Source organism: Pelobates fuscus, chromosome 8, assembly GCF_036172605.1.
Source record: "Pelobates fuscus isolate aPelFus1 chromosome 8, aPelFus1.pri, whole genome shotgun sequence".
In the NCBI taxonomy this organism is placed as follows: domain Eukaryota; kingdom Metazoa; phylum Chordata; class Amphibia; order Anura; family Pelobatidae; genus Pelobates; species Pelobates fuscus.
In genome coordinates, this window is record NC_086324.1 from 125,295,115 (window position 1) to 125,439,293 (window position 144,179).

A 144,179-nucleotide genomic window follows, 5' to 3' on the forward strand; every position below is an offset into this window, starting at 1 on the left:
TCGTTGGTGCTCGAGAGGCTGGTGCTGTCTCTGCCTCTTGGCTGTGTGGCTCGGGTTCGGCCTCACTTTGGATTCCCTCCGATGATGTATGGGTTTGGCCGTTGGAGCATGGTCCTGATATCCCTGGTATCGGACCCCGCAGTCGGTTTCTGTGACCTTCGGCCCATAGCCGGCTCTTCCGTTTCTGGGTGACCTGCGTAGCTGCTCCTCAGGAGTGCCTCGAGGTCTGTGGTTGTCAGCGGGCGGTAGGCCTCAACTCGGCGGCGCCGCTTCTGCTGCTTTTGCGGCTGGAAAAAAGGCATCAGCCGGTTCAGCCCCGCTTGCTTGTTTGGGATCTTTGAGTTGCAGGGTCGGATCGGCAGTATTTTGGGCGATATCTGGCAGATTAAGGGTCACTCAGGGAGAGCTCTGGAATATGGCGTCTGTTCAGGTTTGAGTTTAAGCCTCCTATATACATTTTTAATGTTTTAAAATTGTGATTTTTTCTTTTTTACATTTTATCCAAAAATGTTATGTCATTTTAAATGCTTATCCAAAATAAATCGGGTCTACATTAAATGTATAAGTTATATATAATTTTTATTTCAATTTATTTTTTGTATTATTTTTTTAATTTAAGTTTTTTCTTTACTTCATATATTAGTCAGTTTATTGAAAAAGCCATTTTTTTGCGAAATGTAGTTTTTCTGAAAAAAAGTATTGGACCTGAATACCCTGCTGATCGATTCCTGACCTACATATATACCAACTGCGCCTTGGAGATATATACCAACTGCGCCTTCTGGATTGAGCAAACCGTTTTTTGCTCCTCCCCATGTTATTAGGTTTTTAATTCGTTTTTATACTCCTATTTTATGGTTTGGGTTTTATTACTCTTTTCTACATTTACGGAGAGGACCTACACTACCCATATATCCTAAAGTGATTCATACCACTTCACGTTATATTCCAGAAGCCAATATAAGAGGCTCCTTAATATGTGAGTCTACAATTGTATACCTACTTTTAGAATTTTAAGAGCGAAATACTACACTATATAATTTTACCTGTTCTACTTGTATATACCCATGAGAATATCCATCACTACAAGGACTTTCTGCTGTACCTGTGCTACACTATATCCCGAGGTGGGGATCATTTGACCCAGGCTCTAACTATGGAGCTGAATTGAAGCTTCATAAAAGTGTAAGTATACATCCTACTTACTTCATTCCTTACCAAAACATTTAGTTCCCGTATTTTTTTCCCTTCTTATTGTTGCATATATCTCCTAAGGACCACCCAGTTGCTACACCAACCTCTCTGTTATATTTGATTTTGACTTTACCGGACAAGAGAAACACCGGATTTGGTTGTTAGGGGCTGCCTTATTGAACTACATCAGTACCTACAAGCGCTGAACTTTCTCCCTTTTTACTAGTTTTAACATGGGGCTGATCAATGTAATGTTATGCTAATATTATTTTAAATCAAAAAGTGCCCGGTAGTGAAGGGCTTAAAGACATAATTTGTGTGGCAACGTATTCCCTTCATTGCGCATGCAAATGTAAATCTGTCACCAGATCTTAACCTAAAGATGAGACAGCAGGAGAAAATAAGCATTCCTAGACACTAACAGATCTAACAAAGGAAATGGAACTTCACTGAAATGCTGTCTCTGTCAAGTTTTTTCAACTTGATCATTTAGTACCTATTTTTTCTTTTGTATTATTTAAACAATTTTTCTTTTATTAGATTTTCAAGATTACGAGCAACTGAATGCACAATACTTTCCTTATGTATAACAAAAAAAAGAGAGGAAAAAAAGGGATTAAAAAGTGGACTTAAAGAAGCATACAGAGACATTAAAAAAAGTGACAGAGCCATAATGCCTTCACTACTGAGCTCTTTTTGCAGTGTGTCAAAAAGTATTTAAATTAATAAATATTAGCATCAAAACATTTATTTGAAGCAAGGGATGCATATAAACAGTGTCTGAAATGTTAGCATGAAAGGTAAAACGCAATTTTGTTTTGTTTGTCTCTTTTTATTGATTTTCAAGATAAGAATACAAGAAAAATAAATATATAAATAGGTTAAGTACACCATAACTCCAAAGTATCCTGGCTGCCAAGGAGACAGGCGGGTCTCTCATTAATTACATGTGTACAGGTCATGCAGGATCTAAATATAACATATATCATACAAAATTGCAAAGATTATTTACATATTTCAAAATAAACTCACCCTTCAGCGGAGCATACATATCTTCCACTCTTCCAGAATACAGGACCACTAAATATTGCCCTCCTTAACCTTCAATCTATCATCAAATTAGGTCATATATCCCCTTGGTTTGTAGATCATGAATTGTAGTTCCCAGCTCTACTCCTGCATATCAACTCTCATTTTCAACCACTCATTAGCCACGGGTCTCCATACATCATTATCTATTCTCTATTAATTTGGGGACTACTCTCTTTTCTTCTTTTTTTTTCTTTAAAAATATAGTACTTTTCGAGTAGGCTTTAAACATCTTGCATATAAGTAACAACTTGAAAAAGGTAATATGGTGTAATAAACATATAAGTGGTATACCCCCTTTTTTTTCTTTTTCTTTCTTTCTGTCCTTTTCTCTTATTTCTTTCTCTTATTTCTTTTCTTTTTACAAGTTAACATTTCTTTATAATTAACAAAGTACAAGCAAATAGATTTGTTTGAAAAAAAATTCTACATTAAAATTACATACATTCAGCATTCACCCAAAGTCCTTATAGAAGGGGAGGGTGGCTAGGAGATGACATAATTTTTCCGTCTAGAATAAACTCGCATTGTTCTCCTTGAATTGTTTCCAGGGAGCCCAAAGCTTCAGATATTTGATGTATTGAGATTGGTCTAAATAAAAAGAGGCCTCAATTCTATGGTGGTAATCTATTTATTGCAATATTTCTGTCCAACCTAAACCAACCTTAGATTTCCATTTTTGTGCAATACACATTTTAACTAACTGCTAATATTATGTGAACAATTAGACAGTTCTGGGTATGATTTCCAGGTAACAAAATATTAAAATGAAAAATCTAAGGAGTTAGAACAAACTAAATTCTCAGTATTGACTTAAGAAAATTCTGTAAGTTATAGTTTATTTTTTTAAATTCAGGGCATCCCCACCAGATATGTAAGAAGGAACACATGTTTGATTCGCATCTCCAACATATTTGTGAAATATTGGAGTAAAGTTTGTGGAGTCTAACTGGGACTAAGTACCAGCGTAAAGTTATTTTGTACTGAGTTTCTATTAGAGTCATGCTGTGAACATTCTTCCTAACAATCATCAAACCCTTCAACCATTCTTCATATTGCAGTTCAACATTCATCTCCTTTTCCAATTTAATCAATGGCGAAATTTTTCCTTGTGGTTGTAATAGGGTTAAAAAATTGGAAACCCTAGAGGTTATTACAGGGTCATCTGTTACAATGTTTTTTTTAAATTACATTTTTTCAATCTAAAATAACTGAAAACTTCTCTGGACGATAAATCAAAACTCGTCTAGAACAAATCAAAAAGTAACAATAACCCCTCTGGTGCTAGCTCTTTTAGAGTTTTGATGCTCTTTTCTCTCAAACTTAACAAACTAATGTCACCTATATCTAGTTCAATCCTTTCTAATGGCATATTATGCAAGAGGGAATTTCGTAAACCCAGCTCTGTAATCTTTATATTATAAAAGGTTGTGTAAATATCTCTAATTATCGGGTTATGAATAGAGAAAGTTCTACCTCCTTTCTCCTTAAGGTCTATATTGGACCAAAGTAGATAGAGAGGTTCTCGTTTTCCTAAATTTTGTTTTTCGATCTCAAGCCAAATGGGTCTGGAGGTTGATATATTGTCCCAGGCGATAGCATACGCAATCATATTGTTTTTATACAAGGAGAATATGTTCGGAAATTATAGCCCCCCCATTTTAACATCATTGTATACAATATCTGAGGAAATTCTAGATTTCTCGTCCTGCCAAATAAATTAATCATTAGTTGGATTTCCTTAAGTACTAAATTATTAATTCTGAGGTATATTTTTAAACAAATATAAAATTTTAGGGAGCAAATAGGATTTTACCACTTCCTCTCTTCCCATCCATGATAGTTCCATCCCTTTCCAATTTGCTAAAGTATTTTTAAGATCGCAAAGTTTAAGATTATAATTTTCTTTTCTGATATAGTCTAAATCCATATATAGTTTAATCCCCAAATAGTCTATATATTTGGAGAGCCAGTCAAATTTAAATCTTGATTTAATGTACTCAAGATCCGCAAAAGATAAATTATTCAATAGTATTTGAGTTTTATTAAAGTTTAGTTTAAAATTTGTAAAACGGCCATATTGTTCAATTAAACAGATGACTTTGGGGATACGTAATTTCGGATTGGCTAGCGTTAAAAGAACATCGTTCGCATACAAGGAAAGTTTACATTCCAATGTTCCAATACTAATACCCTTCATGTCATTATCTTGTCTAATCTGGTTAGCTAACGGTTTCATTGTCATGACATACAAGAGAGGAGCGAGAGGACAACCCTGCCTCGTTCCGTTTCTAATTTTGAACCACTCTGACAACAGCATATATCCCGCAATTTTAGCTGTGGGGCAAGTGTACAAAAGCATAACACTATTCCTAAATGCACCCTCAGTACTGAAAGCTCCCAAGACCTCATCTAAAAAGCACCAATTCCCCGGTCAAAATTTTTTTCCCCCTCTTGTTGGTTTATATGATATATAATATTTATCACAAAAAGGGGGGAGGGGGAATATATAAGTGGATTTCTCCTACTTGGGGGTTAACCCCTAGTGAAATAAATTCACCAAAAATACAAAATAATAGAAGGAACGTAGAGAGAAAGGACAGGAAAAATAGGTAGAAATAATCCTGATAGAGTGGGTTTCCCTCAATCTGGAGGGAAACTAAAGTGGGAAAAAGTAGGTAGTTAATTCCCAACAATAAAACTTAGCTTTTAATTGTAACTAAAAATAAAAGTAGCGGTTGGTATAGTGACCCACCAAAACACAAATATAAATATATATATAAAAAATGTGGCAACACCAGGAGACAGTGGAACAAAACAGTGAGCCACTGTGACTTACAAAGTCGAAGGGGTTATACTGTTAATGATACAAAGCCACCAAAGTGTATACAGCGGTGTAAGCTACTAACTAAATTCCTGCTACTGAGTATATATAGCAGAGCGTCTGTTCAAGCGGTATGATCATTAAATAGATGAGCTTGCCGTTTTCAAAACACTATTTAGAGACATTATAGCGGTAAAGTAGCTGTATGGGTATAATTGACAGTTTTACCAAAACACTTATGTCAGATATTTTGTAGAGCCTGGTGCAGGCGGTCTGTAATGAAATAAGCTTGCCATTTATAATGCACATATATACAGACGTTTAGGTAGTAAGTAGCTGAGTCGGTATATTGGCCAAATTGACCAAACAACTTTTGGCAGATTCTCAGACTGCTAAACCAAGGTTCTGAGAGAGACCGGTAAATTTGCAGTATTTAAATCGCTAATACTGGTAAAGCGTGAAAGGATGACTGAGCTCCTGAAAAGCTCAAATACAAAACTGATACTCAAAAGGGGAGGGGGAGAGAAAACTGCAGATAATATGGTGTATAGTAAAGGAGACTATCTGCCTGTCACTAGTGACCCTAGCAACTCGTGCCTTCGAGGGCACCCCTTAGCAAAAAGCCTGATTTCTCCTGATCGCTAGTGCAGTCAGGGCCGGTGCAAGGATTTTTGCCGCCCTAGGCAAAAACAATTTTGCCGCCCCCCCCCCCATATGTCCTGCCCACCATGTGACATCACAATGCCCCGCCCATATGCTCTGCCATATGGGCCAACGCCAGTCTTCACAAAGTGTCTTTTATCTGAAAAGACAGTGTGTTAACATTAAAAAGCCTACAGGCAGAGGCTATAGACACCAGAACCACTACATTATGCTGTAGTGCTTTTGGTGACTATAGTATCCATTTAATGTGCGGTAAATTAGAGATTAGTGCCACTAATAATATATTGGATTGCCTACTTACCACCAGATGAGGACAAGAGGCTGATGATGGGCTCAGTCTGGCTCCACAGGTCTGGTGTAGAAGAGGCTCTCTGGAGACTGTTTTTAACAGTGCTCACAACAATTAACGAACAGGAAGCAGCTCAATTTTTTAGGGCCCCTTACACAGCTCAAGGTCTGGGCCCCCAGGGGGCATACGCCTACAATGCCCACCCATAAATCCACCTACATGGCCCATCCATGAGTTGGGGATTTTTTATGTGTGCAATTTGTGTAAGGGATGTAGTGTGTTTATATGGGATGTAGTGTGTGTTTGCGTGTAAGGAATGCATTGTATGTTTCTGTGTGTGTGTGTGTGTGTGTGTAAGGGGTGCAAGGTTTGTTTCTGTGTATGTAATTGAATGCAGTGTGTGTCTGTAAGGGGTGCATTAATTATGTAAGAGAACGTAAGGGATGTATTGTGTGTGAGTAGGAATGCATTGTATGTTTCTGTGTGTGTGTGTGTGTCTCACTTAGTGCTCTCCCTTGGCCCCCTGTCCCTCTGCAGCCCCCCCTTGGTGGTCTTCTCACTCCCCTCTCCCCCCCTTAGTGGTCCTCCCTCTCTCAAACCCCTTAGTAGACCTTCCCCTACTCCCACCACCCCCTTAGTGGTAATCCCCCCCCCCCTTAGTGGTCCTTACCCTCCTTCCCTCTCCTTAGTAGTCCTCCCTCCTTACCCCTCTTTGGTGGTCCTTCCCCTCCTTAGTGGTCCTCCCTCTCCCAAACACCTAGTGGACCTCCCCTCCTCCTCCCTCAGTGGTCCTTACCTTCCCACCCCTGTTCCCCCTGTGTTCCTTCACCCCCCTCCCCCAGTGGTCCTGACTCACCCCTCCCCTAGTGGTCCTTACCCTCCCCTCCCCTCCCCTAGTGGTCCTTCCTCCCTCCTCCCCTCCCGTAGTAGTCCTTACCCTCCCTCCCCTCCCCTAGTGGTCCTTCCTCCCCCTCCTCTAGTGGTCCTTACTCTCCCCTCCCCTAGTGGTCCTTACCCCCCCCAGTGGTTCTTACCCCCCTGGTCCTTACCCACCCCCAGGGGTCCTTATCCACCCCCTCCCTCCCCTAGTGGTCCTTATCCCCCCTCTTCCTCCCTCCCCTAGTGGTCCTTATCCTCCCTCCCCTCCGCTAGTGGTCCTTACCCCCCCCCCCAGTGGTCCTTACCCACCCCAGTGGTCCTTATCCACCCCCTCCCTCCCCTAGTGGTCCTTATCCCCCCCTCTCCCTCCCTCCCCTAGTGGTCCTTATCCTCCCTCCCCTCCCCTAGTGGTCCTTACCCCCCCTCATGATCCTTACCCCCCTAGTGGTCCTTACCCCCCCTGGTCCTTACCCACCCCCAGTGGTCCTTATCCCCCCCTCTCCCTCCCTCCCCTAGTGGTCCTTATCCTCCCTCCCCTAGTGGTCCTTACCCCCCCTGGTCCTTACCCCCCCCAGTGGTCCTTAAAATCTTGGCAGGGATAGAATGTGACACTGATGATGCAGTGTGAGGGATAACGCCAGGTGAGAGCCCCCAAGCTTCCAAGACCTCATCTAAAAAGCACCAATTCCCCGGGCAAAAGTTTTTTCCCCCTCTTGTTGGTTTATATGATATATAATATTTATCACTTTTCTAGTGTTATCATTCATGCACCTGCCATTTAGAAACCCGCATTGGTCTAAATGAATCAAATCAGGAAGAACTTCTTTCAATCTTTCGGCCAAAATTTTAGAATAGATTTTAATATCAAGATTAATGAGAGATATTGGGCGATATCCTTAGGGATTGTAGTGATTGTTGCTTGTAACATTTCCGATGGAATGATATTACTCGACATAAGTTGATGATATGTTCTTAATAATAATGGTGAAAGTAAATTTAAAAATTTCTGAAAAAAACGGCGGAGTACCCGTCTAGCCCTGGTGATTTGTTAGTATTTATTTATAAAATATTTTACCAGGAAAGATACATTGAGATTTCTCTCGTTTTTAAGTATGTCCTGGGTCCACAAATCATTGCATTGTTACAGTTAGTGTACAATAAAATACAAAAACAATATTAATATACAATATATACAAAATTTAACATAGAACAGGTAGGAAATATATAATCAACCATGACAGGTGCATTCTGTTTTGAGGTATGTAGAGAGGGATCTTTTAAAGGACTTTAAGCTTAGGGAAGATTTTAATTTGTGCGGGAGGTCGTTCCACAAATGCGGTGCTCTGTAGGAGGAGGATCGGGCTGCTTTCTTTTTGTATTGAGGTAGACTAAGTAAAGTGTTGGTACTGGATCGGAGGTTATAGCAAGTGGGAACAGCCGGGAAAAGCATTGCATTCAGGTAGGGTGGGAGTTTCCCAGAAAAGCTCTTAAACACAAGGCTGGAAAGATGAAGGGTGCGTCTGGATTCCAGCGACAGCCAGTTTAGTTATTTTAGGATGTCACAATGGTGGGTCCTGTAATTACATTGTAGCACAAATTGGCAGAACGAGTTATACAATGTGTTGAGTTTATTAAGGGAAGTTTAGATACTTCAATCCATGATCTTCTAGATTACATAAAGATCTATAATAGTCCCCAAAGGCCTGACTAATCTGTTTGGGGTTTAGGAGTTGTTTTCGCGTAAAAAAATTTTTTTTTATTATATCAACTCTTATTTTTTTTACTTACTTGTTAACATTTTGATAGATCGGTTGGCAGCATGGTACCATTTTTGTTTTAAAATAAAAATGGCTTTATTGATTTTTAAAAGTGCCTGCTCTGCGATTTCCTTTCTCACGCTATTGATCTCTGACAAGGTGGAGGGATCCAAGGAGGCCTTATGGCGTCTTTCTAATTTTGCTGAATTTATTTATAAAAAATGCTCAGTGATTCTCCGTGTTTTTTTTTGTCTGAGTGCCTATTTTTATGAGTATACCTCTTACATAACATTTCAAAGTACACCAGTACATTTCAAAGGTCATATCAGAAACCTCGCCCCTGTCATTTTGATCTAAAAAAATCTTGAATGTGGGATGAAAGAGACAGAATGTTTTTGCTCTTACATAGCAGACTCTCATTAAGATGCCAGTTATTCCTGACCTTATATTCCGCATTATTCTTGAGAGAAACAAAAATAGGGGCGTGGTCAGACCACATTATTGAGCCTATTTTAGTATTTGTTACATAGTTCAATGAATTAGATCTTAACAAAAAGTAATCTATGTGAGAATATGTTTGGTGCATTTGAGAAAATAAGGTATAATCTCACCCCGTTGGATTATTCACTCTCCAGCTGTCATATAGTTGGTAACTATGTAAAAAGAAATTGCATTACTTTAGTTAACTTTAAGATCTGTGAGTCTCTCTTAATTTTAGGATTATTTCTATCATATTTATGGTCCATTATGCAGTTAAAATCACCACCTATTTTTAATCTGCCTGCCTTCAGTTCGCCTATTTGGTTCATAAATTTGTTTAAAAATCTCATAGGGAATTTATTTGGAGCGTACAAATTGACAATTGTATATAAGATGTCAATAATTTTTGCAAAAATTAGATAATGCCCATTCTCATCCCTTTCCAAAAAAATGTCCTCAATTTTTTTTTTTTTTTGAAAGGATAATGACCACCTTTCTCTTTTTTTTTCTTTTGGGTCTCCATATTTGCAGCAATATGCAATTTGCAGCAATATGCAATATTCCACAGCCCAGAAGCCTTCTCTTGCCAATGCGTTTCTTGAACCAGAGCTATATCCAGATTATTTTCTTGAAATAATTCACATAGATGACCACGTTTCTGAGGTGAATTCAGGCCTCTGACATTCAGGGAGACTAAATTAATAGACATAAAGTTTACTGACGTTTACACATTTAAGTACATCAAATCTATTCACCCCCACCCCAGGATCTTCTCCAAACATACCACAAACATACATTCAACTTGACCTTACACTGGCATATCTTCGAGCGATAGTCGATAAAGGTCTGTACCTCCCTACATATTGAGTCTGTGCTTAGAGCTGCAGCCACCACATGACGAAAAAAAGCTCAGCAAGAGGCGGAGGCCACACGATAATTCTCTCTATTAATATTTAGAGGCTAAAGAAGCTCAACATCTGCACAAAGCCATAAATTAACATCTCTTTGAAGGGAGAGGGGAGAAATAGGGAGGAACGACAAAAGCGTTTAGACCTCTTTCCCTTCTAACATGGAGTCGCTGTTACTCCCCCATCCCTCCAACACTTCAAAAAGTTCCAATCCGTGCCCTTCCCCTTGTAAATGTATACCATAATTAGAATGACTAAATATATCTACTTAAATTTTGCCTTCTCTGTGAGAACTGTGCTGTTATTCTTATAAATTGTTTGAACCCCTTATAAACGCCCAACCATTCCCTCCCATTTCTCACCCTATCATATTTGTGAGAATACCAAAAGTGTTTACCTCTTTCATATTTAGAATCATCATTATTGCTTCATACATCGAATTTCATAAATATGACTATCTTCATTATTTCCCGATATTATATTGGGTTTTGTGATCAATTATTATTTTGCTTTCTATGTGAAAAATGTGAAATGTTACTGTAACGAACGCTGGTATAGCAGATACCGTTCACCTATTTCCTCTTGAACTGCTAGAGCCAGAGTGATTATAGCTCACAGTTCGGGTGTTGGTTCGAACGATTCTCCATACGAATGACAGCCTCCCATGAATATTCTCCCAGTAAGTAATAATTTGAATGGTGTCACACTTGGCTTTTATGCATGTCCACATGCAAGGGGCACTGTCGCATGGACCTTGTGGGGAACTAAAACACAAAGTTACAAACCAATGACAGTAAGGTTACAAAGTGTGACACTCCCATAACAAACATACAATCCCTCCTCTCTGCCTGGGAGATAATTGAATCAGATACTGTAATAACTCAATCATCTCCAGGTAGAAAAAACACATTTTCCATAAAACTTTAAAAGAACCCCAAAACACATAAAATCCCCACAATTGTCACTGATAGCCCTGATCTGGGTGACCAACATATCCAAAAATCACCCAGATCAGTTCAGGGGTTTAGGAATTTCATGGCGGTCTTAGTTTGACCGACCACATACGAGGCTCCTGCCCAGAAACAGTTCCATGAGTTTAGGCTTCTTCAGGGGCATCCACTTCAAGAGCCAAGTGCCGACATGCAAACACAGAAAGAAGAGAATAAAAAAGGGCTACTGATTGTATCATCTGAGCGTTCTAACTCCGTCTCCGTCTCTTCAAATTGTTACCATAAGCATAAGCTTCTCACCGGAACTCACAATTAGTGTGTAGCACCCCCTTGCCTTACTGGGTTGCCATATCGAGCTTGCGAATGTGCGGGCGTGGGTGCACGCATCACGTCTCCGCGCCCACTGCCGACTACTCTTTTAACACATGTGCTTAGGCTGTTGTATTACCTTTCCCTTAAATAGGTAGTTATGGTATAGAAATAAGACAGAAGAGAAAAAGAGAGAGGAAAAAAAGCGCCTAAGTCTCCTCCTTGTTATCCTTTCAAGTAGTGACAAGTATTTCCCTAATAAGGGAAAAGTGCTAAATCCTATCCTATGCTAAATATGCAAACCAGGGTTCCCATATTTCATTATGCTTCTTCCTTCTTCCTAATAAATCTGCCTGGATGGCTTCTGTAGATTGGATTTCCCTCACTCTTGTTTGCCAACGTTCTATGGTCTTGAGAAAGTCTACCAGACGAAACGCATCGAGCGAAGGAAAGCCAAAGGCATCCCCACAAAGATTTCTGACTACACAGCCTATCCTTGCCGGAGTTATCTACTTCTTCACTATATTTGGGAGAGATCCACAAGTATTTTATCTTATTTTATTCACCACCTTTAAATATCATCTGAGAGCACTATCTGCTGTTTTTATCTCCTTCTTCTCCTGAGAGTTGGACGTACCCCTTGGAGGACAAGCACCAATATATCCCGTAAGCGGGGATTATACCGCTATATGCCTACAAACCCTGAGCTGGCTATAGCTCACCTAAATGTGAGTGTAACAAATATATTTTCAATACTGTCACATTAAGTGTATACACTCCGCACGATTAGTCCTTTCACCTTGTGTCTTCCATATCACGAGACGGTGGGAACTACTACAAAAAGAGAACCTGCGGAACAGCGGAATTAGTGACTATACCTATATTATCTCCAGACACTCATTGGAACTTACCTACTATTCTGTATTTTATATATTTTTATATTTTTAGGTTTTTATTGTTGTTCTAATTTTGATTTATTTATTGTAATTTATTTTTGGCGCAACCTTTCTCTCTCTTTACTCCCTCCAGACACTCTGTATTACTGCAGATACTCTCCCCAGACACTGACACAGAGCAGAATAGGGACTGTTTCCCCTACATAGGGTCACTTGGCAGATATGGATTGCCACCTATCCTAAGGATCCCTGATACACACTGACACAGAGCAGAATAGGGACTGTTCCCCCTACATAGGGTCACTTGGCAGATATGGATTGACCCCTGTCCTCAGAGACCCTGATACACACTGACACAGAGCAGAATAGGGACTGTTTCCCCTACATAGGGTCACTTGGCAGATATGGATTGACACCTATCCTAAGGATCCCTGATACACACTGACACAGAGCAGAATAGGGACTGTTCCCCCTACATAGGGTCACTTGGCAGATATGGATTGACCCCTGTCCTCAGAGACCCTGATACACACTGACACAGAGCAGAATAGGGACTGTTTCCCCTACATAGGGTCACTTGGCAGATATGGATTGACACCTATCCAAAGGATCCCTGATACACACTGACACAGAGCAGAATAGGGACTGTTCCCCCTACATAGGGTCACTTGGCAGATATGGATTGACACCTATCCTAAGGATCCCTGATACACACTGACACAGAGCAGAATAGGGACTGTTCCCCCTACATAGGTTCACTTGGCAGATATGGATTGCCACCTATCCTAAGGATCCCTGATACACACTGACACAGAGCAGAATAGGGACTGTTCCCCCTACATTGGGTCACTTGGCAGATATGGATTGACACCTGTCCACAGGGACCCTGATACACACCGGGGGGGACCTACTGTCCTCCCACTGCCCCCACCCCCACCCCCACCCCTGCGTGGTGGGTGGGGGCCATAAAAATAATGAGGGGAGGGACCTACTGTCCTCCCCTGGCCCCCACCCCTGCGCGGTGGGAGGGGGCCATAAATCACAATGGGGGAGGACCTACTGTTTTTTTTTTATTTTTTTATTTTTTTTAAATTGCGTCGGTTCTTATGGCTTTTTATTTGGCCTTTTTTGGGGCTGAAAAAATAAGATTTTAGAAAAAATAAGACGTCAAATGGTAAGTTGAATTTTTCTTTACAGGTTAGTTATTTTATTCCCCCCTCACTGTTTTTTAGGGTGGGGGGGTAGGTAGGGGGTAACTTATTTTGGGGTGGGGGGGTGGGTGACTAGGGGCTTGGGGACCCTTCGGGCTTGGGGTCACCTTTGATTGGGGGGGGATTTTTATTTAGGGCCCCCACCCACCACTCAGGGGTGGGGGCTGGGGGTGGACAGTAGGTCCCCCCTTATTGTTTGTTTTTTTAGGGCCCCCACCCACCGCTCAGGGTTGGGGGCCGGGGGGGAGGACAGTAGGTCCCCCCCTCATTATTTTTATGGCCCCCACGCACCGCGCAGGGGTGGGGGCCGGGGGGAGGACAGTAGGTCCCCCCCTCATTATTTTTATGGCCCCACCCACCACGCAGGTGACCCTATGTAGGGGGAACAGTCCCTATTCTGCTCTGTGTCAGTGTGTATCAGGGATCCTTAGGATAGGTGTCAATCCATATCTGCCAAGTGACCCTATGTAGGGGGAACAGTCCCTATTCTGCTCTGTGTCAGTGTGTATCAGGGATCCTTAGGATAGGTGTCAATCCATATCTGCCAAGTGACCCTATGTAGGGGGAACAGTCCCTATTCTGCTCTGTGTCAGTGTGTATCAGGGATCCTTAGGATAGGTGGCAATCCATATCTGCCAAGTGACCCTATGAAGGGGGAACAGTCCCTATTCTGCTCTGTGTCAGTGTGTTTTAGGGATCCTTAGGATAGGTGTCAATCCATATCTGCCAAGTGACCCTATGTAGGGGGAACAGTCCCTATTCTGCTCTGTGTCAGTGTGTATCAGGGATCCTTAGGATAGGTGTCAATCCATATCTGCCAAGTGACCCTATGTAGGGGGAACAGTCCCTATTCTGCTCTGTGTCAGTGTGCATCAGGGATCCTTAGGATATGTGTCAATCCATATCTGCCAAGTGACCATATGTAGGGGGAACAGTCTCTATTCTGCTCTGTGTCAGTGTGTATCAGGGATCATTAGGATAGGTGTCAATCCAAATCTGCCAAGTGACCCTATGTAGGGGGAACAGTCACTATTCTGCCCTGTGTCAGTGTGTATCAGGGTCTCTGAGGACAGGTGTCAATCCATATGTCAAGGTGTCAATATGTCATATGTCAGGTGTCAATCCATATCCATTGTGATTTAGGAATGTTAGGTGATTTATGCCCTTTATGGATTAAAACCAGACTCTGCATCAACTGTGTAATTTTCCATGGGAGTTTTTTTGTTGTTGTTGTTTTTATAGTTTGCCTAACTTCATTTTCCATAATAGGTTCGTCTAGTGAGCGCGCCGACTCCCTTGTTAATGTATTATGAATAATGCCTTGTAATCTTTCTAATTTGTTTGATGGTGAAAATAAAAATCTTGAGAGATCGATGCGATATTATAAAGATTGGCGTAAAATTTCCAAAATTCTAATGTGATTTCCTCTGGGCATTGTGTTAGTTTGCCCTTTGCTGTGCGTCGTCACTGCACCTGTGCTGGTGTTTGTTGGCCCCAGTAGTATGTGGGTCAGGTACTTGCCACCTTTATTGGCATGGAGATGTTAAAAAGCATTTTTATGTCGTTGAGAGTTAAGGTGCTGGAGGTTTAATATATTTGTCAGTTGTTTTTGTGCGTTAGAGAATACGTATAACAAATTAACTAACTGCGTCCTCTTATTGAGAGCTTCCAGATGATTAATATTATTTATTATTGTCATAATTTGTGCTTGAGATTCCTTTTTCTTACGAGTTGCAAGTTGTATGAGGTGTCCCCTAATTACTCCTTTGTGTGCTTCCCACATCGTCACCTCCGACATTCCATCAGTATCGGTAAAATACAATTCTAATTGTCAAGAGATTTGGTCTAGTATTGTGTGGTCAGTCAATTATGATTTATTGAATTTCCATGCAATTCTAGTGGGCCATAACAATGGTGATTCCTTCGACATAGAGACGGAGCTGTGATCTGTCCACGGGGAAAAGATGATGTTCACCTTCCGGAGGTGTGTGAATATGTAATCGATGCGTGAATACCTATGGTGCAGTGCAGAATAATATGTATAGTCACAGGTCTCTGGGTTAAGGACTCTCCAGCAATCAACTAAACTGAGTTCCATCAAGTATCTGCGGATATTTCTTTCATTATTTTTTGAGATATATATCAGATTGGTATGAAGTAAACTTGTATCAAGACTTACCTTTTTCATCATTTATTTCTCAGTTGCCTAATTCGTCATTACACATTTACTAAAAGTTTTAATTTCTATTCCTCGTTCTAATTATTATTATTTTTTTACCTTTAATTTATTCAAATATAGATTTATCTAATCTCTACTTACATTCAACTAAACATTCATACTAGGGATGTGCATGGGCAAACAATTTGGTTCAGTACGGAAATTCTGGTAAGTGAAAAAATGTGTCTGCTTCAGCAATTTGGACCAATGGCATTTGGTTTGGCACTTCCGAAATTCAGGACTTCGGCAATTCGACACTTTGGCAATTTGGAACTTTGGTAATTCGGACCCTACCCCTAACCCTACACCTACCCCAACACTAACCCCTAAACCTAACCCCTAACTCTAACCCCTAACCCTAAACAGTGAACCTAAACCCTAACCCTAAGCTCTAAGCCCTAACCCTCTTTGGAACTTCGGCAATTCGGTTCAGGTCGATTCGGCACTTCGGAAATTCAGCACTACGGCAATTCGGAAATTTGGCAATTCGTTAAATCGAACTTCGGACTTTGTAAGCATCTGATTGTCCTAATTGTCCACATGTCTAAATCATACACCATACTCATTTATTCTGATGCAGGGGGACGGTAGGGAAGTTTCCATTCTCTACCATTCTCTCTGGTATTCTTTAATAATTAAAGGGACACTATAGTCACCCAGACCACTTCGAATGAAATGGTCTGGGTGCCAGGTCCCTCAGGTTTTAACCCTTCAGATGCAAACATAGCAGTTTCAGAGAAAATGTTATGTTTACATTTGGGCTTAATCCAGCCTTTAGTGGCTGTCTTCCGGACAGCCACTAGAGGCGCATCTGCGCCGCTGGAGGCACATTTCGCCTCCATCGCGCAGAGCGTCCATAGGAAAGCATTGAGAAGTGATTTCCTATGGACACTTTGAATGCATGCGCGGCACTTGCCGCACATGCGCATTCGGCTCCGCTGACGTCGGACGGGGAGCTAACGTTGGCGGGGGAGGAGAGGTTACCAGCGCAGAGGGAGCCCGGCGCTGGATTGAGGTAAGCTGCTGAAGGGGCTTTAACCCCTTCAGCACCACGGGAGGGGGACCCTGAGGGTGGGGCACCCTCAGGGCACTATAGTGTCAGGAAAACCTCTTTGTTTTCCTGACACTATAGTGCTCCTTTAAACGTTCCTTAATGGTCAACAGTTATCCCAAGTTACTACCCAAGTTGTGTATCGTTATATGTTTCCCATTTGTCCCAGATTTTAGGGTATAGGTTCAACTTATTATTCTGATTATTCTTTAGGTAAAATCTATTTTTTATTTTCTTTTTCTTTGTCTAAATGTCGTTGTTGTCGTCGAGGCCAAGGGAGTCCCTCTACGATTCCCTTGGCTTCTTTGTGGCTGCGGTCTTTTCCCTTGTATTAAGGGTTCCAGCACCCAATCCGTTACAATGGTTGGGGGTAATCCCAAGCGTTGGAGAAACTGTGAAACCTCATCTGGCCATGTAATGGATATCCACTCATTCTGACACCTGGCCAGTAAACAAAAGGGAAAACCCCACTTGTACGGGATGCTCCTCTCCCTTAGTAGAGTGGTCACCGGCTGAAGGGCTTGTCTAGCTTCTAGTGTCAAAGGGGAGAGGTCCTGGAATAGGGTCACCTGTGAGCCACGGAATTGCCATATGGGATTAGTGCATGCTTTCTGCATATTATTCTCTTTAATCTTAAAGGAATGAAGGCAGCAGATAATATCTCCTGGGGAACCATTTGTGGATCGTGGACAGATTGCTCTATGTGCCCGATCAAAATCAAATTTTCTAGGTGCTTCATCGCCAAGGATCTCCATAAATAATGCTCTTGGAGAGTTTTCAATGTCTTCTGACCCTTGCCCTTCTTGGTCCCTTTTATCCAGATCCTCAGTTTGTCTCCTTAGTACCAAAAGCATGTTATCTTGCCTAGTGAGGGTTACATCCGTCGCTGTTGATTGGATCGTTAATGCAGGCAATGTATTTTCAAGCTTATGTATGCGGCCATCATGTGCCATCACCTCTTTATGTAAGGAAGTTATTTTGTATCTGATTGTGGCATGTAGATCATCAGATAGCGCTTGTAGGTCTGATTTGGTGACCATAGCTGCTGTCAGTTCCTGCACTGATATCGGAGAGGGTAAGTCTGCTGACATCCGATTCAGGTGTGAGAAGTCCTGACTCCTGCATCTTTGAATCTTGCACCTCTGTTTGAGGTCTAGTCGGCGTCTGCAGGTATTCGTCTAAAGGACCTGCTTGAAACACGCTCGAGCTACCAGTGTCACCTCTCAATGTCTGGTGATTATTGTCCCATCTGGTCCGACCCATTGGTCCCATGTAGTCCTATTTGCATATGGTCAGTGCACCTAAGATAGCTTTTAGAGCGGAGTAGTTATGTTAGGCAGCCATTAGAGTCGGAGACCGCGCCTCCGGAACTAAGCTCCACATACATTTAATGCAATTTTTATCACATACAGTAGATGCGACAAACAAAATAAATAAATATACCTTGCTTATAGATATTTTCAAGGACCCTAAAGGCATTACTAGCAGTACAGCTTACTGAAAAATTGCTATTCTTTCCCCCTCCCTGGCTATAGGAATTCCATCACCTATTGAAACTTCCTGTACTGTTTGAAAGTAGGGGGTGAGCTTACATTTTCAGCAAATTTACATCTATTATATCTGCAACTAGTGGTTTATGGCAGAGAAATGTGTTCCTCTCCTAGTTGAAAATCATAGCTAAAATATTATTGATGATGAGTGAGGCTTTATGTGCTGGATTTCATACTGCAAAATATGCTATAATAAAAAATTTTAAACTTAATTTTGATATTGAAGGGATTAGGCAGTACAATTTGGACATACACCATTGTTAAAAGTTAATTGGAAAAAAAAATTCAGCAGAACATAAAAAATGGAGCAAAGCAAAGTATAATCGTATGCACTTTTAAATTCAATTTTCCGGACACTGGAAGCTAAACAGCACTAATACTTAGACAGGATCTAATATAAACATTTTCCTGGAAACACCTCATGCTACAGGTTGAGTAAAACTTTTATGGTAAAATTAGTGGTACATCTGAAAAAAACTAAAGTTTCTGTTTTTAAAAAAGTTTTACAACAATATTGGTACATTTTGGGTATTACATAGCATTTGTAGGTAAACTGTTTTATAAAGTATAGTTTAATCAAAGGACTAATTTGACAGGCTAGGACTAAATAAATTGACATTGTTATTTACTGGATTAAAGTTGGGTCGAACTTCATTGGCTCATGCTTGTTTCATATCACTAAACCGTAATACTATATAGAGTACAGTAAACATCATTTGATGATTTATATAATTTCAGTTGTATTTGTTTATAAAAAAAAAAAAAAAAAAAAAACTGCTTCAATTGGACAAGCATTTTCTTTAAAAAAAATATACTACTGTCTCCTTTTAATGTTAACCTATTTTGCAAAATGTTTTTGGTCTTTCCCACATTATCTAACGGGTATGCTATTCCGTACCAGTTTTAACCAAATCCTTCTAGGAGGTCTTGCAGTTTATTGCCAGTAAATCAGTTTCAGATGTATCTGGGATAAAATGTGAAACCACACTGATCTCTTATATCCTTGTGGGGTTTTGGATGCAGCAAGATGTTCTAAGCTACTGTATACTTATTGAATTCACTGCTAAACAATCCACAATTCTCTTACTGTAGACTATCTAGCGGGCTTAGAATGAAAACTTCCAGCAGTCTATTTTGTGAAATGTATCTTTATCATTTAGTCAATTAAAGACTAATTGAGTGAGGTGTGAGCTCTTATCCAAAGTAGCTAAGAATTCTGGGGCTGTTTAGGTCTCCATGTGAAAAATCTCTGCAACTAACATGTGGGTAGTGAAAGGCATACCATTGTAGTGAATGTTGTCTCACTTTAACCCTTTAAGTCCGGAGGACGTACTATTACGCCACGCAGAAACCGGCTCTAAACGCCGGCGGGCGTAATAGTACGTCCTCGCTTTTATTGCCGCCCACGTGGCCGGCGGTATTCTCCCGCTGCAGATCGCGGTCGGGGGGGATGCCTGGCCCCCCCGGGCAACCCCCCCTGTGGCCGGTGACCGTGATCTGCAGTCTCTGATCGCAGTGACAGGCTGTCACTGCGACCAGTATTCAGCATGTGTCAGCCGATTTCAAATCAGCTGACACATGCGGCCGGCGGCTTTCCCGTTGTGCAGATCGCGGTCGGGGGACTTACTTGGCCCCCCAGGCAGTCCCCCTGGGGTCAGTGACCGCGATCTGCTAAGTCTGATCGCAGTGATAGGCTGTCACTGCGATCTCAAAGCACTCTGATCGCAGTGACAGCCTGTCACTGCGATCAGTGTTACATGTGTCAGCCTATTGGCTGACACATGTAACTGGCACAGTGATCCCCCTGCAGATTGAAAGGGGGGAGTGCTTGTACCACCCAGGCACTCCCCCCTGTGGTCAATTACCCAATCTGCAGGAGGTGATCACAGTGACAGGCAGTCACTGTGATCACTGATCCTGTGTGTCAGCCAGTGATGTGAAATCACTGGCTGACACTGTCTCTGCCCCCTGTCCTGTAAAAAAAATAAAATATTAGTTCAAAAAATAAATTAAACAAATTACAGTTACAAATAAAATATACTTAGATCATATGTATTATATATATATGATCTAAGTATATATATATACACATACACACACACACACACACATTTACACATACACGACGTGTATTTAAATATTAATAAATATATATATATATATATTAATATCAAATTACACGTAGACTGATACTGATTAAATATATATATAATTATTGTTATATATATATTTATATATAATATAAAAAAAATATATGTAAATACGTAAAAAAAAAAAAAAAAAAATATTTAAAAATAAATAATAAAAAAAAATATAGATGTGTGTTATTTCGTTCTAACTGTATTGTGATAATAATATATATATATTTATATCAAAATACACGTAGAACAAAATAATATATATCATAATATATATCTATATACATAAATATATACGTATATATACCTATATATAAATAAAAATATTTTTAAAAAATTCTATATATATATACGTATATATACACATATGTATATATATACATATATTAATTCTACACATATATTTATGTAATAATTTTACATAATTAGGTATCCTAATTAATTACAATTAGCGGGACCTGCCTGACAACCCATGCCGAAAGTATAGGGAATTTAATTTGCTAGCACTATATTTAACCCTATAACTTTCCAAGACACCATAAAACCTGTACATGGGGGGGTACTGTTTTACTCGGGAGACTTTGCTGAACACAAATATTAGTGTTTCAAAACAGTAAAATGTATTACAACGATGATATCGCCAGTAAAAGTGACGTTTTCTGCATTTTTCACGCACAAACAGCACTTACACGGACGATATTATTGCTGCAATACTTTTTACTGTTTTGAAATACAAATATTTGTGTTGAGCGAAGTCTCCCGAGTACAACAGTACCCCACATGTACAGGTTTTATGGTGTTTTCAAATGTTACAGCGTCAAATATAAGGCTTGTGTTTCATTTTTTTCACATTAAAATTCGCCAGATTGCTTACGTTGCCTTTGTGACCCTATGGTAGCCCAAGAATGAAAATTACCCCTATGATGGCATACCATTTGCAATAGTAGACAACCCAAGGTATTGCAAATGGGGTTTGTCCAGACTTTTTTAGTAGCCACTTAGTCACAAACACTGGCCAAAATTGGCGTTTTTTGCATTTTTCACACACAAACAAATACTAACGCTAACTTTGGCCAGTGTTTGTGACCAAATGGCTACTAAAAAAGACTGGACATACCCCATTTGCAATACCTTGGGTTGTCTACTATTGCAAATGGTATGCCATTATGGGTGTAAATTTAATTCCTGGGCTACTATACAGTCTCAAAGGCAACGTAACCAATCTGGCGAATTTCAATTTCAAATGTAACACGCTATATTTGACCCTGTAACTTCCCAAAACACCATAAAACCTGTACATAGGGAGTACTGTTTTACACGTGAGACATCGCTGAATACAAATATGTGTATTGTATTGCAGTAAAAGCAAACAGTATTTTGACATCCACAGTTAAAATGTCACATAGAACTAAAAAAAATTAAAAATATATTTTTTTCTCCCATTTTTTTTATATATTTTTTATATTAAATTATGCTTAATACCTAAATATTTGATGTTAAATGAACGCCCTGTTTCCCCTGAATAAAATGATATATAATAAGGGGGGATGCATTTCATATGAAAGAGGTGAATTACGGTTGGACAGACATATAGCGCAAATGCCAGGTTTTGTTTACGTTTTGTTCTGTTCACAACTTGTACATTTGGCTGCGGTGTTAAGGGGTTAAGTATAATTCCAGTGCTAAATTAAACAAGCTTTAAATAACTAAGCAAAATACAATGCCAATACAAACAACAGGATATGTAATTTCTGATTTATTAATTATTATTCCATTTAATGCAGACAGTATATAAAAAGGAAACTGTAAATGTTAGATCAGATATATAAAAGCTGTTAAAAATAATCTCCAAATACCCAGCTATTTTGGCTTCAAATTTGCTAATTATAATAATAATGAAAAAACAGGAAATGTGCATTCAGTGCTATGTTTAATTGTTAATAAGCTATGTTTAATTGTTAACAGAAACACTATTTCTAAGTAGGTTGTTAACAGTTAATCACAATTCGTGGCTTAGTAAATAGCTCTAATTGTCTACAGTCTTCAGCCAGCACTAGGCCAAAAGGTATGGCCCCCACTGCTTAATCTATTGCTAAATTTTGCATTAGAAATACCACATTAGAAACTCCTTAAGAATGCAGGCCAAACATAGACAATGTCACTGAACCACTTTATACGTTTCTTTACCAAAGTTGATAGAAAATCAAACTTATTTTCTAAATATTTGTATTAAGGTAAGTATTGCGCATCTAAAATTAAGATACCAGTAAGCACTGAAGGGTGTCGTATCAATATACTTAATAACAGGAAAACATGTGTGTATGTGTCTAGAATAGGGAAAAGGTAGCTTTTCCGATATTATCAAACTACAACTCCCATGATGCATTTTCAGCTTGTGACAAGGGATAGAAAAGTGGTTGCCCTCAAGCTGTAGCAGAGCTATTCGTTAAAGTAAGAATTGTTAGGAATCCAAAGCTGAAGTAGCCTAACTGGAAAGATTCTGCAAACCAGACTACTTTGGCCTTAAATTGGAGATTCACTTGAATTGCTTTACTTTACTTCAGTGAATAACCCTATGTGTATGTAGGCTAGCTAAGCATGATGGGATTTGTAACTTGAAAAGAGCCAGTGGGCTTCCCATTGGCTACCTTTTTCTATAGGTTCTATTTCTTGGAATACAATGTACTGTGAAAATTTGTTGCTACATGATTTATTAATTTGTAAATAATGAATGGTAGCTTTGTACATGGTGGAAAAAATGTTGTTCTTCTAAACCAGTTCAGCCATTTTATTTTCAGAATGGTAGAATTTAGTTTATCCTGCAGTTCGCCTCAGCAAATTTTTGGTACTGAAAAAATGTGGGGAACTAATTCAGGAAGCAAAAAAAAAAGCAAAGGCAAAATGCTGCCTGTGACTTTAACATGCAAAAACTGCTACACTATTGTCTGGCCTAAAGGCTATGCAAGATCAGGCATTTTTGCATATCCCATTTCTGAGGTGCCAAAATTAGATTATTATACATCTGGATTAATCTTTTGCTATCTTCTAGTAATGAAAATGGGGAGCAGGTTTCATTTTATGTAGAAAAAAGGAATTTTTTCAAAATTAACTAAAATAAAAATCAGTGGACAAATGACCACCCATTCACCCGTTCCACGATGACATGAACAAAGCTAACCCACACATCCAGTTTGTAGTGTCAGTGACCATCCTTCATTGTGGAAAAAACTGCTTATACCAACAGTCCTGTTTCTGCAGTCAAAGGCACCAAAGCATCAGTCAAGTAGGTTATGTTTTTATTACAATAAAATGTCTTTGAAAGTGGAGATGGTCCAGCAGCAGGAGAAATTTATTTTTTCTTTTGTTCACAGACAGAATTTTAGAATGCTTTCCAAATTTTTAAACAACTTTAAAAGGTAAGTGGCCAGTTTGATCTTAGCTAGCAGATGATAAAGCCTCAAGCATAACAGTGATAGTGGGGAGAGTTGGGGAGCTTTAACTTGAAGAAGGCTATTTGCTCCATAAGTTGTGGGAACATTTGCGAGTGTTGAGGATTTAGAATATTCTGTATTCAAACAATTCTTACTCACTTTGGAAAGTAGTCGGTAGACATGACGATAGCTACTGGGCAACTAGACACAGAGCAGGCCACACACTCTTTTTCTCATCCCAGTAGCTCAGAGGGTCCTCCTAGGAGGCAAAGTATGTTCATATAGATTTGCTCTGACCATTTCAGAGGCATTTATAGACTCCTTTTGGGTGCTTATTGACTCACTCTCTCCTCCCAAACTGCCAATAGTCTCAAACCCTGGCTACTACACTCTGCTGTCTTGGGGTTGTGATGTGGCTGCTAATGCTGGGAGTAGTAGACATGACAAATGGTAGGTTTAATGTGCATATCCTCCTCAACCAGTATTCCATCTCTTTTGTTGCAAATTGCAAAAACAACAGGCTGTTGTATTGAAGTGCAACTTTCCTCTGAATTCTAGTATCACACAGTGAAACTAGCATTAGCTAGAGAATATTTGAAATTTGTTCTCTCAGACGAGTATTGATTAGATCTTTATTAGCTTCACGAGCACTGTTGCTACATCAGCGAGGAGTGTATCACTAGGAACTAACAAGGAGATGACCTGTCACAAATTGGCATTATTGTGGATCATAGTTTCTCTCACATCGCTAAATGAAATTAGAACTGATGCTAGCTACCCTAGTATTGTCCAAACATCACACTCCAGTGGGAAGTCAATGCCAATAGAGTGGTGGGAAGATAGACCATGGATTGTCCTCTGATGTTTCAATTTTTTTCACTATGTTCAACCACATGCTGACGTCATGTCATAAACTGTCAGGGACCAGGAACCAGACAGAGACGGAACTAGATGCAAACACACCTTTATTGATAAATAACAAATATTTTGAGCGCACACAGGACAGGCAGCTACAAAAGCGGTGACATCCGAACGGAGACTAGGCCACCAAAATTGCCGGGAGACGGACCAGATTAACGTTTTTTTGCCTGGATGTCCAGCTGCTTTGGGGTCGTGGTATGTACTCAATAGTTTGGTACGGAGGTTAATAGGTACAAAACAACGGCCATTAGGTTTCTCTGGAGGAGCATTACTTTGTGCAGCCAGAATCTCCTCGCCTAGGGGTGAGGTGAGGTTAGTACGGATGGTTGCCAGTATATGGTCCGGAGGAATCACAGGAGTAGGGGTTATCTCCTCTCTAGATGGAGGGGAGAACTGTCAAGACAAGGCATCAGCCCGAATGTTTTTAGTACCGGGCAAGTAAGAAACCACATAATTGAATCTTGATAGGAAGAGAGCCCATCTAGCTTGCCGGGGGGACAGCCGCTTAGCTTCGGAAAGATATGTAAGATTTTTGTGGTCTGTGAGGATGAGGATTGGCACTGAAGTACCCTCAAGAAGGTGCCTCCATTCTTTGAGAGCCAAAATTATGGCTAGAAGTTCTCCATCACCAATCTGGTAATTGCATTCCGCCGGGTTCAATTTCCTCGAGAAATACCCGCACGGATGCCTGGAGCTCTCAGGGTTAGGACGTTGAGACAGGAGGGCGCCTACTGCTGTCTCAGACGCATCGACTTCAAGAATGAATGGTAGGGCAGGGTTAGGGTGTGCCAGTATAGGAGCAGCAGCAAAGGCGACTTTGAGAGACTCAAAGGCAGTAATGGCTTCTTGTGACCAATGCTGTGGATCAGCATCTCTCCTGGTCATGTCCGTGAGAGGTTTAACCAAGGAAGAAAAGTTGCGTATGAACTTCCGATAATAATTGTCGAAGCCCAGAAAACGTTGTATAGAGCGAAGACCCGTAGGTCGAGGCCATTTTAGTACAGCCGAAAGTTTCTCAGGATCCATAGAGAATTCAGCATCTGAGATAACATATCCCAAGAATGTGACCTGTTTGCAGTTAAATTCACAGTTCTCCAATTTGCAGATCAGATTATTTTCTCTAAGTCTCTGTAGAACACGAGAAACGTCTGCGTGATGGTTCTCGAGAGATGTGGAATGGATAAGAATATCATCAAGATAAACCACCACACATTGCTGCAGCATATCTCGCAGGACGTAATTTATAAATTCTTGGAAAACCGCCGGAGCGTTGCAAAGACCAAAGGGCATTACTAGGTATTCGTAATGGCCGCTCCTGGTGTTAAATGCGGTTTTCCATTCGTGGTCCTCTTTTATCCGGACGAGATTATATGCCCCTCTCAGATCAAGTTTGGTGAAGACCGCTGCTCCCTTGAGGCGGTCAAATAACTCCGTGATTAATGGAATGGGGTAGGCATTCTTAATAGTAATGCGATTGAGACCCCTACTATAGTCGATACAGGGTCTCAACTCGCCATCTTTTTTTTTTACAAAGAAAAAGCCGGCCCCGGCAGGAGAAGATGACTTCCAAATAAAACCCTTAGACAGTGCATCGGTAACATACTCCTCCATGGCTCGATTCTCTGCTACAAACAGTGGGTAAATCCGGCCACGGGGAGGATTGGCACCAGGTTGGAGTTCGATACCACAGTCATACGGACGGTGTGGTGGCAGAACGCTGGCTTGACCTTTGTCGAATACATCTTGGAATTCTTGGTACTCAGCGGGTAAGGAAGAGGCAGAACATGCGCCCAAAACTTTGACCGGTTTCTGGAGACAGGAAAATGTGCATTGCTGGGACCATGATAATATCTCAGCTTTGCGCCAGTCAATTGTGGGTTATGCTTCTGTATCCAAGGGAATCCCAAAACAACCTGGTAATATGGAGAGGAAATGACCTGGAATTGGATCGTCTCATGATGTAGAGCCCCTACAGCCAGAGATATGGGCACGGTTTCTTGGGTCACGTGGGTTGGCTGTATTGGTCTGCCATCGATGGCTTCGAAGGCTAGTGGAAAGTTGCGAGACTGTAAGGGTATAGAGTGCTTTGATGCAAATGCACAATCTATAAACAGGCCTGCGGCCCCAGAATCAAGAAATGCCCGGGTTTCAATGGATGAATCAGGCCAGGAGAGGATAATAGGCACCAAGGGTTTGCCCACACATATCTCTGGGTCTGCAGAAAGACCACCCAAGATCTGCCCCTGACAGTATCTTGGGTGCGGGCCCTTTGCCGGACGAATCGGGCAAAACTGTAACATGTGACCGTGGTGTCCGCAGTATAGGCACAGACCCTCCCTCCTCCTAAAGGCTCTCTCCTCGACCGAGAGGCGTGAGAAGCCTAACCGCCTTGGCTCCACACAGACAGAGGACTCAGGACCAGGAGGCATGGGAGGTGAGGGAGGTTTGGGTGGGCAAGAAAAGCTCATGCCAAATCTACAAGAGGCCTCCGCAGGCGCTCCCTGGATGAGGATCTCTCTCGGAGTCTGATGTCAATGAGGGTGACAAATGATATCAGTTCCTCGAGATCTTTAGGTAATTCTCTGGCTGCAATCTCATTTTTAAACACATCGGAGAGACCCTGTGCAAAGGCAGCCACGAGAGTCTCGTTGTTCCAGCCACCCTCTGCTGCCATGGTACGGAATTCACTGGCATACTCGACAATAGTTTTTGTGCCCTGAGCATTAGACATGAGTAGTTCGGCAGTAGGGGTGGAGCGAGCTGGAATATCAAAAACCCTTTTGAAGGACGCAACAAATTCAGGGTAATTGTAAATAATAGGCTTCTCTGCCTCCCAGAGAGGTTTTGCCCAAGCTAGGGCCTTTTCAGACAACAAAGAAATCATGAAGTGAACTTTGTCACTGTCTGTAGGAAATGCCTGGGGCAGGATTTCAAGGTATCCTTTAACCTGATTTATAAATTCTCTGCACTGAGCTGGGTTGCCCCCAAAATACTGAGGGAGCGGGACAGACCCAGTCATTCCTCTAGCCGCTACAGGTTTGAAGGCTACAACCGGTGCAAACAGGAAGTGAGGCAGAGGCGGCCGCAATCGCAGGCTGGCCGGGTACTGGATCCAGATGGGCATACTGGTCCAAATGGTGGTTCTGCTGGTCTCACCGGGTAAGTAGGTTAGGTATAGGTGTCTTGCCTGTACCATCTGTATTCATGGCCCTTGCGTAATGTCAGGGACCAGGAACCAGACAGAGACGGAACTAGATGCAAACACACCTTTATTGATAAATAACAAATAAATAACAAAAGCAAAGTCCAGGAATCAAGCAGGGGTCAGTCACCAGAGCGGGTAGTCAGACAAGCCAGGGATCAGGAGCACGGAGAGCAGCGGAGTCAGGAACAAGGCCGGAGTCAGGAACCAGGAACAAACAGGAAACACAGGAACAAGGAGACTTCTGGGAAACAGGAAACCACGCAAGGGCAAGGAGGTTCTGGGCTTAGCTGCTTAAATAGGCAGAACTGATTAGCAGCAGGGTTGATTACTACTCACAGGTGAGTAACCGTGGCAACAAGCAGAAGGAGCTCATAGTAATTGCAGCTGAAAACTCATTCACTGAAACAGAAAGGGTTGCTGTTTAAAACAGCAAAGAAACCCTGACATAAACGATGTGTGGGAAGCCCTCATTTCTCTTGCTTCTGCCGTAAGTGTTGGCTAGCTCTTACACTACAATGGAAAACCTTCTGTAATGCTAAGTATGGTTGCCAAATTTTGTGCAACAAAATGTTTGATGTGTGCAGAACAGCGCACACCTTCAAAAGAACCTGTCACAGAACTTTGACAATGCTAGCGGCTCCATCGGTGACCAGGAGCCCAACAGGGAGATTGGTGCTTACCTGATCTCCAAACCAGTAAGACACCATTCATCTGATTGCCTGCAATGTGTGCTTTTCATCTATCAATTCAGCATTTAGCACAAGTGATTGAGAATCCTGCTGCCCTACAAGTTGACCCCCAAACTGACATGCTACGAATATTGCATCTCCTCTACTATCACCACCTTGCCCATTAACCATGGGCTGCTACCAGTGTACTGTAAAGGAGAGAACAGCATGCAAAGACAGGAGCACTCCAATAATCTGTGGTCAAGTGCACTTACATACCTATAGTCTAAGCAAACTGCTCCTTCAATAGTAGCATGCAGGAAATGTTTCCATAGTCCCATTTATCAGCTGCTTTAATGGCTCCCATTCTGTAATAGAAAAGGAAGCTCCCCCTCAGCTGGGCAAACAGGCAAGTGATTTTGTTGGCCTGTTCTTTTGACATGCCTCAGGCATTGAATACAACAAAATGTGCAAGAGTGGGCTGATGTACACATCCCAGAGATGATGTGGACTGTGAGTCCATCTGTTCCTGTTATTTAGTGGCACTAGGCTCAACATCAAGGGTGATAGTTGAGGAATAACCGGTGTTGGCATATACCATATCAGTTGACATTCTGCCTGCCCTAATACTGTATTTTTCTTGTTTATCCCTCAGCAATACAGACTTACACTCTTGCATATGTTGTTTCATACCAACTGAGATGACCCGTTGAGGTGACATTTTACACTATGCAATTTGCCTTTCTGAGAGGTGTTGTATAATTCTTCTCTCACCACCAATACTTCCAATTGGTATCCTTTTGAGAGAAATCCACTCTGCGTTGAGTATTAATAGTGAATGTAATATCCCTGTATCACGTCTTCCAAGAACTAACATATATCTTTATCCCCTTGTCCAGATAAATATATATATATATATATATATATATACTAAGGTATTCTACCCAATATTAACTATATATTAAAACTATTATATGAGCGATCCAACTAAAATTCAACACCGTGCTCAATCTGCAATCCAGCGATAACTTAAAAACTATGTATCAAAAGTAAAAGGATACACAAAAGCAAAAGGGTTTCAAATAAAAACCACCAACTCAATAACCAATTGTTAATAAGTTAAATCAGACATTCCTAAAAATATGATTTACCATGTGTAAATAAAAATGATTATTTATTCAAAATATAAACAGCTATTAAAATCTAGTTATATGACATGTGCATATCAATATCGTATCACATCTGAGTGGAACCTCACTGTAACGGATCGCCTGGCACCCCGACTTGGTACCTCCGTTAATGGATGCTCCTAGTGCTTCCTGAGGACTCCAAGCACTCTAGCCGACACCACAATCACCGAATCCGAGAAACCTTTAAATTCTCCCAAGCATATGAATGCTGTAGACCATTGAATAGGAACCATATGAATAGGCTTGTACTCCTAGCAGTCAACTGGAACAGCAAGCAATAAATCCTTCCCCCCAATAATGAGACGACACATCACTTTGAGGGTAAAACAGGAACTCTGGACTGTCTCATCCAGCCTGGCTTTTATTACAATAATACACATACAGGCCACACCCAGGGGGAGGCATAAAATAACCAATCACATACATGGTTCAGCCCACACATCCCCTCCCCTCAGATAACATTAAACCCAATTATCCGGTACACTTTTCCAGCCAAGTTCTGGATGTACCCCAAAACCAGGGGGTACACCTTTAAATCCAGCATCGCTGGATAGCCCTTATTCAGGGGGACAACATATTCAAAATTCAAGTCATTCGGATGAACGGTTCGTGAGATATGGGGTTCCAAAGATTTGACCGACCGCATGGGTAAAGTATCCGAAAACAGTTCCATGCATTTTGGCCCTGCAGTCGGTCACAGAAAAGGGAATGAAACAGACGAATTGCCTGGGTTATAGAGACTAAGGGGAATTCGCATGAATCCCCTAGTTCGTGAGTTTCTTTCTACCGAACGGCGGGTCATTCGGTAGTTTCTATACGAATTTCTGGAAGTATGGAGGTCTCAGCAGGGTTTGCCTAGTCAAGTGTCCGATTTTAGTTCCAGACACTCGACGGCAAAACACCGCTGTTCGGTAGTTTAAGATGGCCGCCGCCACGTGTTTGTTTCCCGAATGGCGGCCACCCAGAGGACAAAGAATACATTACACTGATTGCCAATTACCCGTTTGCAACATTGTTGCAAACTGTAATTGGAGGCACACTTATTCCTGGGTGGTCTGGTTGTTCGGTAGTTTCACTCAATATAATGAATGGAGTGATTCTACCGAACAATCAGATGAATGCTGCATACATATCCCAGGTTAAACTCAACACATAAATACATATGTAATATTAAAGGCAGTATACTGGAATATGCTCCACAGTCTTAAAGGGACAGTAGTCCCAAAAGTCCCAATATGTCCATTGCTGATTTTAAAGGGCCAGTAGCAGCAATATAAAGTACAATATGCCCCAAATAACCCAGGGGCCATAGTCAGCAGGTAGGAGGCTAGCAAACAGGCTTCTCCAGGGCCCAGTGGCGAGGTTGGTTTCGCCACACTCACTATATGTAATATACGTGAGGAGTTTTTGCAAGAATTAATTATATATAACATGTGGATAAGAATGAAGTGCAACAAAGAATCGGATAAAAAGTCTATCAGCCAGTGTTGGGCCCCCTTTACACTGATAGTAATAGTCAGGTCCTACAATAAAAAACTAAAAAAAATCTGTGGTCTCTGGAAAAAGAATAAATAATAAATCCACCCAATAGTGAAAGGTATATGTGTTGCCCAGCTCTAAAACCCACCAAACGTCTAGGTATCAGCTAAGGGAACTATGCTGAAACTATCCCCAAGTCTGAAGAAACTCTGGGGGTAAGCCAGTGCAACTTACCCTGTCCGCTGAGCTAAGCGTGAGGCTGGGGTAGCACGCCGATCTACCTGCCAAGCAATCGCTGTGGGTGTTCCACTTCGGCAGTATCTGTTACCGGGAATCACTACCGGGTCATACGGTTCATGCTGGAACTGCAGTGAGAAAACAAGCAGTCTACCTGTTTCGTCTTATCATAAGACTTTATCAAGACTAATGTCCATTGACAGGCTACTGAGTATATATACCCACAACCAAAGTTAGCTTATAATGGTGTTGATCTCATAATTCAAGATGGGGCACTTTACTAAATAATGCTCCATCAGAAGATGAATAAAAAAAAAGAAAAAATTAAAAAAAATTTATAAAGACAAATCAGAAAATAAACATTATATATTAATACATATAATTGCCAATTCATTACCTTTTTTAAAAAGAAAATATATTGGTCTCCGTTGTAGGACTCATACACACTGCAGCAATCATTATAAATAGAGTTACATCTGTAAGTTGAAAGGACTCTTAAATCAATTCATATTTATACATTATAAGTGTTACTGCATATGTGGTTGGACATCCAAAGGTAACCCTCATCAAGATGTTTCTAAATATAAAATATTTGTCATATATATATATATACACACACTTTTACCTTATAACGTCTAAATTCAGCTGAGGAAAAGATTCTTAAAGAGGTATATACTAATATATTAAAGTATTGTATATTTTGTTGTTTTTTATATATTTTTTTCATTTTATTGTTTTTTATATATTAATTATTAGAGGTTCAACCACTGGCATCTCCTAAGTAGAGCTCAATCATACTCCTCCTATCAATCAAGGGGGATGAAGGGGATTGCTAATATGTCGAGTGTCTTAAACTGGATATCTTTCATAAGGCAAAATTAGACACAGACCAAACTAATCAAACCCAGAATTGATCCTAACATCTCTCATAGCTTAGATGATTTGTTCTAACTCCTCATTAAGCCCATGCGGATTCAGAGTATTATGTTTAAATATCCACTTAGTTTCAGCCATGGTTAGAGCTAGTTTTTTATTTATAATATTATCCTTATTGGAGATGAGCTCAATTCCATCACTGAAATATATGCATGATTGTTCCCATGTGTTGATTGAAAATGTCTGGCTACCGGAGATTTCTTATCTTTGTGAATTATTGCCCATCTATGTTCTCTAAATCTTGTTTTTAATGTTCTGGTGGTTTGACCTACATATAAGAGTTCGCATGTGCATGTAAGGAGGTATATCACAAAGGAGGAGTTGCATGTAATCCTAGAGTTTACTGTGTAGGTATGGTCATTGGAAGAGGAACTAAATTGGGACAACCCATGGCCCATGTACTGACAAGTTAGGCATCTTGTTGAGCCATATCTGAAGTTACCTGGTTTAAGGTGCATTGGTTGGTTCATTTATCCTGCAGGGGTTAATTTGGATGGTGCCAATACTTTTTTGAAATTCAGGTTTCTTTTAGATGTGACTCTCAGTGTTCCAGAGATACTGAACTTTAACCAAGGGTCCATTTGTAGAATCGACCAATGTTTTTGAAGAATCTGAATGATCTGATCATATGTATTGTTGAATACTGTGGTAAATACCGGGCCTTTATTGCTAGTGACATCCTTAGTACTGATGTTGAACTTGTTGAACTCCTTCTTTCTTATTCTTGGAGGCTGGTTTTCCAATAGGGACACAATAGCTCTATGTGACTCTTATGATTGTAGAGGTATAGATGAATTAGAGGAACCCTGTCCGTTGGTTGGTAATTTAAGGAGGGTGCTCCTATTTAGGTTCCTAGCTTTGTAGTAAGCCCAAAGGATTATATTTGGGTCATATTCTTTATCCAAAAAATGCTGACATAGATCCAAAGATTCTTCTTCAAAGTGTTCCAACAAGGAGCAATTGCGGCGTAGTCTAACAGATTGGCCAAACGGAATATTATTGTTCCAGGTTGGATGGTGACCACTAGTAGGGTGTAGAAAACCATTCCCACCAACCGTTTTTTTGACAGTTTTGGTCAATACGTGTCCAGCTTTTCCAAACAGGACCAAATCCAGGAATTTAATTTCTGTTTTATTGGTCTTACTTGTGAATGATAAACCCCATTCGTTATGGTTGAGGTCATTGACAAAGCTCTCAATCTCATTGATGTCCCCTTTCCATATAATAAGTATATCATTGATAAATGTCTATAAAACACTATATGATCCATCCATAACGGGTTATTTAAAATGTGGATAGATTAACAGAATAAATTATCGTATGATGGAGCAAAACTGGCCCCCTTTGCTGTACCTTTTATTTGTAGATAAAACTGATCATTAAAACTGAAATAATTGTGGGTTAAAATGAATAAAACACTCTCCAGAATAGCTTCCGCCTGACAATGAAGGAGAAGTGGATCTGCAAATAAAAAGTGCTTCAGTGCCTCTAAACCCAAATTATGATCAATGTTGGAATAAGGTGCCGCCACATCAATGGTTAGCCAACAAAAGTTTTCCTGCCATGTTATATCCTGCATCAGAGATAGCACATGCCCTCTGTCTTTAATATGGGAGGGTAGGGTAATAACAAATTTCTGGAGGTGAGTATCCAGCCACTTCGAGAGAGGAGCTGTAATGGAGTCAATCGACAAAATAATGGGTCTTCCAGTAGGATTAATGAGGGACTTATGAATCTTCGGGAGGAAGTAAAATATCTGTATAGTTCTTACCAGAGAGAAAACTTTACTTAGAATCTGCCCAGTTAAATATTACAAAAAAAGAATGTTACAGAGTTATAGTATTACAGAGTTACATTATTATTATTATTATTATTATTGCCATTTATATAGCACCAGCAGATTCCATAGCACTTTATAATATTATGAGAGGGGGGATGTAACTATAAATAGGACAATAACAAGAAAACTTACAGGAACAATAGGTTGAAGAGGACCCTGCTCAAACTAGCTTACAGTCTATTGGAGGTGGGGTATAAGACACGTTAGGATGGAAATATCAGTCAAATAGGGTGGGAGTGAAGCAGAGCTGGAAGAGAGAGTAAAGCACTGCCCTATAGGAGAGAGCAAGAGACAGGTATGTAAGGTAGAGGTTACTCTGGGAGGCCATAAGCTTTCCTGAAGAGATGGGTTTTAAGGCCCTTCTTAAATGATTGAAGACTAGGGGAGAGTCTGATGTTGGTAGGCAGGCTTTTCCATAGGAAAGGAGCCACCCATGAGAGGCCCTGCAAGCGCGAGTTGGCCGCACGGGTGCAAACAGCGGTCAGGAGGTGGTCACGGGCAGAGCGGAGGGAACAAGGAGGGGCATACCTATGGATCAGTGGAGAAATATAAGAGGGGCTAGAATTGTTCAGTCCTTTAAATGTATGGGTTAGCACTTTGAATTGACTCCTATAGGATACAGGGAGCCAATGTAAGGACTGGCAGAGGGGTGAGGTGTAAGAGGACCGACTAGAGAGGAAAATCAGTCTAGCTGCAGCATTCATTACAGACTGTAGCAGAGCAATACGGCTTTTGGGGAGACCAATCAGGAGAGGGTTACAGTAATCCATGTGGGAAATCACTAGAGCATGAACAAGCTCCTTGGTATCATCTTGTGTAAGAAAGGGGCGGATGCGGGCTATGTTTTTAAGTTGGAACCTGCAGGATTTGTCAACAAACTGGATGTGAGGCTCAAAGGTGAGGCCAGAGTCAAGTTTGATGCCAAGACAGCGTGCTTGCAAGGATGGACTTATGTGGATATCACTGACTTGAAGGGAGAGCGAGAGAGGAGGATCAATATTAGGAGGAGGAAAGACAAGGAGTTCCATTTTAGAGAGATTGAGTTTCAGAAAGCATGAGGACATCCAGTCAGAGATGGAAGAAAGGCAAACAGTGACACGTTGCAGGACGGCAGGGGAGAGGTCCGGGTAGGAGAGGTATATCTGAGTGTCATCAGCGTACAGGTGGTAGTGGAATCCAAAAGAGGCAATACGTTTTCCAAGAGAGCAAATACATTCATAACACTCATACATTATATCTAATAATATCTGCTACATTGTGTATGTACTGTGAGATGATGTGTGCAGCGTGTGTGTCTTACCAACCTAGTCTAATGTGATGTCAATATCTTCTATTTTTAAAGGAATTTGTTCCTATTTTGTAAATAGCCAAATCCTCAGCTTAAATTAGGTTATTCTACTGCAGATAGAAATGGACTTAGACAAAATGGTGAGCGCACAGTTGGTTCAGAAAATATTAGACTGCTGCCTCTCTCTGGACATTCATCTTGTAATTCCTCTGTATGAAAGTTGATTTCCTCCTGGTAGAGGCTAAAATAAATGTCTGGTGTGGTGTATATATCAAGTGCTATATCATTATCACCAGATTACTCACCACTGCCACCACTAACACAACCAAGACCAGGCATTGGGGATGCAATTTGGTAGTAAAGCACTGATCTCTGATGGCACAAATGAAGTCTCTGTTGAGCTCTCCCTTAGTTGCAACTTGGAAGGACTACAATAAATAGGGACTAACACAGGTAACAGGTTTACTCAATCCCTTTCTCTGAGCACAATAAAATTAAGTGTGACAGGAATTATTCTGGGCTAGAGACACAGGGTTCCAGATTTGCTGTTGGCGTGTGTGAGGGTCACGGTATCCCCCTGAGAGTGGGGTCATATGTGGGTAGGTTTTAGTTTGGGAGGGGGCCATGGGAGATTCACAGGGAACTCCCTTTCTTTGCTTCCACGTCCGCTCTCATGTCTAAGTCACCCTATGCTTATTAGGGTCACAGGGTGACCAGGAAGCCCAGTCTCAGACAGAGCTATTCAACCTGACAAATGGAGTTCCACTACACACAAACTGTAATGCTTGAACTAGCTGTGGTAAAAGCTGAAGTGCCAGTGGAAGCAGTAGCTAGAGCGTCCCTGGAACCTGTGCTAGAGCGTCCCTGGACCTGGAGCGTCCCTGGACGTCCTCACGCTGTGTGAGGACCTCCAGCGTCGCTCAATTCCTCATAGGAAAGCATTAAAAAGCATTTTCAATGCTTTCCTATGGGGAGCTGGTGGGCAGGATCAGTCTCACCGACTGGCCGACGCAATCATTGGGAGGAGCGGCGGCGGAGGAGGAAGAAGCAGCGACGTGGGACATCGTTGCTGCCTCTGGTAAGTCACTGAAGGGGTTTTCACCCCTTCAGCAACCGGGGATTGGGGGGTGGGAGGGAGAAGGGACCTGCAGTGCCAGGAAAACTGATTGTTTTCCTGGCACTGGAGTTTCCCTTTAAGTTGCTGTGGCTAGCAGGAGACTGCATCAACCATAACCACCAGCCTGACACTAGGATGACTGACACAAGGTATCTGCTACTCAAAGATTTTGTGATTGCCAATGAGGAATAGCTAGGAATACTAAAATTTTATTTCATACTTACAAGTAAATTTATTTTCCTGGCTGTTTATCATGGCAGTAGCACTTATGGGTAGCTCCACCCCAAGCCGGATCAGGACAGAAAACAATTAAACAATTAACTAGACTATAAACATAAGAGGTCCCTCCTCCTTCCATACCTCAATCCATTTGAAAAGCTCAGATAACACCCAGGGCGGAAACCTGATGCTGCCATGATAATTAGCATCATTACTTATGTGTAATACCCAAGCTAAAGAAATAAAACGGAAGGAACAAATAACAAGAACTCAAGAATATTGCAAACAAAACACAATATTTATTAGACTGAATTAACAGAGGCCAATACTCTTCTTCCAAATTTAGTGGAAGAGGAGGCCACAATATATTATTATATTGTTAAACACTGATACTAGCCATCCCCCACTACCAAATTATGATTAATAATATGAGTTTTTTTTTATAAAGTATCCCTCTTACAAGTGGCTGGTGTTGATAAAGTTGAGTTGTATTCAGGCGTGGAGCTGGAACGCAAAGAATAAGCAGAAATACAGAAGTATGCGATATGAAAGAGAGTGGTGGAACGCAACAAAAATGGCACCGGAACGCAAGACTGTGCTCCGGTACAGAACACTCAGAGATGATAGAAACCATCTGGGAATAGCCCTATGTAAAAGGGGGTTAGGTGGCTTAACACCTAAGGGTGTTTGTTTGTTTGCATTTTTGCCATTATTTATGTCCCTGAAGAAGTCCACACTAGTGGAAGAAATGCGTTGGACAGAGCCTTTTTGTATAAATTTTGTAACATTTGTTTTTAATACTATTTTGTATCAAATAATTCTAATTTACTGTGGACCAGATCTGCAGCAGGAGGAACTCAAAGAAGGTGATAGCCCCCCAGCCTTTAGCAGGGGAGGCAGCCCAAGGAGCAGTTTCTCATACACACTGTGAAGTACATTCCAAGGAAGCGCAGTTTTATTGTATCCAATTGTATTACACTATGTTTGGTTTATTTTCTTTTTTTTAGATGCTTAGCTGATTCCCAAATATCGTTTTATGTTGTACCACAAATAAATGTTGGAGAGCCTTTGGCCTAATAACGACTTTATCTTTTATTTTCTGTTCATGCCCTAGGATTGTCTAATATTGGCAAGATATCATTCCATTAATGAATAGTATTATCTCTGGTTTTATCTCCAAGTCTCTGTCTATTTAAAAAAACTCCCTGCTAATATACCGCATTTTAAACGAATTATGCTGGGTCATCTTCTGGTGTCAGCAGCATCAACGATTCCAAAGTATTGGGAATCTCCTGTTACACCATCGCTGAATTAAGTTTTCTTAGCGATTTTTGATAACAGACGTTATGAACTAGCGCTTCGCATTCCGTCTGAAAAAACACCTTTTCTAAAACAAGAATGGATAGCTTGGGAAGATAAAATTAGGCTTCAGTACAAACTTTGACAATGTTTCCCACCTGACAATTTTTTTTTTAATTATTTTCTTATAATAATAATCATGTATAATATAATTTAAAACCATAATTATGGAAAACGTATCTGACATACTTGTACTTTCCCTTTAAAAAAAAATAAAAATATATATATATATATATATATATATATATTAGTAACTGCATGGATGTAAACTAGTATTATACCACCATTTTTTTCATTTGTTAGTTTTTGTTTTTCATTTTTATTGTATTATTAATATTGTAATTGTTACATTCTACACTTATTGTACCACTTATTACTATCGATATGTACAATTATTTTAATGTGTAAAATTAAATAAAAACATTTGAAATGAGTATCTGCACAGCTTGAATACCCTGTTTTGCAGGTACTGGCAACAAATTGTGAAATTCCAGTCCACGCATGCACAGTAGCACGATCGGAACTTCAGTGGAACGCAAGGCCTCCTGGGCATGTGTTCCACTGCATGCACATGCGTAGAACTTATGCATTGGTTGGCCGCAGTTCAAACGCGCCATTTCCTCTGCCCTATAAACCTTCTCGGCATAAAAGGCTTAGCTTGTTAATTGTTACATAACTGAGCCTGCCACTCAGCTCTCCCCCTGGCATCAACCCATATCCCTCACCATAACTCATACCTTTCTCTTCAGGTATCTTCAGTGTATCCCTTAGCAACTTTATCAGCCTGTCAACAGGTATAAAATCCAATGATCTAGAATAGATGATCTTCTTCATCCTCTTCTTCAGACACAAGAAAACATCTGAATTTTTCCTCAAATTCAGAAGCCGGATATTCATGCCTGGACCACTTAGCTGAATTAAATTTTTCAGTTGTGGATTTAAACCAGTCCTCAATATCCTAGGTGATCCATTTTTTTTAAATCATCTTAAAGGAATCTCTTCTACTGCTTTCTCCAGCAGCATCCGCTAAACAGAGACTGCACAATATTTTCCCTTTCATAGCAGGGGCTGCAAAATAGTAAGGATATATATATATATATATATATATATATATATATATATATTGTAGCAGGCTGACCAGGTCTTGGGTCATAAACAACAAAAACAGTTCTTTCTGCCAATATAAGGAAAGTTGTATTTAGCAATCCGGCCCCAAATTTAACCACAGCAAAGCATTAAACCAAAATAAACTCCTACTCCACACTGACGACTAACTAACATAGAATACCCTTTCTATGCTACTGGGCAACTAAGCTGACCCCAGTAGTTTAACAAATAAAAATAAAGGCTTGCAAAATACCTTTACTTTCCACACAGTTTCAGCAGTCTATTTGACTCACAGTCTCTCTGTCTCAGCCCCAGCTCCTCAGAGGAGAGAATGATTTCCCTCTGCATAGGGTTTATGTAGCTCCCAAACTGATGTACTAGAGCAGGAGTAGGCAACCTATGGCACGTGTGCCATGCACAGCACTTGAGGTGTCTTTGCACGGCACTCAAGGCTGCTAGAGCAAAACAGGCTCTGGCCTATCAAGACTCCCAGTGATATCTGCTAAGACGAAAAGGTGGTGAAGGACAATACTCAATTTATGTATTGCAGTACATAGAGGAAGTGATCTCAGATCACTTCCTCCCAGCACTTGTTAATGGGAATCCACACTGTAGTAGAGCAGCCCGCAGCTGCTGTTGCAGCTCCTGTCCTTGACCTGTTCCTGGCCATCCTGGTCCACACTGCAGTCCAGGGAAGCCACCCACACCCACAAATAAAGGAACAGCCCACACACAAACATACACATAATCCCCACAAACTCAACACCACTAACAATCCATATACATGCACACAACCCCACATGCAGCCTCTCATAAGCAATACCCCAAACAGTCGCACACATACACACACTACCAAACACACAATGTGACAGATCCATCCACACACAATTCCACAAGCAGCCCCCATACACAGCCCACATTCATAGGTATCATACACGATACCACCAACTACTCATGAACATATACAATATCATAGTTCATATACGCTGAAATACAATGATACAAGACAACTGCAGTATAAATAACACAAGCAGAATACGACAATATACAGACCTCAATTAAAAAGCACAGTGCTGCTGAAAGGTTGACTACCCCTGTACTCGAGCAACCTGATTTTTAACTCCCTCTAGTCAGGGAACACTGAAAGTGCCATTCTGGGGCTAATATAGCAGTGTTCCCTCAAAATGCCACTATATATATATATATATATATATATATATATATATATATATATATATATATATATATATATATATATATATATATATATATATATATATATATATATATATATATATATATACATATATATATTACTGTCCCAAATTACATTCTTTTTAATTCAGCCAATAATACAAATTTACATAGGCTCACCTACAGTCAGGTCCATAAATATTGGGACATCAACACAATTCTAATCTTTTTGACTCTATACACCAACACAATAGTTTGAAATGAAACAAACAAGATGTGCTTTAACTGCAGACTTTCAGCTTTAATTTGAGGGTATTTACATCCAAATCAGGTGAATGGTGTAGGAATTACAACAGTTTGTATATGTGCCTCCCACTCTTTAAGGGACCAAAAGTGGGACAGATTAACGGTCATAAATCAAACTTTCACTTTTTAATACTTGGTTGCAAATCCTTTGCAATCAATTACAGCCTGAAGTCTGGAACACATAGACATCACCAGATGCTGGGTTTCATCCCTGGTGATGCTCTGTCAGGCCTCTACAGCAACTGTCTTCAGTTCCTGCTTGTTCTTGGGACATTTTCCCTTCAGTTTTGTCTTCATCAAGTGAAATGCATGCTCAATCGGATTCAGGTCAGGTGATTGACTTGGCCATTGCATAACATTCCACTTGTTTCCCTTAAAAAACTCTTTGGCTGCTTTTGCAGTATGCTTCGGGTCATTGTCCATCTGCACTGTGAAGCACCGTCCAATGAGTTATGAAGCATTTGGCTGAATATGAGCAGATAATATTGCCCGAAACACTTCAGAATTCATCCTGCTGCTTTTGTCAGCAGTCACATCATCAATAAATCCAAGAGAACCAGTTCCATTGGCAGCTATACATGCCCACGCCATGACACTACCACCACCATGCTTCACTGATGAGGCGGTATGCTTTGGATCATGAGCAGTTCCTTTCCTTCTTCATACTCTTCTCTCCCCATCACTCTGGTACAAGTTGATCTTGGTCTCATCTGTCCATAGGATGTTGTTCCAGAACTGTGAAGGCTTTTTTAGATGTTGTTTGGCAAACTCTAATCTGGCCTTCCTGTTTTTGAGGCTCACCGATGGTTTACATCTTGTGGTGAACCCTCTGTATTCACTCTGGTGAATTCTTCTCTTGATTGTTGACTTTGACACACATACACCTACCTCCTGGAGAGTGTTCTTGATCTGGCCAACTGTTGTGAATGGTGTTTTCTTCACGAGGGAAATAATTATTCGGTCATCCACCACAATTGTTTTCCGTGGTCTTCCGGGTCTTTTGGTGTTGCTGAGCTCACCGGTGCGTTCTTTCTTTTTAAGGATGTTCCAAACAGTTGATTTGGCCACACCTAATGTGTTTGCTATCTCTCTGATGGGTTTGTTTTGTTTTTTCAGCCTAATGATGGCTTGCTTCACTGATAGTGACAGCACTTTGGATCTCATATTGAGAGTTGACAGCAACAGATTCCAAATGCAAATAGCACACTAGAAATGAACTCTGGGCCTTTTATCTGCTCCTTGTAAATGGGATAATGAGGGAATAACACACACCTGGCCATGGAACAGCTGAGCAGCAAATTGCCCCATTACTTTTGGTCCCTTGAAAAGTGGGAGGCACATATACAAACTGTTGTAATTCCTACACCGTTCACCTTATTTGGATGTCTGCTGAAAGTCTGCAGTTCAAGCACATCTTGTTCATTTCATTTCAAATCCATTGTGGTGGTGTATAGAGCCAAAAAGATTAGAATTGTGTTGATGTCCCAATATTTATGGACCTGACTGTATATCTTCTATTTTCAGAATGTCTGGAGGCAGAGAAAGAAGCCATACTAATAATAAATAAAGTCAGAAAAATACCAGATTCTAGAAACAGAAAATGAAAGCAATTATTCCTTAGAAATCCAGACAGGAATATTTATTCTTACCTTATAACAGAAAACACAGTCTTGGACAGCATACACCAACCATAGGAGAATACAAGCATTCAGCAGCACAGGAACGCAATTTAATAGGTTTTTTTTAAATTCCCGAGCCCCCTTAAAAACTGTAACTCACTAGTTAAACGAGGTTATGCATGCACAGAAACATTTTAAGTGAATAAGATGGCGCAAGTTCACTTTAAAAAGTGCAATAACTATTTAAATATTAAAGTGTCACTAATCTCTGCATGCAGCAACCACACAAAACCCTGGTAAAACGGTTAGTAAGAACAAAATATAGATAATTGGGTCATGCAAATCAATATTCCAAAGTGCACAAGTGACAACAATATTCTAAATATTAACTAGGTAACAATCATTGATTAATTAGTTAAAACATCAATTTATACTAAAATCACCAAAAAGGTGTAAAAGTGATTTTCATAAAAGCACAAAGAGATGATATATGATATATACTTGCCTACTAGCCTACATCTATCATAATTTTCCGGCCATATTCCTGTTCCCTGTATGCACACACATGAAACTACCTAGTTGTACACTAACGTGTCATAACGGATGTGTCTGCATTGAAGTCATCGCGCACCTTGGCGGTTTGAAACAAAATTGTGGGAGGTATCTAAGAGCTCCAGCAGCCCAGGATTCACCAAATTATATAGAAGGGAGACCTAGAAAAATATACAAAACAGTATACACCAAAGAGCTTAACCAAGGCAGAATCTCCAGTCATACTTTGAGCAGCAGAGGACTCTCAAGCAGAAATCCAAACAAGGTAAAACCCAAAACACCCTAATAAGGTAAGAAGGGAATCTCAAACAGCAAAGCATTGATCTTAGACCATTAACAAAAGAAATGTTTTTCTTAAAATACCAGTCTTCTCTGGAAGGAATCCATATTGGGGAATCTTACATAAGGTGGATTTTTTTAAAGGATCACTATAGGGTCAGTAACACAAACATGTATTCCTGACCCTATAGTGTTAAAACCACCATCTAGCCCCCTGGGCCCCTCATGCCTCCATAAATATAGCAACATCTTACTGTATTCAAGCCTGAAGCTGTAGATATGCATGCTGTTTGCCTCAAAAAACAAAACAAGCACTCTGCTGACATCATCAGAAGTGGTAGCCTGATCCAATCACAGTGCTTCCCCATAGGATTGGATGAGACTGACAAAGAGGCAGATCAGGGGCAGAGCCAGCATGATTCAAACACAGCCCTGGCCAATCAGCATCTCCTCATAGAGATGGATTAAATCAATTAATCTCTATGAGTACAGTTCAGTGTCTGCATGCAGAGGGAGGAGACACTGAATGTTTGGATGAATTTTAGGCAGCCACGACCCTGAAAGGATCTCTAGCAGCTATCTGAGGAGTGGCCAGTGAAGTTATTACTAGGCTGTAATGTAAACACTGCATTTTCTCTGAAAAGACAGTGTTTACAGCAAAAAGCCTGAAGGTAATGATTCTACTCACCAGAACAAATACAATAAGCTGTAGTTGTTCTGGTGATTATAGTGTCCCTTTAAGGATAACCGACCACTTGAGTTTCCTGTCTTGATCCTGCTGGGATGGTGCTACCATAAGTGACACCTTCTTATTTAAAGGATACTTTGGATGTTATCAATTTTTAAAAAAATATTAAATGGAAAAGCTCATATATATTGGTAACATGTGATGTATCCTCGCTATATACCTCTATTCCCCATGTACAGGGTTGTCAAGTAATAGAAGAGTGTCTAAATAGATCTAAGAAATTTTCAAATGAACACGTAGATTTTTTAATTAAGAGTATTAATTGGATTTTAAATTATAATTATTTTTTATTCAATTCTCATTTTTACTTACAGTGTCAAGGAACAGCTATGGGGACCAGGTTTGCCCCTAGTTAGGCGAATTTATACATGTCTGGTTGGGAAGAAAAATATGTGTATGACAGTCCAGAATGGGGGGCAAGCCTGGTCCTGTACTATAGATATATAGATGATTTAATTTTTATTTGGGATGGATATGAAGAAACTCTCAAAGAGTTTTTAGAAAAATTAAATATTAATAACTGGGGTATTACTCTAACTAGTGTATATAGTAGGACCAATATTAATTATTTAGATTTAGAAATATACATAGAAAATGATGAGATTAAAACAAATTTATTTTTTTTTAAAGTTGATGCCAACAATTATGTTCTGTATAATAGTGGCCATTATACTCCTTGGCTTAACAATATCCCTAAGGGCCAACTGCAAAGAATTAGGAGAAATTGTACAGATAAGGATAAATTTGAAGAACAAGCCAAGACAATTTTAAATAGATTTAAAGAAAAAAAGTATCCACAACAAATTTTGAAAAAAGCATATAATGAAATAGCGAACTTAGAACCCAATCAGTTACTGAGTAATCAAAAAGAAGTAAGAAATGTAAATAAAGAAAGAGAAATAATATTACCCCTGGTTTTTGATTTTAATCAAGAGTGTAATAAAATTAAATCAAAGTAAATAAACACTGGCACATTCTAAAGAAAGATAATGAACTCAGTAAAATTATTCCAGAGAAACCGTTTATTACGTTTAGAGGAGCACCAAATTTTAAACGAATTCTTACTTTTAATCATCCTAAAAAGGAAATGCCCAAAACGTTTTTAGAGAATAAAAAAGGGTTTTATTCTTGTAATAAATGTGTAGGATGTAGGTGCAGTAAAAATGCCACCTTAAAAGGGGTCAGTAAATTCAAAAATAATAAGGAAGATGCTGAGTTCTATATTAAAGATTTTATCACGTGTTTTAGCAAAAACTTAATTTATTTACTAATATGCCCCTGCGGATTACAGTATGTGGGGCGGACAATTCGCCCACTACATAAAAGAATATATGAGCATGTAAACAATATAGTTAAGGGCTATGATAACCATAGTGTTTCGGCACATTTTAAAAAATACCATAACAAAAACCCTAAGGGTCTGGCATTTCTAGGAATAGAGCTAGTAAAAAAACCATGGAGAGGGGGTAATCATATTATTGATATAGGTAAAAAAGAAATGCAATGGGTCCATAGGTTAAAAACGTTAGAACCTAGAGGTCTTAACATAGAATTTGATTTATTTATTTTTTTACATTAATTTAGATATATGATATATGTATTAAGATAATTTTTTGTTTTAATATATTGTCTTCTTGTTTCTTCCCATATTTTAGAGATCTTTTAGATATGTATATTTATTTATATATTTTTAAAAATACATTCAGAATGAGTTGTTTAGGTGATATGCTATTATATATAATTTTTTACGTTTCTTTAAAAAAAAATTTATGTCTCTTTAAATGTGTCTCTCCAAATGTGTCTTTGCAAATATATTTCTTAGAAAGGATGTGTTTGATAACATATATAATTTCCTCTTTTGATGTATCTATATAGATTTAAAAAGTTATAATTAAATTTGTTTTAAAGATGTTTGCATAATAAAGTGTTATTTTATGTGATTATGTATATATATTCAATGGATACCAGCAATAATGCAATGAACTTTAAGGTAATGGTAACAGCCAGCCACCTGAATCTACTCATTAAGATGGGTATATAAGCACGCATAGGATATGGACGGACAGATCTGATGAAGCCGTGAATACGGCGAAACGCGTCATCACGTACATTACGCACCTTACGTCACGCATTTGAGGAAGTCCCTCCTCCCGGAAGTGTTTCTCCGATATAGACCACGGCGGCAAACAGACTAAAGGGACAGTCGACATCCCGAAGCTGTATACTACCGAATGTTTGATGTGTTTAATTGGAGGTGGAGGAAGGTGACAAATCTGTGCTGTGCTGGGCAATAAATATTTTGCAGTACTTTCGTCTGTGGAGTCCTATATTTGAAGAAGCTGTCAAAGCTAGAGCAGGCTTATTCTGCTCTACAGCAAAACAAAACAACTACGTTGTTGAGTGTTAAATATCGATTACTTAACTTCAATTAGTCTGTAGCCTCCCAAGATCGTTATCCACCACAAAACGATCATATATATGTATAGAACCACAAGCAGAAGTGGGATACGGCTGTACAGTCTATATAGGGAACATGCAAGGAAAAAAACAATAGTGTGATACAGTATATACAGTGAAAATGTGCGCTTAAATGGATGCACTCACGAGATAGTAAAGGTAAAACAGCATTCAAGGTGCCTCCCCAGGGAATATGGGGGGATGCTGGTATCCTTCGGTAGTGTCTAGCAGCCAAATGGGACACAGGACTCCAGGTGAGTAATGGTAGAAAATATTTGTAGTTTTATTTTCTTTAAAAGGTGATACAACACCAAGCAGATAAAATATAAAAGTGCAGCAGTAGGTCCAACGCGTTTCGTTCAACACAGGAACTTCATCAGGGACCGCACAGTAAAAGAAATCAACAGCAATATTGCAGATTGTAAAAAAAATACACATCCTACTCACCCTAACAATAATCACTATAAATAGGGCTAATCCCAATGTCCCATTGGTCCTAAGTGTGGGGGGTGTCCTCCGGGCTGCTCTCCATTGGTCAAGGGATAATATCATCCAGCTGATTCAATTTTCGGCATTTCAATGCCCAGAAAACGAGCGCGTTTTTTTCATACGCCGGAACCGGAAGTAGACGTTTTCTTTCACTTCCGCGTTCCACATGCGTTCCACGTGCGTTCCACATGCGTTCCAAGGGCAGTCCGCACATGCTCAGTGGGTGTTACACAACTATCTCAATCGAAAACATCCTAATGCATTTAAAAAAAGCCCTTAAAAGCTCAAAACATAACTAAAAGTGCAATTAATCTCTAGAAAGAGAAAAAATAAATTAATATATGATATACAAACATAATTAGTTACTTTAGTGAACTTGAACTTGTCATGCTAGCGCCCAGCTATGCGATTAAAACCAACAGATCTAATGTACCTCCCGATTCAGGTTGTTTTAGAGGATGCAATAGCTGCAAAGCTTGCACCACTGCCCATATGGAAAGAACCAAGGAATTCGGCAGTTGTGTAACTGGAGAATCCTTTGGGATTAAATCACCAATTAGTTGCCACACGGACCATGTAGTATATTTACTGCAGTGTCCGTGTGGCAAACAGTATGTGGGACGGACACAACATATTTTTAAAGTTAGAATCTTGGAACACCTGAACAATATACGTAAGGGACTTGTTACTCATTCAGTCTCCGCCCACTGCTCCAGCTGTCCTTCTTTTTCATTCAAAGAATTTCGATGTATGGGGATCGAGCATGTTCTGCCCTATTGGCGGGGAGGAGATAGAGTTAAGAAGCTATCCCAGAGGGAAACCTTCTGGATACACAAGCTAAAGACCCCTGGGCTTAAATATTGGGATAGATCTTGTGTGCTTTTTGGAGTAACCGTAACGATTACCCTTCTCTCTATAATTTCTTTTTTAAGGGAGTACCCTTCCTCTAGACAAAGGAGTACCAATCAATCATATAGGTTACTAGGGACATGTTAATGTGGACTCCCTCTGGCCTGGGGATAACTTTTTTCTCCTTTTTCTCCTTTCTTTTTCTTTTGATGATATGGGACAATGAGAGTGATCTATTTTTGGTGCATATGTATGAAACCAAAGAATATAATTAAGATAAAAAACAGATCAAGATAGCATATATGAAACAATAATAATAACTAACGTAGTTTATATTATACAGTTATGTGTACTAATCAGGTATTTATAATGTCCTTAACTAATAATATTTAGGGAACATTTGTAAAATTTATAGGTCATGGTTTTTTAGTTGATTATTTTTTTAGCCTATCAGGTATGAGTCACTTGGTTAATTTTGTAATAGGTGCTTGTCACCTTTACTGATTCACGGAGGAATCTATAACTTCAAACAGGTTTTTGGAGATAAGGTGTGTGTCACTTTAAAATAAACCTATGGAGGGGTTTATTATGACAATATCCTCAATAAAGAAGAGGTTTATAGAAATTTATGAAGAGTCTGTCACTTTAAATAGATTTGCAGAGAAGGTGTTTGCTATTCCCATAGAATTACAGACACCAGAAGTATAATGTTTAATGTTTAATTTTGTCACATGACAAGTTCAAGTTCACTAAAGTAACTAATTATGTTTGTATATCATATATTAATTTATTTTTTCTCTTTCTAGAGATTAATTGCACTTTTAGTTATGTTTTGAGCTTTTAAGGGCTTTTTTTAAATGCATTAGGATGTTTTCGATTGAGATAGTTGTGTAACACCCACTGAGCATGTGCGGACTGCCCTTGGAACGCATGTGGAACGCACGTGGAACGCATGTGGAACGCGGAAGTGAAAGAAAACGTCTACTTCCGGTTCCGCTGTATGAAAAAAACGCGCTCGTTTTCTGGGCATTGAAATGCCGAAAATGGAATCAGCTGGATGATATTATCCCTTGACCAATGGAGAGCAGCCCGGAGGACACCCCCCACACTTAGGACCAATGGGACATTGGGATTAGCCCTATTTATAGTGATTATTGTTAGGGTGAGTAGGATGTGTATTTTTTTTACAATCTGCAATATTGCTGTTGATTTCTTTTACTGTGCGGTCCCTGATGAAGTTCCTGTGTTGAACGAAACGCGTTGGACCTACTGCTGCACTTTTATATTTTATCTGCTTGGTGTTGTATCACCTTTTAAAGAAAATAAAACTACAAATATTTTCTACCATTACTCACCTGGAGTCCTGTGTCCCATTTGGCTGCTAGACACTACCGAAGGATACCAGCATCCCCCCATATTCCCTGGGGAGGCACCTTGAATGCTGTTTTACCTTTACTATCTCGTGAGTGCATCCATTTAAGCGCACATTTTCACTGTATATACTGTATCACACTATTGTTTTTTTCCTTGCATGTTCCCTATATAGACTGTACAGCCGTATCCCACTTCTGCTTGTGGTTCTATACATATATATGATCGTTTTGTGGTGGATAACGATCTTGGGAGGCTACAGACTAATTGAAGTTAAGTAATCGATATTTAACACTCAACAACGTAGTTGTTTTGTTTTGCTGTTTGTTATATCCACCTTTTCTTTTTGGTACACATATCTGACATTGATTGCATTGACTATGGCCACAAATGTGAATTTTCTGTCTAATTTACAAAATAGCCGCAGGAGAAGATTTGAGGCAATGTTTAGTGAGTGGGATAAACCACAGCCATTTAAAGGGCTAGATGAGTTCTTTAAGAAAAAAGAAAGGCTACTAACGGCCGAAACAAAAAAATGGTGGGAGATAGCCTATCTAGAAAACTATCTTAAGGAAGGTTTAATCCCACGGGGTCTGAGAATAGATAAAACACCGGCCTTTGGGCTGGAGGATGACCTTTTTTTACAAGAATGGGATGAAATTCTCACAAATTGTTCCTTTCAGTTAATTCAACTTATAATTAAACACTCTAAAGAAATGCAAAATAAATTGGAGAATGAACTAATTGAACTTGAATCTAGTCCTCCTATTGATACTGAGGGTAGGGACTTTAAAGAGAGGGATGAAATCTTGCAAACTAATATTAAAAAACTTGATGAAAATATTGCTGAAACAAAAAACAGGAAGTATAGTAGGGATAAGGAGGATAAATTAACTAATAACTTTTCCACTCGTAACAAACTAATAAGAAAAAAATCACGTTACATTCCTCTTAGAAATACCCATACTACCCCTTCAAATAGAACACGAAGCAATTCGAGATCCAGAGCCCATCATAGGGCTAGTAATGCACCGAGAACTGGTCGGTCTGCTTACCACCCCTCTTCGAGGAGTGGACAGAGACCTACGCCCCCTCGGAGGCATACACCAGACAGAGTGGTGAATACTAGATTTCAGACCCAGCCTCCATATAATCAATCAGATAAACTTAGGACTCTAAAACAAGTTAACGAACAGGAGATAAATTTTCAGGGGAGACCGAGAGGTCCAAAGGAGAAAACCATCACAAATTATTTCCGCCCCAGAACCGAAACTTGGGAGCATCCCAACAGGTTCACTCCCCTGTATCAAGACTCCCCTCAGAAGAGGGTGAGAACAGAGGACTAGATTCAAGTTCCAACTCTTTTTCTTCCCGTGATGTGGAGGAAAGAGGTAAAGGCATTTTCAATTTAACTGGTATCCCCCTCACATCAGATGAAATAGATTTACTTTCAAAAGGGATGAAGTTTGCCCCTAATAAGATGGCTAATGATTTTAATCTGTATATAGACCTCAAAAAATGTATTCGCTCCCTAACTATTAAAAGGCACTTTCTTTTACACCCATCTAACACTGAGGGTGAGGTTAATAGTATAGATGTGAAAGAGGATTATAAGTTTCAACCTAGGTCCCATTTTTTTCCGGTTCAAAGTAAGGGTCCATTCTTGGAGACCTTTGAGCATATGGTGGACCAGGCTTTTCAATCCATTACTCTCGAAAGAAAGAGAGGTTCATCCCCTTTTAATTTAACTAAGAAGGAGAAGGACACTTTACAACACCTTATGGAAAGAGAGGACCTGGTGATCAGGGAGGCCGATAAGGGAGGAGGGATAGTGTTGATGACAGCCTCCTACTATCTGAAGGAGTCCCTTAACATCCTGGGGGATAGGAAGACGTATATCACATTACAAAATAACCCCACCCTGGTGTATAATTTAAAACTGAAGGAAATTTTGATCAAAGCCAGGGATAGCGGAATTATATCGCAAAAGAATTTTGATTTCTTGTTTCAAAAAAATCCAGTAATTCCAATATTCTATTTCCTTCCTAAAACCCACAAACGCCTCCCTGATCCACCGGGTCGCCCTATCATCAGTGGAGTGAACTCTCTCACAGCTAATTTATCAGCATATATGGATTCGTTTCTCCAAAAATATGCCCAGGGGGCCCCCTCATATATACGCGATACTAAGTCCTTTCTCCAAGAATTGGAGAGTATAGAATGGGAATCCGACTACAGTTGGGCCACGCTTGACGTGACATCTCTGTATACGGTAATCAATCACCGTTTGGGGCTGGAAGCTCTTGATCACTATATGTCCCAGGATTTGGACTTGTCCTCAGGCCAGAGGGATTTCATATTGACTTCTGTCCAGTTTATATTAGAACACAATTTTTTCTTTTTTAACGATCAACATTATCTCCAGATAACAGGTACCGCCATGGGCACCAGGTTCGCCCCCAGTTATGCCAACACCTATATGCGGAGATGGGAAGAACTCTTCGTATGGTCTGGGCATGACTGGAGGGAGAGCCTGGTGCTCTGGCGGCATTATATTGACGATGTGATCGTCATCTGGAAGGGGTCTTCTGAAAGCTTTTCAGATTATGTTCATTATCTCAATTCCAACTTGTTCAACCTTGTCTTTACTCCTGAGTGGAACAAGAGCAGGATCCATTTTTTGGACCTCTAAATTTTCTGTGATCAGGGCCAAATCCATACTAAATGTTTCTTCAAGCCAACGGATGGCAATGGTTTCGTCCACCAACGTAGCTGCCACCACAAACCGTGGCTTAAAGGCATAGCGCGTAGCCAGTTCACTAGACTTAAGCGCAATTGTTCCCGCCCACATGATTTCCATACCCAGTCCACACATATAAAGAACAAATTGTGTGCGAGGGGCTATAACAAAAACACCCTAGAGAAAGAGATCCGCTCCATAGGCTCTTTAGAACGAAGCCAACTTTTGGAGGACAAACCACCGGGGACAGGAGGGAGGGGTAATTTTAGATCTTCCTTTGTAACTCAATACAATACCGATCATCTTAAGATAAAAAGAAGTTTAACTGAATTCTGGCCTATCTTACAACAGGACCCCATTTTGGGCAGTTCTCTATCTGAACGTCCAACAGTGATTTTCAAGCGAAATAAGAACCTTAAGAACATGCTAGCGCCCAGCTATGCGATTAAAACCAACAGATCTAATGTACCTCCCGATTCAGGTTGTTTTAGAGGATGCAATAGCTGCAAAGCTTGCACCACTGCCCATATGGAAAGAACCAAGGAATTCGGCAGTTGTGTAACTGGAGAATCCTTTGGGATTAAATCACCAATTAGTTGCCACACGGACCATGTAGTATATTTACTGCAGTGTCCGTGTGGCAAACAGTATGTGGGACGGACACAACGTATTTTTAAAGTTAGAATCTTGGAACACCTGAACAATATACGTAAGGGACTTGTTACTCATTCAGTCTCCGCCCACTGCTCCAGTTGTCCTTCTTTTTCATTCAAAGAATTTCGATGTATGGGGATCGAGCATGTTCTGCCCTATTGGCGGGGAGGAGATAGAGTTAAGAAGCTATCCCAGAGGGAAACCTTCTGGATACACAAGCTAAAGACCCCTGGGCTTAAATATTGGGATAGATCTTGTGTGCTTTTTGGAGTAACCGTAACGATTACCCTTCTCTCTATAATTTCTTTTTTAAGGGAGTACCCTTCCTCTAGACAAAGGAGTACCAATCAATCATATAGGTTACTAGGGACATGTTAATGTGGACTCCCTCTGGCCTGGGGATAACTTTTTTCTCCTTTTTCTCCTTTCTTTTTCTTTTGATGATATGGGACAATGAGAGTGATCTATTTTTGGTGCATATGTATGAAACCAAAGAATATAATTAAGATAAAAAACAGATCAAGATAGCATATATGAAACAATAATAATAACTAACGTAGTTTATATTATACAGTTATGTGTACTAATCAGGTATTTATAATGTCCTTAACTAATAATATTTAGGGAACATTTGTAAAATTTATAGGTCATGGTTTTTTAGTTGATTATTTTTTTAGCCTATCAGGTATGAGTCACTTGGTTAATTTTGTAATAGGTGCTTGTCACCTTTACTGATTCACGGAGGAATCTATAACTTCAAACAGGTTTTTGGAGATAAGGTGTGTGTCACTTTAAAATAAACCTATGGAGGGGTTTATTATGACAATATCCTCAATAAAGAAGAGGTTTATAGAAATTTATGAAGAGTCTGTCACTTTAAATAGATTTGCAGAGAAGGTGTTTGCTATTCCCATAGAATTACAGACACCAGAAGTATAATGTTTAATGTTTAATTTTGTCACATGACAAGTTCAAGTTCACTAAAGTAACTAATTATGTTTGTATATCATATATTAATTTATTTTTTCTCTTTCTAGAGATTAATTGCACTTTTAGTTATGTTTTGAGCTTTTAAGGGCTTTTTTTAAATGCATTAGGATGTTTTCGATTGAGATAGTTGTGTAACACCCACTGAGCATGTGCGGACTGCCCTTGGAACGCATGTGGAACGCACGTGGAACGCATGTGGAACGCGGAAGTGAAAGAAAACGTCTACTTCCGGTTCCGGCGTATGAAAAAAACGCGCTCGTTTTCTGGGCATTGAAATGCCGAAAATGGAATCAGCTGGATGATATTATCCCTTGACCAATGGAGAGCAGCCCGGAGGACACCCCCCACACTTAGGACCAATGGGACATTGGGATTAGCCCTATTTATAGTGATTATTGTTAGGGTGAGTAGGATGTGTATTTTTTTTACAATCTGCAATATTGCTGTTGATTTCTTTTACTGTGCGGTCCCTGATGAAGTTCCTGTGTTGAACGAAACGCGTTGGACCTACTGCTGCACTTTTATATTTTATCTGCTTGGTGTTGTATCACCTTTTAAAGAAAATAAAACTACAAATATTTTCTACCATTACTCACCTGGAGTCCTGTGTCCCATTTGGCTGCTAGACACTACCGAAGGATACCAGCATCCCCCCATATTCCCTGGGGAGGCACCTTGAATGCTGTTTTACCTTTACTATCTCGTGAGTGCATCCATTTAAGCGCACATTTTCACTGTATATACTGTATCACACTATTGTTTTTTTCCTTGCATGTTCCCTATATAGACTGTACAGCCGTATCCCACTTCTGCTTGTGGTTTTATTCTGCTCTACGTTTGTGAGTGCACATTTTTGGCATTTATATTTACATACTATTTATACGGTTTTACACTATTGTTTTTTTTTGTCTCTCTTTCCTTTTATGCATATTTATTCGAGAGGACATATGTATGTATAATATTTTATTAATATTACACATTTAAGTGCACTTTATACTACTTTTTGCACTTTATTATAATATTTTGCACTGGTTGCACTTTGTAATTTCAAGTCTTAAAGACACAGCGCACCTTATCTTTTTTGTATATTCACGAGAGTGTTTTGAGGAGTTTTTACACTTATTTTTGGTGCAGCTTCACTATATGATATTAGACAATTATTGAAGACTATTATATTGCGAGCGCCTATCTTTTACTTATTTTTTTGTGTATACTACCATAAGTGATGCTGCCATGATTAGCCAGGAAAGCCGAACTTTTTTTTTTGCGTGCGTTACATCACTACCTTAAATCCAATCTCACACTAGGATCCATGACACAATAGCAATCTCCATCTCCCACTCAAAGTTGTTTTAATTGCCATTGACTGGTAGGTAGGTAGCTACAACAGTACCTTAAACATAGTCTCACATTAGAATCAATGAAACAAGGACAATCTCCTATCTCCCACTCAAGTGTTTTTGTTTTCTTTTGTTAGATAGCTAGTTATATAATGCAGTAAGCCAATTATAGAATTAATGACCCAGGCGATGTCCCACATAGACACAGCAAGGGTAAAACTCATATTACTGCAATACAGGAAAGTGTGCAGCGCTTGTGATAGGTACACAGAATTATATATTAGTACTATATCCACCTAAGATATATGTATAGAATACGGATAAATACCTTAATAAAATTAGTATCTATAAAAATAGATCCTATACATATAAAACAGAAGAAATCATAGCATAATACTGCAATAGAAAGTGCCATTGGCATTATAGAATTTGGAATGTAAGGTTTTATATGCTTTTTAAATAAATGATACTCTTGTTATATTTCTAAATTGGTGTTTTGCCTGTTCTATTCCTCTCATATTCTGAGAATCAAGCTCCAGCCTTGTGGACTTCAGTGGAAATTCCTCCCTAAGCGATTATGCCTGAGCCAGTTTATCCATTAACAGGCTCCAACCCATGTGAGTGGGACCGTATAGACTGCTATATTATATCCACTTTCTATTGCAGTATTATGCTATGATTTCTTCTGTTTTTTTATGTATAGGATCTATTTTTTATAGATACTAATATTATTAAGGTATTTATCCGTATTCTATACATATATCTTAGGTGGATATACTACTAATATATATTTCTGTGTACCTATCACAAGCGCTCCACACTTTCCTGTATTTCTGTGTTATGTTAATTGTGGGACTTTGGTGATTAAATCCCACTAGTGTGTTTCAGCAGCTGTTTTTTGGCGCCACAAACTACACCTTCTGTTTGTTAAAACTCATATTATCACAGTACCACTGGAACTACCTCAATAGCTGCATTGAAAGTATCTGGAAGAATGAGCTTAAATGTTTAGATTGCTTTACTGTGCCTCCTCCTTTCCCTATTTTTTTTTTTTTTAATCTCTTGATTGGACAGGAGATCCAGCCCATGGGATTTGGCAGGCCTCTTGTCCATCACTGCAAACTAAGATGCTCATTAACCCCATCCCAAAAAAAGTCCAGTCTGAATTCCATCCCCCTTTTTTCTTTTGCCAGGAATTGCACCTTGAATTAAGAATCAAAATGAGCATGTTTGTGCTTGGAATAGTGGGTTTCCCCGAGATTCTGGTACATGGTGGAAATTGGAATCTCGTTCAGTTTGCTGATCATCCCATATTCAGCTGCATTGAAGTTCATCCCAAAATAAATCTAAAAGTCTATTAGATAGTGATATTTTAAACACGATATTATATGCAACATTGCTGGCATTACTGGTCTTTTCAATCTAGTTTCTCAGAGTTATATTGTTTCAAATCTACATTTGCTCTATTTAACTAAATACTCACTAATACTAATATCTAATACTAATGTGTCATCAATGAAGAGTTTTCCTATATCATAACTACTTCATTGACTGAAACAACAGTCTAAATGTGATTAGCAGTGCTCAACCATTACATTCCTCAATAAAACATTAAACATTTTAGCTAATCCAATATGTTTTCGAAGGTTACAAGGTGGGTGGGGGATTCTTTGGGAAGGATTCTAAACATGACATTCATTACTGCCATCTCCCCTTTGGTAAACAAAAAGCTCTATTTTTATAGAGAAAAAGATATCTAACCTTGACTTTTCCTTTTAACTAATACAAATTAAGTTTACTAGAAATTTTGCTCTCTTACTGTGTTTCAGACCCAATATTGGTTTGTAGTATGCGTTATAGTTTTCAGTTATATAAGGAAAACACAGGTGGGTATTATATCCCCTGTAAATGCCACTAATACAGTGGAAATAGAAATAAAAATAAACCCATTTTCAGAAAAAGAAGTATTTTATAAAATGTGTAACTTCAGCCAAAGACAATACAAGAAATATAGTTTTACCCAGATTCCTAGAAACAAAGTTAGAGTATAAAATCTAAAATAATTCTAACTGGAACGTTTATACTACCGTCTTAGTAGAGTTGTCTCCGCAGTCTCTAAGCATGTTTAAAATAAACAGGCTATAAATACTATTTACTTGTTTTAAAATGATAAATATATGAAAATAAGTTTTGTACTAAAACTCCCACTACTCCTGGGTGGCAGCAACTACCATAGCATACATCAGCCCCAATACACACAACAAAAAACAAAGGAAAGAGTTACTTGCACACTATACCAAATCCGTATACACATTTAAATATCTGTAGGTTTTTAGTATCACTCCAGTGGCCACTTGAGTGTAAGCTCACGTTCCACGTCAGGGCAAAGGCAAGAAACAATTTTCTTTGTTTTTTGTTATATGCAGTGGAGCTGATGTGTACGATGGTCATTGCTGCCGACCAGGGGTAGTGGGAGTTCGAGTGCAGGAGTTATTTTTGAATATTTTTATTTTCTTTTGTATTACACAGTCATGTTATTATGCTGCTGCCCACTCCATGTGTTTCCTATTAAGGGTTAATAAGTATGTAGGGGTTTATAAAAAATACCCATCTCTGTCTCTTTAGAGATTATTTACCTAAAGCTGAAAGAGGCAAGGTAAATTGTTATCGTAGGACTTACCTGAGAGGTTTGCTTTGACATGGCAGGTGAGCTACACTCAAATCACCACTGGAGTAATACTAAAAACCTCCAGTTATTTAAATGTGCATAGGTATTTGGGATAGTGCGCAAGTAACTATTTTCTTTGGTTTAATATGCTGAAAATTCATAAGTTTAGGTTTTCTGTTTTTCCATGTATTGTCCCACATTTATTAAATAAGAACTGTTGATTCCAGAAATTAGACAGTTCATTGTGCATGTGACTTGCTTTAGTGAATGAAAGTTACAAAATTGCATGATTTTGCTATTACATGACGAAAAGTCATGATTTTATTAAAGACACGGAGGCGAGTATTGCATAACCCTTTCTTTACTGTCCACCAATAGCAGCAAAGAATACAAACAGAATGAAAAAATAAAGAACATACATTAACATATTGTCAGGATCGGGACAGGGATCCAACACGCAGAGTACAAACAGTAGCCAGATACGTATACCGGACCTTAGAATGGCCGGACTAACGTAAGTAGTACAGTATAGAATGGTCAAAGACAAGCCGAGTTCGAGGGTAACAGAAGACAGGTAAGCGAGAGACAAGCCGAATCAAGGGTAACAGAGATAAGCAGAGTAAGGTAAACAAGCCGGGTCAAAACCAAAAGGGATAATAGAATACACAAGCACTGAGTGACTAGAACAAGCTAGAACCACGACAGGGCAATGAGCTAATGAAAGAAGCTCTGTTAAATACCCTGTTCAGAGCAGTAACCACGCCTCCGAGGCGTCCTGATTGGTCCTGCAGCAATTGACTGACAGGTCGTTCCAGGGGAGTGTCCTGATGACTACTTCCTGCCTAGATGCTGTAAAAGGCAGTCACTCCCTCGCGGCCGGCCTAGCATGACCGGATAGACCGCGGGGAAGGGAGCCATCAGACCTTCTGCATGGAGGAACAGCTAAGTCTCTACCTCTTTCGGAGGTAGAGACCACAGGTACCCTGACAGTACCCCCCCTCTCAGATACGCCCACCGGGCGGAATGAACCGGGACGAGATGGGAAGCGAGAGTGATACGCCCTGCGGAGACGGGGAGCATGAACATCCTCCTGAGGTACCCAACTCCTCTCCTCAGGACCATATCCCTTCCAATCAACTAGATATTGTACTCTCCCCCAGGAGATTCGAGAATCAATAATAGCGTTAACCTCATACTCCTCCTGACCCTCCACCTGAACGGAGCGAGGAGGGGCTATTGTGGAGGAAAATCTGTTACATATGAGTGGTTTCAGCAATGAAACGTGAAACGAGTTCGGGATGCGTAAGGTATTAGGAAGAGCTAAACGATACGCAACTGGATTGATACGGGTCAGCACCCTGTAGGGTCCAATATAACGAGGAGCGAACTTCATGGAGGGCACTTTTAAACGGATGTTCCTCGTGCTCAGCCATACCCTATCACCAGGAACAAAGACCGGAGCCGCCCTTCTACGTTTATCAGCGTGTTTCTTGACCAACATAGAGTTGTGCACAAGGATTTGTCGAGTTTGATCCCACAACTTCCTCAAATTGGCAACATGAACATCAACCGACGGTACCCCCTGGGAAGGAGAATCCGAAGGAAGAATAGACGGATGAAAACCATAATTCATGAAGAAGGGGCTTGAATGAGTAGAATCGCAAACGAGATTGTTGTGTGCAAACTCCGCCCAAGGAATCAAACCGACCCAATCATCCTGGTGTTCAGAAACAAAGCATCGTAAATATTGTTCAATTTTCTGGTTGGTACGTTCAGCAGCTCCGTTAGACTGAGGATGATAGGCAGAAGAAAAGTTTAATTTAATACCAAGTTGAGAGCAGAAGGACCTCCAAAAGCGGGAAACAAATTGGGATCCTCTGTCCGATACAATTTGAGAGGGTATCCCATGTAGGCGAAAAATCTCCTTAGCGAATATCTCTGCCAATTCGGGAGAAGACGGGAGTTTAGGCAGGGGAATGAAGTGTGCCATCTTAGTAAACCTGTCAACCACGGTGAGGATAACAGTCTGTCTTTTAGAGATAGGTAGATCGACAATAAAGTCCATGGCCAAACAGGACTATGGTCTTTCTGGAACCTCCAAGGGTTGCAGGAATCCACATGGAAGCGTATGGGGTTGTTTGGTTTTAGTACAAACTTCACATGCAGCGATGAACTCCTCAATATCCCTCCGTAAAGCAGGCCACCAGAAGTCCTTAGAGATCAACGCGTAAGTCTTGCGAATACCAGGATGTCCCGCCATCTTGCTATTATGTAAACACTGTAAAAGTTCCAGTTGAAGAGCAGGAGGAACGAAATGACGGCCCGCAGGAGTCTGTTTAGGTGCTAGATGTTGCAACTTAATGATCTCTGCCAATAATGGAGAATGAATCCTGAGATTCGTATTAGCAATGATATTGCATTTCGGAACTATAGAAGAAAGAACTGGTTCAGGTACAGTAGAAGGTTCATATTGGCGAGATAATGCATCGGCTTTAGAGTTTTTAGAACCAGGTCTGTAAGTCAGTACATAATTGAAGTGAGTCAGGAATAAGGACCAACGAGCTTGTCTAGAGGATAAGCGCTTAGCCTCCCCAATATAGGACAAGTTTTTGTGGTCCGTCAAAATCGTAATAGGGTGTAGGGTCCCCTCCAACAAATGTCTCCACTCCTTTAAGGCTTTAATGACTGCTAACAGTTCCCTTTCCCCGATGTCATATCTGCTCTCAGGCCCAGAAAATTTCTTAGAGAAGAAACCACAAGGGTGTAACGGTTTATCCACCCTTAACCTTTGAGACAGAACAGCCCCAACTGCTGTCTCAGAGGCATCGACCTCGAGCAAGAAAGGCAGAGTCGTATCAGGATGGACTAGAATGGGAGCCGAGGCAAAAAGTTCCTTGAGAGTCTTGAAAGCACCCAGAGCCTCCTTAGACCAGAACTTAGTATCAGCCCCTTGTTTGGTCATATTGGTAATAGGCGCAATGATAGAGGAGTATCCTTTAATGAAGCGCCTATAGTAGTTGGAAAAACCAATAAACCTTTGGATTGCCTTGAGTCCTTTGGGCAAGGGCCAGTCTAAAATAGATTGGAGTTTTACAGGATCCATTTTAAAACCTTCCCCAGAAATCACGTATCCAAGAAAGTCTACCTGAGACTGATCAAAACTGCACTTCTCCAATTTGCAATATAGACCATGTTGCAGCAGCTTGTGTAATACCTTTCTGACCTGTCTATGGTGAGTCTCAATCTCCTTAGAGTGTATTAGTATGTCGTCCAGGTAAACGATAACACAATCATGCTGAAACTCCCTAAGTACCTCATTAATCAAATCTTGAAATACTGCAGGAGCATTGCATAGTCCAAATGGCATAACAGTGTATTCGTAATGACCATACCGGGTATTGAATGCCGTCATCCACTCGTGACCTTGCTGGATTCTCACCAAATTGTAAGCACCTCTGAGATCTAACTTGGTGAAGATTTTGGAGCCCTTAAGACGATCAAATAACTCGGTAATCAGTGGGATAGGATAGGCATTTCTGACAGTTATTTTATTCAAGCCTCGGTAATCGATACAAGGTCTCAGCGTGCCATCCTTCTTCTTAATGAAAAAGAACCCAGCCCCGGCTGGAGAAGAAGACCTCCTGATGAATCCCTTTTCTAAATTCTCCCGAATATACTCCTCTAGAACCGAGTTTTCCTGAACAGACAAAGGATATACATGGCCCCTCGGAGGCATAGTGCCGGGTAGAAGCTTAATCTTACAGTCAAATGACCTGTGTGGAGGCAAATAATCGGCATTCTTCTTGTCAAACACTGCCCTTAAGTCTAGGTAAAGGTCTGGTATTTGTCTTTCTGTGGACTGAGTAGGATTCTCCGGTATGTTAATATTAGCTAATGGAGAAACCTTGCACAAACACCGATCCTGGCAGCCCTGGCCCCACGAGAGTATCTCTCCTAACTCCCAATCGATAATAGGGTTATGTTTTTTCAACCATGGGTACCCCAGAACTATGGGAACGGAAGGAGACGAAATGAGCAGAAGAGATAAATTCTCCACGTGTAGGATACCAACATTTAAACTAATGGGTATGGTTTCACGAAAGATAACAGGGTCTAGTAGTGGTCTACCATCTATGGCCTCAACGGCCAAAGGTGTCTCCCTTAGCTGGGATGGGAAATTGTTCTTACTAGCAAAGGCTTGGTCGATAAAATTCTCAGCAGCACCGGAATCTATCAATGCCATAGCCCTTACTACTTCCTTCCCCCAAGTTAAGGAAACTGGTAGCAGAAGCCTGTGATCTTTATAATCAGGAGTAGAGGACAAAATAGAAACACCCAAGGCCTGTCCTCTAGAGAGACTTAGGTGCGAGCGTTTCCCGGGCGGTTAGAACAGTTCGAGAGTAAATGACCCTTGGCTCCACAATACATACACAAACCCTCTCTTCTCCTGTGCTGTCTTTCCTCCTCAGAGAGGCGGGTATACCCTATCTGCATAGGTTCAGTAAGCAAAGATATCGTGGAGTCAGGACTTGGAACAGCGGGAGCTAACCTAAAAGAAGGTCTCTGGTTCCTCTCTCGAGTGTTCTGTCTCTCTCTTAGACGTTCATCTATACGAGAGATGAACGAAATTAAATCCTCTAAATTCTCAGGGAGTTCTCTGGTAGCAACCTCATCAAGGATTACATCAGATAGGCCATTCAAAAATACATCCATATACGCCTGCTCATTCCACTTGATTTCTGCCGCCAGAGACCTGAACTCTAGTGCATAATCCACCAGTGTTTGGTTCTCCTGTCTCAGGCGCAACAGTAATCTGGCTGCATTAACCTTTCTACCTGGAGGGTCAAATGTTCTTCTAAAAGCAGCTACAAATGCGTTATAGTTATAAACTAATGGATTATCGTTCTCCCATAGTGGGTTGGCCCATCTCAGAGCTTTCTCAATGAGTAGGGTGATAATAAATCCTACTTTTGCCCTATCTGTAGGATAAGAGCGAGGTTGCAATTCAAAGTGGATACTAATTTGGTTTAAAAAACCACGACACTTCTCAGGAGCCCCACCATAGCGTACTGGGGGGGGTAATGTGAGAAGAAGCACCCACTGTGGCTACCTCTAGACCTGAACCGACAGGAGAAACAGGGGTATTACGTATCTCCTCTGGTGGGTTATTGGCACAAGCTAATAGAGCCTGTAGCGCAAGCGCCATCTGATCCATTCTGTGATCCATGGCTTCAAACCTAGGATCAGGAGCAGCCAGCTGACTGTTTGTACTTGCAGGATCCATTGGCCCTGTCGTAATGTCAGGATCGGGACAGGGATCCAACACGCAGAGTACAAACAGTAGCCAGATACGTATACCGGACCTTAGAATGGCCGGACTAACGTAAGTAGTACAGTATAGAATGGTCAAAGACAAGCCGAGGTCGAGGGTAACAGAAGACAGGTAAGCGAGAGACAAGCCGAATCAAGGGTAACAGAGATAAGCAGAGTAAGGTAAACAAGCCGGGTCAAAACCAAAAGGGATAATAGAATACACAAGCACTGAGTGACTAGAACAAGCTAGAACCACGACAGGGCAATGAGCTAATGAAAGAAGCTCTGTTAAATACCCTGTTCAGAGCAGTAACCACGCCTCCGAGGCGTCCTGATTGGTCCTGCAGCAATTGACTGACAGGTCGTTCCGGGGGAGTGTCCTGATGACTACTTCCTGCCTAGATGCTGTAAAAGGCAGTCACTCCCTCGCGGCCGGCCTAGCATGACCGGATAGACCGCGGGGAAGGGAGCCATCAGACCTTCTGCATGGAGGAACAGCTAAGTCTCTACCTCTTTCGGAGGTAGAGACCACAGGTACCCTGACACATATGCCATTCCCCGCTCAGGTCCCGGTATATTAGGCAGCACTTCCCTTCCATTTCCCTCTTTCTGAAGATGCGACCTTAGTAACAATGTCCATACAAGAACAATAACAGAGTCCAATAGTCCAATAACTAGAGAAACTCATAACTGAAGGGTGTAATCCAGTAACAACAGGGAAGCAAGACCGGATGAACTGTAGGACCAGAGATTGTCAGCGGGAAGAGTCCATTCAAGTTGGGTAACAGCATGCCATCTTGTCGGATCAGGCTGTGAAAACATAAAGGAACAGGAGCCGACAGGTTAAGATCGATAATTGCAAATATTGTCAAGTGCCAACTGAGGAGAAAAAATCCCACATATATACAATCCCACACCCTAGGGCAGTGATGGCGAACCTTTTTGAGCCCGAGTGCCCAAACCGCAATACATGATAACTTTTTTTTCCTTAAAGTGCCAACACGGCAATTAAACCTCAATACTGAGGTTTAAGTTTAGAAAACACAACTCGTACTGTTGTCCGAACTAATTAACAACTTTTGTTTTAAAAGAACACAACAGCAGAGTTCAATAATACAAATTTTAAATAATGATATAAATAGATAAAATTAAGCTTATATTTATTAGTATCTCCAACAAATGCAATACATACACACAGAGACTGCTGAATACATACACACAGAGACTGCTGAATACATACACACAGAGACTGCTGAATACATACACACAGAGACTGCTGAATACATACACACACAGTCTGCTGAATACACACACAAGACTGCTGAATACAGAGACTGCTGAATACAGAGACTGCTGAATACAGAGACTGCTGAATACATACACACAGAGACTGCTGAATACATACACACAGAGACTGCTGAATACATACACACAGAGACTGCTGAATACATACACACACAGTCTGCTGAATACATACACACACAGTCTGCTGAATACACACACAAGACTGCTGAATACAGAGACTGCTGAATACAGAGACTGCTGAATACAGAGACTGCTGAATACATACACACAGAGACTGCTGAATACATACACACAGAGACTGCTGAATACATACACACAGAGACTGCTGAATACATACACACACAGTCTGCTGAATACACACACAAGACTGCTGAATACAGAGACTGCTGAATACAGAGACTGCTTAATACACACACACACAGTCTGCTGAATACACATACACACAGACTGCTGAGTACACACACAGACAGCTGAATACATACACACACACAGACTGCTGAGTACACACACAGACTGCTGAGTACACACACAGACTGCTGAGTACACACACAGACTGCTGAGTACACACACAGACTGCTGAGTACACACACAGACTGCTGAGTACACACACAGACTGCTGAATACATACACACATACAGTCCGCTGAGTACACATACAGTCCGCTGAGTACACACACAGACTGCTGAATACATACACACACACAGACTGCTGAATACATACTCACACACAGACTGCTGAATACACACACACAGACTGCTGAATACACACACACACACAGACTGCTGAATACACACACACACACACACACAGACTGCTGAATACACACACACACACACACACAGACTGCTGAATACACACACACACACAGACTGCTGAATACACACACACAGACTGCTGAATACACACACACACAGACTGCTGAATGTACACACACACAGACTGCTGAGTACACACACACAGACTGCTGAGTACACACACACAGACTGCTGAGTACACACACACAGACTGCTGAGTACACACACACAGACTGCTGAGTACACACACACAGACTGCTGAGTACACACACACAGACTGCTGAGTACACACACACAGACTGCTGAGTACACACACACAGACTGCTGAGTACACACACACAGACTGCTGAGTACACACACACAGACTGCTGAGTACACACACACAGACTGCTGAGTACACACACACACACTGCTGAGTACACACACACACTGCTGAGTACACACACACACACTGCTGAGTACACACACACACTGCTGAGTACACACACACACTGCTGAGTACACACACACACTGCTGAGTACACACACACACTGCTGAGTACACACACACACTGCTGAGTACACACACACACTGCTGAGTACACACACAGAGAGACTGCTGAGTACACACACAGAGAGACTGCTGAGTACACACACAGAGAGACTGCTGAGTACACACACAGAGAGACTGCTGAGTGTACACACACAGAGAGACTGCTGAGTACACACACACAGAGAGACTGCTGAGTACACACACACAGAGAGACTGCTGAGTACACACACACAGAGAGACTGCTGAGTACACACACACAGAGAGACTGCTGAGTACACACACACAGAGAGACTGCTGAGTACACACACACAGAGAGACTGCTGAGTACACACACACAGAGAGACTGCTGAGTACACACACACAGAGAGACTGCTGAGTACACACATACACACACACACATACTGCATTGAGGGCTGTAGTTTAAGGGGCATTTAGGGGTGCTGTGTGTGGGGAGCTGTGTGTGTCTGAGGGTTTCTGTGTGTGCTGTGTGTGTGTGTATGAGGGGTGCTGTGTGTGTGTGTGAGAGGTGTGTATAAGGGGTGGTGTGTGTGTGTGTGTGAGAGGTGGTGTGTGTGTGTGTGAGAGGTGGTGTGTGTGTGTGTGAGAGGTGGTGTGTGTGTGTGTGTGAGGTGGTGTGTGTGTGTGTGTGAGGTGGTGTGTGTGTGTGTGAGAGGTGGTGTGTGTGAGAGGTGGTGTGTGTGTGAGGTGTGTGTGTGTGTGAGGTGTGTGTGTGTGAGGTGTGTGAGGTGTGGTGTGTGTGTGTGTGAGGTGTGGTGTGTGTGTGTGTGAGGTGTGTGAGGTGTGTGTGTGAGGTGTGTGTGAGGTGTGTGTGTGTGAGGTGTGTGTGTGTGAGGTGTGTGTGTGTGAGGTGTGGTGTGTGTGTGTGTGAGGTGTGGTGTGTGTGTGTGTGAGGTGTGGTGTGAGAGACAGGGGTGGTGTGTGTGGGGGTGCTGTGGGGGGGTAGGGGTACTGTGGGGGGGTAGGGGTGCTGTGTGTGGGGGGTAGGGGTACTGTGGGGGGTAGGGGTGCTGTGTGTGGGGGGTAGGGGTGTGGGGGGTAGGGGTGGTGCTGTGTGTGTGGGGGGGGTAGGGGTACTGTGTGTGGGGGGGGTAGGGGTACTGTGGGGGGTAGGGGTGCTGTGTGTGGGGGGTAGGGGTGGTGCTGTGTGTGTGGGGGGGGGGGTAGGGGTACTGTGTGTGGGGGGGTAGGGGTACTGTGTGGGGGGGGTAGGGGTACTGTGTGTGGGGGGTTAGGGGTACTGTGTGTGGGGGGTTAGGGGTACTGTGTGTGGGGGGTTAGGGGTACTGTGTGGGGGGGGGTTAGGGGTACTGTGTGGGGGGGGGTAGGGGTACTGTGTGTGGGGGGGGGTAGGGGTACTGTGTGTGGGGGGGGGTAGGGGTACTCTGTGATGGGGGCAGGGGTGCTGGGTGGAGGGGGTAGGGCTAAAGGTGCTTTAATAAAAAATAAAGTATTTTAAATCAGTCCCCCCCTTCCTCCTTCTTACCTCTAATGAAGGAAGGGGGGGACACAGCCATCCCTGGTGGTCCGGTGGTGGCAAGCAGTCTTCCGGGTCGGGAGGCAGGGAGAGGGATCTTTGCAGCAGCTCCCCTGTCCTCCCGCGCGATGCTGTGTGGAGCGTTGCCATGGTAACGCGCGGCAACGCTTCACACAGCTTGCTCGCGGGAGGACAGGGGAGCTGCATCACAGATCCCTCCCCTGCCTCCCGACCCGGAAGCAGAGTAGGCGCCTGCCGTTTTGGGCAGGCAGGTGCCTACTCTGCATTATTGGCGAACCTATGGCCGCGTGCCCACAGAAAGGGCCCGGCGTGCCACCTGTGGCACGCGTGCCATAGGTTCGCCATCACTGCCCTAGGGTGATTCGTAAATAACCAACATAAACCTACCATTGAGACACGGCCCCACTTATCGTACCAGAATATTCGATGTGACTCGCTGCAACATTCGAAATAGGGTGGGAAAAGACATTAACAATAAACATGGGTGGGACAATACTCGCCTCCGTGTCTTTAATAAAATCATGACTTTTCGTCATGTAATAGCAAAATCATGCAATTTTATAACAAGACACGGAGGCTCATTTTGCAAGTTTAAAGCTGATCAACTACTGCCGTAAATGTATGTGGAGCCGGGCGAAAGTAAAATTCACGGAAAGTAGATTCCCTAGACCAATCTGCGGTTTTCATAATATCTTCCAGATGCGCTCCTGCAGTCATCATCGAGGAGGCTGAGGCCCCCCGGACCGAATGGGCGCCAAAGATCGTGGTATCGATGCCCGCCTGGTTCAATAACCATTTCACCTAGCGTGATAATGTGGTGCTAGAGACCGGGCGGAAGGGTGGCCGAAAGGATAGGAACAGCTGTGGGGATACAGTAGAACGATGAAGTTTGGTGCGATTTTCGTATTCGCGTAGGCAAGCCACAGGACATAATGCTGGAGAGGTAGGGAAACTCGGATAGAACACCGACTTGATAGAGGTTTTCGTCCGGCGACTGATGTTGAACGTGACCCCATCCGGGGTGTATGACTTGGCATCGAAGTCCAGGGCTCTGACGTCCGAGACCCTTTTGCATGATACGAGGCAGAGCAGGCAAACCAGCTTGGCAGATAGTTGTTTCAGGAAGAGCGCTGAGTTAGCGGGCCACGACGAGATAAAGGATAGTACAACGGAAACATCTCAGGTCGTGGAGTAGCGAGGCTTGGGCGGTCGGGAGAATCGCGAGCCCCTGAGGAGTCGGCACACTAAGTGATGTTGTCCCGCAGGGCATCCGTCAAAGCCTTGATGAATTGCAAAGATGGCTGACCGGTAAAGGTTGATAGTCCTGTAAGCCTTCCCCGCTTCAAAGAGGGACGTCAAAAATTGCAGGACCATGGTTACAGGGGCCGAAACGGGATCCGCGTCCCTAGCCATGCACCAGCTAGTCCAAGCTCGCCAAGCTGACCCATATGCTCGTCTAGTTCCTGGGGCTCATGCTTCCGCCAACAGGCGTCTAGTCGTGTCCGAAACTCCTTGGATCTCCCAGGGTCCCCGGAGATCCACCATGCCAGGAATGGGAGGGAGCCGTCCAACCGGAGCGGATGACTCGTCCCATCGGGTCTAGCAGCAGTTAGTGGTGCGACGGTAGTAGCTGTGGGTAGTCCATCGTCATCTCGGGTATTTGAGGGAACCAAGACTGAGTTTCCCAGAAGGGGGTCACCATGACCAACTCTGCCCGGTGTCTGCGGGTCTGTAGGAGGGAGCGTGGGATCATGGAAAACAGGGGAAAAGCATATAGTAGGCCCCCGCTCCAGTCTTGCAGGAAGGCGTCTACTGCCTCCGCCATCGGGTCTGGCCTCCAGCTGAAGAATCGAGATAGTTGGGTGTTGAGTTGGGAAGCGAAGAGGTCGATAGTGAAGGGGCCCCAGAGAGACGATAGACTGGAGAACACCTCCGTGTCCAACTTCCAATCGCTGGAGTCTGAAAGATAACGTGAACCCCAGTCCGCTTGGACGTTGTGTAGACCAGGCAGATACTCCGCGTGGACCATCAGGTTCCGTTCTAGGCAGAATTCCCAAAAGTCTTTCGCCAGGATGGCCAACACTGCTGACTGCGTACCCCCCAGGTGGTTGACATACCTCACCGCTGAGACGTTTTCCATGCGGAGTCGGATGCAAGTTAGGGCTCTGTCCCTCGCGAAGCTGCGGATGGCGAAGGAGCCCGCTAGAAGTTCCAGTGCGTTGATGTGTAGCCGGGATTCGGCTGCCGACCAACGGCCTCCTGTTGAAATCCCTTCGCAATGGGCCCCCCATCCGTGGAGGTTTGCATCGGAATCGATCGTGAATTCTGGCAGTGGGCCGAAGATCGCCTTGCCGTTCCATGCGGACAGGTTGAGAATCCACCATCGCAGTTCGTCCTTCGTTTCGGTGTCCAGTGACACCTGGTCTGCGTAAGATGCACCGGCTCTCAGGTGTGCGATCTTCAGGCGTTGCAGTGCCCGGTAGTGGAGTGGGCCCGGGAATACTGCCTGTATAGATGAGGCCAGTAGGCCAATGAGCCATGCCAGCTGTCGCAAGGTGAGTTGGGGCCGGACAAGGGCTCTGCGTAGCTCTTTGCGTATGGAAAGTATCTTGGACCTTGGTAGGCTCAGAGTCGCCTCCCCTGAATCCACGAGGAATCCTAAGAATTCCATCCGAGTGGCGGGGTTAGGCATGACTTTTCCCAATTGATAACGAAGCCCAAGCGGGAAAGGAGGCTTATGGCCAGCCGTAGGTGGGTAAGGAGAGTGGAGCGATCTTGAGCCATGAGGAGTATGTGGTCTAAGTATACGATTAGACGAACTCCCCGGCTGCGTAACCATGCCATCACAGTATGTAGTAGCTTTGTGAAGCACCACGGTGCTGAGGAGAGGCCGAAAGGTAGGCAGGTAAACCGCCAAGTCTTGTGTTGCCATTGGAAGCGTAGGAAGTCTCGGGAGCTCAATGCAATCGGTACTGTCAGGTATGCGTCCTTGAGATCTAGCTTCGCTAGCCAATCTCCGTGAAGGAGAAGATCCCGTAATAGGTGAATACCTTCCATTTTGAAATGACGGTATCGGACTATGGCATTGAGGGGGCGCAGATTTATGACGGGCCTCCATTGACCGCCCTTCTTTTCCACCAGGAAAATATTGCTTATGACCCCTGCGGGGTCGTGAGGTGCTCTTTCTATAGCCCCTTTGGTAAGAAGGGTGGAAAGCTCCATGTCGATCCGTCTGCGATCCTGGAGTGAAAAGCAGATCGGTCGAGGAGGGGGAATGTGTACGAGGTGTTCTATCAGTTCTATGTGAAAACCCCGAATAGTAGTCAGTACCCAGGGGTCTGAGGTGATTTGTGACCAAGCTGGTAAAAAATGTCGGAGTCTGCCCCCTACACAAACAGGAGAAAAAACATGTGGTTTGAGGTAACTCACCGTAGGGTCGTCTAGAACCGGATAGGCCTCGGAAGCCTCTGGATCGCCACGGGCGTCCTCGAGATGGGAAGAAGGAGGGGCGGGTGTTAGTCTCCTGGTACTGTGTACGTTGCTGAAAAGAGCCTTGTCCCATGCCACGGGATTGGAAATAGTTACGGTGGAGACCCGTCCCTGGAAAACTCGCCTCATAGAGGTTTGGGCTTTATCCAGTGCAGTAAATGCCCCAACAAAACGCCCCAAATCTTTTATAAAGGAGTCGCCGAAGAGAAGGCCTTGGGCGTCCTTACCGGCTTCTGTGAGGGCGAGATTGGCTAATTTAGGTTCTATCTTAAATAAGATGGCCTTACGCCTTTCAATTGATAATGAGGTGTTAACGTTCCCAGCAATTACAGATTGCTCTCTGGACCCAACCACGTAGGTCTTCAGGGTCAACCATGTGGCCGCTCTGGCGTCTTCTGCCAAGTCAAATAACTTTGCCAATGGACCGAATATGTCCAGGTGCTTATCTTGGCAGGATTTTAAGGCATTCGAGCCCCTTACGGGGATTCCAGCCTAATTTAGTAAGAAATTGGGTCATCTTGGGGTCTACCTCGGGAGTTTCGCAAACTTTACTAGGCACCACAGGCCTTGGACACTCCGCCCTCAATTTGTTGCAGGCCGCCTTACTAAGTGGGTGTCGCACCCACTTCTCCAAATATGTGGCAACATGGTCGGCCGGGAGCCACTCTGCCGATCTCGGATGGTGTAAGTCATCCGGGTCGAAGAGTGGAACGCCCGACAGATCCACAAGGGTGGACTCCACGGTTGCGGAGTGCCTAGTCCCTGGTTCACCTCCGGACGTCTCTGCCTGAGCAGAGGGAAGGAGGTCGAAGCCTGTATCAGCGGCATCCGCTTCAGAGTCGCTGTCCGACTCAATCCTAGCCTCCTCACTTGACCCGATTTCTGAGTCGGAGTCGCTCTCTACCTGTGCTCTGGCACATTTCCATAGCCGTGCCCGTTCTGCCTGGCGCAGAAAGGCTCTCTTGCGTGGTTGTGACACGCTTTCTGGGGCGACTGAAGGTACGCCAGTCATGGTGTTTCTGGAGGTAGAGGGACGTTTAGATTTGTGGGTAGCTTTCCTGGGTATATCTCCCTGTGGGTCTACAGGAGGACGCGGCTGAGGCATCGTGGAGCCCGAGTAGTGCTCGTCCAAAGGACGTGGCAGGAGGGCCTGAGAAATGGTGTGGGAGAGTGTAGAGGACATGGACCCCATGGCTGCCATAATGGCGTCTGTCACCGAGCGCTGTAGCGTTAAGAACTGAGTCCCATCCGAGTGGGTAGTTCTGTCAGAGCGAGCAGGTGAATTACCTGAGGTGACAGGGGCTTCTCCCCTACTGAGAGGGGTATCAGACTCCCCAGAGGGAGGTGAACCAGAATTTAGTCTGGGTTTAGGCATTTTGAAAATTGAGTATGTGGTTAAGGATAATAGGAAATTAATTAATTAATCTCAGTAGACTGACAAGGAAAAGTATGGGTTAGTCACCCCAAAGTATTAGCAAGCAAAAAACGATCTCACCAGGGCCCAGACCAGTGGCACACTCTGACAGAGGATAGGGAAGAAGACAGGGAGTTAGAAAAAGGCCGCCGAGAATCTCGCGAGATTTGCGGCAAAAAATGAAGCAAGGTGAGATAGAAGAAAAAAACGAACGTTCGGCTAAAAAGAGACGAATTTGATGGATACAATGGTACGTATAGGAAAAATGTGAAAAACTGACGAACGGGCCGTTCGCGAAAATTAAGCGAACGCGGCAAACAGCCGAATGGCCCTATCTGCCGAACGGTGAGTATTAAATGTAAAGACAAAGTGACATGTACTTATCTTTGGTCGGAGCAGCAAAGAAAGAGGGAAATGGAAGGGAAGTGCTGCCTAATATACCGGGACCTGAGCGGGGAGGGGCCTATGTTAATTTATGTTCTTTCTTTTTTCATTCTGTTTGTATTCTTTGCTGCTATTGGTGGACAGTGAAGAAAGGGTTATGCAATATGAGCCTCCGTGTCTTGTTATAAAATCACTATTTGTCTCCACTAAAGCCAAAATAATGATACCAAATCTCTCTTAACATCTTCCACATCTAGTCTACTATAAAAACTGTTGCGGTTGTTTATAAACAGGGCTACTCCAACTAAATTAGATTAAAGAACCAACAAAATGTATTTTTGCCCCAAGATAGTTTTTGGGAAGGAAAATAGAAATCCACTATACATTCGATTTAACATTTGTTTAAAAAGTTTTTAGGCTTCCTCAGCTACAACCTGCTCACCTCAGGCTTTAGGCCAGCCCTTCTGAGGAGGGAGTTGCTGGAATACCACTACATACATCATTGATTAACAATATTTTTTTTCCATGAAAAATGAATTATGCCCAGTGGGTAAAAAGTATTTTATAATTTACTGGGGTGAATAGTAGACTTGGCTCAGCAGAATCGTATAAATCAGAATCTCAAATAAAAAAAAAAAATCCGAAAAAGAATTGGATGAATCAATAGGAAAATGGGCTAATCGGTGTACAGTTTACAGTCAATAGCACATTATCCCACCATTTTGTTCACAGATCAGGTGAGAAAAAGTAACCAATAGAAATAAAAAGATGAGAAGCAATATAAAAAAATAAATAATAAAATGTGTTACCTGTTCTGATAGACAAAATGGATGCAATATATAGGGTTTGTCCAGCTAGGAGAAACAAGAATAATACAACATAGTGCAACACTGTGTAACCAAATTTAGTGTATATTAAGTGCCAATTGGCCTCCCACACCTTGGAGCCAAAAAAAGAGCCTTCAGAAATAATTTGATGTATATCTTCTCAGTTCTTGAGTTTTATTGATGTCGGTCTTGTTCATGGAAAAAAGTATTTGCAATTTTGAGAGTGTTCCTCTCTTCCTCAGGTCTGAAGCAATGCTGATCAATCCGATAGTTTAACACAGATTGATCAGTATTGCTTCTGACCTGAGGATGAGAGGAAAACTCTTGAAAGCTTGTCTTTGAAATATTAACAGGCTATAAATACTATTTTCTTGTTTTAAAATGATAAATATATGAAAATAAGTTTTGTACTAAAACTCCCACTACTCCTGGGTGGCAGCAACTACCATAGCATACATCAGCCCCAATACACAACAAAAAACAAAGGAAAGAGTTACTTGCACACTATACCAAATCCGTATACACATTTAAATATCTGTAGGTTTTTAGTATCACTCCAGTGGCCACCTTCCACACCAGGGCAAAGGCAAGAAACTATTTTCTTTGTTTTTTGTTGTATGCATTGGGGCTGATGTGTACGATGGTCATTGCTGCCGACCAGGGGTAGTGGGAGTTCGAGTGCAGGACTTATTTTTGAATATTTGTATTTTCTTTTGTATTACACAGTCATGTTATAATGTTGCTGCCAACTCCATGTGTTTCCTATTAAGGGTTAATATGTATGTAGGGGTTTATAAAAATACCCATCTCTGTCTCTTTAGAGATTATTTACCTGAAGCTTGAAATATTATGTTAGTCCAATAAAAAAGATATCATTGCATACTACAATACTCTGGTATTTTGGCCTTTGTGTCCAGTGGTGTATTTAGGATTTGTGCTGCCCTAGGCAGGAGGAAGCTTGCCCCATCCCCCACTCCCCAATTTAAATTTCCCCCACCCCTTCCTGTCAAAACCACACTTTGACTGACAGACGCTCACTCACTGACAGATGCACACACTCACTAATAGATGCATACAATCATTGACAGACACACACTCTCATATACACTGACAAACAATGACATAAACACACACTCACTGACTTGACACACTGAGAGACAGACACACGCTATTACTTGGACACACACTGACAGACTCACTGACATACGCACACACTCACTGACCGACACATACACACTCACTGACCGACACACACACATTCACTGACAGATGCACACTCTCACTGACAGATGCACACACTTACAGATGCACGCACTCACTGACCGACACACACATTCACTCACAGACACACACACATTCACTTAGACACACACACACACACACATTCACTCACAGACACACACACACATTCACTCACAGACACACACACTTACAGACACACACTTACAGACACACACTTACAGACACACACACATTCACTCACAGACACACACATACACACACATTTCCACCAACACTCACAAATTATTATTTTTTTCATTGTATTTTAAATCCACCTAGCCTCCCCGGGAGAGCTGGAGTGGATTCCTTACCTGCGGTCCAGTGGTCGGGCAGGCAGGGGGCGGAGGGGCAGGCAGGAGGCAGACTGACTGAGTAGGCGGCAAGGAAGCTTTAAACTCTTTGCTCAGCTTCCTTACATGCCATTTAGTGATGCCGGGAGACGGTCTGACGTCATATTCCTGCTCCTGGCTCCATTAAGCAGCGTGGAGGGAACTGAGCAGGAAGAGCTCCCTCGCTGCCTGCTGCCAGCCTGGGGGGGCGGGGGGCTCATAAGTGGCCAGCCGGCCAGCTCTTGAGCCCTCCAGGACACGAGGCATTAAGGGATCTGCCTGGGCATATGGGGGGTGGCTTTTTTGCCACCCCCTGCAAAGTGCCGCCCACGGCAGATGCCTTGTTTGCCTCACGGAAGATACATCCCTGATCTTGTCTACTGGACTAATACGACAAATCCAAGCTACACATATTCACACACATATATATATATATATATATATATTAAATAGTTTAAAAAGCTCAGGACTCCAGCAACCACATTCTCTGGCTGGAAAGAGCAGTGAAAGACAAAAGCAAAGTTGAGGAAGAGAAGGAAGGTAAGAAAATCAGAAATGAAAGAAGATAGAAAGAAAAAACAAGCTCTCTGTACAGCTTGCAATAGTACTTATTGAGAACAGTCCCCAAAGACCAGGGTAGATCAGGGTATCCCTGGCAATATTTCTATGCACTTATTTTTTTTATTTACATATTGTGTTCCATCTGCACCCCTAAATAATTGTAAAGTACAGCAATCAAGTTTATTTTATGTTTGATTGGGTTCTAGAGACACTGGATGAGGGGGGTCACAGTCAATATATCTCCATGCTGTTCTCTAATTCAAGATGCCTGTGAAATAGACTTTTAGATTGGAGAAGTTTATTTTTGCTCCAGAATGCTCTAATGGGAACCAAATTATCTTATGTGATTCACACTTAGAACAAATATGTGAAATACTGGTTAGGAGGTTAATACTAACTGTCCCAGCCCTAGATCAGATAGCATTGCAGGTTACCTTGTGATCACGGAATGCAGATTAGCGTGTTTAGTTTTTTTTTGCATATGACATCCCAAGAATGAAAACAGCCTTTCAGGCATATTTTAATGAGTTGTGCCTGTCAAGTCAACTTACAAAAAGTTAAATATATTAGTATTAGTATCTATATGGGACAAATAGATAAATTCTTTCAGTTTGAAAAGATATGCAAAACTAGGCAACATAGTTCAAATGAATTGAAATTCTTCAAAGGGACACGCCAAGCTGGAATTAAGCCAACTTGTTGAATGAATAATTTTAAAAAATGCATTCAAATTAACTTAAACACGTACATCTCAAGAGAACACCAAGAACGGACAAAAACTATAATAGCTTATTCTCCAGTTAGTTCACACTGGGGTCTAGATTTAGCTCACCTGTACTGTCAAGTGGAGAACCTAAAGGTTTGAACCCATGCACAGGCTTAGTTCAGACCGACCACCTTCTGAACAAGATGTACAGAAATCCCAGACAGTCTTTTTTAGACCTTAGAGGGCCTTGGTAATGAGCTTATAACAAGGGGTTCCATATATCCATATATTTAACTCTTCAGAAATTCGTTTTAGGTGGTGTCCTTGGCAATTTGTATCCATTCACCAAACACTTTAGTTTTGAAAATTCTGTGCTGTTTTGTTTCCTTTTAGCTGCCCATGCACGGCAGTGGTTGTAATAGGAGATGTGGCAACTTTCCAGGCACCTGCAGTGTAATTACATGCTAATTGTATGCTACTTTATCTGAATGTTTCTTTGCCAAATATAATATCTAATTTATGCTTACCAAAAACATTTGATGCTTAACTTAATTGTATTAATCTTGTGATCCATTACTTGCCGATCCAGACTTGATGATCTAATTTACTGTCAGAGATTGCATTGAGTTGCAGGAAATATATAAAAAATACAATATGATTAAAATTGATTGCAGGCACATAAAGGTATATTTTAAAGGTGAAGCCTTCTGTTCTTCTCCCTTATCCTCTTAGTACATGGAAAAGAGAGGAAGGGACACACACATGGTGTACCACAAGTACAAACTTTTTAATTTAAATTGCACTTACAAAATGGACCAAAATGTCTTGCATTTCAAAATATTGCTCCTTCAGGTTCAGAATAGCTGGTAAAGTTACTCCCAGTACATGTTGATGTTTTTCAAGTTCTGTATACTTCCAGTCCAGCAACAATATAAAAAACAAACAAAAAACAGATGACCCAATAACATAAATTAAATAAATATAAAACAATCAAAAGTTATAAAAACAATAAATCAAAATAAAAGTGAACTTAAAATGCAATAGTAAAGTCACTGCATGGGTCCCCAGGCCCATGTTAAAAACTAATGTTCTTCAATATATATTAAAGAAGAACCTATAGCAAGAGACATGCAAATTATTACTGTAAAAAAAACTAGCGCAAATAATGTGATTAGATAGCTCAAGACAAAGTAACCCCCCAACTATAGACAGTCAACGTAAGCAACGACCCAGCGTCAGATGGTATTCACCAACAGGAACTTAAGAATCTAAATGTGAAAATATAGCGAAGGCCTGTTTTTAATCTTTCAGAATTTTGTTTTCATGAATTGCACCAGAGTATTGGAGAAAGGCAGGTGTGTGTACTCAAAAAGAGCACAAAATATAAACCTGAAAATTAAAGATCTGTGAGTTTAACCTCTGTGACTCGTACAGTATTTGAAGTGTAATTAAAGGACCACTCTAGGCACCCAGACCACTTCAGCTTAATGAAGTGGTCTGGGTGCCAGGTCCAGCTAGGGTTAACCCATTTTTTCATAAACATAGCAGTTTCAGAGAAACTGCTATGTTTGTGAATGGGTTAAGCCTTCCCCTATTTCCTCTAGTGGCTGTCTCACTGACAGCCGCTAGAGGCTCTTGCGTGATTCTCACTGTGATTTTCACAGTGAGAGCACGCAAGCGTCCATAGGAAAGCATTATGAATGCTTTCCTATGTGACCGGCTGAATACGCGCGCAGCTCGTGCCACGCTTGCGCATTCAGCCGACGGGGAGGAGAAGAGGAGGATCGGAGGAGGAGAGCTCTCCGCCCACCGCTGGAAAAAGGTAAGTTTTAAACCTTTTCCCCTTTCCAGAGCCCGGTGGGAGGGGGTCCCTGAGGGTGGGGGCACCCTCAGGGCACTCTAGTGCCAGGAAAACGAGTATGTTTTCCTGGCACTAGAGTGGTCCTTTAACCCCTTAAGGACACAGGACATGTGTGGCATGTCATGATTCCCTTTTATTCCAGAAGTTTGGTCCTTAAGGGGTTAAGGGATACTCTTCAGGAATACATATAATGCAATTAAAAAACTTTTCAAAATAGTTTTTACCGTTAACCCCTAATTAGCAGTAAGCAGCACTAACAATAAATTCCCAACTTTCCCATAACTACCACCCACCCCAGCTAGCAAAATATATAATTTTAAAATATTTAAATTAATTAATTAAATAAATTGAACCCCTGAGGGTTAAAAATGAATAAAATTTCATCCTCAGGGGTTAAAAAAATGAGATCACAGTATAACACTGTGATCTGTATTTGGATCACTGTAGGCAGTGATCAACTGGCAGGGAAGGGGTTAATTTTTATTTGGACTGGGTAAAGGGGGGGTGGGATTTTTTTTTACTTTTTTTTAAACGTTATTAAAAACTTTAAAAAAAAAACTTTTTAAAAGCTTTTTTTTAAACTTTTTTTAACGTTAACCCCTAGCTAGCCTAACACCAAATTATCCAATTCCCCACTAACTTCCATTCACCCCAGCTAGCTAGATATATAATGTTAAAATATTTAAATTATTTAATAAAATAAATTTAACCCCTGAGGGTTAAAAAAAACTCTCAGGGGTTAAAAAAAATCTGATCACAGTAAAATGCAGTCCCTGCCAATTGATCACTGTAGTCAGTGATCATTTGGCATGGAAGGGGTTAATTTTATTAAAGAAGGGGAAAGGGGGGGTGGTTTTCAACTTTTTTTTATTTTTTACACAGGTGGTAGAGGATGATCACTGATCCATCTCCCTGCACTTCACACTGGACGCGGAAGAGCAGAGAGGTGGATTGTGAGTCCCTACAGCACATGTGCTCCCCTGACAGCCTGTCAGAGCGATCACTGCTGCAGGGACAGCGCGAACGGGTGCTCCCGGTCTGCCTCGAATACCGAGGCAGACCGGATGAGCGTTAACCGCAGCGATCTGAGGTTAACTTTAGTAAATGCCGGAAATTTTCGATCAAAGGTCTTTAACGCAAGGACCAGCTTGACGGAAAATTTCCGTCTTTGGTCAGGAAGGGGTTAATAAAAGCTTTCCCACACTTAGAGCACTCTGACCGGCAAAGTCTTAGTTACCTGGGACTATTCCCATATATTCCCTTTCTATTGACTGGGCAACAATGACTGTCAGTCACTATTTTTCAGTTATAGTGAACAGTTTCTGGCTGTGCACTGTTTAGTAGATATGTTACCATCCATGGGATGGAAGGTAGGGTTAAGGGAAGTTTTTTTTTTATTGTTTTTTTTTTTTAAACACTTTTTAATGTGGTACCTATCTAGCAAGTGCTGGCCAGCCACCACATGGTTAACTATTTGCCTGTTGCCTGCTAGTGTTGCCTGTTGCTAGTATTTTTCAAATCGGGCCTGGATTTGAAGCATCTGGACCCATATTTTAACAATTCAGTTCTGTGTCTATAATGAGCTAGAAACTTGGTGTGCTTGTGTGTGTATGAAATATAGGCAAAGAAAAATAAATGGACACGCTTATCTAAACTCTCTCCCTTGTCAGGTAATATGACTCAGTGAAAATCAGACAAGGAAAAGGCAATTGTAAATCCTAAGGTTTATGCCAAAATATTGCTCCACAGAAGTTGGCAGACAACCAGAGGAGCTGCTTGCTAGCTTCTGCCAAGAATGAATTGCTCTGTAATTCAGTTGAAACTACTTCTGAAACTGTTTTTCCTGGACTTTCCCCTTCCACATGAAATAGACCTGACCATGATGAAATAAAGTTAACATTGAGCTCATCTTGTACAGATAAGTCTTCCTACGATTGATTGCATACATCAGGATATCAATCCTCACACTGTGAACATTCACTTGATATAGTCTCTTAACTTGAGCATGTACTTTGTGTTTTCCTTCCTCAGACTGCAAATATGGAGATGACTTCATACATTTGTTGATTACATGGCTTTTTTGTTAGAGGATGTAAAGAACTTGAAAATGTTCCAGTAATTATACATAATCTCTGTCCGCAAATTTGGTCCAAAGTAAACTCGAAGATTATGGCAAATTGTCATGAAAGATTAAATTTAACCCATTTACTGATGTGAAATGCATTAACTTTGCATTTGGTAGTTAATGGAATTTAGAAATTCTGATAATGTCCTCTCTTAAAATTTAGACAGATGTTCCATAAAACAATCCGTGAATCTGTGATATAACAAAGTCCTGGGATCCATGTTGTCTTTTAATTTTAATATTATCAGTCAAAAAGGCAATTATTAATATTGCACTTACTTAAAATGACCTCCCTGATGCTTACAAAAGCTTCACATGGCTTGACAGATAAAAATAATCATTTTGTATTCTTTAAAAATAAAACAAATATTGCATCATTGACATTTGGTGAGAGGAGAGGACATTCAACACAATTTTAGATGCTTGTTGGACCCATGGAGTCATCCATTCATTTTCTTGACCAGGATTGGGCAAAGTTCTGCGAAGATGAAGATAATGCTGCATGATATTGTGGGTGTTATCCATACTTAGTGAAAAACTTTAGATGACCATGGCAGTTCCGCATGAAAGTCTCATTCAGCCCATATACATATTCGCAAGTAGACTCTTCCTAGATGTTTAGGAGCACTGTGAGCATCATCTCCCACTGGGATTATAATACACACATGAATATGTTTCATCTATGTTTAGAACATAGCTGCTATTATATCTAGGTCAATATTCAGCACGAGTGAGAAGAACTTCTAACACAATTATTGTCTAATACTGCCAAGAAGTGCACATCCAGGCACCACTAGTCATTAATTGACCTGGTGGAAGTCTCGGCTACCTTAAAGATCAGGCTTGTTCTAATGCTGTAGCTTTTATTTCATATGTCATATAGTTAAAACATTAGAAACAATTGTCCATAAGAAAAAGCATGTTAGCTTAAGATGACATTAACCAAAAGCCCTACTGAATATGACTAATAAGGCTTGTAAATTGAAAAAAAATTATATAAAAAAAGACAAACTTTTTTTATGGAAGAATATGGCTAGTTGTGTACACTAAACATTTTAAAACTGCTAATAATAAAATCAAACTGCATCATAAGATTTTATTGTTGTGCAACTTGAAGGTGTTCATTTATCAGTTTGATTTAAAACAATTCTGAGTTGTCCAAAATTGACAGTAAACCACACTTGAAACCTCAGATGATGAATAATAAAATCGCCATCTTAATTTTTCTATGATTAAAAGTCATCTATGAAAAACACAAATGTATGCCATCATAAAACTATCTAATGTACTTTATCAGGTTTACAAAATGCAACAAATGGTTTTATAATGTCCCACCTGTGTATGTCTCATGGCTACATTTTTATCAGACTCTTCAAGTGTGGTTTCCTGTCTGTTCCAAACCCGGCTGCATAGTTTTTTGCTTCAAGATGTTATCCTCAGATGAGTAACCTGAACCACAACCTTGTGAAATATGAATTATGAGTTTTAGCAGCACTGGAGGTGAGATTCATTTGTTTATAACAAAAACATGTTATGCTCATGGTTTTGGTTTTTATATAGTGAACTTTTTTTTTTTTAGCAACCAAAGAAAACTGATAAGATGGCAAAACTAAGAATCAGCATCACCCATCAAAAGTCCAAAATTTACAAATACACTTTTCTCTCTTTCTTTCTCTAACAATTCTCTGCTCAACCCACTTCAGTCTGGTTTCTGTGCTCAGCACTCTGTGGAAAGGGCTCTGACCAAAGTATCAAATGTAACGGCCACCCAGGTTGCTGGAGGGGTGTATGCCGTTGGAGATGTCCTTTTCCCGGTGAGAGGCTGTGCTGCAGAGTATTCCCGATATCCCATCAGCTGGATCAGTGTAGAGAGAGAGGCAGAGCTCTTACAAGAGCTAGTGATTTAGCTGAGAACCACTTAGAATGCTTGTGGTTTGCGGTCTGGCACAGAGTCAAGAGGGTAATTGGCGGCACACGCCTGGGCTTGGTGGTCTCCCGTTCGGCAGTTTGTCCGTGCATACGAATGGGTTAGCGTTGTAATTCGTTTTCCCATTCGTATGTTTAAATATAACACTGGTAGCAAATACAAGGTAACAAATCCAGGGGGTTTACAATGTTTAAGTCTGTTGGCCAGGCAATAACAGGGGTTTTGTTACAATCATCAACAGCTTCTTCTCATCCTCCGCAATCTCAGTCTACGAGATATTGCTCTCTCCTGGTGCTCCTCCTACCTCATCCAGCACTCTTTTAGCATTTCTTTCTCTAGCTCTGCCTCTCTGTTGATGTCCCCCAAGGATCAGTCCTTGGTCCCTTACTGTTCTCAATCTATACTGCCTCCCTTGGTAAACTCATCAGGTCCTTTGGCTTCCGATATCACTTCTATGGAGATGACACGCAAATCTATCTGTCTTTCCCTGATCTCTCCCCGCTCATCTTGACTAGTGTCCCTGATTGCCTCTCTGCTATTTATAACTGGATGGCTGCCCACTTCCTTAAACCCAACTTGTTCAAAACAGAATTTCTGGTCTTTCCTCCCTCAAGTTTTGTTACTCCAGTTTCTGTCTCCCGACATGTTAATGGTGCTACCATTAGCTCAACCACGCAGGCTCATTGCCTAGGTGTTCTCTTTGACTCCGACCTCTCCTTCACCCCTCATGTCCAGTCGATCGCCAAATCCTGCCGCTTCCATCTCAAAAACATTGCGCGCATCCACCCCTACTTAACGCCAGATGCAGCTAAGGTGCTGGCCCGTGCGAGGCTCAACTTCCTGTCCGCCCGCACCTCCCATGCCTCATCCCTCTGTCAGTGCCTGCATTGGCTTCCCATAAGATACAGGGCTCAATATAAAATTCTGGTTCTTGCTTTTAAATCTCAACATAATGCAACTCCTCTATCTATCCTCCCTAATACACAAATATGTCCCATCTAAGCCCCTACGCTCTGCGTGGAAGAACTACGTTTATCCACTGTTCATACTCCCACCTCTGATGCTCGCTTTCAAGATTTCTCTAGGGCTGCACCGTTCCTTTGGAACTCCCTTCCCTGCTCCATTAGACGCTCACCCAGTCTACACTCCTTCAAAAAAAATCATTAAAAACAATTTTTTTTCACAAAAGCAATTCAACTATTAATGGCTGAAAAAAAAAACCCACACTAAGTCTTCATTGAATATTATTCTATCAATCTACTTCCCTAATACTTCCCTTACCTTTTGTGTCACTTTACCCACTCCCTCTTGCATGTAAGCTCATTAAGCAGGGCCTTCAACCCCTCTGTTTCTGTGAATCAAACGTGTCTGGTTACAATTACATGTTTGTCAGTCCACCCATTGTAAAGCGCTACGAAATTTGTTGGTGCTATATAATTATTATAATAATAATAAGAACATTCTACACACTTGAGTATAATATAATCATTTATGTGGAGAATTTATACAATCAGCATGACTTTACTGCTAAAAATGTTATACTGTTTAAGGGCCATCATCTTCCGTATCCAAAAACTGTCCTAGAAAACGTTCAAAGAGGTATCTAAGTCTATATTTTTGGTTATTAAAATGGAACATTTTATAAATCCCTGCTACATAAACCAAAACTATCCAAAGGCTTGAATTTATCTGTACTTACAATCCGATTATAAAATGATCCACTTGGCCATGTTTGTATACTTGGCCATGTCAATATCCCCGGGTTGGTAAGGTTAAACGTAGATGTTTCCAGGCACATGGGAGTGGCATATGGTTCTGCTTATACAAATCCTAAAACTGACTTATTATTTTTTCCATAACCCCTATATAATAAATATGTCCAAAGCCTCGCATTCTTAAAGCAAGCAAGTACACAGTGATGTTGCTGTATGTAGAGATTATCATTACCTTTACTTTGAATATGTTGTCTACAATAGTAAAACATGACAGGAGGCTTCGTATTTTGCTTAAACGTTCTTTACTATGCTCCACAGCAGCCCCTTAGAACTAGAAAAAACATTAACCAGTCAGAAAATTCATAGGATGTATATAAGCCCCAAACATAGAAGGCACTTTCTTTGCTGCTCCATCAACAGCACAGGTCAGAGTATTTCTCTTATCCCCTATGATCTTGCATTTACACCATTCTGTATTGGATTTGATTAAGTGTTTCTCCTGATTTTGGCTTTATTTATTGCATCTTATTATCCCCAGTGCCCCTCCTGTTCCCTGTCTCTCCCCTTCATCTGTCTTAATCTAGGACTCTCCTGTGTATTGTTTTGTATCCTGCTCGTTTTTGTATTTACATTTTTTTATTTTTCTTAAACATATGTAGAAGTACAATATTAATTGTAAAGACATTGAAAATGTGCAAGGTTACACCATATGACATAACACTGTTGTTTTAACAAAAATGAATTAAACAGAATAAGTGGAGTGCTTGGTTTGCAGACATTGAAAATATGCAACGTTTCGTCACAAGATAAAGCTTTTTTATGTAAGTACACTTACTAATGAGAGTATACGGATTGGAGTTATTACCAGTACATTTGGGTTAAACTGAAACAATCGTCATAGTTGAGAACAGTCCAATGTAGTTGTGTTCCCTAATGATAAGATATGAGACGGTTTCTGTGTGGGGTAGGGGGATTAGGTTTTGGTCTCAGAATTTTTAAGTTCTGTGAACTACCAGATCTGGGACAAGTGTCTATGGTATGTAGAGGTCCAAGTAGGTCATAATGGGTTCAACTGGATCTCATGCCTCAGCTACTCGTTGTAGACTCGTTTTTAGAAAGTTGTTCCAGGGTTCCCAGATGTGGGAGACGTTTTTTGATTTGGCATACATCATTTCCTCTAACTGTTTAGTGTCTTCTACTCTCAATATCCATTCCCTAATTGATGGGATCTGCGCTTGTTTCCAGTATTTGGGTATGAGTTGTGCTTCTGCCATAACCAGGTGATTGAATAGAACTGTTTCCCTCTTTCAGAGACCCTGGGGAGGGAGCATGAATATGAAGTGTTGAGGTGTAAAAGGGATTTTATTTTTGATAATCATCTGTATTAGAACGTGTATTCTATTCCAGAACTTTGCTATTTGTGGGCATTGCCACCAGATGTGTGAGTGGTGGGCTTCTGTATGCTGACATCTTCAGCAGCTGTCAGTGTTTGTATTGTGTATCTTGCGAATTAACGCTGGAGTGTAGTGCCATCTGGTGATGCGCTTATAGTTACTTTCTTGGGCTGTAGTAGAGGAGGACGACTTGTGAGCTATATGTAAAATAGAATGCCATTGTTGTTGTGAGATGTCTATTTGGAGTTCTCCTGACCACTTTGTGGTGCAATTAGAGGGTCCAGGATCCTGGGACTCTTGAGCCAGTTTGTACATGGTAGGTAGAACCTTTTTTGGTATTGGGTGTGTGGAACATAACTGTTCAAATTGTGTTAGGTCTCTCACACCCCTAGGAATGAGATTCTGACTTTTGATGAAATGTACTAGTTGATTATATTGTATAGGTTGGTTGCCTGTGTAGTCGATGTCTGGTAAAAGCTGTGTTAAGTTTTTTATTTTGTTGTCTTGGATCACATCTCGTAGTTGTAAAGTTAGTCCCATATGGTAAATGTTTTCCCAGTCTTTCCGCTTTGAAAACTAGGATTATGTGTGAGTGGGTAGAGAGGGGAAGGGTGGGGCGAAATCATTGTTGTCTTTGTTAACTTATACCAGACTTTAGGTGTAGCTTTGATTGTTGGGTGTGTATTAAGTTGTCTATATTGTTGTGGATGGAAAGGTGTAAGCCAGGGTTTTACTTTCAGTGTGGTTTCTGAGAAAATGTTTTCTAATTGTAGCCATTGGTGTGTCGGTGTGTTTTTGGTCCATTCATAGATTCTGGATAAGTGAACTGCCTTGTGGTATAGTTCGATATCTGGTAGGTTCAGCCCTCCTCTATCTCTGTTTTTAATTAGTGTTTTTTGGGCTATTCGGGGTCTCGTGTTGGACCAAATGAAGTTTGTGATGGATGATCTGATTGTGTCAAAGAATCTGTTCGGTAGTGTAATAGGAAGTGTCTGAAGGAGGTAGAGTATGCGGGGGAGTAGATTCATTTTCACAATGTTGATTCTACAGAACCAGCCAAAGCAGGGTCTATGCCATGTTTGGAGGTCTCTAGTGATAGTTGCTAGTAGAGGAGGATAGTTCAGTTCATACAGGGATTCTAGTCTGGTTGGAATTTGTACTCCCAAGTATTTTATGGATTTGGATGCCCATGAGAAGTGAAATCTCTCCTGCAACAGGGTATCTAATGATTTTGTTGTGTGGATGGGCATCAAGTCGCATTTGGATAGATTCGCCTGGAAATTGGAGACTTTACTGTAAAACTCAATTTCCTCTAGTATGACTGGAATCGTAGAAATTGGATTTGAGACGGTAAATAGTAGATTGTCTGCGAAGGTCGTGATCTTAAATCCATGATTATTTATTTTAAGGCCTTGGATGTGGCAGTTATCTCTTATCCCCTGTAAAAATGGTTCGAGAACCAATATAAACAGGAGAATCCTGCTCGTTTTTGTGTTTGGGATTGCCAAAGAGTTCTCCTGGGATTTGTTGGTTCTTCACTTGTCACAGTCCCCTGCGGGGTGACCGACTGACTCTTGCGAGATCATGAGAATTGTGGTGGCCATCTTGGTCCACCTATTAGGCATATTCTTCACATATTGGAATGGTTTCTTGTCCTTTAAACCCTTTAAGGGAGTATTTATTCTCCAGAATATATATGTGCAAACTGTATGTACTGTTGTATGTGGACAGGGGTCGAATCCTGTTGTATTACTGAGGTTAGACTTCCTGCTGACCTTCGTGTCACTATTTAGAATGAACCCATTCTGAACCTCCATCATCATTAGGTTGATTCCCACCTGTTCAAAAATTATTTATTGTCACTGTTCCTTGGGAGTGTTTTCCCCTAGAGTGCTTAATATTTGCTGTACCTTATATATATGCCTAGGGTGAGAACCTTAACTTCTTTGTAGAAAGGGTGAGCCTCATTTTACTTACATATTGTCATGTTTTATATTTTCATTCCTTTTCTCATCCTCCCTTTTCCGTGCTGTCAGTCTTAAAAAAGCAAAATATGAAGCCTCTTGTCATGTTTTCAAATTATAGATTATGCTAGCTTTAGAGTACCTATAATCTAAATTTTAATAATGAGAAGAGGCAAGTATTCTCCCTCCCTCCCTGCCATTGGGAGTATTTGTTTTTATGTTGATGTTTTCAAAGTGTTGTTGAACTTTTGCCTTTGCTTACCTGGTTTACTGTTTTCTTGTGGTATTTATTTATTTATAAAATATTTTATTTATAAAATATTTTACCAGGAAGGATACATTGAGATTTCTCTCGTTTTCAAGTATGTCCTGGGAATAGTTATAGTCATGACCATTTGTAGCTTGTAGCCTGTTTCATGGCTCGTTATATATTACATGATGTTTTTGCAGTACTTTATGGATCTCCTGCTAATGTCCTGGTGCCAGTTACCAAAGGACAAATTCACAAATGTTGTGGAGTCTAGGCCTTGATGCATGAGAGTTGTTTTGGCAGTGGGAGGGGCCTAAACAATTATAGGTGATTTAATAATGTGGCTGATAAGTATAAGCTTACTTAAAAATATCTACATAAATCTTATTTGTAAGTTCTACACTAATTTCAAGTTGTTCTGAAAAGTGTTCCATTCATTTTTTTGTCTCCGATATTTATTAGATTGTTAGATTAAAATGCTTCCAAAAGTGTCGACGTTTCGCCACCTAATTTCAGATATATTAAACAGCAACTGAATGAATACTATTAATAATATTAATAATAATAGAAAAACATAATATTCAGGGATATAATTTTTAATTGGTGGAGTAACAAGTTCTTGATCCAAGGAGAAATCTGACTGTCATTCTGCGGTTGAGAAGGAATTGTTTTCTTAGTTTGATGCAAAATTGGAAAGATCTTTTTTTTGCCTTGTTTTGGATCAACAGCAAACACATATGTGAGAAAGGCTGAACTTGACGGACTCATGTCTCTTTTCATCTATGTAACTATGTCCCCAAGCAGTACAGCATGAGTGCATCATTAGATTAGCTCTCATTGTGCAGCAGGCACTAGGACCATGCAGGGAGCACTTCAGCTTGTCAGTGGGCAGGCCTGCATTGCTAGTGATGTGGGTTGTGTCAATAATCCTGGTGCGATTTTTAGATGACATGGTCTCATGTAAGAAACAATGCATTTTAAAAGAATCAACATTGCTATTCAGAAAATCTGCATTGTTCCTCTGACAATATATATTGTTCTGTTTAAACCGAAGGCATAGGGATAATTGCAAACATATTGCGCACCATTATTAAAGCTAGGCTTCCTTCACATGCTTTTACAACTGTTAATTGTGGAAAAGAAGAAAAAATACTTTTAGTTGCTTGTTAAATTTTTGTCCATGTGGTGGATGCTGTATGGCATGTTGAGATACTGTGCATTCAAAAAATATGAAATTCTGTTCCAGAACACTCAGGACCTCAGACTGGACCAAAATATACATTTTTCCAAAAGAACAATGCACACAGCCTAAGCACACAGCCAAGACAACACAAGAGTGGCTTACGGACAAAGCTGTGAATGTCCTTTAGTGGCTTAGTCAGAGCCTGAACTCATTTGAATAACAGTAGAGAAACCTAAAAATGGTTGTCCACTGATAGTCTCATCTAACCTGACAGAGCTTGAGATGATCTATATAGGTGAATTACAAAAACTAGAAAAAAAATCAGAAGACCTCATATTATAAGAAAAAAATGGCTGATGCTTACCCTACCTGGCCAGGTAGACGAAGAATACACTAGGCCAGTTAACACACAAAAAACACCATGATTCAACAGAGTACAAAAATAATTACAGTTTTTACATTACATTACATCAGTGTTTGTGACTAAGTGGCTACTAAAAAAGACTGGACATACCCCATTTGCAATACCTTGGGTTGTCTACTATTGCAAATGGTATGCCATCATGGGGGTAATTTTCATTCCTGGGCTACCATACGGTCTCAAGGGCAACGTAACCAATCTGGTGAATTTCAATGTGAAAAAACTGAAACGCGAGCCTTATATTTGACTCTGTAACTTTTGAAAACACCATAAATCCTGTATAAGAGGCATACTGTTATACTCGGGAGACTTCGCTGAACACAAATATTAGTGTTTCAAAACAGTAAAATGTATCTCAACAATTATATCATCAGTGTAAGTGCCATTTGTGTGTGAAAAATACAAAAAAAATCACTCTCACTGACGCTATTATCGTTGTAATACATTTTACTGTTTTGAAACACTAATATTTGTGTTCAGCAAAGTCCTCTTTAAAATAGTAAAATAGTACCCCCCGTGTACAGGTTGTATGGTGTTTTGGAAAGTTACAGGGTTAAATATATTACTAGCAAATTAAATTCCCTGTACTTTCGGCCTGGGTTGTCAGGCAGATCCCGCAAATTGTAATTAATAAAATGACCTAATAAAATGACCTAATTATGTAAAATTATTACATAAATATTTACATAGAATTATTATATATGTCTGTATATATATATATATATATGTATATATATATATATATATATATATATACACTGCTCAAAAAAATAAAGGGAACACAAAAATAACACATCCTAGATCTGAATGAATTAAAAATTCTTCTGAAATACTTTGTTCTCTACATAGTTGAATGTGCTGACAACAAAGTCACACAAAAATAAAAAAATGGAAATCAAAGTTTTCAACCCATGGAGGTCTGGATTTGGAGTCACACTCAAAATTAAAGTGGAAAAAACACACTACAGGCTGATCCAACTTTGATATAATGTCCTTAAAGCAAGTCAAAATGAGTCTCAGTAGTGTGTGTGGCCTCCACGTGCCTGTATGACCTCCCTACAACGCCTGTGCATGCTCCTGATGAGGTGGCGGATGGTCTCCTGAGGGATCTCCTCCCCGACCTGGACTAAAGCATCTGCCAACTCCTAGGCAGTCTGTGGTGCAACGTGACTTTGGTGGATGGAGCGAGACATGATGTCCCAGATGTGCTCAATTGGATTCAGGTCTGGGGAACGGGCGGGCCAGTCCATAGCATCAATGCCTTTGTCTTGCAGGAACTGCTGACACACTCCAGCCACATGAGGTCTAGCATTGTCTTGCATTAGGAGGAACCCAGGGCCAACTGCACCAGCATATGGTCTCACAAGAGGTCTGAGGATCTCATCTTGGTACCTAATGGCAGTCAGGCTACATCTGGTGAGCACATGAAATGCCACCCCACACCATTACTGACCCACTGCCAAACTGGTCATGCTGGAGGATGTTGCAGGCAGCAGAACGTTCTCCACGGCATCTCCAGACTCTGTCATGTCTGTCACATGTGCTCAGTGTGAAACTGCTCTCATCTGTGAAGAGCACAGGGTGCCAGTGGCGAATTTGCCAATCTTGGTGTTCTCTGGCAAATGCCAAACGTCCTGCACGGTGTTGGGCTGTAAGCACAACCCTCACTTGTGGACGTCGGGCCCTCATACCACCCTCATGGAGTCTGTTTCTGACCGTTTGAGCAGACACATGCACATTTATGGCCTGCTGGAGGTCATTTTGCAGGGCTCTGGCAGTGCTCCTCGTGTTCCTCCTTGCACAAAGGCGGAGGTAGTGGTCCTGCTGCTGCGTTGTTGTCATCCTACGGCCTCCTCCATGTCTCCTGATGTACTGGCCTGTCTCCTGGTAGCACCTCCATGCTCTGGACACTACGCTGACAGACACAGCAAACAGCAGGAGTCAGATTATTCAAGCAGTTCAAGTAATATAACATTATTGCATTTGAGGTTCGTGCACAGTTTTTTAGTTTTGGTGTAAGACAATAGGTGGAGATGTGTATGTTAGCAGGAGTATTTTATAGGTGTACCAGTATTATTTTCCAGGATTGCCAGGTATGGCATTACAGGTGTCCGTGTGATATTGTGCAAGAGAGTCAAATTTTTGTGATGATCAGGAGAGCTAAATACACCCACAGTGTTTGGGTGTATTGTGACTACGGGCTTATAGTGGTTCGGGGTAGTGGGTGACCCTGGTCGCTATTGAGATAGAATGTCGTAGGAATATGCAGGATGCCTTATTTGGGCGGGTCATGTGTTGAGATGTCTCGGTCAGGCTGTAAGTAATCACGTGTCCGGTCTTTAGTGGACTGGGTACCCGTGTGTCTAGTGGTTAAGCTTTCCCGGAGGATGGTGTGCCCCTGACCTAAGGGGTAGTGGAAGGGGAACTGCGGGATTCCTGCCTCTCCGACCGGTGTGTGGAGCCGTCAGTGTGTATCGGTCATTCGGGAGTCAGCGTTTCCATGTAGGTTGTCAAGTGTATGAAGCACAGTAACATATGTTCAACAAGAAAATAGCAAAACAGTAGCTATAAACATAAGTAAAATTCTTAAAGGAAACTCTCTAAAAGAAAATCATAAGTAATTTGTGATTCGAGCAGTCATTTGCGCTGTGCTTCTCCAGGAACCATGTGTGGTGAGCGTTCTCTCTGGTCTTTGTCAGTCAGGTGGCCTGGTCTGCTGGTTTCATGTTTCACGGGGTGAATGGTACTGTGCTGTCCGGGTCCCATCTCTGTGCAGGGGTCTCTGCGTTGTTGTTTCTTTCCGATAGTCCCAGCTTGGTGACTACTGCATGTTCTTCATTGGGCGCTGAGACCCTATACGTGGTCCCCTTATGGGTGATTAGCAGGGATCTAGGTGCGACCCAGTGGTATGGTACCCCTGAGGCACGCAGTTGGCTTGTGAAGTGGGTCAGTGTTCAGCGCCACTGGAGTGTGGCTCTAGTTAGGTCCTGGAAAAATAGCAGCTGTGCATTTTCAAGGCTAAGGGGGTTTTGCCCCGTAATGCCGTCATGATGTTAGATTTGTCCTGTGAGGTGGCACAGCGTAGGATCACACCCCTTTGAGTTGTGTTAGGCATAGTGACTGAAGGTGGGAACCTGTAGAGACCATCAAGGTGTGTCTTTCTGACTGCAGGTGGCGGAAGGATGGTGGCCAGGAGCCTTCTCACATAGTGGGGTAGTTCTGGTGAGATGTCAGAGGGTACCACACGTATTTTAACGTGGTTGCGATGGGCTCGGTCTTCGTGGATTGACAATTGTAGGGAGAGTCCTTGCTGGGTGGTCTGCATATTGTGTATCACTTCTTTTACTTGTGTCATGTCTGTTTGGATGGTCATGATGCTCTCCTCTGTCACCCACACCTTTCAGTTACAGAAGGTCCGCTTTAAGCATGCCCACATCTGTGGCCAGTGTCTTTTGGATGTCTTGTACCCAATTGTGGAGGTCCTGTTTAGTGGCCAGTGTGTTGTCAGGCGGTGCCTGCGGTGGAGTCAGGGTGTACTCACTGTCAGCCTCCGTTTGTACAGGTGTGTGGGATACAGCGCGGGACGTTGTCGGGGTTTGTTGAGCCTCCGCGGCCATTTTGGATTGTACCTGTCTCTGCAATAAGGCCCCGATGTCGGCTTGCTCCGCTGGATGGCCGGACTGTGTTTTTTGTGTACGTCTCCCATATTTGTTGGGGTAGTGTTGTGGGTTGTCAGGGGGTCACTTGTTGGTTCAGGCTCACCTCGGCTATACACTGCGTCCAGGAAGTACTCAAACCCAGAGATGGTTGGCGAGGGATAGGCCTTAAGCCTCCGTTCCACCTTGCCAGTTCTCTGAGGTTGAAAGAAAGGCATCAATGTGTGAGCACCGCCGGCCCGATGCCGGTTTCAAGGTAAGTTTGGTACTCGGTCGGTCCCTTGTCAGGATGTTTGCGGATAAGTTTCATGTATTTATTTTTTATATATATATATATATATTTTTTTTTTTTAAACGTATTTACATATTTATTTATTTTATATTATATATATATATATATATATATATATATATATTTATATATATATATATATATATATATATATATATATATATACGTCCCAGGTCCCAACAATCAATGCTCCCAGTCTTTTAATGCTCCGGTGCTGTCTCCAACCAAATTGTATACGATACCAGTAGAGAGCACTCAGGAGTCTTTCAAGGTAAATGTAATCTGTTGCTTTATTGAGCAATTACAAATTCACACAACGTTCCAGTCGACGTTTCAGTCTGTAAAAGACTCCTGAGTGCTCTCCACTGGCATTGTATGTATGTTTGTATGTATGTATGTATAATTATAATTATATATATATTTAATCAATATCATTCTACGTGTATTTTGATATAAATATATATAAAGTTATATATATATATATATTAATATTAAAATACACTTAGACAGTGTATGTGTATGTATGTGTATATATATATATATACTTAGATCATATATATAATATATATATATGATCTAAGTATATATTGTTTTATTTTAAACTGTGTCTTAACTTTTGTTTACATTTTACATGCAGCAGGGGGACTACCTGTCATTCCAGGCACTCCCCCTGCTGGCACTGCTGTGGACGGCTTTGATCACATGGCCCAGGAGGTCCAGAACGGCAGCAGGGGGACTCTCTGGGATGCCAGGTGAGTACACCCACCGCGATCGCCGGCGTGGGATCGCCAGCGAGCGGGTAAGTACATAGCACGCCCGCCGTCCTTAAGGGATTAAGCATGCGTGGGATAAGCTATCCTAGTTGAAAAATAAGGCCAGAAACTAATGAGAGTATTTAGATAATTGGGCAGACTAGATGGGCCGATTGGTTCTTATCTGCCGTCTCATTCTATCTATCTAAAATACTTATGTCAATGTATGTCAGTTTTTTTCTGTTTAATATATTTGCAATCTTATCAAAAAATCTTGTTTTTGCTTTATTGTATGTAAATTGATTGGAAAATAAATAAGAGGCCCCAATTTAATATGTTTGGATAAGCTTTTAAAATGATCACAATCTGTTAAAAAAAAAAAAAAAACAACAAAAAAACACGTTTCAAATGATTTATCTAGTTTTTTTCTCCTTGTGATCATTTGAAAAGCTCACCCAAAAATATTAAATTAAGGCCTAAGGTGGAAAATAGGTGAATTAAAGAAATGTTTCAATTTCGTTATTCTGTCCTAAAATACTAAATTCCCTTGCTAATTCTCTGCAATTCCTAGTTTATTGAATAAACCCAAAACAGTTTTGAATATCTCAGAGTTTATCTTGGCAAAAATCCCACATACTTATGAAAATATGGTCAAAATATCTGAGGTTGTTGCAAGAACAACTTCAATATTCCATCAACTAGTGAATGTTAGAAAATATCAAAATAAAAAAACAAGCAATGTATAATTGTGATCAACAAGTTCTTTAGTGATTCTGGAACGTCTCCAATACATTTCATAGAGAAGATCACAGAGCCACTTAGAAACCCAGAAAAGTATGCTTTACATTATACATTTTTGTTGCACTCCTTAAGTATGCTGACTTAAAAGAATACTCCATCCATCAAATCATCTTATGCACAGTTATTAGATATTGATTTCTTATATTTTTTTTCCTTAAAGGGGAATTGTCCTTCACTGCTGACACAAACATTTATGGAAATTAACATTTTCTCAGGGCTGTGAGGAGGAAGGGCCAGTGCAATCTATCAAAAACTTTTTCAGCATCAAGAGAGAGAAATACACAGTCCGCGCCCCCTCCCCTTGCAGCACTGTAAAAGACTGAGCGCCTTTCAAGTGTCATCACTCCTTTGCCTTCCCCTCAAGAATCCCACTTGATCATCATTGACGATTGATGGAAGGATAGCGGCAAGTATATTTGCAAAGATTTTTGCAAATATCTTTATGTTGGTATTCAGTAATGAAATGGGTCGTAAAATTTGCCAGTAATTGGGGATTTTCCCTGGTTTGGGGAGTATAGTGATGTGCTCCATCAGCAGATCTGAGGGGTGTCACCCTGTAACAACATAATTTAAAGAAAAATGTGTTTTAATGATAATTGTATTGCATTTGATAAATGGGTCATTGATTTCACAATTTAAGAATAGGTCATCAAACCTGTATGTTGTTGTAGTTATGTTTCCTAAATTGTAGATTATGCTAGCTTTAGTGTACCTATAATCTTAATTTTATTAATGACAGGAGGCAAATATTTGCTTAAGTCTCTCTTTACTAGAACTTCACAGCAGCACCTTAACACAGAGAAAAACAACCAATCAGAAAAAAGTTAGGTACTATAAAACTCCCCTCCCCACACATAATTTCCTCTTTCAAGCTGCGACAAAAACAGAACAAAAGGCAGAAAAATAATGCAGAAAAACGAAGTCCTAGATACAATGAAAACAACGACGTCCACCATCCGAGAAGAACTGTCAAACCAGCTAGCATTGATGGACTGTAAACTGAAACGAGAAAAAACAGAATCGAAAAAATTGATTAGCCAGTGAAATATACTCTGACAAAACATGTAGGCACCCAGTGTAACAACCAGAAATACCATAATCTGCAGAGATCCCAACCCTACTTAGCAAAAACGGACACAAGAACAAGCGACAGGTAGCAGAGACAAGCAGAGTTGCATACGTACCTGATAAACTCAAACTATTCAAGTTAAACAAGGTCGGGATAAGAATAGGAGGGAAATATTTGCCTCCTGTCATTAATAAAATTAAGATTATAGGTACACTAAAGCTAGTATAATCTACAATTTTATAACATGACAGGAGGCTTCATATTTGCTGTTTTAATGCTCAGCCAACAAATCCAATGATGTTTGTTTCACTGGTATCTCTTCCGGGAGATACCTAGAGCAATCCCAAATGGACCTTCCAATTGCGAGAAGTGACAGCAGATGGATCGAAGAAGATGCCAGCTGTTGATGCAGCCCCGATTACGGAAAACACTCCTTCCGCTGTTAGATCCACTGTACGTGGGGTTGTGACTGTCCATGAACTGTAAAGCCGATCTATAAACCATTCTCCTTCAGGTGCAAATTCCGAAGATCATTTGTGGACTTGGAACCGCGAGAGAAAACTGCCACCAGATCTCGACCTTTGATGTGGAAGATGGTTCTTCCGATCGTGCCATATTCACCAGGTGATGTCCTTACAGGCATTCTCCAACCTCAGGTAATGCGTCTGAGTCCACCATTAATTCTGTAACAGAACCGAATAGGGTCTTTGTGTTCCCTCAGGATCTACCAGGCGAGTGGTCTCATCCGAGAATGAACCTACTATGCTTGCAAGAATGCGGGCCAAACTAGTCGCATTCTAAGTGTTTCCAGTACTCCCAATTGGACTGTGGAACCCACGACAGTGGTAGGCAAAGTATTCCCAAGGGACGTCCAATCAGGCCTCCAAAACTAAACTTGTGTAGCGAAACCGAGATCGACTACTCTGGGAGATAGTGAAGTCTAGAAATACCAAAATGAGGGGAACGTAATAGAGGTTGCGATTTCCATCCACATGTATCCTCGTTGAGGGGTGAAAAGTGGTCTGGATCCAAGGGGCAATAGGGACCTGCATAAGCGAAGAAGAGTCGTTCACGTGCTGTCGTCGCGTGGTGGACCGCAACGGGGTCGAAAATGGTTTGAAGAGTAGGCAGGCTGGAGAAAAAATAAATAAATCGAATTGGTCTTGGTGAGCGGGTCTGGATCAGGACTACCGTCCGTGAGGCTGTCGACTGAATAAGGAGAGAGTGGAATAATCCGAAAATTGCTTGTATGATCCCGCTCCAGTCCAGCCCTGTCAAAAGCCTGTGGAGGGACATATGGTATGCACGTCACACTCGAGATAGGGTATAATAGAGTGATGCCTCTAGGTCCCTGTATCCCAGACTGTCAGGGGCATGTTTTCACCAAGGGTAGGCCTTAGGCCAAGGGACCCAGGTATTAGAAGTCGAGGTCCGAAGTCTAGGTATCCCTATGAAAGAGTACCCCCCATCTTTGCCTATAGTCCCGAGATCTCATAGCGTCTAATACGTAGATAAAACATAAAGTCCCTTTGCAAACGACAGCTGACTCCAGAGAATAGATAGAGCGAAAAAAAGGGATATAGCTTCAACCGTCCGGGCAGTCAGATCCGAAATCGACACAGGTCCCGAGCAGTACTCCAGCAGGAGGTTGCGTCCCAACTTTGTGACATCTGTGTAGGAGTCAATGTCACACAGGGGTCCCCCCATAGAGTCCAAGCAGTCCCTTGTCGGTACTTGAATAGGTGGGCTAGCGAAAATCAAAACCAGGACGGTTCCCGAGAGGGGATTAGTGTATAGAAGTAGGGTCCTCCATATCTGAATCCTGTTCTCCAGCTACCTTCTCAGATGAGTAGATGTAGTCTTGCCACCTATCCCAAGACTGCTAACGACCAGGGAACCCAAAATCGACTGGGGACTCCAGCCTGTCCATGCGACCAATGAGTATGGTGTATCTGTAGACCAGGTTGTGGGACTTCCCCATTCCTTCTATCTGAGTAAGGCAGTGCGTGTTTGCACCATGAAGGCCTCAAAATCTCACGTTACCTTGATAGGGGAAAAACTGTCTGAGCGATTTGTCCATAATGGTGTGTATAAACCAAACCGAGTGCGGTTGCCTGTTTGATACAATGCAGATTATACCAAAACCTACACACCTGTAATGACTTGGGCTCACCCATTAGCAGTACAACCTCCAGGAGTATATCCAATAGGGAGGTATAGGAGCACCAACAAGGTGGGCCAACCTAGGAGCTGTACCCGAGACAGCCAGTTCAAAACAGCCCCTACCCTATCCAATAAGGCATCAAGGGGCGTGTAGATAAGATGGGAAGTCTCCCCCAGCAATACCTCAGTGAGTATATCCCGATTGGGGGTACCATGGCACAGATCCAGCAGATCAATTATAGGACATGTAATAGTGAAGGCTAGTTAAAACCTGTATTACCATGTCCGATCAGGTAGCACCTCTATAACGAAAATAGTATCACAGTCGTTAGATCTAATGGAGAGGTTCTCTCCTCTCACCCAGTCATTACGAATGCATCTCCCAGGCATTCCTATGAGGTAGTTGTAACCGTTGTTGTAAGCGCTGAAACATCAACGGCAGACACGGTATGTAGTGTGTACCTCCATATTGAATTGAATGTAGGAGGGACGCCCCTCTACGACGGCATCGGTGTCCTGCACTGGCATAAACCTGCAAGATGAACAAAGGGGAGCACAGTAGCGGGTTGAGTATATGAGAGAGAGCCGCACTCCCTACTAATGTAATCAGAATCCATGTCAGCATCAGGCTGATAGCATGAGATGGCCGTACCCGCTAATAACAAAATCAGTGTCTGGCTCCTCCTATGAAAGTGGGTCCCCTTCAAAACATGCCATTTTCATCAATATCAGCCTCGGGCCAAGGTTATGGGAGGGTCGCACAAATGACAATTAGTGTCCAATTCAGTATATGAGAAGGGATCGCTCTCTAAATGTGTAAATTAGCAGTCCCCATAAATACCTACAAATCTTCAGAGCATCCTATGACAAAAAAAAACAAGACACCAACTCTTAGACAGTGTAATACTGTGTGTAGAAAACATTAACAGGAACTGGCAGTCCCTTAATGCCCAGCAGGCAAAATAGTATTATACCAGCTGCAGAGGACCTGGTGCAGCACAGTATATACAAAACCCCCCAATGCAGTAGGGAGAGTATCAGGGTAGACCCTGGAGGTAGTTGATGTAGTCCAGCCGACACACACACCCAGAGGCAGGTTGAGAAAAAACCCTCACACACTGCCCTTAGATCCAGACTAAGCTGGGAGGACAAACAGTGTTATCCCATACCTACAGAGTATTCTATGGAGTGTGGCATAGACTAGCCACTGACTTCATACCTACCCCTATCATACTGGTGAGGTGTACATTATGGATACGTTTGCTACTTCAGTGACTGACTCCCAGCGGCAAGATCACTGAAATCCGACCTCCACGGGCGGGGGAGGGGCTGCGATCAACCGGTCGGTTTGAGAGTCATCTTATTAATATTATCTATACCCTTAGGAATCATTAGCTATATATATGATGAAGGTATCTCAATATTTGTCCTTACTGTATTTATTCATATATTTAATAGGTACTTCCTGTCGTGATGTGTTTTCAATATGTAAATATTGTATTGAATCACTGTTTTTATTCACACACACACATATATATATATATATATATATATATATATATATATATATATATATATATATATATATATATATATATATATATATATATATAAAAGAAACCAAGAGGGCTGCACTCACCTAAACATGCATACATTATAGGGTGCTGCTGGGGCCAAAATATACAAAATACAGAATCCAGCGCACTCGCTTATTAACTAAACAGCAATTTCAAATCTTAGAGATTGTAATAGTTTTATTTAAAAACACCTCACCTAGGCAAAAAATGATGGGGGTTTAGTTACATTATATGATCATACATTGCATAAGCCTGCCAACTACGTCAAAGTACCCCATATTCGGCAAGTCCTATCCTAGTAGCAGCCTAATGCTTGCTCTTATGAGATTAATCCACTTACTTGGGAAATACTTCCTTACTGGGACTCTCTGCAAGTCAAGGCTAAATAGGGTCCTGGAATGAGGCACCTGTAACAGGATAGGATAGGACCTGCCGAATATGGGGTACTTTGACGTAGTTGGCAGGCTTATGCAATGTATGATCATATAATGTAACTAAACCCCCATCATTTGTTGCCTAGGTGAGGTGTTTTTAAATAAAACTATTACAATCTCTAAGATTTGAAATCGCTGTTTAGTTAATAAGCGAGTGCGCTGGATTCTGTATTTTGTATATATATATATATATATATATATATATATATATATATATATATATATACACAGTATTTATATGCGTCTCCATGGCAACAACCCCAGGCCCCATCATAGAGCGTGACGCAAAATGGTTGCGGAAAGATATTGGCGTAAACCACGGCAGTCCAGGTCCTGGCATCCTCGGAGTCTGGACTTTTTATAAATATATACAGTGGGACCTCGGTTTACAAATGCCTCGGTTAACAACATTTTCGGTTTACAAATGAAAATCCATTGAAAATAATGCCTCAGTTTACAAAAAAATTTGCAATACAAAGCAAGTTTCCCCAAGATGCATTGCACCTGGGTCGTTTATAGCACCGCCCCCTGCATGCAGGAGCCTGTGGGTACCACGTGGCGTCGAGGGTGGAGGTTTTGGAGGTGTTGGAGTGGCTTTTGCATAGAGTTCTGGAGCCATTCTGGAAATTGTTTGCAGTTGTTTTGGGATTTTTGGGGATTTCATTGGTTTTCAATGCATTCCTAGGGGAAACCGCGTTTTGGTTTACAAATGTTTCGCAATAAGAAACGTCCCGGAGAACGCATTAAATTCGGAAAACCGTTGTCCCACTGTGTATGTATATATGTGTATATATATATATATATATATATATATATATGTATATATATATATATATATAAATTTTTTCCAAAGGGTGCTGCACTCACTGTTTGCTCCAACTGAATGCCCGGTGCTTATTCGGCAGAAATATAGAAGGTAGAATTGACAGCACTCCAAGGACTTCTTCATAAAAAATAACTTTTATTGTTCCAAAATAAAATATCAACGTTTCAGTCTAGCGATTCTAGACTTTCATCAGGACATATTACACATGCATACAGCTCTTCCTTATGTACCCACACTAAGCAATCAATAAACTCACCCCTCCTGGGTCTGGACCTCCCCTCCAAGCATCCCGGATCATTTTCGCGCCGAAAATGTCGGGCGCTATCTGATGACGTCATCGTGCGTCTTTACGCATGCGTCATGACGCTTGCGTCACGGCGCTCGCGTTACTGCGCATGTGTCATTTCTGGAGCCAGTCGTTTACACTGGGTTACCATGGGGACCAGATACCAACAAACAACTAAGGGCATAAGTTACACTCAAACCTCAAACAACTCCATAGATTCTGACAATTCGTATCTATGTTACTTACTGCATTCAAATTAAAAACAAATTTATACTAATGGCCAGAGATTTAAACAGTCCAAGCCTAATGTATCCAAACCAGATTTGCTTAAAGGGACAATGGCATTTATCATGACTATTGGACCGCATCAATTGAACAGAGCTGTCCCAGTTAACTGCTCAAAACCAACCAACTCCTTTCTTAGGTCCACCTAAACGTCCTATCTGCAGTACATATCCCGTACCACTCTATAGCCACAATATATTACAAATTTACATATTTACATATTTACAGAATCACAGATTTCCAAGTTTCATATTTCATATAACCACATAAATCTCGGCTAGTCATGCCTATTGTCTTAGTCTCCAAGGATCACCTCTCCATAATCTGATCAAGAATCCTAACAAATATGTCGGTTGGAAACTATTATTAAGCCTCCATCTAGTTACTCATGCCTCCGAAATACAACCCCCGGGGTTACACTTAATGAATGGAAAAATCTTAGGGTCATCCTATATCAAGCAACCGTAGAAGAATAACACCTTTCTATCTAGACGGTGAAACCCAGAGCCATTCCCTCTGGTGCATTCTGTATTCCAACATACATTTCCTATGTGGACCTACATCTTCTAGGAACAAACTCATATTCAAGGGTATATCAAAAATAAGGGTACCATGCATGTGGTTCTCAGTCACCCACCCAAGACCATCTACATTTTCTATGTACGGTCCATGGGTCCTTCATCGATAGCTTGCGGGACTCGCAACACTAGACCCCCTACACATGTTTTACTCGTCCATCATCGGGGTGTTACTCAGTCGGCCTGTCCCCAAGGGTGGGCCTATGGGTATGTTAGCCCCCCATCTGGAGTCAGTGCAAAACTGTCAAAACTCAGATGTCTATGGAGACCACCAGGTTGGTCAGAGAAAGACTGATAGCGAGTATTTCTCATTAAGACCTTTGGGTGTAGTTGTTTCCAAAGTCCTGATCCAATATATTTCTCTCTGTAGGAGCATCTTCTTTCTATCGCCTCCTCGTCTTGGTGGTGGTACTTGGTCAATCGCCATCAGTTTAAGGGTTGTAAGGGCATGTCCAGCTTCCAAGAAATGTTTTGCCACGGGCAGTTCGGAGACATTGTCCCGGTATGCTACCCTGATGCTTGACCGGTGGTTTCTAATGCGTTCCCTCAAAGGCAGGTCGGTTTTGCCAACATAGGCCAATCCGCACGGGCATGTCAATTTGTAAATGACAAAGTCACTGGTACATGTGAGGCGATGTCTGATGGTATACTGTCTCCCCGTTAGAGGGTGTGAGAATGAGCGACCGGGGACCATGTGTCCGCAAGTGACACATCCCAAACAGCGATAGCAACCCAAATTACTAGTCACTTTTTTGGTCTCATAGCAGTGGCGGGGATCCGTTCTGACCAAGAGATCTCTGAGGCTCTTATTCCTCTTATAGCTCATCAACGGTGGAGCTGAGAAGATATTCGGAAGTGTGGTATCGTTCCTAACTGCCCGCCAATTGGCATTCACCGATCTCTTCAGTGCTGGGGATGCTGTATTAAAAACGGTCGGAAACACCAAGCGTTGGCTTTTGGTGTCCGATGTGATCTCCGTCTGATTGCATCTCTGCAGGGCACTGTTTAAAGTTGTTACCTTGTATCCCCGTTCCAGGAACTTCTTCCACATCGTCTGAATTTGTTCTTGAGCTCTATTGATATCTGAGTTGTTTCTGTATACCCGCAGAAATTGCGAATAAGGCAATGATGCCTTAAGCGGATTGGGATGGAAACTGTTGGCATGGAGGAGTGTGTTACGATCAGTCGATTTGGTGAATAAGGTGTATGCTATTTTGTTATTGTCTTCAATGCTCACTCTTACATCCAGGAAGTCAACAGTCGTGGGACTAGCTGTCATGGTTAACTCGATGTTGGGACTTGCCCTGTTGATCGTTGCCACCATGTCTGTAGCTGTGTCCAGGTCGCCCTTGATGATGAAAAACAGGTCATCGATGTATCTCCCATACATCAGTATCACGGAATTGAATGGTGTCACTATATGTTCCATTTCGAACCTGTACATGTAGCAATTTGCGTACATGGGGGCCATCGCCGCCCCCATCGATGTCCCTGCCAGCTGACGGTACCACTTTTGCTCAAAGCGAAAGTAGTTGCAGGTTAGTACTGCTTCCAGAAGTTCTATTGTGAATTCAATGGGAGGGCCTCGATAGTACGTTGATTCGGCCAATACCAGTCTCGTTGCCGCTATACCTTCCAGATGTGGAATAACGGTATATAGACTTTTAACGTCGCAAGTCAGTAACATGATGGGTTCAAGAGGAAGTTCGATACTCGAAATTCGTTTTAAAAATGTAGGAGTGTCCTTCAGACATGTTGGTAAGTTGACTACTGTATCTTTCATTTGGAAGTCCAGCCATTGAGCGATCGGTTCAAGTATCCCTTGTTTCGCCGATACTATAGGTCTTCCCGGTGGTTTTTCAATGCTTTTATGTACCTTGGGTAAGGTATACAAAACGGGGGTTCTAGGGTTGCGTTGTATCATAAACTCATAGAGTTCGTTGGACAGGAAATTCGCTTCCAAGCCTCTTTTCAGTATTTTTTCAAGGTGGCTCTGTAGTTGTACCGTCGGGTCTTTAGGAATCTGTACATAGGTATGTTGATCTGAAAGTTGGTGCAGTATCTCCTCTCTATATTGTACATAGTCCATCACCACTATGCCTCCACCTTTGTCCGCAGGCCTTATCACTAGTTTATCATCATTAGCTAGTGATTTGATTATGTCTCTGTCTCTAGTTGTGCAGTTAGAGTGTACCTTCCGTTGTGTTTTAAAGATCATCTTGGTTTCCTTCTCAACTGATCGGAGGAATGTTTTAATTGTGGCCTGATTTGGTAATGGGTCAAACGAGCTTGGGGGTTTAAACTTCGTTTTTTTATCCGCTTCTACCGCCGGATGGTTTTTAAAGAAATCCTTCAGCCGCATTGTGCGTCCAAATTTAAAAAGTTCAGTTTCCCACTGTAGCTGATTAGGACCTGAAGTGGGAACAAAAGACAATCCCATACTCAGCAATTTATATTCATCAGGGAGAAGTTGTCTGGACGATATATTAAATACTGGTCTTATTGTTGGGACCGTGGAGGTTTCCCTCTTGCCCCAAAAGGTTCTCCCCTTCTGGCCCCTTCTCGTAACGAACCTCTTTCTGATACCTGGTTCCTGTGTTGGTTCCTTGTTAGTATCCCAGGGTACTCCGTCTGTGTCCCTTCTAAAAAAGGCTCAGATCTTGAATTCCTTGTTGTGTTGGTGTCCGATTCTGAGTTTGACTCCCCTGATGTTCTGTCGATCGTGAACTGTCTTGGTTTACGGATAAATTTGTAGGAAATGGATAGCCGTACTTAATAAGTGCTCCTTGGACCTAATGTTGGTCATTATTGAGGATGTTAGAGAAGACCTAATCCAGATACGCAGGAGGATCACAGAATTGGAGACGCAACAAACTATACTGCTGTCAACAGTGGAAGCAGCACCAACTCTCCTAAAGCTCGAGGAGAACGTAAAACAATACAAGGGGGATCTGGTACGTTTCAAAAGGGAGAAGCAACAGAAAGTAGAAACAGATTACAAGGAACACACAGTATACAGGTGGCTTAGTGGACGCGAAGAACGCCCAAGATTTGCTAGGAAACGGAGATTTATCCGTAAACCAAGACAGTTCACGATCGACAGAACATCAGGGGAGTCAAACTCAGAATCGGACACCAACACAACAAGGAATTCAAGATCTGAGCCTTTTTTAGAAGGGACACAGACGGAGTACCCTGGGATACTAACAAGGAACCAACACAGGAACCAGGTATCAGAAAGAGGTTCGTTACGAGAAGGGGCCAGAAGGGGAGAACCTTTTGGGGCAAGAGGGAAACCTCCACGGTCCCAACAATAAGACCAGTATTTAATATATCGTCCAGACAACTTCTCCCTGATGAATATAAATTGCTGAGTATGGGATTGTCTTTTGTTCCCACTTCAGGTCCTAATCAGCTACAGTGGGAAACTGAACTTTTTAAATTTGGACGCACAATGCGGCTGAAGGATTTCTTTAAAAACCATCCGGCGGTAGAAGCGGATAAAAAAACGAAGTTTAAACCCCCAAGCTCGTTTGACCCATTACCAAATCAGGCCACAATTAAAACATTCCTCCGATCAGTTGAGAAGGAAACCAAGATGATCTTTAAAACACAACGGAAGGTACACTCTAACTGCACAACTAGAGACAGAGACATAATCAAATCACTAGCTAATGATGATAAACTAGTGATAAGGCCTGCGGACAAAGGTGGAGGCATAGTGGTGATGGACTATGTACAATATAGAGAGGAGATACTGCACCAACTTTCAGATCAACATACCTATGTACAGATTCCTAAAGACCCGACGGTACAACTACAGAGCCACCTTGAAAAAATACTGAAAAGAGGCTTGGAAGCGAATTTCCTGTCCAACGAACTCTATGAGTTTATGATACAACGCAACCCTAGAACCCCCGTTTTGTATACCTTACCCAAGGTACATAAAAGCATTGAAAAACCACCGGGAAGACCTATAGTATCGGCGAAACAAGGGATACTTGAACCGATCGCTCAATGGCTGGACTTCCAAATGAAAGATACAGTAGTCAACTTACCAACATGTCTGAAGGACACTCCTACATTTTTAAAACGAATTTCGAGTATCGAACTTCCTCTTGAACCCATCATGTTACTGACTTGCGACGTTAAAAGTCTATATACCGTTATTCCACATCTGGAAGGTATAGCGGCAACGAGACTGGTATTGGCCGAATCAACGTACTATCGAGGCCCTCCCATTGAATTCACAATAGAACTTCTGGAAGCAGTACTAACCTGCAACTACTTTCGCTTTGAGCAAAAGTGGTACCGTCAGCTGGCAGGGACATCGATGGGGGCGGCGATGGCCCCCATGTACGCAAATTGCTACATGTACAGGTTCGAAATGGAACATATAGTGACACCATTCAATTCCGTGATACTGATGTATGGGAGATACATCGATGACCTGTTTTTCATCATCAAGGGCGACCTGGACACAGCTACAGACATGGTGGCAACGATCAACAGGGCAAGTCCCAACATCGAGTTAACCATGACAGCTAGTCCCACGACTGTTGACTTCCTGGATGTAAGAGTGAGCATTGAAGACAATAACAAAATAGCATACACCTTATTCACCAAATCGACTGATCGTAACACACTCCTCCATGCCAACAGTTTCCATCCCAATCCGCTTAAGGCATCATTGCCTTATTCGCAATTTCTGCGGGTATACAGAAACAACTCAGATATCAATAGAGCTCAAGAACAAATTCAGACGATGTGGAAGAAGTTCCTGGAACGGGGATACAAGGTAACAACTTTAAACAGTGCCCTGCAGAGATGCAATCAGACGGAGATCACATCGGACACCAAAAGCCAACGCTTGGTGTTTCCGACCGTTTTTAATACAGCATCCCCAGCACTGAAGAGATCGGTGAATGCCAATTGGCGGGCAGTTAGGAACGATACCACACTTCCGAATATCTTCTCAGCTCCACCGTTGATGAGCTATAAGAGGAATAAGAGCCTCAGAGATCTCTTGGTCAGAACGGATCCCCGCCACTGCTATGAGACCAAAAAAGTGACTAGTAATTTGGGTTGCTATCGCTGTTTGGGATGTGTCACTTGCGGACACATGGTCCCCGGTCGCTCATTCTCACACCCTCTAACGGGGAGACAGTATACCATCAGACATCGCCTCACATGTACCAGTGACTTTGTCATTTACAAATTGACATGCCCGTGCGGATTGGCCTATGTTGGCAAAACCGACCTGCCTTTGAGGGAACGCATTAGAAACCACCGGTCAAGCATCAGGGTAGCATACCGGGACAATGTCTCCGAACTGCCCGTGGCAAAACATTTCTTGGAAGCTGGACATGCCCTTACAACCCTTAAACTGATGGCGATTGACCAAGTACCACCACCAAGACGAGGAGGCGATAGAAAGAAGATGCTCCTACAGAGAGAAATATATTGGATCAGGACTTTGGAAACAACTACACCCAAAGGTCTTAATGAGAAATACTCGCTATCAGTCTTTCTCTGACCAACCTGGTGGTCTCCATAGACATCTGAGTTTTGACAGTTTTGCACTGACTCCAGATGGGGGGCTAACATACCCATAGGCCCACCCTTGGGGACAGGCCGACTGAGTAACACCCCGATGATGGACGAGTAAAACATGTGTAGGGGGTCTAGTGTTGCGAGTCCCGCAAGCTATCGATGAAGGACCCATGGACCGTACATAGAAAATGTAGATGGTCTTGGGTGGGTGACTGAGAACCACATGCATGGTACCCTTATTTTTGATATACCCTTGAATATGAGTTTGTTCCTAGAAGATGTAGGTCCACATAGGAAATGTATGTTGGAATACAGAATGCACCAGAGGGAATGGCTCTGGGTTTCACCGTCTAGATAGAAAGGTGTTATTCTTCTACGGTTGCTTGATATAGGATGACCCTAAGATTTTTCCATTCATTAAGTGTAACCCCGGGGGTTGTATTTCGGAGGCATGAGTAACTAGATGGAGGCTTAATAATAGTTTCCAACCGACATATTTGTTAGGATTCTTGATCAGATTATGGAGAGGTGATCCTTGGAGACTAAGACAATAGGCATGACTAGCCGAGATTTATGTGGTTATATGAAATATGAAACTTGGAAATCTGTGATTCTGTAAATATGTAAATATGTAAATTTGTAATATATTGTGGCTATAGAGTGGTACGGGATATGTACTGCAGATAGGACGTTTAGGTGGACCTAAGAAAGGAGTTGGTTGGTTTTGAGCAGTTAACTGGGACAGCTCTGTTCAATTGATGCGGTCCAATAGTCATGATAAATGCCATAGTCCCTTTAAGCAAATCTGGTTTGGATACATTAGGCTTGGACTGTTTAAATCTCTGGCCATTAGTATAAATTTGTTTTTAATTTGAATGCAGTAAGTAACATAGATACGAATTGTCAGAATCTATGGAGTTGTTTGAGGTTTGAGTGTAACTTATGCCCTTAGTTGTTTGTTGGTATCTGGTCCCCATGGTAACCCAGTGTAAACGACTGGCTCCAGAAATGACACATGCGCAGTAACGCGAGCGCCGTGACGCAAGCGTCATGACGCATGCGTAAAGACGCACGATGACGTCATCAGATAGCGCCCGACATTTTCGGCGCGAAAATGATCCGGGATGCTTGGAGGGGAGGTCCAGACCCAGGAGGGGTGAGTTTATTGATTGCTTAGTGTGGGTACATAAGGAAGAGCTGTATGCATGTGTAATATGTCCTGATGAAAGTCTAGAATCGCTAGACTGAAACGTTGATATTTTATTTTGGAACAATAAAAGTTATTTTTTATGAAGAAGTCCTTGGAGTGCTGTCAATTCTACCTTCTATATATATATATATATATATATATATATACACACATATATATATATATATATATATATATATATATATATATACACACACACACACATATATATATATATATATATATATATATTAAGCAGTGCACATATGCTTTGTTTATCATCTATTTAGACATCTGTCCTATCTCCTGTGCTTTTGTTATCTCCTTTCATTTTTGGTGTGGACAACATCTATTGTAAATTTATACCCCTGATTAGTGGGACTTTGCAAGTCCTTAATAATACATTGCCAGCTCCGCTTTCATCATTCAAACCTATGCCCCAGTCCACATCCATCCTATGAATCCACATGGCAAAAACCAGACAGTACTAGTAATATTCTGGTGCCTCTGTGAAATCCACTGTTGGACCACTGCCATGTTCCAGTTTCTAATGCCTGTGCTTACAGCTGCTGTTCTTGGTTACTGAATATCAGTCCCTTGACATGTTTAACCATATGAGTGCAAAGACAATTTTATATATAGCATTTATTTTTACTAAAAAGTTTTAAACCATGCAATGAGACCGTTAATTACACAAGTTTACTTGTATTCTAAAAAAAATATGAAAAGCGTTTCCTAGTGCAATCTACTCAATTTAAGTTATAGTTTCAGATGGCAAAAGTAATTATAAGAGGTTGATAATGGCATGGATTAATTACCAATCATATTAGAACCAAAATGCATAATTGGCTTAATAAACATGAAATTGCAAATACTATGCATATTATAAAAAAAAAAAAATAAGGTACGGACTATATCTACATAAGGAATAAAGAGGTAACCACCTAGAAATCAGTGATCATACAAGAGGAATGTAGCATATATTCATATTTATTCCAAGTTCTAATAATAATAATAATAATAATAATAATAATGATAATGATAATAATAATAATAATAATAATACAGATATCAGATCTCTATCCTAAGGAGAAGCTGACCCAACACCATCTGTTTGAGCCAGAAGGCCACAGGAACTTGTAAAGGTAGATGTCAACTGGTCCTCTGAAATACTGAGGAGACGTCAAATCCTCCAATAATCATTGTTAGTGGGGACCCTTTAGAGCACTTACAACCTTGTATTGTGTAGACTGTGGGTCAGAGGTAACCAGTGGTTGGTCTGTACTATGTAAGAAAATTCTTCTTATGAAGGTCATCAATAGAAATAAATATATGGAACTTCATGTACTATAAGTTATAAGTAATAAGTTATCTAGGTTGTGTAAAAAGTCCATTATGCCGATAAACCAACAAGCGGCTGCATCTGTCTGCCCTACTCTTTGGAGTTTCAGTGCGAGTTGAGTCATAATTGATGGAGAAAACATATCTTCAAAACTACTGGTTGTTGCTCTGCTTCAATAGTCATCCTTAAGACCATATGTTAGTCTATTGTGGCGAGGATAACCCACACGTCCTCCGGAAGATGTTTTTAGTGCAAACTTATTCACTATGGATGAAACAGGAAACCTCCATCCTATTCTAGGCTGCAACACACACAGGTGGCAGAAAATCAATTTCAGAAAGGATTAAGTTATAACCCAGAGTCTCCTAGGTGAGTATTAACCATGTTGATATCCCCCAAACTATCCACAGGAGCCTCAACAAAACAAAAGGCTCATTATGTTTTTAGAGCTGCAGTCAATTTTACCTCCATAACCTGTTTTGAATGCTACTTAGTCTTTATAATGTTTGTTTAAATAAACTCTATAACAAATATTAAGGCCTTTCAGAGACAGGTGTATTCTGAGATTTGGCACATTCATTGCACTCAAATGATGGACTCCACCTATCTAATTATACTGACATTTTAAGACAACTAAAGATTATTATGCAATTTTATAGCAATGTGGAGAATATTTATGCAACCAACATATGACCATTTTTTGTCTGTTTTGCTTCATTAAACATTATTTGGATCTTCAAAGTGTTAAATATGTAAGTCAAATGGTAAAAATCTCAGTACATTCTATTTTAATTTCCATGTTTTAAGAAAACGACGATGCTAAGGAAAATTCACAAAATTTTCAAAATCCTTACCATAATGTAAATTCTCATTTTGACTAAAGTCAAATCTGGTTGGAATTTGCTTAAACCTTGTGGATCTGCATGCTTTTCACACCCAACAAAGTCCCCCTTTTAAAGTTTAAGATTTGGTATATTAATAAGTAGAGATGTCCCGAATGAATAGTTCCTGGCGAACATAGCGATGGCGAACATATGCGATGTTCGGTCCGCCCCCTATTCGTCATCATTGAGTAAACTTTGACCCTGTACCTCACAGTCAGCAGACACATTCCAGCCAATCAGCAGGAGACCCTCCTGCTGAGACCCTCCCTCCCAGACCCTCCCCCCTCCTGGACAGCATCCATTTTAGATTCATTCGGAAGCTGCATCCTTTTTTTTTGTAATTTTTTTGTTGTTTTTTTGACAGAAGTGTGTTATATTTGAGCATGCTAGGCTGAACATGTGTATATCATGCCTAGTTGCACTGAGGGTATGAGTATATAGCAGTACATTGTTGTGAAAGATGGCTGTCCTATTTAGGTTGTAGCTTGCACGTTATCAACTGTGTATTTATATCCGCAGCTCCACCACTAGTTATAAATCAAGTGTGAGTCTCCCCATGAGATGAGACTAGTGAATAACATAATACATGAACAGTTAAGGTAAAGGCATGTAAGGAACTACGACAATAAACTCTTTAGGAGGTGAAATAATGACATGTTTAAACGCTTGCTACTTTACGATTAGTTAATGCGCAGAGAGCAGTTCATGTGATCAAAGGCATGGTGTGGAGGATCGGCTATAGTGGGACATGCTTGGCAGGCTGCTGTTTACTGCTTGTGCCCATCCGATCCCTTCTGGGCACCAGGTGCAGACCATGGGAGTCCCTGATACCTGGAACAACAAAGGCAAGTCTCTGGCTGAGTGCCGGGTTCGTGGCTTGAGGTGGTGGAAGCTTGTTTTGTCGGGTGGTCGGATCTGTCCCGGTGGTGCATCACGTCCGGTGCGGGATTGTGGTGGCTTAAGGTGGAGGCGAGTGCTTGACGTGGGGCAGGCTCTGCATTTCTGTTTGTGCCTCCGGTCCCGTCTTCGACGCCTTTTGCGTTGGTGGATTTTAATGGGGACTGCTTCGCTTAGCTGTGGTGGAGCTTGTTTGGGCTTTGGTGGAGCTTGTTGGGGCTTCCTGCTTGTTATTTGCTTCCAAAATTGATTAAAGAGTCTGTCCAGCTTAGACTCAATATCCTGCCATGCTTTGCTGGTACCAGGAGGACATGCGGCTGCCGCCATATTGGGAGAGTAGCAGATGAGTATGTCAGCCTGGGCGGCTGTGCTCTGTGCGTCCATTCGCTCCAGACAGCCTCTCAGGGGTGGACCGGGATAACCCCCACCGGTCCGAAGGGGGGGTAACGGAGCTCCTGCCGGGAAGTAGCTGCTCCTGGGCATCCCAGGATCGGGAGATCAGCCGCCTCTCCCGCCCGGTGAGCACCAGGCCACACTTGCCATGCGGAGGTAAGTAAGACTCTGTCGAGTTGCTGACCGCTATTAAGCATGTCGGGTCGGTCAGGTAGGAGCAACATTGCCGGGTCATCCCCTTCTGGGGTGAAATTCGCTTGTTGATAGCTGCTTAAAGTGAGATATTGATGGAGCTCACACGAAGTGCGTCTTTCCTCCATGACAGCTAGGCCCCGCCCCCCGGAAGCTGCATTCTTAGTGAGAGGAGGGACAGTGTAGCTGCTGCTGATTTAATAGGGAAATCGATAGCTAGGCTAGTGTATTCAGTGTCCACTACAGTCATCTTATCTCTGCTGTAAGGACAGCACCCCAAAAAGCCCTTTTTAGGGCTAGAACATCAGTCTGCTTTTTTTTTTCCCTGTGTAATCTAATTGCAGTTGCCTGCCTGCCAGCATGTGTGTCAGGCTCACAGCGTATACTGTGCCCACTTGCCCAGTGCCACCACTCATATCTGGTGTCACAATAACTTGCATTTAAAAAAAACAAAAAACTTTTTTGACTGTAATACAATAGCAGTCAGTTTCCTTCACACGTGTGCGTTTCAGGGCCTGCCAGGGCACAGTGTCACAACAGTGCAACTCATATCTGGTGTAACAGTAGTGTATATTAAAAAAAAAAGAAAATTAAATTTGACTGTGAAATAATAGCAGTCAGTTTCCTTCAGACGTGTGTGTTTCACGGCATGCAGGGCACAGTGTCACACCAGTGCAACTCATATCTGGTGTAACAGTAGTGTACATTTAAAAAAAAAATGCAGGGGGCTTGTTGTCACCTGCAGGGGGACCCTTGGTGTTGTACGTGGCTGGGTTGAGGAAGAGACCTCCAATGACATCAGTGAGGACAAGGAACGGGACATCACTAGCTTGGTATCCAACCTTGTGCAAATGGGGAGTTTGCAGTTGTGCAAATGGACTGTTTGTGGTTGTTTGCGGTGCGTTAATCGGGGAGTTTGGTCTGTCACTGTGAAGCGGGCGTAACCCTTACACTACCTGATCGATACAACATCATACCTGATGTTTTAAAGCATGTTATTCCAAACAATTTAGGAATGTTAGGTGATTTATGCCCTTTATGGATTAAAACCAGACTCTGCATCAACTATGTCATTTTCCATGGGAGTTTTGCCATGGATCCCCCTCCGGCATGCCACAGTCCAGGTGTTAGTCCCCTTGAAACAACTTTTCCATCACTATTGTGGCCAGAAAGAGTCCCTGTGGGTTTTAAAATTCGCCTGCCTATTGAAGTCTATGGCGGTTCGCCCGGTTCACCCGTTCGCGAACATTTGCGGAAATTCGCGTTCGCCGTTCGCTAACGGAAAATGTTATGTTTGCGACATCTCTATTAATAAGGCACCGGTTATGCAAACATTTGGGACTAAATGCAACCAGCAGGATGCATGTTTGCAAATTATTGTTCACTTGCTTTTTGCAAAGGTTTGATAATCTCAAGTACTATTTATTAGTACTATTTTTCTGCTAGTGCTGCCAGCGAGCAAATAGTTAAGTAAGCCAGCCATCACATTAAAATATAAAAAAACAAAAACAAATAAAAAAAGTCTATTGGGGTAAAAATGCCGCCATATTACTATGAGACTATTTTAATCTTCCTTGTGCCCCCTATCTATCTACTAAGCATTTAAAACTAGTGACTGGGCATACATGAGAATGGGGCTTGTTATATAACAGGTATCAGTTGGTGGAATTGAAATTAAAAACTTGGTGGTGGACAAATCACTATCCACCCCCTTTTCCCCCCACCTAATGGGTAATCTGTGGTAGCTAGGAGGGGGCTACTTATTAAACAGGGGCCTAAAGGCCTTCTAGGCTTGACTAAATAGGTGGAGAGCATTACTAAAGCACAATGAGGGGACCCAATGTTTCCACTTTAGCCCCCACCCGTGGGCACTGGATTCGAGCTCTAATAACATATACAAAGAGAATCTAGTTTTTTTTCACAACCACCAGCCATTAACAGTTGTTGGGGACTGTACTTTTAATATACAAGGGGGAGATAGACAAGCCATTGTCCACCTTGCAGTGGTATTGATTTAACAGCATAGTTTCAGAGAAAAATGGGGTGACCAACACTAAAAAGTGTAATTTTCTAAAAGGTGGTGCACACATGGAAAAGGGGTGGAGTCACCAATGCAATTTTACCACAGTTTTTTGGCTATTTCGACCTTTGTACAGCGCTACAGAATTTGATGGCGCTATATTAATAATAAAATAAAAATAATAATAATAATAATAATACAATAGGATATTCACTTTGAGTTTACTCTGAATTCGTATTGTAGTTCTAAAAAAACAAAATTTTGTTTAATAAATAAAAAAAATTTGTGAAAATTGTACCCACCTCCCGGGTGGCAATGCCTTTTAAATACTAGTTGTGATTGTAGTGGACCCGCAATTAGTAAATAAAAAAAAGTAAATAAAAAAAAAACCATTTCACTTCTAATAACTGGGCGACACATAGTTCCAGGGGTACAACAACAACTTTATTGGCCACATGCGGCTTTATACTTTCCCCATGCAAGGGGTGGAACACACCTGAAGACAATGTCCCCTCCCAGGGTCCTCCCCCGCCCGGGGTCATATAACGGAACCGGAACCCCAGTTCCTTTGTCCCCTGTTCCTGCCACTCAGTGTCACCTCCCGGGGCCCTCCCACTCCCAGGGATCCCCTGATGGAAATGGAACTCCAGTCCCTTTGTCCCTCGTTCCCGCCACTTAGTGTCCCCTCCCAGGCCCTTCCCTCTCCCAAGGGTCTTCTTCCCAGAGGTCTCTGTATCTGAAGGTCGTAGCGTGGGAAACTTCCCACCTCTTTAACTCCCAGCGACAGAGAGCCCGCCAGCCTCTGCCATTGTCCCCACAGGATGTCCCCACCAATCTTAGGGACCCCCTGAATGGTAACCGCCACGAACAGTCTTAGTTTGCAGGGTCCCTGTGTGAAGCCCGACAAGGGAAGCATCTCTTTCGTGATGTGAATGCCTCCTGGCCGGCATTCATCTGTACAAACAGCGGCCACCCAAAGCAGCACTCCTTAATTACTTCCCTTGCAGTTTCACACTATATTGCAAGTTGCCAGCATTCCAATTGATTGGTGCAAACATTCTACTGGGTGTCGGGGAGGTCCTCATTCAGGAGCCAAACGAGGTGGTAAACAGTCCGCAAATTCTCCCCCTGGATGGCGTTCATCTAACGAACGGGACGCCACCCAGGGTCGACATGTGCCGATGCTTCCTTTGTGGTTTTCACACCTCATTACGAGGTGCGAATGTTCTAAAACCACATTCTAAATGAGATTTCGTTGTAGTCCCCATTCGGGAGGTGAATGGAGTCCCGTTTGTGGGGGGAAATCCCGAACGGGGAGCAGGCAGTTCTACAGTTCTACAAAACACAAGGAAAAAAACACAAGGTCAAACTAGGGGATACACATGAAGGGATGTGGCAGAAAGTTTCAGTTCGTCCAAATTAATTCGGACAAAAATGTATTTAATTTAATTCAAAATAAGTTTCGTACATTAGTTTATTTATTTTGTACCAAATTTGTCTGGTCTTTTTGGTTCATTATTTCCATTCAGACGAAAGGAATATTGCGATCACCAGCAAATCTGTCTTTGGTTTAAAAAGTAAATAAACCAATACTTTGGTACCCTTATGTAGGATTTCCATATCTAAGGGTATTACACCAGACAGGGAGCTGTGTTTAATTGATAGCTCCCTAATATGGCATCCTTACATTTGGCAATCCCACATAAGGATACCAAATTAAGGAGCTTTCTACAAAACAGCTGAAAGATCAAAATTAAGAAAGAGGACTTTTCGTAGCTTTGATCTTTCAGCTGTTTAGTAAAAACTCCCTAAATAAAAAGAGTACTAGTATGTGGGATTGCAATATTTAGGGAGCTGTTTAGCAGATATAGCTCTCTTATTTGGTATCCTTAAATATGGTAGTTCTACATAAGGATACCAAATTAGGGAGATGTCTACTATTTTTAGACTTCATATAAGATTCAATAAATGTTTATATGTTTATCATCAACATGTGATTAGACTTTTTTTTTTGCGCTACCTTAACCATTTTCAGTGTTACTTTGTCTTGTACTAGAAAGGTTAGGGATACTTTCTTCTAAAGGAGCAGCATTAAAAGGCACCTCTTTCACATTGTTCACATACACACCCTATATTAAGTGTATACATATATATTTTTTTCCTACGCAATTATATTTCTTTGGATCAATTATTACAACATTGGGAGTATACTTGCTTTGCGCAGTTTACACGTATACCAGAGAAGTTCACCCTCTCTTGGTTCTTATCACACGATGTCTACTATGCAGCAGAAGGAAGCCCTTTTCTTAATTTTCTTTTTTTTTTAGCTATTTTGTTGATTGCTCCCTAATTTAGTGGATTGTTCCCTAATGTGGGATTGTCATATTTAAAAATATCAAATAAGGGAACTATCAACTAAACACTACAGCTCCCTAATTTGGGAGTGGTACCATTAAATATGCATTGGTAGTCCTACATAAGGGTACCAGTTTTACACAAATGAAGTAATGAGCGAATAGAACATTTTTTTTTTTTCATTGTGCCATTCGGATGAGTGGACGAACAAGCGAAACTCATCCAAATTGCAATTCTTCTGAAAATAAATGCCCAACAAAATTGATGAGCATTAAAACTATTTAATCAGAATCAATCATACATATCATGTTACTTTTTACTTATATTTATATCTTGATATATAGTATAGTAGAGACTACCAGATATTTATTTACATTAAAATGTAAGATGTTTTAGTAGCTTTTTCCTTAGACAGAAATACACCAGTTAACATAATATTATCCTATGATATTTTACTTAAAGATTTAAACTTTAGAAATTGTCGAAGGTTTTTTGAAGCTAGGTTGTCCGTTTGTAGACTAGATAGCTGTAGGCACCTCCTACTATTAGTAGTAGTAGTATTTAGATCATTGTTTTAGTGGGCTGTTTCATGCTAGAATTTGAGTAAAGTCAGTTTATTAAATAAAACGATTTAAAAAACGGATATATCTAAATTTATATGCATAGTAGGAATGATATTAAATCCACAACTTAGAAAGTTGGCAGATAATTAATACTTTTAGTAGAACTACATTACTTATGAGCAAAGCTAGACGTACAGAGTTACTAGAACTAATTTCAACACAAGTATAATGTTAATCCATGGAGATATCTGATTGACATGTTTTGGTCAAGCAAGAGGTTTTCCCACATCGAAGCTCAGAACTGAAAAAAAAAACCAATATTTTTGAACTTTTCTGTATGAAAAACTTCATAGAGGGATTTTGGGAAAAGATGGAATTTGATAGAATTACACATTTGTTTTCAGTGCTCTTGTTAAACTGCATATTTTATTATTCCCAGGTCACGCTTTGGTTACGGAAACACATACGAACTAGTTATGCAATATGAATTTACAGGTCTGTCCCTTGCTAAAGGTGGTTCTTTATTAAACTTTCACCTCACTTAGACCTTTGGAATTGCTTGCCACCACTTGCGCCAGTGATTTTCACAGTGAATGCCTAATCGTGAGTTGATGAAACTGAATACTTCCTGCAAATATCTGTTTAATAATTGTTGTTTTTATTCTAAATCCATGTGTGTAAAAAAAATCTAATTTATTAAAAGTTTACATTTTTATTTACGTATGGCTCTGTCTTTCTATGAATAATATGTGAAAGCCTGTTTGGACTAAAGCTTGGCTAAAGGTTAAACTTCTGGCCCTGACTATTGAGTGTATATTTAATCCTAGACAGTCCAGTATGAATAAAGTTTTTTTCCCCCCCATTGCTTACAAAAATAATAAAAGCTAAAAAAAATAATGCAAAAGCCTAATACATGAGCATATGCAGAATAAATAACAGTTCAAGCACTCCAGAATAACAGAAATAGCAGCTTTATTGGGGCAAAAGTAGAAAAGTTACGACCATAGCAGGTCTTTATCAAGCTTGAGATGGAAATTTGTGGTGAATTTGTTTTGGAAATGTTCTGCCTCAAGAGGTTGTTTTATTAGATTCTGTACAGATTTCTAAACAAAGCCTTTTTTTTTTTTTTTTTTTTTACAGAACAGACTATTCAATGATATAATATTTAATGTGTGGTAAAACATCATGTTGATCCCAGGTAAAAATCTAAATTCCATGTTGAGTCAAAAATTATATTTTTCCCAATGTGTGTCAAAATTGGAGATCACTTAAAATTGGGTTTCTTTGTCTTAGTTTGCATCAGCAGCAACACAGATGTATAAAAGACTGAAGTTGATGGACCTGTTTACTATGTAACTATAAATTACGGATGCCAACGTGCATCAAGTGGACCTGCATGCAGTTGTGGTTATGGTGCTAGAATCTGTGTATTTTCTTTATTCAATTACATACATCAATTAGGAAAATCTATTTGCTAGACAACTTTCTTATATGGTATTCTTAATTGGTGGCAATCCCACATAAGGGTACCAATTAGGTTTCTCTATAATAAACCGTTAACCCCTTAAGGACAGAGCTTCAGAAGCGTGTCTTTCCTTAATGACAACAGCATTTTTTGCATTTTTTGCTGTTTGCGTTCAACGGCAATTTGCATTTTACTAATTTATTGCACTGACGCATATTATGTACCGTTTTTTAAAGGACAGAAAGGGTTTTAATTTGATGTAACATATATATACATAAATGCTTATTTATTATAAAAAAACAGAAAAATGCAAAACAAATGAAAACTTTTGAGTTTTTTTTACAGTTTTTGCAATAATAATGTGTGCACAGTTAGTGCAGGTTAAGGAAAGTAATTAAAATAAATTCATTTAGTTGTTCTGATTTACAGAATACATAATGCGTCTGGGATTTTAAGTTTTTTTTTGGTAGTTACAGGTCACAAAGCAAAAGATTTAATGAGCCTATGCTTCCATTTGGGGTATTATAGTAGTTTGACTGTTCAAAAAAAAACACACAAAGGCCTACCATTTGTAAAAGTAGACACTCCAGGGTATCTCATAAGGTGCATATTGTGCCTTAACATGCCCCCATTATTTCACCAATATATGACAAAGTATGTGTTAAAAAATAATTTTGTGCAATTTTTACATACGGATTGCATTTTTGCTGGGCATTTTGTATATTTCATATGTGCCACTAAGTTCAAACCCCCCAAATTATGCTCAGCTAAGTCTTCTGAATAAAAGGACACCCCCATTGTATGTCTTTGGCACTATTTCGTGAAGCTACAGTGCCATACAGGAGACCTGCCCTTTTCAGCATTCACAGTAGAGTTTTGAGAGATGGATTTAATGAGCCTATGCTTCCATTTGGGGTATTATAACAGTTGACTGTTCAAAAAACCCCCACAAAGGTCTACCATTTGTAAAAGTAGACACTCCAGGGTATCTCATAAGGTGCATATTGTGCCTTAGCATGCCCCCATTTTTCCACCAATATATGCCAAAGTATGTGGTAAAAAATTATTTTGGGCATTTTTTTACATACGGATTGCATTTTTGCTGGGCATTTTGTATATTTCATATGTGCCACTAAGTTCAAAACCCCCAAATTATGCTCAGCTAAGTCTTCTGAGTAAAAAGACACCCCAATGAATGTCTTTCGCACTATTTCGTGAAGTTACAGTGCCATATCGGAGACCAAGCCATGTCAGTTTTTACCGAACTTTGAATTTTGACGCTGGGCCTATGTGCAATTTCCAAGCATCTTTGCAGGTTTTAAATTGAAACTACCCCACAAAGGCCTACCATTTCTTAAAGTAGACACCCAAGGGTATTTCAAACGGCATATTTTGAACCTTAACGTGGGATCATTTTTCCGCTAGCGTGTACCAAGTGTAGTGGTAGTAAGCGTTTTTTTTCTGCCTTTTTGACACACAAAGTGAGTTTGCACAGTATATTTTGCAAACCTTATGTGTACTACCACTGTATAATACTTCATATGTTGCTCAGCTATGTCTGCTGAGTACAAAAATACCCCCGTATGTACCTTTGCCAGGTATATGTGGACATCGGAGGGGCACATTTGGGACACAGCCATTCCATTTTTTTTCAAATGTTAAATTTTTACGCTGTGCCCATGTCCCATTTTAGAGTATTTTACCAGGCTATATAATCCAAATAACCCATAAAGCCATACCATTTCTTAAAGAAGACATCCCAGGGTATTTCAAAAGGCATATTTTGAACCTTAGCATGGGATCATTTTTCCCGCTAGCTTGTACCAGGTGTAGTGGTAATACGCGTTTTTTCTGCCTTTTTGACACACAAAGTGAGTTTGCACAGTATATTTTGCAAACCTTATGTGTGCTACCACTGTATAATACTTCATATGTTGCTCAGCTATGTGGTCTGAGTACAGCAATACCCCCGTATGTACCTTTGCCAGGTATATGTGGATGTTGAAGGGGCACATTTGAGACACAGCCATTCAGTTTTTTTCTAACTTTGAAGTTTTATGCTGTGTCCATGTTCCAATTTGGAGTAGTTTAGATGGTTGGTTATTGAAACTTCCACACAAACACATACTATTTATGGTATAGGGCTATTCCAAGCTAGGGAAATAAGAAATATATGGCATAGTGCAATACTGTATATATTATAATTGGATATATGAGCAAGTGACAAATGCTCACTCACACTTTGACATCCCAAGAAGTGCCTTCAGAAATATGCTTGGTGTGTCTTCTTTGCTTCAAATACTTGGTAAATGTGAGTCTCACATGGAACGCATGACGTCATCACGGAAGTCACGTGACCGCACAGGATACACGAAACCCGGAAGTAACTCAAATTTGAATGGAAAACAGCTGAAGAGAAGTGGAATCATCTGCAGAACCATCATTGGGACTGATTGGGGGTGGTATATATTAGGGGATGTTTGTAACTAGGTTTGTATGTATTTTTATTCATCATCTTTGTTAAAGATTGTCCCTGAGGAAGTCCCTAACAGGGAAGAAACGCGTTGGACTGATTTACCTGCTTTTATTTACTTTGATGTAAGTAATAAATGCTTTTTTTACTCTTTACTCATACAGTCATCCAATCTATTTTTTTTGCACTTTGTTTTTTATGTGAGACTCACATTTGCCAAGTATTTGAAGCAAAGAACACCAAGCATATTTCTGAAGGCACTTCTTGGGATGTCAAAGTGTGAGTGAGCATTTGTCACTTGCTCATATATCCAATTATAATATATACAGTATTGCACTATGCCATATATTCCTTATTTCCCTAGCTTGGAATAGCCCTATACCATACACATGTTGAATTGAAGATAGGAGGAAATCTTCGGGCATATCCTATATTGCTAAGGGAAGTCATTTCACTTTTTATCACAATCACTTTTCGAATTGAGATTTATACAGCACTGTATGTGGACACTATCCATGAGTGTGTGAGAAATTCTATATATCTTTTACATACTATTTATTAAAGAATACAGCTTGGGGTAATTCAAAAGGCATATTTTGAACCTTGGCGTGGGATCATTTTTTCTCTAGTTTGTTCCAGGTGTAGTGGTAATGAGCGTTTTTAAATGTATTTTTTAACTTTTTAAAACTTTTTTTACTTTCTAAAACTATTTTTTAAACTTTTGTTTTGCTTATTAATTTTTTTAAAGTTTCCTAAAGTTTCGTAAAACTTTTTTTTACAGATTTAAAATTTTTCTAAGCTTTTTTTTTTTTACCGTTAACCCCTAACTAGCACTAAGCAGCACTAACAGTAAATTCCCCATTTTCCCATAACTCCCACCCACCCCAGCTAGCAAAATATTTAATTATACAATATTTAAATTAGTGAATTAAATAAATGTAACCCCTGAGGGTTAAAAAAATAAATAAAAGTTAATCGTCAGGGGTTAAAAAAAATTAGATCACAGTATAATACATGTGATCTGTATTTTGATCACTGTAGGCAGTGATCGACTGGCAGGTAAAGGGTTAATTTGTATTTGGACACAATAAAAAAAGAAAGTGAATGGCGCTTACACAGTAAAAACAAAAACACAGTACTGGAGTGAAAAAGGTGTTCCCCAACACCCTAAAGTCAAAATGTAAGAAAGGTATTAGAAGCAACAAGTGCCAAAATACACACAACAATCCCTGTGTATAAAAATATAAAATAATACTTATACATGTACAGATATATGTGGGGGATGTCCCATGTAGTCAGTACAAAGAGAGAAATATGGAGGTAATTGGTTACACTCACGGATTTCAGAGCCGTACCAGGCTCTGTATTTAGTGCCCAAGGGTGCCTCAAAAGGCTTTGCTGGAGAATCCTGGATGATATCCCCCAGAGGTAGAAGGAACAGCAGCAGAGTGATGATAAAAAAGTATAGATTTATTGTAAATGGAAATTAAAATAGTAACTGTGCAGGTCCCATATGGTGACTCACAGAATCACAGTCATGCAGACGCGTTTCAACTCAGTCCGAGTTTTCATCAGTGCATAAAATCATCCAGTTGCTGTTCCGTTTTAAATTCTCCGCTATTCTGATTGCCGGTCACATGGGCGGAAGTTCGGGTGGCCGGCGTCTGACATCACTTCCGGTATTTCGGCGCTCATTTTCCAGCTTGATTGTGTTTAATGCATTTGCCCATTCGAGGCTGGAGACTCCATCTTGTAGATGGGCATCTGGTATAGTTCTTAGCATGCTCGCATAAAAAGGGACTTACATTATTGAAAGTGACATAATTATATATACAAAATAGCGGAAATAATGCAATGGTATGCATAAAGGAAAGGACATTATAAATACATAATGTACAATATCAGTATGGAATTAATTAGTACATTTGTCCAACTAGGGCAGAGGAGTTCCATATTGAGGATGGACATCTGTCATATCTTAAAGAATGCATACATATAAACAGTAATTACTAAAATGCGATAAAATAAAATAGAATAAAATAAAATAGGATAAAAATGAACAATATTAAAGCAGCAGCAATATAATAATATATACAAAAAAAGAGAAAAAATATATGTATATATTAAACAGCATGTAGGTGCATAATACAAAATGATCCCATCTAAGTGGTATAAATGTGGCCCATATAGAATAAGATTGGTGGGTGGAAAAGAACTAAAAAAAGAGTCTCTATAAAAAACTATAAAAAATTATGAAGTTATAAAAAATGAGCCAACTCAAAATCTAAATTTAAACCGTAGGGGGATAGGGTATTTAATTCAAAAATCCACCTACTTTCAATTTTACAAAGTTCTTTAAAATTATCTTCACCCCTCCAATCTTTTTTCTTTTGGGCAATGGCAGTGCAATTGACATATGAAGGGTCACTATTGTGGCATTGTGAAAAATGTGCAGAGACACTGTGTTTGGCATACCCCCTCTGTATGTTGCCCAAGTGTTCCAGTATGCGGGTTTTTAAAGTCATTCCCACATACTGGAGTCCACAAGGGCACCAGAGGAGGTATATCACATTACTAGAATGGCAAGTAAGAATAGAATTAATCTTATACTCCTTTTTAGATATATTGGAGATGAATTTAGTTTGTGTATCTTTCTTAAATTTTGTTCTTTTACAGGCTCTGCACATTTTGCATGGATAGAAGCCATGTTTTTGGTTAAAAACATTGGTATTAGCGGTATGTGTTTTTATGTGGTTTTTGACCAGTAGCGTTTGTAAATTTTTAGTACCCCTATATACAATTTTTGGTTTTTCACCAATGATGTTATTAAGACCCTCATCGGTTCTCAGGATGTGCCAGTACTTCTGAACAATAGATTTTATATGTTTAGCGTCACCACTATAATCTAAAATTAAAAGAGGTTCCTCTGTTTGTTTAGTTACTTGTTTATCCTTATATTCTAATAGGGACTCTCTATTTAGTTGTCTGGTTTCCTGAATTTGATGATCCAAAATACTTGGATCATATTTCTTTTCAATGAAGAAATTTTTCAAACGTCCCGCCTGTTCCTCATATTCTTTAATGTCACTGCAATTTTTAAAAATCCGGTTAAATTGGCTCTTGGGCACATTGCGCAACCACGGATCGTGATGACAACTCGTGGTGTCAATGTACCCATTGACATCCACTGGTTTGAAATAGGTTCTGGTGGAAATATGATTGTGTGAGACATAAATATCCAAATCTAAGAACTGGACCGATGTTTGACTGATTTGACTAGTCAGAACAATGTTGTTATGATTGTCATTAAGACCCTCCAGGAAGAGATCCAAGGACATTCTGGACCCCTTCCATATAAAGAAGATGTCGTCGATATATCTGCGATAGAGGACCAGACCCGCTCCCATGATGTCCCGAGCTGGGAGGAAGGTACCCTCCCAGTGGGACATAAAAAGATTAGCATAACTGGGAGCGAATCTGGTCCCCATCGTAGTACCGACTAACTGTAAAAAAAAAGGAACCATCGAACCAAAAAAAGTTGTTGGTAAGGATTAAATGGATACTATCTATGATAAAATCGATCTGGCTCTCAGCAAAATTATTACTATGCATCAAAAAGTGCTTGACAGCCGTGCAACCCAACTCATGAGAGATAATAGTATATAAACTGGTCACATCACATGTGACCAGATAGTAATCCTCTTCCCATTGGATATTCTGTAAGGTCTTTATTAACTGTGTGGAGTCCCTGAGATAGGATGGTTGTGATATCACCAAAGGTTGAAGTTGTTTGTCTACATATTCAGATAACCTACTTAGTAGGGAGCCTATCCCGGATACTATAGGCCTTCCAGGGGGTTTCTTTGTGTCCTTATGGATTTTTGGGAGGATGTAGAGGACTGGTATACGGCATACCGAGACATTTAGATATTTATATTCCTGCTTGTTGAGAATTCCATCTTCCATACCCTTACTTAATAATGATGTATATTTCTTTCTTATTTCTGGAGTAGGATCCACTTTAAGTTTGGTATAGGTGGAGGCATCGTTGAGCTGTCTGTATATTTCCTCCATGTAATCCGCAACATTCAGCACAACGATGCCCCCACCCTTGTCTGCTGGCTTAATAACGATATTATGATCTTGTTGAAGATCTCTCAAAGCTTTAGTTTGGGAATAATTTAGGTTATTTCTTTTCTTTTTAGATATTTGTCTCACATCATTAGTAACCAATTTCTCAAAAACCTTCATTTCGCCACTAATGTGTATTATATTGCTGCTGCTTTAATATTGTTCATTTTTATCCTATTTTATTTTATTCTATTTTATTTTATCGCATTTTAGTAATTACTGTTTATATGTATGCATTCTTTAAGATATGACAGATGTCCATCCTCAATATGGAACTCCTCTGCCCTAGTTGGACAAATGTACTAATTAATTCCATACTGATATTGTACATTATGTATTTATAATGTCCTTTCCTTTATGCATACCATTGCATTATTTCCGCTATTTTGTATATATAATTATGTCACTTTCAATAATGTAAGTCCCTTTTTATGCAAGCATGCTAAGAACTATACCAGATGCCCATCTACAAGATGGAGTCTCCAGCCTCGAATGGGCAAATGCATTAAACACAATCAAGCTGGAAAATGAGCGCCGAAATACCGGAAGTGATGTCAGACGCCGGCCACCCGAACTTCCGCCCATGTGACCGGCAATCAGAATAGCGGAGAATTTAAAACGGAACAGCAACTGGATGATTTTATGCACTGATGAAAACTCGGACTGAGTTGAAACGCGTCTGCATGACTGTGATTCTGTGAGTCACCATATGGGACCTGCACAGTTACTATTTTAATTTCCATTTACAATAAATCTATACGTTTTTATCATCACTCTGCTGCTGTTCCTTCTACCTCTGGGGGATATCATCCAGGATTCTCCAGCAAAGCCTTTTGAGGCACCCTTGGGCACTAAATACAGAGCCTGGTACGGCTCTGAAATCCGTGAGTGTAACCAATTACCTCCATATTTCTCTCTTTGTATGTACAGTCTATACTATGTACCTTTTTTATTATTGTAGGTACTGACTACATGGGACATCCCCCACATATATCTGTACATGTATAAGTATTATTTTATATTTTTATACACAGGGAGTGTTGTGTGTATTTTGGCACTTGTTGCTTCTAATACCTTTCTTATAATTTGTATTTGGACTGGGTAAAGGGTTTATTTTTTTTATTTTTTACTTTTTTACATTTTAAAACTTTTTTTAACTTAATTTTTTAACTTTTTAAAGCTTATTTTAAAACTTTTTTTAACGTTAACCCCTAGTTAGCCTAACACTAAATCCCCCAATTCCGCACTAACTTCCACCCTCCCCAGCCAGCTAAATTTATAATTTTAAAATATCTAAATTAATTAATAAAATAAATTTAACCCCTGAGGGTTAAAAAAAAAAAGAATTAAGCCTCAGGGGTTAAAAAAAAAATTAGATCATAGTAAAATGTAATCCCTGCCAATTGATCACTGTAGTCAGTGATCAATTGGCAGGGAAGGGGTTAATTTTTTCTTAAAATGGGTAAAGGGGGGTGGGATTGTAATTTAACTTTATTTATTTTTTCAACAGGGGGCAGGATCACTGGTGATCCGTCTCCCTGCACTTCACAGTGAACCCGGAAGTGCAGGGAGGTGGAAGGTAAGTATACACCGCACATGGGCTCGCTCTGACATGCTGTCAGAGCGGGCACATGTGCTGGGACAGCGCAAGTCGGTGCTCCCGGTCTGCCTCTAATACAGAGGCAGACCGGAGCACCATTAACCCTGCGATCACCGCGATTGCGGCGATCTGGGGTTAATTTTAACGGGTGACGGACGAGGTCCGTCACTCGTCATTATGGCAATCCCCTGAGTGACGGACCTTGTCCGTCACTCGTCGTTAAGGGGTTAAATCCTTTGGTCCTAAAGACCAAAATTACGAAAAAAAGGACATTTTCTTAATTTTCATCTGTCAGATACTCAGTTGAGTAGAGCTAGGCTTAGCTCCCTAATTGGCTATCCTTATGTGGGTTGTGGCATTGCCTTAGCCATATTGAATAACACGTTATGGAGCTTTATTATTGTCTACCAAACAGCTGCCTCTCTAATTTGGTTGTTTCCTTCAAAATGCAATTTATAAATCATATGTAAGGATAGGGTACCAAATTAGGGATCTATCTACTAAATAGTTTGCTATCTACTAAACTAAAAGGGAATTTCTAAAATTTGATCTTTGAGTTGTTTAGTAGATAGCTTTTTAATTTATCTTTATGTGAGATTGCCATAGTGAAAGATACTAAATTATGGGGTTAGATCTATCTACTAAAGCTCCCTCCCTAATTTAGTATCCTGATCAATATTACATTGGCACTGCCAAATGAGGGTACCAAAGTAGGAAGCTATCTTCAAAATTGCTAAAATATAAAAAATTAAAAAGCATGTTGTTATTTATTTATAATTCTTTAGTTTTGCAGTGCATTTGTAGTGGTACATGCTGAACAAGACATGACAACAAGAATACAAGCATCTATATAGTAATCAGGATATGTCTGAGATGTTGCACTAATTTTGAAAATATAGGTATCACATGCTAAATAAGCATAAGCTTAGAAGAAGAAGAAAATAGAAAGTAGACATAAAAACAGGCTATTTATCAATCTAAAGCTGCCTGGGTGAAATCTGCAAAAATACTCATGCATTTACCTGCAATTAAAACTGAGGGTAATGGATACTGAGAAGCAGAGCAGATGAGGACTAATAGATATAATACAGTGAAGCTCGGGAACAGTTAAAAAAGAAACAACAATCTATAGACTGTGCTATCAGACATTGCAGTGGAACCACAAATATATTATAAAAGGGAACAGTACAAGTCCTCGGATCAGCACCAGAAGTGAACCGATGCCCATCCTACAGACTCTGTTTGCAGGCTGGGAATGGAAGTTTAGGAGCATCCTTAGCTGCACACTGTCACTCTGTGATTCATTCATATAGTACACACTGCCATCCCTCTGCCCACAATAGGTGAATCCAGACCAGAGGTGTCCCCCATCCATGCTCCTGTGCCGTGAAAACTTGTTTCTTTGTGTGTGGAGGCTAGTTTACATGTATAGTCGCCCATGAGTTCTCAGCTTGGTATATGGAGAATGTCTCCCCTCTCTGTCGAGTCTCTACTTAATCGCATCATCTCTGGGGACTACCACCACTTTGATACAGTATGAGATGTGTATTTGCAGCAAAGATCTTTGTGCTCTGCTGTCTTACTTCTGCCTCTCCTGCAAGCGGCTCCAGAACACAGTGCACACTTGGTCAAATCCGCAAGGAGACTGCACACGTTTGGCTCTGCCCCAGGAGCCATTTTGGCATCTACGACCACCATGTTAGGTGAGTAGTGTGGGCTCAAATGCCCAATCATCGCAGCCATGTCCCATAGAGACATATGATGATTAGTGCTTTAATGGACTGGGGTGACCCTTACCAGTCCAAAGGGGGGGGGGGACCAATGACCCAGACTGTGGTCAACTTAACTGTGACAAGATTGCCCATGTTTCCCACCAGGGCCGGACTGGGAGAAAAATTAGGCCCGGGAATTTTTTTAGCACAGTGGCCCACTAAGAAGGGGGCGGGGCAGAGAGGGTGTGTTTCGTCATCACCAATGACAAACACGCCCCCTCTCAAAGTGAGCGTTGGGTCAATCATCTTCCAGGGCAGAGCTCTGCTAAAGAGCTCTAGCACGAGAAAAAAAAACCTGTATTTGTTCTGCACAGTGCAAGCAAACTTAATTACATGCTAGCACTGTGTTTCCTTGCAACTTGTCTCTGGTGTCTCTATAAATCGATACCAGGAGATAAAAGGGCCAGGAAAGAGCATTGTGCATGTGTTTGGAGCCTGCTTGTGGGATTGTGTGTGTGTAGAGTGAGTTGATTGTGGTGTGGTATTGTGTAATAAGGTCGGTTTAAGTCGTGTTGTGTTTGTGGTGTAATGTAATGCATATGTGGCTAGGGGCTGTAGAGAATGTGTGTATAGGGGATGTATTAAGTGTGTGCCTACAGGCTATAGTGTGTGTGTGTGTGTGTGTGTGTATATAGGTGATGTAGTGGTTGTAGAGTGTGTGTTTAGGGGTGTAGCATGTGTTTGTTTACAAGGAATCTAGTGTGTGTATAAGGGATCCAGAGTGTGTATGTTAGGAATGTAGTGTGTGTGTATACAGGAATCTAGTGTGTGTTTGTAGGACCCAGAATGTGTAGGAGATCTAGTGAGTGTGTGTATATAACGGAATCAGAGTGTATATAGGGATCTAGTGTGTGTATATGATCCAGAGTTGGGTAAGGGATCTAGTGTGTGTCTGGAATGTAATGTGTTTAGGGGTGCAATATGTGTGTGAGGGGTTCAGTGTGTGAAAGGGGTGCTGTAGTGTGTGTGTATGTATATATATATATATATATATATTATATAAATATGTTTGAAAGTATTGTGTGTGTGTGTTTGGTGCAGTGTGTTGGGGTTCTGTGTGTATGTGTGTGAGGTGCAGTGAGTGTCTGTGAGGGGTGTGGTGTGTACGTGAAGGGTGCAGTATGTGTTTGTGATGGATGCTGTGTTTGAGGGTGCTGTGTGTGATGATGCCGTGTATGTGTGCGAGGGTGCCGTGTATGTGTGTGAGGGTGCCGTGTATGTGTGTGGGGGTGCTGTGTGTGATGTGTTTAAGGGTGCTGTGTGTGAGGGTGTTGTGTTTAAGGGTGCTGTGTGTGTGTGTGTGTTTTGTGTGTGAGGGTGCTGTGTGATTTGTGGGGGTGCTGTGTGTGGGTGCTGTGTGAGAGTGTGCTGTGTGAGAGTGTGCTGTGTGAGAGTGTGCTGTGTGAGAGTGTGCTGTGTGTGAGGCGTGTGTGATTTGTGTGACGGTGCTGAGTGTGAAGTGTGTAAGAGTGCTGTGTGTGAGAGTACTGAGTGCGATAGTGCTGCGAGTGATGTGTGTGAGGGTGCTGAGTGTGATGTGGATGAGAGTGCTGAGAGTGATGTGTGTGAGGGTGCCGAGTGTGATGTGTGTGAGGGTGCTGAGTGTGATGTGTGTGAGGGTGCTGAGTGTGATGTGTGTGACGGTGCTGAGTGTGATGTGTGTGAGAGTGCTGTGTGTGAGAGTGCTGTGTGTGAGAGTGTTGTGTGTGAGTACTGAGTGTGATAGTGCTGCGAGTGATGTGTGTGAGAGTGATGTGTGTGAGGGTGCTGAGTGTGATGTGTTTGAGGGTGCTGAGTGTGATGTGTGTGAGGGTGCTGAGTGTGATGGGAGTGAGAGTGCTGAGTGTGATGTGTGTGAGGGTGATGTGTGTGAGGGTGATGTGTGTGAGGGTGCTGAGTGTGATGTGGGTGAGGGTGCTGAGAGTGATGTGTGTGAGGGTGCTGAGTGTGATGTGTGTGAGGGTGCTGAGTGTGATGTGTGTGAGGGTGCTGAGTGTGATGTGTGCTGAGTGTGATGTGTGTGAGGGTGCTGAGAGTGATGTGTGTGAGGGTGCTGAGTGTGATGTGTGTGAGGGTGCTGAGTGTGATGTGTGTGAGGGTGCTGAGTGTGATGTGTGTGAGGGTGCTGAGAGTGATGTGTGTGAGGGTGCTGAGTGTGATGTGTGTGAGGGTGCTGAGTGTGATGTGTGTGAGGGTGCTGAGTGTGATGTGTGCTGAGTGTGATGTGTGTGAGGGTGCTGAGTGTGATGTGTGTGAGGGTGCTGAGAGTGATGTGTGTGAGGGTGCTGAGTGTGATGTGTGTGAGGGTGCTGAGTGTGATGTGTGTGAGGGTGCTGAGTGTGATGTGTGCTGAGTGTGATGTGTGTGAGGGTGCTGAGTGTGATGTGTGTGAGGGTGCTGAGAGTGATGTGTGTGAGGGTGCTGAGTGTGATGTGTGTGAGGGTGCTGAGTGTGATGTGTGTGAGGGTGCTGAGTGTGATGTGTGTGAGGGTGCTGAGAGTGATGTGTGTGAGGGTGCTGAGTGTGATGTGTGTGAGGGTGCTGAGTGTGATGTGTGTGAGGGTGCTGAGTGTGATGTGTGCTGAGTGTGAGGGTGCTGAGTGTGATGTGTGCTGAGTGTGATGTGTGTGGGGGTGCTGAGTGTGATGTGTGTGAGGGTGAATGTTAGAAGGGAAAAAAAAAAATCTAAGAAGCATGCATTATATCCCCTTCCCTTCTTACCTTTAGCCTGGGAGGGGAGGGGGGGTCCGGCATGGTGGTGAGTGGGAGGGGGGGTCCGGCACGGTGGTGAGTGGGAGGGGGGACCGGCACGGTGACACCTTCCCTGGTGGTCCAGTGGGTGAGTGAACTCTAGCCTGTGGGCTAGAGTTCACTCTCGCGAGATCCGGTCGCCATGGCAACGACCGGATCTCGCGAGAGGAACCCGGCGGAGCTGCAAGATAGAGCTCCGCCGGGTCCTCTCCCTCCCTCCCCAGCCGCATGTGCCTCAGGTCTATTTAAATGGGCCGGTGAGGGAGATCTTTGATCTCCCCACCGGCCCATCGTGGCAAACAGCGGGGCCGGCGCTCGGGTAGTGCCGGCCCTGCATAGACCGGCGGGGGAAGTCCTGGGACCTCCCCTGCCGGCCTCGGCCCCTGCCCACCGTGGCCCACCGGGCATTTGCCCGGTGTGCCCGATGGCCAGTCCGGGCCTGTTTCCCACCCAGGAACATGCAGCAGGCCACAAAAAAATCTTTGGGCCTCGCAGAGCACCAGTTAAAATCAGGAAAGTCGAGTCAGAGGTTGCGACAGCTCACTCTTTTCAATGTAAAGCACCTGCAGTGTCGAATTAACTGATATTCTCGGTTTATAAGAATGAAAGAATGAAATCCTAGCTAAGTTTTGGAGCTCCCTCACCCTTTGTCCAGTCAGGCACCTTCCTGTATTTTGTTAATTTTAACCTTTAGCTGCTACTAAACATAAAGCTACCTCCCTAATTTATAGGGATGTGCATGGGCAAAAAATTTGGTTCAGTTCGGACTTCCAAAATTCGGGACTTCGGCAATTCGGGACTTTGGCACTTCGGTTCGGCACTTCCGAAATTCAGGACTTCGGTAATTTGGCAATTCAGGACTTTGGCAGTTCCCTAACCCTAACCCTACTCCTAACAATAACCTTACCCCCTAACTCTACCCTATAACCGTAACCCTTAACCCTACCCCTATCCCCACCCCTAACCCGCATCTGAATGTCTGAATTGACAAAATTCATCCGAATTTAAATTGGGACCAAAGTAATTGCACATGTCTACTAATTTAGTACCTTTAAATATAGGAATCCCATATTAGGGTACACAATTAGGGACTTATCTACTTAGCTAGTAAACCACTAAAAGATTTGCCTGTGATTGTGGCAATTCATTCGTCTGAATGTATATACTGAAGCAAAAATATGAAACAAATTTTATCCCAAACCAATTGAACTAATGGACGAAATTTACTTTGGATAAACAAAATGTATTTTATTCAGATTAACCAAAGTAAATAATAACCAGTTATTAAACACATTCTGAAGTTTCTGATTGGCTATGCCAGCTTGAACAAACCACTTCTGTAAACGTTTTAGTTTTGTAACTCAATGTCATTTGTTTGTCTGATTGTTTGTTGTAGTTGTACTTGGGAAAGAATATGTGAAACACCTTACAAACAAAATGTTAAATACTATTTGTTTTTAAGCATTGATTTAACCATTAAATATAATAGGACTATAGGATCACAGCCATATTATTCATTTTACAAAATATGTATTTTCTTACCATACAAAGTACCTTTTCCTTGATTCGTTTTATTACATGTCTGCTTAGTTTATTCAGTCATGGAATTGTTTTGTATGTGACATAGTTGAGATCTCAACCACCCTCTGAGCAAAGAAAGTTCAGGGTATAATTGTTTAGTCTAAAAAGCAAGTTAACCACGGTGCGTTTAATCTTCCAATATTGCATATTCTTTCTGACTCACTGGAAATGCTACACACTATTGTACTAACATAGCACTGACACATTCTTGTAACATCTCGTATCAGAGTTAACAAAAACAATATACAGTAGTCTGGGAATAGTCTAAGGGATAGGATGCCAACAAAACAACCAAATGCACAAAGTGAAAGGGAACCGCCTATGTTGGCAATGCTTCCCACACCCTATCATTTGTTTAGAGAGAGCATAAATCCATCCAGACAATATAAATACATGACAATATACCATGATGATATTGGAGCTTGTAGCAAGGACCGGCCCTTTCAGCATTATTCACAAAAGTGTGTGTTGTCAGGAATTCAAAGTGAATTCAAAATTATTTAATTTTTTTTGCCCAAAAGAGACAAACTGAAATCATAGTGGCTTAAAATTTGAAATTAACTTTGAATTCAGTTTGACTGTTATTTGCCATATACCATAGTAACATTGATTGTATTTCCATTTTAGTGTTACATGTTGTAGCGGGCCCTGGGTAACCCAGTTGGCTACCCCACTGTAAATGAAGTAGGAGACCCATTTTCCCCAGTAACTGGATGACACACAGTTCCAGGGAAACAACACAACTTTATTGGCCACATCCGGCTTTATACTTGTCTCCATGCAAGGGGCGGAACACACATGAATACAATGTCCCCTCCCCGGGTCCTCCCCTGCCCGGGGGTCATACAACAGAACCGGGACCCCAGACCCTTTGTCCCCTGTTCCCGCCACCCATTCTCAGGGTTTCCCAACTACGGTGGCCATCTTCCCGCCTTCCCGCCTCTGTAACTCCCAGCCACAGAGAGCCTGCCAAACCACCATTGTCCCCAAGAGAGTGTCCCAACCAATCTAAGGGACCCCCAGAACAGTTACCCACCTCGGTTTGTGAGGTCCTTGGGTGAAACCAGGCAAGGGCAGCATCTCCATTCAGGACACGAATGCTCCCCCTGGCCGCCATCTGTCTATACGAACGGCGACCACCCAGGGAGGCACTCATTAATCACTTCCCTTGCGGTTTCTCACTTATGTTGCAAGTTGCCAACGTTCTAATCGATTTGTGTGAACACTCCAAGGGGCACTGGGGAGGTCTCCATTCGGGAACCGAACGGAGTCGGAAGCAATCCACGAATGCTCCCACTAGATGGCGTTCATCTAACGAATGGGTCACCACCCAGGGTCGGCACTTGTCAAGGCTTCCCTTGCGGTTTGTGGTTTCAACACATTGTTATGAGGTGTGAACGTTCTAAAACACCATTCTAAATGAGGTTTCTTGGTGGTACCCCTTCGGGTTTGCATTGAGACCTCTTGAACTGGGAGCAGGTAAAGCACATGCATACAACACAATACAGGGGAAACACAGGGAATATCTCCTAGCGATTCACAAACAGGCACTCCAGCCACACATATTAAGTCTATTCTTTCTTAAGCCCTCTTTCAGGTTGTATGAATTCGCCTGTACAAATTCATCTGTGTGAATTTGCCTGTGTGAATTCACCAGTTTTAATTCACCTGTGTGAATTCGTCAGAATGAAATTTGCAGATAGAATTAGAATCTTTTCCAGAATGTAATGCACCATTGAATCTAATGTGCATTAAAATTTTGGAAACATATTTTTTTTTTAAATGTGCGCATTCGATTAGAGTAAATATGGTATATTATGTAGAAGAAAATGTACGGAAGAATCAGCTGTCGTAGAAGAATCATTTTGATTTTTAGCAGATTGTTAAATAAGAATAGGGTGAGTTAAATTTGGAAGGAATAATACCCTCCTCACATGTGTGAGATAGCAGAATGCACCAAGAAAGCCAACGCTGTCAGCTGATCTGTAATAAGTCTTAATTCCTGGTACCCAGGCATCTGATAAGATGTCTCCAAAGATGGATGAAAGTTTGTCTACGACTCCAGAAAACCTGAAACGAAACATATAATTGGTGGTAGTTGGCCAGACCAAACTAGAGCATGAGGCAGTTCCTGAGGTTTCAGTAACAAGTTGTTAAGAGCTGGAAGGAGACTTAGCATGTCCACTAACAATCCCCAAAATTGTGGGAACAACAGTTGGGACACCCTCCATGGACTAATAATGCAATAGTTACTTTCGGTCTTAACATATGGGTCAAAACACGCAGAATCAAATGAAGATAGTTTGTCCATTGTGACAAATCTGTTAGGAAACCATCTAAACGAGAAGCCTCTGTGTTCGTTTCCCTCTGAAAAAATGAGAAAAACGACGATAGTCTCTTCGTCCAACTTCCAATTGCTGTCATTCAACCGGAATTTGGAATTTCAACTGCATTAGAGAAATCAGGAATATATTCTGCCTTGACAAAAATATTGCAATCAAAGCAAAACTTTTAAAAAATCTTTGACGTAATCTGCGAGGGTACCCCTTAGATTATTTATATATTAGACTATTGTAAAATTGCCCACCTTTAGAAAGACACAATATTTAATTTCATCTTTCTCCAAATTATTTAATGCAAAAAAGCCCACTAGGAGCTCCAAACAATTTATGTGGAGAGTGAATTATTCTATCCACCAGGAACCATTTACCTCCTGTGGAAGAAGAGATGCGACAACTCCCAAACCTAAATGACTTGCATGTGACTCAATAACCAAATCAGAAATCGAACTGAAAGCTTACTTTTCCATTCCAAATTTAAATGTGTTTTAACGATCTAATCAGTACTGTAACGGAACCTTCTGTTAATGGACGCTTCCTAGCTTGTGCCGAGGACCACAAGCACCGCACCGGACACCACAACCACCGCAGACTCCACAACCGCCGTAGCTTAACTGGAGCCTCGCCGTCTTCCGTCCACCCTGGATCAGCTTCTGTCCTCCAGGACCGTGTGGGGAAGACCTCTCCTCCAGGAGAGCGTATCAGGAACAAGCTCTTAAAAGAGCTAAGTGATTCAAGCTCAGGGGAGTATGCAGAGCATAGCAATCCCCAGTGTAATTATAGCAGCTCCCTCCAATAACGAGACGAGGCTACGTATTGAGGGTCAAACAGGATCTGTTTTACTTGGCACCAAAGGGCCTTCATACAAAGCAGGTTTTCCCTACATATGACCACCCACAGGGTTTTACAGAACAACCAATAACACACGTACATTACAGAAAACACTCCCAGCAATTATACACAAAATACTTCCCTCTGCCTGTGATATAATTATGGTACACAATGGGTTAACATAATTATCACAAGCAGGAAAAATACAGTTTTTATACATGTACTATAACTTTAAAAATATACGTCCAATCTTCATAACATAAACACCCTCAAAAATCAGACAATTCCATCCGGTAGATAAAAAGTTAGCTGGGAGTCCTTTATGACCGACTGCAAGCACATTTTCCTGCCCAAAACAGTTCCATGGATTTGGGCTGTGCGGTCGGTCTATTTTACACAGCAAAATGACTAAGTCCCATTCGAATGCACGAACGGGGCCGTTCATGCATTTAGCTTAGGATAGCAGTGAGTTCAAACTGCCGAACGGGACTTAGTCTCTGCGGCTGAAAATGGAGTGTAGGAGAAGGTAAGGGTCAGCGGTGTTCGCTGAAATGTGTAGCAGATTTCAGTTCCATGGATTTGGCTACACATACCGCTGACCTCGTTCAAATGAACAAAGATGGCCGCCGCCACGTGTTCGTTTGTCGAATGGCGGCCACTTCGACTACTTCGGCACTTTGGTTGCATCCGAAGTGCCAATTTAAAGCTGCAGAACTGCTCCAATACAAATACAATTTAAAGGGGCAGCAAGAGTCTTTTAAAATCCAATCTGCTAAAATAGTCTTTAACAGGCAATATCTTCCAGGGGTCTTAAAGGGGCATTGTTCACCAAAGTCACAATGTGCCCACAGACGGTTCTTAAAGGGCCATACACAGTCCAATAAAAGTCCATAAGCCCAAATGCTGGTTTAAGAGGGTACAATCTCCCAGGTGCCATAGTCGCAGGGGAGGAGGCAGGCAAGCAGGCCTCTCCAGGACAAAGTGGTGAAGGGCACTTCATCACAAGTACTTTTCTGGCTTCTTGGGTAAGTGGGTTTTTTTCCGAGTAGCCTAGACCATTGCAAAGGTTTTGCACTTTCAGTCAATGGAGAGCTCTGTAATGTAAAGTAGCTGATAAAATTGCTGGTCAGGGGGATCCCAAAAGGCCCACCATACATGCTAGAGAGTGCAAATAAATCGGATCTTTCCTCAAGGGTGACTTAATTTCTTTCTTAATGGTAAAGAGTTTAATGTTAATTAGGCATAGGGTTGCTGTTCTGGAATTGACACCAAAACCTAAAAACTTTATAACCTGGGTGGGATGCAATACTTATTTGTAGATGTTGATAATTACCCAAATCTGAGAGTAGGGATAACATCCATGACATATGAATGTGTACTTGGAAAAGATTTTGAGACATGAAAATATGATCTAAATAGACGACTAAGCTAAGGAATGTGCTGTAAAGCAGGGATTACACAGGTTTCAAATATTTTATAAAACACCATTGGGCTTGTGAAAGGACAAAAGGAAGGCAAATAAACTGCCATTTCTGAATTTTTCAAAGATAGAATTGATGAGAAGCATGAACAGGAACTGTGAGATACATGGGCGTCCGCAGGAATTTTTCCAGGGGGGGGGGGCATAATTGTAATGACATCTATGCTTGGCCCCTTTTTGACAGTGTCATGAAGGGGAGGAGCATAGTCATTATCACTTAAAGCCAGGGTGAATAGCGTTTTCACAACTATGATGTCAGGAATACATGTTTGTATTCCTGACGCTATAGTGTTCCTTTAAGCAAATTAAAAGAACATTCTGGTCACCATAACAACTTCATCTAAATGAAAATGCTATGATGCCAGGAAGCCCCTGGGTGCTCTTTCCTTTAAGGGGTTAAACCGCTCTCAAATGTTTTAACCCCAAAGGCTTCCTCCAGCTCCAGGTCCCTCAGTGGTATTCGGCATCTGAAACGGAGTGTCAGGAAGTGCAGATTGACGTCAGGCACGGGTGCCGCTGATTGGCTAGAATGGTCAGCTGACACTCTAAGCCAATCGCTAGTTCCCGGTTCATAATTTTTTCAAACTCTTTTATGAATGGGGAGCTATTGATTGGCTTAGAGTGCCAGCTGACCATTCTAGCCAATCAGCAACACCCCTACCCAGCGGCACTCTGTGCTTCCTGACACTCAGTAAATAAAAGTGAACACATTAACACTGATATTTTTTTTTACCTGGGGAGATGAGAAGGTCTAGAGTTTCCCTGCCAGGCCCAGGTACCAAAGCCTTATGATGTGGTGTCCAGAATAAAGTGGAGGGTTCACTTAATTTGTCCTTCCTGCTCCAATCTCCTTTACTTCTCCTTCATTTACAGTCTTCTTTTTCTTCTGACACTGTCTTCTATATTTGGCTCCTTCTGCTCCTTTAGCTTTCTGCTTATTTTGCGCCCTTCTGCTCCTTTCTCATTCTGATTCATTTCTGCTCCTTCTTCTACTTTAGCTTTGTGCTCCTTGCTGTCCCTTTCTGCTCCTTCTTCAACTTTGCCTTTGTGCTCCTTGCAGACCCTTCCTGCCCCTTGCTGCCCCTGCTCCTTGCAGACCCTTCCTGCTCCTTGATGACTCTTCATTTAGCCCCCCCCACCCCAACTTGCCTAATCTATAGGCTGCCCCCCATGCCTCACTTGCCTAATCTATAGGCTGCCCCCCCATGCCTCACTTGCCTAATCTATTGGCTGCCCCCCATGCCTCACTTGCCTAATCTATAGGCTGCCCCCATGCCTTACTCATAGGCTGCCCCCCCATGCCTTACTCCCCTAATCTATAGGCTGCCCCCCATGCCATACTCCCCTAATCTATAGGCTGCCCCCCCATGCCTTACTCCCCTAATATATCGGCTGCCCCACATGCCTTACTCACTTAATATATAGGCTGCCCCCATGCCTTACTCCCCTAATATATAGGCTGCCCCCCATGCCTTACTCCCCTAATATGTAGGCTGCCCCCCATGCCTTACTCCCCTAATATATAGGCTGCCCCCCATGCCTTACTCCCCTAATATATTGGCTGCCCCCCATGCCTTACTCCCCTAATATATAGGCTGCCCCCATGCCTTACTCCCATAATATATAGGCTGCCCCCCATGCCTTACTCCCCTAATATATAGGCTGCCCCCCATGCCTTACTACCCTAATATATAGACTGCCCCCATGCCTTACTCCCCTAATATATAGGCTGCCCCCCATGCCTCACTCCCCTAATATATAGGCTGGCCCCCATGCCTTACTTCCCTAATATATAGGCTGCCCCTCATGCCTCACTCCCCTAATATATAGGCTGCACCCCCATCCCTCACTCCCCTAATATATAGGCTGCCCCCCATGCCATACTCCCCTAATATATAGGCTGCCCCCCATGCCTTACTCCCCTAATATATAGGCTGCCCCCCCATGCCTTACTCCCCTAATATACAGGCTGCCCCCATGCCTTACTCCCCTAATATATAGGCTGCCCCCCCATGCCTTACTCCCCTAATATGTAGGCTGCCCCCCATGCCTTACTCCCCTAATATATAGGCTGCCCCCCATGCCTTACTCCCCTAATATATCGGCTGCCCCCCATGCCTTACTCCCCTAATATATAGGCTGCCCCCATGCCTTACTCCCATAATATATAGGCTGCCCCCCATGCCTTACTCCCCTAATATATAGGCTGCCCCCCCATGCCTTACTACCCTAATATATAGACTGCCCCCATGCCTTACTCCCCTAATATATAGGCTGCCCCCCATGCCTCACTCCCCTAATATATAGGCTGGCCCCCATGCCTTACTTCCCTAATATATAGGCTGCCCCTCATGCCTCACTCCCCTAATATATAGGCTGCACCCCCATCCGTCACTCCCCTAATATATAGGCTGCCCCCCATGCCATACTCCCCTAATATATAGGCTGCCCCCCATGCCTTACTCCCCTAATATATAGGCTGCCCCCTCATGCCTTACTCCCCTAATATACAGGCTGCCCCCATGCCTTACTCCCCTAATATATAGGCTGCCCCCCCCATGCCTTACTCCCCTAATATGTAGGCTATTTTAAACCCCCCCACCCCATCCCTCACTTACCTGATCTGTAGGTTGTCTCTGGCTGCAGTTGTTGCTCCCCTGCGCTTCGAATCAGCAGAGAGAAGCAGGGATAGATGCAGCTTCCTATCCCTGTCTCTCTCCATACACAGCGCCGGCGCCAGTATTGCAGTTCATTTTAAATCTCACACGAAAAATAGCAGAACAAGCTGAAAAATCCATGGTGAGATATAGACTTGTCCAATCAATCTAAAATGAAACAGACTTTATCTTGAATCATTCAGCCCTCAATTTATTTCTGGTCAAGCAATCTAAAGGTTTTCTTAATCAGGTTCCACATATTTGGAAACAGCAGATATAAGGACCCATTTTGAGGACCTAGGGTGTTTGATTTGGCCAGGAGCAAATAGGGGATTACCATTAACATCCTATAGGTTGGCATCTATAGATTCAAAATTAGTATCAGAATCTGAATCACTTTTTTCCTAGTTTGAAATAGAGAAGGAAATGTCTTCCCCAGTTGAGGATAATTAAAGGAATCTGGTTTGTTCCTTTTTGAGGTTTTCCAATTCTGCATTATCTCACTGGCTGATGGTCTTTTGTGTTATAATTTCTCAGAAATTCGTGAATGGCGTTGAGAACACATAGAATCAGTAGGATCTCGGTCCTTGATTTTATGCTCTTCTCTTGAGTGTTAGCTGAAACAGTAGGAAACATCACAAACTTCTGAGTGGTCTTCTCAGAGAGAACAAAGCCTTCGAACCACGTGTTCTTCTGACTCCTCAGTGGTCCATTATTGGTCCAAAGGAGGTGGCTGTACAGGAGGTAAAACATGTGTGGTATTAGATTTAGTCAAAACTACAACCACTTATCTGGTGATAGGCTCCTGCATGTGAGGTGTAGCAGGGTCTGTGGTAGCCTTTCTAGGATTTACTGTATTGGTCATAACTGTAAAACTTAATTCAGATGAAAAACTGACTGAAAAACTGAAAGGAATATATATATATATATATATATATATATATATATATATATATATATATATATATATATATAATTAAATGGTGAGTAGAAACTACACAACTGAGCCAACAGGGAGGTGGAAACCCTGTCAGAAATATCCTGACAGGATTAGGGCAGGGAAAAACAAAGCACTGTGAAAATCTTGCCGTCAGTTTTATACATATCTTTGTCTTGGAGCAGCAAAGAAAAAGAACTTAAAGAGATTGCTTATATAACCCATGTTGTTCCCTGATTGGTTAACTGTGTTCCATTATATTCGGTAGTTTTTCTCCTTCTGTTTCAATCTGTTCTGTTTTTTAACTATTAATTTGCTGCTATGATGGAGTAGTAAAGAGTCATAGGCATGCAACTCACCCCCTGTCTGACATAAAACCCATATTTAGCTGTCTTAAGTTGTCTTTCTTCTTTTTGATTAATCAGAAACAAGTCGATTTGTACCTTTGAGCATGGCTCCAGTCTCTGTAATAATAAAATTCTAAAGAGAATTTTATTTAGAATTATACAACTTCTCACTATACTCACTATAACATAAAGACACAAATTTTAACTGGTGCAACCTTCACTATCTGGTTGACCTGAACTATTATGAGGCATTATATCGACCATACTTTTTGCTTGAGTATAACAACACTGCATCCATAGACCATGCACAGATTAAGGAGGAGGGCTGGAAACCATGATAAACTGAAGAACTACAAGAAGGTAATTTGGAAATTACTAAAGTCCAAATAATACTTTTTGCAATAACCAAAGTAGCACCAATCCAAACCAGCATGTTGAGTGCATAAAATATTATGAATACTTAATCAATCTATCAGATATAGAGATGAATCAAATCAAGGAGGAAATGATATCACATTGATGTAAGAATCCATTTCAACAGTTATAGGTCAAGAGATGGAGACAAGTTAATGTTGACATAATTTATCCATGTGTTATGTACTTTTACCCATCCGAGTAAATGGCTGTGAAAAATGAATTAACTGTCTCTGAAAGTGTTGTAGTAAAAGTTTAAATAACAAATCTGGAATACAATTAATGAATAGATTGTAAAGTTTTGGTTCTAAAATAGCCTTCGAAATATCCACAGCTTGATGTGCCGTGACACAAATGGAATATGGCAGCTGATTACCCAACAGAGACCAACTTATTTCAGAAAGTTGAATTTGAAGTGGGTAAGGAAAGAAAACAGATAAATGGAAAACATGATCTTTTCTGACTAAGCTCAGTTCCTACTGGCTCATGATTATGTGAGGACCAGGGTATGATGAAACCCAAAAGCATGTATTTATTAATCATAGCATGAATCAACATGGAAGATCAATACCAGTTTGTTTATATTGGGCGTGTTACTATGACTCATATTTGGCCCTAGATAAAAAAAAGTGGAATGTTGGAATGCTGCATGATATCCATAAAAGTTGAAAATAAAGTACATCCCTTTATTGCAACAGCGTCTCCATGTATCATTTTGTGGTAAGTGACATGTGTCAATCCAGTTAAATATCTACGTGATGAGTAGGATCTATTCACAAACACAATCTGCCTCTACACTACTTCATTCAGCTGTGAGAAATATTGTCAGCATAAGCTGTGGAACAATTCTTACCTTGTAGATTGATTTAATTCCTGAGAAAATACAGGGTTATTCACAAAAGTGAGAGTTGTCACAAATTCCTACAGGGTTATTTACTAAAGTGAGAATGATCCATATATTTGCCCTTATTGAGAATGGGAAATTCAAACAGAATTCAATGTGAATTTCACGTTTTACTCATCCAATACTATTTAAAAATAGAAAATAATTAATACGTAATTTAAAGAAATTGTACAATAATAAGTATAACTTTACCATTGGGAGTGCAACCATAATGCAGTGCAAAGGGAATTAACAATACAAATATGTTACAAAGTTTGGTGAACGGCTGGGGGAAAGAACTAAATATGATATTGACACCCAGTATCTTCTTCCCAAATCGTCCAATCGAGTTGTAAGGTGGTATATGCGTCCAATGTCAATCTTGGATGTTTGTTTTCAAAAAGGAGCTGTAATACCTCGCTAACTGAAGGGACAGTTGATGATTTCCAGTGTCGTGGGATTGCTGAAGTAGCAGAAATTAGCAGATGACCCAACATTACTCTTTAATTTATGGATATATTTTCTGGTAAATATATAAATAAACAAAGATGTGGGGATATCTCAACTGGGAATTTTATGATGGATTGAATGAGTTTATGTATGTCTTTTCAGAATGGAGTTATCATAGGACATACCCAGAAGATGTGGTATAATGTTCCAAACCTCCCACAACCCCTCCAACATTATTGTTATTGCCATTTATATGGCGCCAACAGATTCCATAGCGCTTCACAATATTATAAGAGTCGGAATTTAACTATAAATAGGACAATTACAAGAAACCTTACAGGAACGATAGGTTGAAGAGGACCCTGCTCAAACGAGCTTACAGTCTATAGGTGGTGCGGTATAAAACACAATAGGACAGGAAATAGCAATAAAATAAGGTGGGAGTGAAGCAGAGCTGGAGGAGAGAGCAAGAGACAGGTATGTGAAGTAACATGAATTAGTGTTTTTCAATTTTAATTGAAACAGTCTAGAAGGTGTAAGGTAGGCATGTACATGGGGAAAATTTTCGGTTCGGCATTCCGAAATTCGGAATTTTCGCAATTTGGGACTTCAGCAATTCGGCACTTTAACAGTTCGGAACTTCGGCAACTTCGGAACTTCGGCAGTTCGACACTTCGGAAATTCGGCATCTTCGGAATTTCGTCACTTCAGCACTTCGGAACTTCGGCACTTGGGAACTTCGGAACTTCGGCAACTTCGGCACTTCGACACTTCGGAACGTCGGCATTTCGGAACTTTGGAATTTCATGAGTTCGGCACTTCTATTGCAGCCGCTTAGTAGATAACTCCCTAATTCCCACGGTATTAGGGAGTTATCTACGAAAAGGCTGAAAGACCTAAATTTACTAATACTAAGTAAAAATGACTTAGTATTAGTAAATTTTGCCCCTACACGCTATACCGCGAGTAGGGGCATGGCGTTATTATGTTTTTTTATTTGGCCTTTTTTGG